Source organism: Coturnix japonica, chromosome 9 (assembly GCF_001577835.2).
Source record: "Coturnix japonica isolate 7356 chromosome 9, Coturnix japonica 2.1, whole genome shotgun sequence".
Classification (NCBI taxonomy): Eukaryota; Metazoa; Chordata; class Aves; order Galliformes; family Phasianidae; genus Coturnix; species Coturnix japonica.
Genome location: NC_029524.1, coordinates 5434908 through 5579086, shown reverse-complemented (window position 1 = coordinate 5579086; position 144179 = coordinate 5434908). Strand labels below are relative to the sequence as shown.

General features: G+C 38.4%; 1 protein-coding gene across 6 annotated transcripts; it reads right to left on the bottom strand.

The window, feature by feature from the left end:
• Nucleotides 1–58816: 58816 nt before the first annotated feature.
• Nucleotides 58817–110287, bottom strand: PXYLP1 (2-phosphoxylose phosphatase 1). Of its 6 annotated transcripts, none has more exons than XM_015871249.2 (7): nt 110196–110287; nt 100152–100302; nt 92914–93045; nt 71774–71935; nt 71060–71186; nt 62302–62441; nt 58817–61118 (listed from the first exon to the last, which is right to left on the bottom strand). In XM_015871249.2, the coding sequence occupies exons 3-7, from the start codon at nt 92990–92992 to the stop codon at nt 60187–60189; spliced, it is 1440 nt and encodes a 479-aa protein (XP_015726735.1). In that variant the 5' UTR covers nt 92993–93045; nt 100152–100302; nt 110196–110287; the 3' UTR covers nt 58817–60186. The 6 variants fall into 6 exon arrangements, with proteins under 6 accessions (XP_015726735.1, XP_015726734.1, XP_015726736.1 ...); XM_015871248.1 differs by lacking the exon at nt 110196–110287 and adding an exon at nt 105751–105868; XM_015871250.2 differs by lacking the exons at nt 100152–100302; nt 110196–110287 and adding an exon at nt 105751–105855.
• Between the last annotated feature and the right edge of the window lie 33892 nt (nt 110288–144179).

Genomic DNA, 144179 nt, shown 5'->3' with positions numbered 1-144179 from the left:
TTTCTGAACTTCATGAATATATCTCATACTGAAAGGCATCTTTCCACTCCCTTTTCAGGAGCTTTCAAGTTGGTTTCTTCGTTAATATATTGTTGGAGGGTTAATTATTTCATCATTATTATTTCATACTGCTTTCTGGACAATAACTAATAAAGCATGCTGAATACCTAGTTAAAACACAGCACTCAGTCATCTACATAAAACAGATCACTGCTGTCAAAGTCCTAGTGTCAACATGGTCCCACTTCTCCAAATAATAAAAGTAGATCTGAACAGGGAACATGAAGATTTTCTTTTCCTTTTTTTTTTTTTTTTTTTTTTTGTATAAATTTTTTCCCTAACCAACATAGAATGAAATGAAAGCTAGAGATACTAAGCACTGAAATCTATAGAGCAGTATTTCTAGCTTTAGTCACTGACTTATAAGTACAAATCATGGTGGTTATTGGGATCAAAGCCATGTGTTTGGGGTTTTTTTGTGTGTGTGGTTATTTTTTGTTTTTTGTTTTGTTTTGTTCTAAATTCAAATGCTTTCTAATCATGTGGCTGCTTAGAAAGGGATATGCAAGCACATGGGAAAGAAGAGACACAATTCTTAAGTAGTCTGCCTTATAAATCAGGATGGCTTTATGCAGTGCATGAATTTGTGTGAGAGCAATTACACATTCTCAGTACAGGAGAAATAATAGCACAGAAAGAAAAATTGCAAGGAAAAAGGAAAAAAGTCACTAGTTTTTTTGCATTTGCTTAAGTCTTTAATTGAGAAACTACAACAGATAAGTATAGCCATTGTCTGGTTTTTTTTTTGTTTTTTTTTTGTACCTGTTCTGCTTTCAAGCTGTAAATAAAAACAAAGCATTAGGAACAGAATAATATTCATGCCCTATGTAAGAACATTCCCATCCACTTCTGAAAAACAGATTGAATAATAAAGCTAACAGAAACAACAGCTAATAAGTCTAACTTTTACGTATTGATCATGAGGGTAATACCCATCTCTAATTGTTAACAAAAGACATGAAAAACTGCAGCAGTTACCTTCCACTGAAGCTCTTTGAGAACAAAGTACCGATATATCTATTACACTTCAAAAAAAAAATTGAAAGTAAATAATTACTATTAAATATAGATAAATATAAAAGTACCTCCTACTTGGTTTCATGCATCTTTGATTGTATAAAGTTTCCTTGGAAATAAATCTTGCATTTGCAACACTTAGAATCTCTAAAACAGACTGTAGGTGATGTTTTTAAAAGTAAATAAAAACAAGGTTTTCCAACACACTACTGAGAGTCTGTAGTGCCTAACAATACAAACAGAAGGCTTGAGGGACAGTTCAAATATATTCAAGTAAGTTATGATCAGAAGTGTGAAACATGGAACTTCCAAAGACTCTGTGCTTTTTCTCCAGGTAATCATATCTGGGCACGAAGTCCATTCAGAAATGAACTGAGCATGTTTTTCAGGAAACTAAGTTACCCATTCACTTTTTAAAGCAGAACTTGAATTATAAATTCATTTATACTCTTCCAAACCTGTATATACTTATAGACTTGTTTGTACTGCAGTACAAGATTTTAGAATATAATCTCTCCGTCATATGTTAACAGTTACAAACTTATGCAGTATTAAATCTTTAACCCACATTTAAACAATACTGCATGTGCAACATTTCTTTTTAAACTCTAACTAAACAGGAAGCCATCCTTAAATAAGAGTTATTTAGTCCACTTTACCAGAAGTACAAATTATAGGTTGATACTCATTAATTGAAATCATAACAATTCATTTCACTCGTACAGATTAATTTTGCATCTCTAGGCACATTACAGCAAATTTTTAATGCTGAAAAAGTACAATAAACCTTTTGTTTCTGATACAGAAAATCCAATCATCGTTCACTTGAAAACATAGTATATGTTTCTATTCACCTTCTTTAGCTTTGTTCTTTAAAAATGGATGATGAATGGAAAAATATAATTTGTGTTTAGCTTAAAACAGAGTGAGATTGGGGTAGAAGAGACATCCAGTAGCACTTTTCTACTTCTGGATAATTCCTTTGAAACAGAAAAATCCTGGAAGTATCAGTCTTCCTCTTGGTACTGAACAATGCAGTTTACTTAAGGGCAACAAACAGGCAACATACTTCCCTTAGTAAATTTATCATGTCACTGGAACTCTTGGCTTCCTCATCTCTGGAAAAGTTCATTCTGGGCTAAGCTGCTACCATGAGGCTACACATCATACTGTTAAGTTTTTAATACAATTTCTGGCAACAGGACTTCAAAAGATCAATAGCGCTGTTTCCTAGGCTCTAAAACTGCTTTTAGTGATATACTGTATTGTCAATGTCCAGTAAAATAAAATGCTGACATGTCATCTCTTCCATGTTAGATTTGTCACTATGTTTTCCTTTTACCTTGTTGGAAAGAAACTTTATGAATGGAAAATATGCACTGCAAGTATTTCAGCCTCACAGTCTCAAAGCAGATGACAAACACAAAGAAAACTAGCTCCATATGAAAATTACACTCCTTACATTAAAAACTTAAACCTTCAAAAGCTGCAGTCTAATTCAAATAATACATCCCACCATTCAACATATTAATTCCATCTTTGTAAGTCACTTCCAAGTGCATGAAGTTCACGGTACATATTGATAAATGGCAGGAGTGACAGCAAGTATAGTGGCACTTTAGACAGCTCTTAAATCCAATAAAGTCCATCATTTATAACCTGGTACAGCCTACTTTCTCTTCACTAGTACTTACCCAGTAGTAAATGACAAGTTATTAGCAACTATGTTGTAAGAAAATACTATTTATAACAAGGTAGCTCTTTGTTAATAGAGGACAGCTGCCAAAAGCAACTTATACTTTAAAGTTCTCTAAGCAATCTTTTGATGTGGCTTATTTTAATTACCTCAAGATCGTTTTGAGATAGGTTCATACATAACCAAAAAACTCCAGCAAGAAAAGAAGCATCTCAAATATGAATGGGTATAATTGAACATTTTAGGTTCACGGAGCAGATCAGTTCCATCTTTCTTTTCTTGATTTGACAAAAACTCAGTTTTGCTTGGATAAGGTACATAAGGAAGAAGGCAGAATAACATACTAAATCCCAGTAGAAGTAATTCCTCCACCTTAGCCATAGACAGTAGCTGCTTTAGGAACTGCAGCTCACTCAAAGATGCTCACAGAGACATTGTCTTGCAAAAGTCTGAATTGTTTTCCTTTGTTTTCACTGAAAATGATTTTTCATTCCTACAGTACATACCTGCCTCTCCATTCCCCAGAGAAAGATTCTTATGCTGAGACTGCAGAAATCATGAAAGCTGCCCTGGGTTTTTTTTAGATAAGGGATAGTTATTCCCTCATTACTTATACAAGTTAAACACTTCCCCTTAATCTTTAAAAAAAAACACCTAATTATTGAATTTTTCCACAGTGGAAACCCTGGTTTAATTCTGCTCCCACTGGAGAATTTTATTTCATTGTATTTGTGCAAGGCTCAGTATAAATAAATACTTTTAAAATCCACTCCTCTAATTAGTGTGGACATGAAAAGAAATGTGGAAAATGGAAGTAATCTACAGAAGCAATACATGTGAATCAATAATGCCAACCAATATTTATGGATCTCATTATCTCCACATGTGCTTTTTAGGATCATTTTAAATTACTATTAAAAATAGCCATAGGTACATTTAAAATTAATATTTCAGGTTCAAATGGTCTGCATCTGCCAGTGCAGATATACATTTATCATGTAGTTCTATTAGCTAAAGGAACAATAGGCATTACAGAATATTACAGTGTTCCACAGAAGAAGAGATTTCTAAAAGAAAATGATTCAATTATTCTAAATCAATTGTAACAGGAACAGCTATGTAACTCTACATCAATCTCTTATGTGTTTGTAAGTCTTTTGTCTATTGCCTGTTGATAGTTTAATAGGGATTAACATAGAAAAATATATCCCACTGGGAGTCAGATTCAAGTAGTTTGGACTGTTTTTCTTACTCTAAATTCTCTTTGCTATCCTGTGAGGAGTAAGACAAAGTCACCATTTCTGTGCAAGTGACAGTAGTGACAATGAAACACAGTTTCAGGCTTCAGTGTTTGGGATGGCTGGGTCAGACATGCATCATTTCTATATGGGAGAAACCTTCACCGCCTGCAGTGCCAGAACATTCAGGCCAGGCACACATTTTGCAGCCACAATTTCACCAAGAGCCTTCACACAGAATAGCAAAGCTCTTTCTAAAATGAAACCAGACAACTCCATCATCAAAAGCAATAAACATACTTTTGTTACACAGAATAAGTGCAGTCCACATGATAAAGAGGGAGTAAGAGAAAGTTCAAACATTGGAGTCCTGCCTATGAAGCTAGTTTTGCAGGTTCCTGCCAGATATACCAACTGCAGGGATGTATGTTAATACAAATGTCCTTCAGACAGAGAAATGAAGAAATTAGAATTTCTCGTCTCGAAAAATGCTCGTCTCAAGACCAGCCTGTCAGCCCAACACTTGAAGAGCACAACAGTGAGCACTTCCTCTTTCTTTTATCTGAAGAGAATGTCTCTATGCCTTTTTCAAACTCTACAGTCCTTCTGTAATAGCATCAAAGTAGTTATAAAATGAATTACAGAGACAGCTGCTTCTTGGCTGACAAAATACTGAGGTCCTGCTCTACCTACCAGCTACATATGGAATGTGGGATGAGGGGGAAAAAAAAAAAAAAAAAGAAAGAAAGAAGAAGCCTCATACAGGAACAGCTCATCCACTTCTCTAAAGAGACATCAAGTTTTATTCCTGTTGGTCCTTCCGTCTGACTCAAAGGGTGAAAAAAAAGGCCTTGGTACATTTCTGGCAGGGCTTTTGATGAAAAGGCTCTGTCAAATCCCTCTCAAAACCAGGTTACTCTCAAAAGGCTGCATAGCATCCATTATGAGTGATTAACAGAAGAAATACGAGAAAAAAAAAAAAAAAAGAGAGAGAGAGAGAAACAAAAGGAAGCTGTGAGAAGACAGAGTAGATGGGAATAAAGAGAATATGACTTATTTTAACAATCTACTGAAAAACCTCAATCTTGCTATACTGTTCCGCAGCAAGAATTTAAAAATCTTATAGATACACTGCATCATTAAAATAACTAATAAGATAAGAATGGAGATAACACATCTGAATCAAACTGATAATGCAAAAATAGTAGTAGTGACTAGATGTCTCAGAACTTTTCAAGTAGTCGCATTTGCATTCTAAAGGGGCAGTTAACATCTAAAATTCAGCATCACCTATGGCATTATAAAGGGTGTAATGAGAAAGACAAGTTTTGGACGATGGCAAAATTGAAGACTGACAGATCCAGCATCAGCAGAATTTTAATATTCTACAGCTCACTGATCAAGGCACCCTAATAAGCTGAACACCAAGCCTTTGCCACAAGAAATGTTATTTGATGCCAGTTATGGCTACATATTCCCATTTCTTTTATTTTATACTAAAATGCTTGTTCTAAGTTGAAGTAATATCTACATTAACAACCATGCTTTAGGAATGCAAACTCTTATTAGTTTAAATGACACTGCTCTAGTTTATATTAATGAAATTACGATATATTTCATTAGCACATCTTAGAATTTGGATAATTTTCCACAGAATTCCACACAGCAGCCTTGTCCTCTATACAGCTATACAACTGTACAGTTATACAACTATACAGTCGATAGGTAAACAGAGGTTAAACAGATGCTTTGTATGAAAGATTACCATGATAGAAAGATAATCTATGATAAATGGAAAATGCTCACCAATGTTGAAGGTTTGCAGTAAACTCCACAAAGGACTGATCTCCAAAGAAAGAAACCCTGCCTTAGCGGTAGTCAGCACTTAAATGAGATGTGGGAGAGGTGGAGTCAAGCTCCACCACTTCCAGTAGCACAGCTGAATTACCTTCACCTGTGCTCCTCCAGCTGACTTATTGCTTGCTTCAAGTGGTTAATCAGAGGTTCAGGCTGTGATCAACAGTTTCCCATACATCCTCCCATATGACCCACCAGTGTAGTGGATAGTCTTTTAACTTCTAGAAAACACAACTTCCAAGGGATTATTGAAAGACCAAAGTTCCAGAGGGGATACTGAAATGACTTTGTGATAATAACCTCAAAATATACAAAAAGAAGAGCAAACAAAAGGAAATACACTACTTTCCACATGTCTTGTATACAAAATGGTAGGTAAAAGGATTAGATATAAGGCAAATATTTCTAAATGTAAGAGTAGCACATTTCTTCAAAAGTAATGGAGTCTCCATCATAGGTAATCATTAAATACAGGTTAGAGAATAACTAAAGTAGCAAGTTCGACTGGCAACTTGTTGGGCAATATGAATGCCTAAGATCCCATCATTTCTGTTACAGTCCTGTAAAAGCTGTACAGCAAAATGTAGCCCTAATCAATGCATGTTTAATGGACAAAGAGGCACAAAATGCGGAAACAAAAAAAGCACAGAAATTTAGCCTTCTAGAACAAAGTATATAGAATCCCTCTGTGCAGACCAAAAGTTCAAAAGCTGCATTCCTGTGTACACAAAGTCACTCTTGAGTGTGAAGGACTGTAACCTTGTTTTCCCTTCAGAGCCATTATCAAAATAAGAGTTCCAGCCACTTCCCTTTCATGCCAGTTGTATCTCACATGTGTATCACTCTAGCATAATAATGAGAGCTATCCAGAAATTGCACATTCATCTCCAATGCTTTTCAACTTAAACCAGTACAGGTTTGCATTCATCATTATAGAGAAATTTATTTGAGAGAAGGAAAAAAATTCTGAATGCAAATTAAAATGTTCTTCAGAAACCCTTATCTTCAGCATAAGAATAAGTGGAAAACCACTCCATTCCAACACGCATTTTTATCTGACCCTCCTGTCTTTTTTAACCAGACTAGAAAGAAATCCCAATTGGAGTGCAATGGCTAACCGTGGATCTTCATAATCCCCCATGTAAGCAAATAATCAAAAAAACATAAATAATTCAAATTGGCACAATATATTCTACCTGCAATAAAGCCAAAGACAAGCATCTCCCAGCATACAATGAGACAGGTAGGCAACCTACTCTGTCCTTTCTCCCCTTCTCTGGCTATGAAGTTTTAATGTGTAACCTCCGTTTAATCATCATCCTTGTGTCCTCTGCGTAAGGGAATGTCAAGAACAACTTTATTACTGCAGATTTATTTCCCTCTTGATAAGATTTCAGCCAAGAAGCAAATCAACAATCCAAGTTTGATTTCCCTTCTTCACTCCAGACTAATAGTATTATAACTACAACCAGGTCCAAACCTCTATTAAAATTAAATCTACCCCTGTGCCCAATAAGTGCCTGCAGCAGGACAAAATAAATCTGGGCAACTATGAGTAATGAAATCGTGCTGTAAAATATCGAAAATACCTGTCAGTCCACAAGAACAAGTGATCTTTCTTTTGAACTCAATTCATATACAATCTAGAGCCAGAGGGATTTTTTTTTTTTTTTTTTGGCTCTCCTCCAACCTGCTTCAGCAGCAAAACAGACTATACAATTTCAGCACCCAGGAAAGTGTTCTAAAGTCTTTTTTAACCTTCAAACCCCAGTTCAGAGATGTTAACTGACCTAACTTATTTCCTACTGCTTGGCAGTCTGACATGCTCCACATCCCAACATGCTAGGAGACTAACAAACAGTCAAGGCTGCTTAGTTTAGGGAATCCATACAGAAGAAGCAGAAGCAGCACCCCTTTGTACATACAGAGAAAGAAACTGGAGTTTCCCCATGCTGGTCTCATCAATTGTTGCTTAGTGGCAGGGTATGTCTCTGCTGCATGGGAAAACAAACATCTGTGAGAGTTTAAAAAAAAAAAAAAAAAAAAAAAAAAAAAAAAAAAGTTGAGCCTGAAAACCTTAACCAAAGGATCCTGAATCAAATGCAGCTCTAGAAATGAGATGATGTGAAACAGCCCATATATCTCCTGTAATTACAAATATTATTCTACCTACCAAATTCATTAAACACCAACTCGTGACACAAGATACCATATGTCATGGAACTGCAAGCATTTTTATCACAGCACTCATATAAGTATACACAGAAGACAATTTAGCCTTCAGTTTCCTTTGCATTTAATATCATGTCTCTTACTAGTAAGTTATCCACACCAGATTAAGTTTTTCATCCCAAAATATGGAGTGCTAATTTCACTAGGAAGTATGAGATTAATCCAGCTCCAGATCAGAACTCAGAAGAAAACAGAACAAGAAACCAGCTCTCTGTGACATGCAACTGCATTCTGTGAGTACATGAGATCTGATCTACTTAAAGCAGCGAAGGACTGCCAGCTTGACATAGAAACAGATCATGAGCCAAGTTCTTAGAAATTCTAAACATGGCTTAAGAACCATGAATTTTACAAAATTGAAATAGCATGGAGTTCCTGTTATTTCCTTGGGTGTACTTAAGCCACTTGGATTGCATTTCAAGCTACATTTCCCTCTTGGCAACATCAGCTAAAAAGATTTTTCTTTTATTTTACTTTTTAACTGAAAGTTGAGATTCTCTTGTAATCACAGACTTGAAGGGCTGGTACTAATTGCATATGGCAGAGATGCCAATTACCAGTGTTTAAGAAGTGTGAGGCTTGGGAGAGTAGAGCTTTGCTTCGGCATTGACCAAATATTCATCACTGCTATTTGAGAAACATAATAGTGAACAGAAAGTTATAAGTGTTGGGGAACTATATCTTTATAAGAATAATCAAACTTTCTTGATCATCTCTCAGTACATTTCAGCACAATTTCAACTGTGCAAAATTATTGCATTACTACAGGTAGGAATGACAATTTAATTGCCTGATTCTGCCAGAGACAAAAGCAGAGGTCTTGGAGAGCCCCCACATGATTGGCATTATCAGTTGAGTCCTACAAAATTCACTGTACTTTGGATCAAGACATTTCCAGTTCCAAGAAAGGTCTCCAGATGTACCTGCACGTGTAGAATGCTAAAACCCTTTTTATTCCAAGCAGTCAGAAATAAAAATTCCAATGGTAAAGAAGATGTTAAGCAACAGCATAACTAAAATCCAAAATTATTTCTATAAAACTCAATTTTTCATAGTAAAAAGATAAAATTTTCAGCTCCCTTAATCAAAACCAGAGCGTTTGTGCTTTTATTTATATCCATTAACTGTGAGAAGAATAATTCAGCATCACAAAACATATGTTAGACTCACCTCCAGAATAAGGCAGTCAAAATTATATAGGTTGCTCTGAATGTAATGCCTTCTATTTATTTCTGTAGAGATTAAAACAGATATAAAGAGCACAATAATACCACCTAATAGAGAAAATACTCGCTACAGAACAGTCTTTTGAACACAGACGCTACCATTAACTACGCATGTTCTCCAGCAATGAACAAGAGACTGCATGCTGCACTCATCAAAATCTGCACCAGCAGAGGTGACCCACCATCACTGTTGCACCACTGCTGAACCACAACACCCTCTGCCTCACAGGGCTCACATTCACAGCTTAGTCTCCAAATACGTTCAGGGAGACACAGTGAATGCCAACAGATGCAATTTCTTCTGCATGAGGAATTCAGTGACACATCTTTGCTTCATATGCACTTCCATGTCAGACACCATCTTGTCAGACTGCCCCTCTGCTGCTATCTGTCACACAGCAACAAAACATAAAGGAATGCTGGCAGGAACGTTCTACCTCTATTGCCATACCACCAACTTTGATTCTGTGTGCTAGCATAATAAAACAGGAGGCATTATTTCCAGAGCAGCCCTCATACATCAGAATGTAATCAATCAGATTTATTTAGGAGCAATGAGAAGAGGTAGAAACATCAGCGTGTAGATAAATCATTAATTTATACTCAGTCAGTTTATTTCCTAAGGATTTTGTATATCAGACATTATTCCTTCACCTTTAAACAGATACTCTTTCTGAAGATTTTTAAAAATTTCAAAAATTTAACTAAAAAAAAACCAACCTAACCAACAACAAAAAAACTCAATGAGTTCACAGTTTTCTGTGTAATATGAGAATGCACAGATCAAATAAGGTTCTTACAATTGAAAACTTCATCATTTAAAAAAGAAGTTCTTCAACTGTGAGATGTTTCACATGCTCAGGACTGAGAAAGCAACAAAGCATGTGCTTCAGTGGGTTCCTCCTCTGAGTGCACCTTGTTGGTCACTGTCAAGGCACAGTCTTTCCTTCTCTTCTCCCCAAAGGCTTATATGCAAACCCAAAGTACATCACCAGACAGACAGTACTCCGCCCTTGGCAGAGGCAAAAAAAAACGAGAAAACAAAACATGCGTACTCCTTGTCACTTACCAGATATCAGAGATGGAATATACACAGTTGTCACAGGAATTTGAATCCCTTGTTCAGAGCAGTTGTGCCTATTACTTGGCTACAGGGAACTGTATTTTATCTAGGACATTGAACACAATCTGATATACTTAGGGATCTTATATGTAGGGCAGAGTATCTTAGTACCATAAGGGAAGAGTTATTGTCCCTTAATTACAGAGGACAACCCAGTGCACAACAACTAAATTAGAAAGCCTATATTTCGTGTTCCTAAAGTTCATCAGTGAAATATCACGTAAGATGTCTGAAACAATCAAAGCATGGATACACATACCACGAGTTCCAGTACAGTCAGTTCCTAAGCCTGTTTCTAACATCCCCTAAATACTGCCTCCAACTACATGAGGCGTTTTTTATGTTTTTAGCAACACTGTAGCTGGAATATCATTTCTTCCACGAAAAAATCAGGAAAGGACATAACTACTGAAGTAGAGGCTTCTTCATCTAAAAAAGCTAATTAGAATTTTGGGCTATGTAAATCCATGCAGTTGACTACTGTTCCTCAGTCTAGCCTCTGAGATGCCACAGAGATGTTATCAAGTGTATTCTGTATACAATTATATACAGAATATTATATAAAATATTATATAAAAAAATACAGTTATAACATTCTCCCTAGTGCTGACCAAAGAAGTTTGATCATTAAGTTATGGCTGTAACATGCAAGTAGATCACATGTTTTGTGATAAAGAAGACTGTTGGATTTCTTCAAGGCAGTTCTATCCCATGAGATCATTATCACATGTGGATATTATTGTCACATTGAGTGTCTGCCATCTTCACATTCTTTAAGAACTTTATTTCACTGACATCAACAAAAATAAATTATATTACTGCTGACCTAAATAACTGGTTTTGAGTCCTGTCTCTTTGTCATATTACAAGTATCTGAATGAGGTATCAATGGGTATAATAATTTTTAAAGTGGCTTCAATTACCTGAGAGATGGTACAACTAACAGATAGCACTTCCTGAAGATGGTATTTATGCTGTTCATATACCATGCCAAGTTAAATCCATCAGCACTTAGACCATGTGCCCAAAGGAGCAGGCACCATGCCATTCAAACAGATGGGCTATAAGTGCACACAGCCAAAAGACATTGTTATGTGTATTAAGTATGTTGAAGGCAAGATTCCCAAGCTGGAATAATGAATAAACTATCAAAGATTCTCTTTCTATATGCAAAAGGTATAATCTAGGTCTGTTATGGCTTAGCTTTTAAAAAGTAAAAGATCACCAAAACCATGACAAAGACAACTAAACTCATCATGGCAATGAACCTTTTTGAAGACATTTCTAATACCATCTTCATCCCTCATAAGCATTTAAGGCAGAAGCCAAGTATATTTCAGGATTAAAGGAAAAGACCCAAAACCAGTTTCACTGAGTCCAAAGGACAGTAACGTGCAAGCACTTGGTAAATAAATACAGGGTAACGATAAAAGAAGCAAGATATCATTGTTTTCATTTTTGCTCAGAAGGGTTTTCTGGGTTTGTTTTTTTCATTTTATTTAAATAGTTAGCTTTGAACAAGAACTCTTCCTTTTTTAGGGATTTTACTCTGACTGTTAGAAACTGCTCTAAAACAGACAGACATAATCAGTCAGGTAAAATGTGAAGAGTAAGTTTCAGGGAAAATACAATTTTCCCATCTGCTTCTTGGAAGTTAGGATTAAACAGTACAACAAAGCTTGCCTGAAATTCCAGCCAGCCAGAAACAATACCTTTAACCCTTTTTAAATGCTTCACTTATGCCACGCAAATCAAGGAAATCTGACATTCCCCCATCTTAATATGACCATTAATTTTTTTGCTTTAGGAAAGCCTACAGCAGTTTATTTTTCCTCTGTGCGAATTTCCAGTTGTTTACAATCTATCACTTTCCCCTTCAGCTGGATTACAGTACATGTATTATGTTTAGAGAGCATGAGTGGCAGACTCATAAGACCACTCTTTTTGCATGGCTTTGTTGTCTGAAGGCATACATTTCCAGCTGGCAACATCAGAGAAAAGCATACCTGAAGACAGTCAAACTACTGAATTGCTCAAAGAGTTTGACTGCAGCAGGTGGAACACATACATATACAGTCATAAAAATAAAAAATAAAAAAATAAAAAAAAATTAAAAAAAAGAGTGTTGTAGGTTATTTAGGAACCAGGCATCCATGTTTCTCCCTGGAATTATCAGAATTCCTCAAATGAAAGTGCTTAGGTTGACAAAATTAATGCAATTTATCAAATGGCAAGGTTACAAACATGAAAGCTCTCCAAGTACCATATTTAAACTTAGCAAGCATCAGATTGTGATTAACAAAATGCTGCCAAAAATACCTCATCACAGTGGAAATACTGACTATACTCAGCTCCAGATGTTATTAATGTTATCTGGAGGCCTACTGCTGCTAGTCAAACCAAAGCTACTCTCCTCTTTAATGACTCAAAGAGCTGACATGATATGGTTAAAGATATTCATAAACAGCCACTGATTTAAAAAGAATTAATTTTCTGAATGTTTGTTTCCTGCATTACTTTGAAAAAACATTATAGTAAAGAGTCACATATAACTAATTCATTTGTGTGTGTACGCTTTTGTGTGGGGTTAAGTGACCAGTTAAGTTGCACTGTAAACTCAAAGAATAACTTTTATAGGATTTGCAGCAAGCAAAAGCAATTTTAGGTAGTCACAAATCTACCATCCAGCCTACTCTATCCACAGATGTTATAACAAAGGCATAGCCAAAGAACCAGAAAATAAAATCTCTCTAATCCTTGTTTTAAGTCCTTTGAAGAAAAAAAAAAAAAAAAGCAGAAGACTGGCCACCAGAAATGACTGTGATTCTTCAAAGCACTCATGTGAGCTACAGATACTGGGAGGTAGAAGAGTAACTCACAGAGATCAGCACAAGCTTGCAAAATATATGTATTTATTTATCTATCAAGTATCTATATCAAGTTTCATCTAGTGTAATAATTGTTTATCTTTTACAGAAGTTCTTTAAAATCAATAGTAAAGAAAAAGAAATAGTGTTATTACTAATTATTACTGATTATCTCTTACATATTATATACAGTTATTTAAGAAGAATTGCTAACATTTTCTGGATTGCCTTCCATGCCCTTCTTAAGAAATTGTATCTTTTTTTCCAGTCACTGGAGACTTCACCTGACTGCCAAGACTTTTCAAATATTACTGAGAGTAGCTTGGTGACTACATCAGCCACAAGACTCCGGGATAAACCTAACTGGGACCCACAGGCTTTCAGATGGATGTTCAGATCCCTCCGGTGGTCACGAAGCTGATTTTAACTTACAGTGGGAGGGATAATATTCCTCCAGACCCTGCCTTCTGACCCACCCACTTGAGGGCTGCACAAAGAGCAGCTGACAGCAAAGACTATGACATGAAAGGGTATGAGAAGAAGGAAAGATTTCACAGCCTTACAGCACACCACCCATACTTGGATACTGTTGTAATGAAGACTTAAACACTTGAAAGCCTAAATAAGTCCAGCACACCCAATAACAGCAACCTCCCTAAATCCATAAGAGAGTAAAGATCTACAGCACCTGCAGCACTCAGGCAGCCAGTAGATCTGTGATGGAAGGGACCCAATAGCATTCTCATGGGAAGATTGAGTATCCATACCCATTCTGGTGACACTAGCCCTTGACAGTTTTTCACAGCTCCCATCCACAACTACAGTTTGCTCCCAGGAGAACTGCCAAAACATTCCCAAGTACTTAACACTCTGAATTTCTTTTTTTCACAGACTTGGGCTTAAATGCGGAAATATCATTATTAGATTCCAAAATCTTACTTCAAAATTAATACCTTTCCAGTGAGAATTCCCCATTTTTGTTTATATTTCCATTTATATATATATATATATACATATATATATATATATACATTGACAACATTGAAAAGTGGTCTGTAACTGAGAATATGCTTTGTCACTGCTATTGTGTACTTTGTATCTGTTGTAATTTCCATAGAAATAAGTAGGAGGCATTATTTTCTAAGCAACATATGCATTAATGCTGTAGCTATATAGACTTCTGCTTATTCATGCAAAAGTGCATCAGAAGACCAAATTCACTGTTTTTATGCAGCAGAAGACTACCCACAATTCTAATACATTATAGGAGGTAGCTTAGCATAACTCACTTGCTCATAAGCTGCGTTGGTGATGAGGTTTTCTTAGGTTACATATGTTCTCTGTTCCCTATTTAATATAGCCCCTTCACAACAAGCTCTGCATGTTGTAGATAGAACATCTTTAGGGTCAGTTTTGAATTTGACACTCCTAAAAGCCCTGCCCTAGGTGTCAATACACAATTCCACTCTCCTTAATATTATTCAGTGAGCAGAAACTCCACCCAAATTACTTAGATTAAGATGCAGACATTAATAATGAATCCCTGAGGATACTACATCACCAATCACGTTTGTGCAAGTGAGCACAGATCACAGCAATCTTCAGATAACTGCTTTTCATTCTTGCCTGCACAATGGTATGCATAACAGGGTTAACAGAAGCCTGTATCAGATTTTACAAGTCCTTTGAAGTGGAAAGTATTGTCATTCATTAGTCTCAAGAAGAAAGTTCAGAACGTTTTGTTTTAAACACATTTTCCTTCTTCAGTCAAGCTACATCATAAAAAACTGTAATAAAAGCATATGAGCTTACATAATGGGTCACTCCAAAGTACAGTGGATACCTAATTAACACAGCAAAAACAGGAAGACATCTATCTGTATGTCCTCTAACTCTCTTATAGAGATTTGTGCAGCAAGGATCCTCCAGTCATAGGCATTTCATTTGCTTTTTGCTACTGAGTTTTGATACAACAATATAGGACAAAAGGTACTTAGTCATTACTGTAAATAACAAGGAGAGAAGCAATCAATAGGATAAACATAAGAATAACCTTGGAACTTACACCTCACTTATTTAAACGCATCTGTAGTGAGTCTGATGACAAACAGTAACAGAGAATAGGACTTGAAACAAACCTAAATCTATCAAGATCATGAAAGATTTAAAAAGAACTCATAACTTCTGGCTCCAAACTGTGACTTTAAAGTGTCTCACATATTTACCTATCACATTTTAGGGCTGTTTTAGTGTTGTTTTTTGTTTTTTATCTTTTTAACACAAATAAAGTAGTGAGAAAGTGAGTAAAACTGAAATACCACAACCAGAACAATACAGAAATGCAAGCTGGCCCCTGACATAATGCAGCCCACCTTGTAAATTACAGTTTAATAATACTTCTCTCTATTGTGATGTAGGTTATTGGTCATGCAGCATTAGCACAGTGATGCCTGGAAATTGAATTTTTATGATCACTTAAAATGCACTTGTCACTTCAGTTGGACCGATTCATTGCTCCTTGCTGTTGTGTGTAATTGTGGGCACTGCCATACATCAGGCAAAATTGTGATTGATGGGAGTAGGTATTCTGATTAAAGGAACCCTGTAGTTCCATGTCCTGTTTTAGCTCAGATATATCAACGCTAGAATTATTCCAAAAGAAAAAAACACGCAAACAAAAAAATTAAAATCCCTTTTCTGTTCCGAAACCCACAAAAGTCATATTGGCAGCAAGATTTTCAATTGGTTCCAGTGAGTTTTGTACTGGATCTCAACACATAGAATTATAGAATCACCAGGGTTGGAAAAGACCTACAAGAACAACCAGCCCAACTGTCCACCAACCACCAATAGTTCACACTAAACCATGCCCCTCAACACAACACCTGAACATTCCTTGGGCACCTCAAGGATCAGTGACTCCACTACCTCTCAGGGAAGCCCATTCCAGAGCCTGACCACATTGTACCTCCTACCGAGCTAAATGAATGGGTGCAAGCAAATGAGTCAATTTTTTATTCTAAAGATGTTCTTCTCAAATCTGAGGTGACTACTTCCAAGTTTAAATGAGATTTACAGAGTTACTGAACCTAACAAAACTGAGGAGTGGAGGAGGGAAAATAAACATTATGGACCCTTTTTATGTAGTAAAGCTGTTGACCATGCTTTGACTGTCAATGAGCTGGTTTAATACAGTCAAACTGTGGACTACTGGGAAAAAAAAAAAAAAAAAAAAAAAAAAGACTGAGAAAGCTGAAAACATGGAGGGTAAAAAAAAAATAAAATATGTGGTCTTCATTTCTTAGTACATGTAAGGTTAAACAATCTCTTGGTCCTAACTTTTACACAACCCAGCTACTTTCATTTACCATAATTGTTGAAAAAATGTCAGACAACAAAATCCATTCAGCATCAGTTTAGCTTATCTTAATACAAGCAATAATAGAAGCCAAACAGAGACCATATCCTTACTGCTATCTTTTCCTTTTTTTTTTTTTTTTTTAAACCAGGGTGCTTTTGTGCCTATATCTTCTAATATTTAACTTCATCAGTTCACACAACTTCTATTTTTCCTAATCTACCATTATTTTTATTTTCCTTTTCCTTTTTAAACAATGAAACATTTGCTGGAGTTGACACATGCTTTGCACAAGGCTCAAGATGCTAACAATTGGAAGGATAAATGTATTTACTTACAGCCTCTCAAAAGTAGATCTTCTAGAGTAGATTTTTATGTAACTTGGTAGAATTCCAAAAGAAAAGGATTAAATAACCAGGAAGTGCTATCTTTCCATTTTTAATTCCCTTTTAAAATGTGTTATTTTGTGATGCCATCGGATATCAGCAGTGATGCTCAGTAACATTACATACTGCTGTTTAATTGCCTTAAAAACTATTTCCTTAGCAGCATCATTAATAATACCAAGCCTAAATCGGATTAAGTACTACACCACTATAAAGTTAATTCACTGTGATACTAATGAAATGTCATGTGAAGCTTCCTGTAAATCCAGCTAAACAGTAACTGCCAAGGATCATTAAATCAATAGTATGTTCAGCTATTCCGCTTAGAAAGTATTGTTTTAATTGCTACCAGGTGATTTTCATTAATGTAAGTATCTTCCATTTCACTGACTTTTTAAGACTCTTGGCATACGTGGCCTTTGTTCAATAATAGCAATGCTAAACTATTACTAGGAAATGAATGAAGCTTTCTGAAAAAGTTGGTCAAATTGGAATGGCAAAACGTTAAGCAAATTATTCCACTGGATATTTATTAAGTAACAGTCTGCTCTCATGCTCAAGCAAGGTCTTTGATTTGAACACCATCTGAAGCAATCAGAGAATCACAGAATCATAGAATGGCCAGGGCTGGAAAGGACCTTAAAGATCAACCAGTTTCAACCCCCTGCTATGTGCAGGGTCAGCATCCACTGGACCAGGCTGGTCTGGTGCCACATCTAGCCTGGCCTTGAATGCCACCAAGAATGGGGCATCCGCAACCTCCTCAGGCAACCTGTTCCAGTGCGTCACCACCCTCTGAGTGAAAAACTTCCTCCTAATAGCTAACGTAAACCTCTCCTGTCTCAGTTTAAAACCACTCCCCTTGTTCTATCACCATCCACCTACGTAAACAGTTGTTTCCCCTTGATGCTTAGGATCTACATCTCCCACACAAGACCTTCCATTGGACATATCACTTTGAAAAATATTGAAAATAGCTCTCCCCAACAGCTTACCCAGGTACAAAATGGGAATAATTTTTATCTTTTAAAATACATCTCCCATAGGAGAATCAGTTCAAACACTGGATAAAAATGTTTGCTAAGGCACTAAGTTTTTGCTATCATGCTGACCTGCACATCACACATATTCTCAGAGTACGGTGTCTTTGTTTTTCATTTTGCTCTGAATCCCAATTGGTTTTGTTCTGCTTCTCATACTTTTCCAGAAATATAAGCATGCAAAATTAGTCCTTCCAAACCTGAATATTCTTCTTCTGAGGTTTTCCCATAGCAACAATTCAGGATCTGAAGATCATGGCTATAGTCTTGTTTCACCCATCTCTGAGCCTGCTGGAAGTTATGAAGTGTTATTCCCCTAAATCTCTCATTAATAAAGCAATCTCTCAGCAGTCTCCTTTTTTAGGCTGAGATCAGGCCCAGGCTGATGTAGTTATATGGCTTCTTGGCTGAGTAAGCTTGCATCTGTTTGGAGATAATTGTGCAGACATATGCTTTAGTATTGGCTGTTGGTTGATACAGAAGGCAGAGAGACTCTTTCAGCCCTAAGTTACAGCAGCCTCTTTTGGATGTTCAGAAAAAGAGGATTTGCAAGAATCACAACATCACTACTGTCAATGTTATATTTTTCAAAGTACAGTCTTTTTCTCCACACTTGCACACTGAGCAAGGCAAGGCTAAGGTATGTTCTGTAGCACTGAGGCTTACAGAGATATTCTTTCTTAATAAATATGAGAAAATTTAGGTGATGATTCTCCTTGTTCCACACCACTTACTACACTGAAAGATCTTTAAGTTCTGATCTGAGTTCAAAGGTGTATACTTACATATCTAGAGCAAGCACTCAAATACACAAGTACAGAATTTAAGAGCTTGTTTCATTACACTTATTTATTTTGGTGATTATATTCTGCATTTTTGTTCCACAGCATTCAGCAGGAGTTCCACTCCAAATGAAACGGTAGAGCTCATTCTGAATCTTACTCCCACTAAATAGCTTCAATCACAGTTTTTCAATTCTGCTTACCTACTCTTCTGCATAATAATTTTCATCCAACTCAAGCCAGCCCTCATTTAAAAGAAAGGAACCATATTCAGGATCACATTTGGCAATGACATTCTATTAAGTCTTGCTACTCTGTCACAGAAAATCTTTGCGAAATACACTTTCTTCTCTCAGAAATATTCTTCAGAAGTACTTGCACTGAATGGCATCATTTGCTATCTTTAATGATCCTGCCTGCCTGAAGCATTGTTAATGTGGACAACTGATAAATCATAAGTGCTACCAGATGTCATTCCATGTCTCTCTACTTTGTAGCCAGAGCTTTCTATGAGGAGTGAAAGCCATTGGGTAATTCTTGACAGTGGGGAAAAGCATCTGAGGTGCTTGTGGAGTATTTATAATTAAGAAGTAACATATTTATTAATAAAAATCTAACTCCTCTCAAGCAGGAAAAAAAAAAAAAAAGAGAGAAAAAAACCCCCAAAACCTAGCTTCCTATCCTTGCATCCATTTGTCAACTTACAGAGATATTTTATTTTTGCTGGTAGTATTTGATGTTTAAATAATATTTTTAGATATTCCCCTGTAAAACAGAACATTATCCTAGAATAGCAAGAAGTTTGAGAATTCCTTCTTTGATAGTTAAAGTCCTTCTGCTTATACAGTGCCCTCTAAGCTTATCAGACAAATGGTGAAAGACTCAGTTTTGGTGCAGATGAAGGCCAGATTGTGTCAAGTGCGGCAAAAGTGTTTCAGAGACTGCTATGGCTGTTACAATTACCGCAAGATTTTGCTGGCCTATGGATCTTTAGTTCATCTCCTGAGCAGTCAGCATAGCCTCTTGCTAATAAAGAGGGCAAAGCGAATAATAAGAAAGACAAGGACACTATAAAGGAGACAGAAAACAAGTTGTTTGGCACTAGTTTTGACATCAGTACTCCTGGAAAAAGAACTTGACCTTAGTGTAAATAAGTAGACAATTAACAACTTTAAATTAGTTTTCACTTTATAGAGCTACTATATTTAGTTCACTGTTGTAATATACTATGCAAATATTGTGTCTCTTTATATATATATATATATATGTGTGTGTGTGTGTGTGTGTGTGTGTGTGTGTGTATACATGAACATTTATGCTTTTTCAGACTAAATAGTTAATTCCTAAGATATTAGAGATATTCCTAAGATATTTCCATTCTTTTAAACACAGACATCCAGGTCAGAATTTTAAAAAAGTTGCAGCACTCCAGAAAAAAAACGTATTGGTATCCTGTGTTAACATCTCTCCAGCTCAGCTTCTCTGCAGCATTTTTTCCTTCACCATGAATGCCTTATCAAATATTGTCAACTTCATGTCTCTCCCAACAATTAAAGGCTGTAAATCATATTATAAACTATCCCACTGTCACTTTGCATCATAAACCACAGGGAGCCAGTTGTTCAGGATATCATCCAGCCTCTGACCAGAGGAATGAGGATGAAAGATGAACTCTGACCTGAGTGAGTGATTGAGAATCTACTGTTTGTCACTGTCTATAGAAAATATGAACTGCCTTCACTGACATCCAGACATTCTAAGTTTAGCATAATGCTAAAGTCCCAAGATTTGTGAAACCTTTTAAAGAGGCGATGACAGTGCTTCATATTTCATCCCAGAACAAAGTTTAATCATGCATCTTCCTAGGAGATCTTAGAGCACAGTTCTGAAACAGTAAAATCCTGGATATGTTGGCTTGGTCAGTCATTTAAATATATGCTCCTGTAAATAGGATCTGCAACACAGGCTTGCCACTTCAGAAATTCCACGTACCTAAAATTCTCCATCACAATAACCAGCATTTTATCTTCTGATAATTGTGGTGCTTTATACGTGTTTTCAATTGCTGGCCTTTCATGCACATAATTTTATGCATTTCTTATGATTCGGAAAGATCACCAGTGACAAAAACATATGAGTCAGGATTGAAAGTTTAGTGGTGGTGGTGTTGCAAGTTACTCTCAATACTTGTTGACCTTTGATAGCTTTGACCTCATTTCTGAATGCCCTACAAGATGGATAAAAGTGCAGTACCTCCTCTAAAACAGCAATTCTCAGCAGTCCCTTTTCTCTCACTTTCTTCCATATCACATCCCCAGCAAGCACACAGCATATCTTGGTAATTAGATGTCATAACAATATTAATATCTTCAAATTAGATTGTGAAGCTAGCAGCCCTGCAATTTGCAGTTTTCTAATGGAAGCCTATAGTCATTCTACAACAGAATCTGTATTCTTCAGCACCTGCCTTTGGCCTATTTCTCATACTTCTCTGAAATTACAGGTGTAAGACTTGGATCCGCTGCTGTAAAACACGGAGCTCATTAAACTCTGAGAAGTCCATTTATTGTTGCTACACTGATTTCTCCCATACAGAAAGGTCTACAGTATTTAATTTAATGTGAAACAAGAAGGCCAGCATCCAGGAGCTTGATACTGTTTCATCTGCACAAGATGTATCCCAGCCCACATATTCAGTCCCCCCCCCCCCCCAATTAAACAAATAGAAAGACTGAAGTATTTCAAAATAAAAATCAAACTAGGGATGCAAATCAGAAATACAGCTATTAAGGGTGCAATCTGTGTGAAGCCTTCCAAAGATGATATAAGAAATTTTGTCCTCTAAATTTGGTCCAGTGGTTTTGAGTCCATCCCAGAAAATACAAAACATAAACAGTGCATGCATATCTTAAAGATATGTAAGTATACAAACTCCAGGACACTGAACATACTGCATCTCAGTATTAATGCTTTCTACTTTTTCTCTCCAATGATGTTTGCTTATTTCACTGCTTGCTGCTGAAAGTATAACATAGACATGGATAGCTCCAAGTCATAATAGTTTATCATTCAGTATGCATCACAAAACACACACCCTACTGCACATCTGTCATGAGAACTAACTTTTGTGGGGCTCTGTGTGGCTACAGAAGTCAACCAATTTGCACAAACTTGAATCGTCTCTGAGTACCTAATTTCATCTACCCAAGCGAGTGGCCTAAGGTCAAAGAAAGTCACAGCCACTACAAAATAGAAGATAAAGAGTCCTGAGTCAGTTTTTTGAGCTAAACATCTGACTATGCTTCATTTCACATCCTTCTCAAGAATCATTAAATGTTCCTTCAAGTGAAGCACATTTGCTAAATTCAGTGTCTAGTTTATATTCTCTCACATAAAAAGTATGGAGTCAGGTTTCATTAGCACCCCCTGCCAAACAAAGCAAAACAAACAACAAAAAACACCCTAGACATAAAAATACATATATATATAACAAAAAGGTTGTCACTTACTTTCCCATTTTAGTGGAAAAACAAGAAGGATACCCAGTAACATATTTGCTAATTGCATGCAATACTAATTTAAAACAAACAAACATTCTTTGGAAACTGGTCAGCACATGGTGACTGTGCCAGATTTAGGTTTCTTTGTGGAATGTCAAAATTGGTTCGGTGAATTCTCAAAAGAGATTTCAGATAAGAAAATCACTGAAGTGATGTGACACTATGTTTGAAACTACCCTGCTGCCTAGCAATTTCCAGCTGTTTTACCATTAAGGTATTAAATACTTCTTTATGTTTGACAAGCTCTACAAAATCCATAAGCAGTGAATACTGAGTCAGTCCAGATTTACTCAAGTTGTGAAGTATTCCAAGTGTTTCTGATTTTCCACAGAGACAACAAAATATTATAATTTTGTAAGTAACTTTGCAGACTGAATCTTAACATTCCTTGAAAAAAAATTAAAAAATTGTGTGCTTAACAAATTAATCGTAATGCAGATGCACATAAGTGACAGACTGAGATTCCTCTGCTGCATGCTATATAAGCAATGAATGTGTAATTACTTTACTAACTTAGTGTCTACTGACCAAACCAGAAGCACCCTGACCAGGCACTGATTTGCTAATTCCTGGCTTCAGCACTCAGACTTCTACATTGCATACCACAGCTGAAACAGTTGTCTGCTCTGTAAGAAAATAATACTTAAAAAACCTGAGGTACTAAACTTTACTGATTACAGTATGCACTTATGTGTGCTCAGAAGACCACCAATCCCTTTCAGTCTCCCTGTTTTCACCCTGATGTCCCATTCATCACACCCCAATCATTCTCTCATTTCATGACCCTCTATGTATCCAATGTGAATTCCACATCCATCATTTCCCCTGCAGGGCTTTAAGGAGAAAGGAGTAGCAGACATTGTATGTAGCCACAAAGGGGATAAGAAAAAAAAAAAGGCAAGAGTATGGAATATGAGGTACTGCTTCTTTATCAATATAATAACACAATTTGCAGTCAAAATTTTTCCTCTCCTCTTTCCCATTGTTGAATGAGTGACAGTATTTTAGTAGTGTGAAGTATACAGCTTATTGAATTAAAGAGTGAAGGAAATATCTTCCTATGGAAAGAATTGGGCAGTTAACTGGCCAGAACTGACATGCCTTCTGCCTTCAATTGCATTCTGCTGAAAGGTACAGCCCCCAGGTTCAAGAAGTACACTCATTTCTAAATGTGCATTGAGCTTTCATAAATATTCATTACTTGCAGTTACATACTCAAGGAAAGAACTCTAGAAAAAAATATTTTCAGTGAACAAGTTATCTGATATTTTCAGCCACTTCACGCAAGCAGTCTCTCTTGTTATGGACAGAATAACCCATTTTCTGAATTCGCACATTCTGTATTGTCACATATATTGCTTATATATATATGTGATATTCAATTGGCTACCTCAGTCATACTTCAGGTTTGCATAACATACGTACTGTCACATATGCCACATCCATTCTACAATTATGCTAGTCACTTCACCTCTCCACAAACATGCATACCCAGACAAGAAATAAAATGGAAGAAAAATATAATTCTAATTTAATTATACTAAATTAAAGCTACTTGCTTTTCATGTAAACTGAACAGTATAAAACAGGAATATTAGTTACTGCTTTAATTCATTTAATTTATCTTTCCTCTAATTAAGTGATTTCTATTTAGCATATTGCTCTGCTTTCCAGTGGTCTTAGTGTTTGTTCTAGGAATCATATCACTTACAAGTCTGCTATTGAATCACTGACATCTTTGGGTTTGCCTCCAACAATGCTGCTAACTCAATGTCTCTAATGCTTAGCTGTACTAGCTACAGATTTTAAAGAAAGGAAGGACCGACTTTGTGGGAAGGGGCAACAAACATAAGTCTTCTTTTTAAACTGTAGGAAAAATAAGACAACATAAAATTAGCTGTCTTCAGTGTCAGGCTTTACCCAACTTGTAACCCATTATCTTGTGGGCTGCTGCACTCTCTAGAGGGCAGCAGTTGGTCTATATGGCATATTTGAGAACTGAGAGTGTTGGCTTTTTCATAGATGATGCATAAAAAACAAGCTGAATTGTTTCTTCTGCTAGACACACACAAACTATCTGGAGCTCAAGAAATGAAAACACCATTCTTTCAGAAGCATACCTATATCATACCCCACTCTCCAGCATGAAAACATTCATAAGAATTCATTCACTAATTTTAGTATAATAAGCACTCCGTGTTTTGCTAAGAAAACATTTTCCACCATAAATTTTGTAGAGAGTGACAATTTCTGTATCAGTAATGAGGTTTGTTTAATTTATTGCCCTTTGCTGCAACCTTTTATGCTGTAAACCAGGTTTATGCCACTGGTCTATTTCACACCAACAGTAACACTCCATGGTGTAAAATACCTGCAAATGTCTTGAGTTAGTCTTTAGCATATTGAGGAAAATATAGCTTTCAGGGAACTGCAAAGCTACTTCAAGTCACCCAAAACATATTCCCAGAGGGTTTCACTGTTGAGTCAGTTTAAAACAAATGAAGGAATATTCCTGAACACCATTAAAAAGAAACAGTTAAAATTTGTCTTGACTCTGACAAATTACAAATTCTTTGGATCATTCAAAACTTTGCCTAAGATCAGTAGGTCTTATTGAGAGGGCCTCCACAGGCCACAGGGATTAGTTCACTCATTATTCGTGATAGCAGGCACAAGTTCCAAGCACAAAGAAAGAGTCATTATTCCTCCCCTCTTTACATGTATAAGAGGGATGGGGCAAAATGGTACCCACTACTGAAAACCTACTTTACCAGCTAGCAACTGCATTATAGAGAAATCTGCTTTGTCAGCAGGGAACTGCATTGCAAAGAAACAGTCTTATCACAGTGTTATCTGCATCTGTATTCCAGAGGTATCAGATCTGCTCTAATATCAGTCTTTAACTTCCCACTCACCATGACAAGCTTCCATTCCCCAAATGCTCTGTGGCTTCCAGGAAGGATGTAGTTCAGAAGGCTGGAGGGAGCAAGTCAACCTCATGTTATATAAAACCTATGGGAGAAACAATAAAGCACAAAGTAGCTGTAATTAGTGACTATATTAAGCACCATTTTCCTACCCTTATTTCCTTAGCCAAAACCACCTCCTGCAGGGAGAATTAAGAACAAATACCTGGAGCTGGGTTTGGAAACAACAGTAAGGCCCACAGCAAATGACACATAGTCTTACAGTCTCACATCCATCACATTTGTAGAAAGCAATAACCAAACGATCTATTTACTGATAAATCATAGACAAACATGAGTAGACCTCTGGCAGACAGAAACCCATTGCTGTGTTTTGCAGACATTCCAAAATGAGCTTCTGGTCCCCTTAAGAACTAACGTTTGTTCCAGCTGCTTTCTTAAGATCAGGTCCTCAGCAGACATAAATCATTCTAAGCTCCAGTGAACTTCTTGTAAATGCACCTTGATTTACATTAACAGAGAAACCATCCCTTTTGGCTCTCATTGCAATTCCAAGTGTTTGTTTTCTTTTTATCCAGCCGTTGTGCCGCTGAATGCTAAACAGATGAGAGGTGATTCATTACCAATCAACCACTTCCAAAGGAAGCAGTGTGAGCATCAAACCCTTAATTTCCCTGCTTTTTCAGGTACTACAGGTACTTCAGGTGCAACCTCCACTACTCACAGACACTGAGATACTGCGTAGAATATTTCAGCTGTAGCCCACCTGTAATTATTTTCTCATTTATTAAGATATTTTCGAGAATCACAATCAACCCTTAGTGTTCTGATGGAAATGAAGTTGTTATTTTTCTATATAATTATTTAATCCTTTTTTGTTACTGAAATCATCCCTGAGAACAAAAGCTACACAGCAAAGGCAAAGCTTCATTTCACCAGGTGAAATTGACAGTCTGAGGGAAACTATTTAGGGAAAAAAAAAAAAAAAAGGAAAGAAAGAAAAAAAGAAAAAAAGCTAAAAAATTCTTATCTTTTAACATCATTGCTCTGACAACCACAGAAACCTCCTGACAATCTTGATAGCTCAGTTTATGATGCTACATTATCCTGCAACTGTGAGGAATGCTATTTGTACATTTAAATTTATTTCTTACATTTAAATATAGCTGTGAAGCACTCTCTCCTCGCTTTCCAACTGCATGACCTTCTGGACAGTGAACAAAGAAGGAATCAGAAGATAATGAATGACTGGAAAGATGGATACTATTGATGTCCTACTTCCTTCCCTACCTAGAGACCAGTGTGTCTAAGGAAATCTTACGCTGTAAAGCCCTGCTGGAGAAACAGAAATCTATCATGGAAATGCAAGCAAACACAATGAATAAGATGATGAAGAAAGCTATTTAAACAGCTCTTATAAGTTTTTATGACATCAAATGGCATAGCTCTTGGACATCAGTGACAGACTGTGGTTTCCTGGATTTTTAAGACAGAAAAACTATGGCAATTGATTATCTAGACAAAACAAGAGAATCTGAGCCTATCAGCCCCAGCTGGACAAATGTTTGTATTAATAGATGTTCTATGATTTTCCAGATACATTTTGTTCTCCATCAAATCACAGAATCACGTATTGGAAATTTAGAAAGAGCTTCAAGATGCCTGTAGTAATAAGAAATGTCTCTTAGCTATTCAGAAACAATTAATTCCTGTAGGATGAAGATCCATACCCTTCTCTAGGGACAATACAGTAATATTTGACTTTCTAAGGACCATTCATACATAAAATATTTACAGCAGATGTCACAACTGTTATCAGCACTTTACAAGAGGACACACTGAGGTAAAGAGACTGTCAGAAGGGAACTGGAGCCAAATATGCTGTACTGCTGTACTGTCACCAAATACATCCTAGGAGAAAGAACATTTTGTTTTCTGGGGAAATGTGCAAGAAAGTTCTGTTAGGAAAAACACTGGATAAATACAGCAAGTGAAGATTAAGAACTTATCTAACTTTAAAGATGGCCAAGTTGTTTTGTTGTTGCTGTTTGTCTTGTCCTGAAACTGGTTTGAGTCAATGTTTTAGCTTTCTGGAGCCTGACTTCTTAAAGAAACAGTTTGTGTGATTGTGCTGCCTGCTTGTTCCTGCTAGCTAATTTAAACCAAATACAGAAAAGATGTGGAATTTTCCAAGGTAATTACATTCCCACAGATCTTAATGATACCAGATAGGGCAGAGTTGGAATCAGATTAGAGCCATCACTCATACACCGCCAGGTATGGCAACAGCTAGAATCATAAAGATCATAAAGCCCAACTATTCAGTTGCCACCAATATCGCCCATTAAACCATGCCCCTCTGTACCACACCTACACATATCTTGAGCACAGGAAACACAAGAAAACACAAGAAACTCAAAACAAGAGACACACAAGATAAAAGAAAAACATTATGAGATCTATATTACTGAGTTCATCAATTGCCAACTTCCTGTTTCTTACTGTGTGTGAGAATTTGTATTTCTGGGCAGTTAGGACAGTGACAGCCTAAATGTGCAGCAGATTCTCAGTTTACATTTGATTTTTTTAAGCATGCTAAAATCCATTTAGGCATGTAGCAGTAAAAAATAATGGTTATTAGCTAGATTCATTATTTCATATCTAACTCCTCAAATGAAAATAATTAATTTATCAGGTTATCAAAGAAAGATAATTTTAATGCTTTTACTATTAATGACAAGACAACCTCCTGCCAACATTTCACAAGTTTTATTCAGATAAAAGAAATAAATTACTTCTACTACATACATCTAGAAGAACAGGTGCAAGTCAGTTTGGCAAAAAATATCTCCAACAATATTTACTTCAGTTGTTATGTGATAATTTCACTGTTATTTTAAAATCATGTTGCCTTATTCAGACTGTAGGATCTGTCTCTGAAACACTTGCATTCCTATATATGATCTAAATTATGAGTTTCCCACATATTGGCTTTCCTGGTCCACCTTGAGTGAAGAGGAATTATCTTGGGCAACGTATGAAGAATACAACATAACTAATGCATATAAGTAACAAAAGTTATTTTATCTTTTAAATATTCTTTTTAAAACATAAAAAAGAAAACAATAAAAATATAAAATTAGTGGGATATTTGGCTTTGTTTTTGTGAAACTGATGCATAGTTACGGTTTAATGGAAATACTTGCAATTCTTAGTGAGTTCTCAAGGTGTTTGTCAGAAATTTTTCACGTCATCTTACTTTTCCTGTACTTCACTCTTCAAAGCAGTTCACAAATGAACATATTCCCAAAAAGTGCTGGCACAAATAAGTCATGATTGTGAAGCAAGGGATATTTTCTCTGGTAAGATGGGTCCTATAAACATCTGGTAAATTCAAAAAAATTCAAAACTTAAGTGAAACTCAACATTAAACTTAACATTAAAGGCAATTTATTTTTTTCTTAATCACTGGGAAAGAATGATGATCCTTGACTTATCTATAATTTCTGTGGGAATCAGGAATTCAAGTCACCAATGTAGCTTCACAAATTCCACTGTAAATACTGATTTATTTGGAACACCAAAGTCACCAAATGTAGTTACTGGCCTGTGAACTTCACAGAACATAAATGCAGTTTAACAGGTATAACTTCACATCTCACTGTTTGTACCACTGGTGTCTTCTCTCTCTCAAGTACACAATTAAAAAACTATGAGAGAAAGACCCTCTGTCCCCTTGTATTATGAGATGAGCCAGCAGGGAAGAAGAACAGTGTGGCTGAACAGCAAACATTTGCTGAGGCTCTAGGAAAAAAAGAGTTTACCTGCTCTGGAAGAAAGGACAGGCAACTTTGAAAGAGTACAAAGTAGTTGATAGCATATGCTATAGAAAAGCTAAAGCCCAGCATGAGCTCAACCTGGTTAATGCAGTAAAACACTATAAATAAATGCCTTCATCAACCTATTAGCGGTAAGAGAAAGGCCAAGGAGAATCTCCACCTGGGTGCAGAAGGGAATACGACCACAGAGAATAAGGAAAAGGTTGAGTTTCTCAATGACTCCTTTTCATCAGTTGTGTTCCTATTAACAGATCTGATACCAGAGTAAATAGTGGGATACAGATGCAGTGGTACGTACAGAGGCCAAGGGGGAAAATGTGTTTTGCAGAAGGCAAGTTTTGCTACTACTTGATCCTAGATTTAAGTCATAGATGTCATAGACATTTTCTTTGTCTTGAATCTAGTCTTCTACAGGAAGTACCAGAAGTGTAGTTTTCTCTGACATTTAAATCTATGTTACAAAAATAACTAGAAAATTCACTACAAGAAATGACTCTCTATTGACAAGGAAATGAGCTGTATTAAATAATGGAGTAGATTTCGCTTACACTTACTTAGGATTAACACTACTGTTGCTGAGATGAAAATATTGCCCCGAGGGCCACTTCTATCCCCTTTCTTCATTATCCATTTCCTTGCAACAGAGCTTTAAAGGTGTGAATACAGAGTTATCTGAAAGAAAAGCTGAGATGATGAAGAAAGTTCCTTTTCAAATATATGGGTCTTCACTGAAAACAGACAAGGAGAAATCACTGACAAGTTATTTGTTTTATAATGTGCTCCATCATCTCTCAGAAATAAAGACTCCACTTTTCCACACTCTGGCATCTGCAATTTAGCCATTATTGTATTGTACTTGTGGGAATAGAAGTTTAAGTATCTAAATTAGTCTTGCTGTTGTTGTTTAATCAAGGGGAAACAAATTTTCTGTCTCTTCATCAGTTTGTTATTCTTTTTATCCCAAGTTAAACAAATTCACTGTAACCTTATTTTTTTGTTTCACTCCCTGCAAATTAATGTACCCCCTTTCCACCTACATGAGCAGGGTGATCATGTCCTGCCATCTAGTGAATGAAGGGCAGAACAACATGCTTCTTACCAAGCAGCCAGCAACCCATCTGATTCCTCTAAAAGCTTTGGCTCTTACATGCCTGTTCTCTTATAAAAGCTATAAATAAACGGTTCCATCGTGTTGTAGATTCATGTGTTTTCTCCTTAAACAGATAAACCTATTACTGTAATTTACCATCTGATTAACAAGAAGTTTAACAGGTTTCATCATGTGGCAGGTAGTAATTTAAGTATTATCCACTAACATTATAGCAAATGGTTCGATGTGGGCACAAGTGTCTCCATTCAATAGTTACATTCCTGTGATGGGTATTTGTGGATAAAGGTTCTGTTGTGCCAAAATAATTAAACTACTGATATAACATTGTGATATTTACCATGCTACACTGATGTTAACAAGAAAAGCTTTTTCTGCTCACAAGAATATATCAAAAAAGCAGAAGTATCTTCTGAAAGCAACTGAGTTTCCCTTTGATTGGTACTGCAGACTTTCATTTCATACAGTATAGAAGGCTTTTGTTGTGGTTGTTGTTAGATTCTAATGTGTAGGATGTCTGTACAATAAATACAACCTACTATTAAATATTTCTTCATACACTTACAGTCTGATCCACAGTCCACTGCAGTCAGCCAATGAAAACACTTGCAATGGCTTTAAACTGGCTTTAGTCCAGAGCTTTTTTCACTAAAGAAGAGTTAATTGAAAATTAAGACATAAGCAAAGAAAAAGGAATTGTGTGCGAGAAAGCAGGCAACAGTTATTACGCAAAGAAGTGCTCAGGTGTGTGTTAGGATTAGATTATAATTAAAACTCTATGAATAAGATCATCACTCGCAGATAGTGTCATGGTCAAGATGCAGCTTAATGCAAATTCTAATACAGTGAAACAGGTGAAGATTTTGTTAAAACTGCACAAATTTTCTTTAAACAAACCTCAGAAACAAAAAACAGGATCTAACAAAATGCCACTAAAGTAAACAAGAAAATCACAGCAAAAAGCTCTCTACCTGCTGTAGCTGAATCAGTTTGCATAGAAAATGCACAGACCTGGCCAAAAGTAGGAATTTCCTTTTGCTGTTTTCATGAGCATTGCAGAAACACTCCACACAATGTCTGAATTCACACAAAACATGAAACCTGATCACTTCACTCTTTCATTGCAAACATTTCTTTGAATGGTGAGGGAAACACACAGTATTTTAAACCAAAAGATTGAGTTACATTGGAACTTTATTGCCACTTTAGCAAAATGCCTTTGGTATCTGCATTAAGTTTGTGTTCATTGATAAAATTTGTTCACTTAAAGGTGTTTTCTGTCATGAAAGACATTTTAAAAGAAAAATTGCTGTAAATGCCATAAATTGATTTTTAGATACATATCTATTCATAAATATTTCCCCAAGACTAATAGTTAAAATGAGCACAGATAAAGTATGAAACTATTTAAAATAATGTTTCTAAGGTACATATAAAAATATCCTTCAACTGAGTCTGCTTGACACAGTTCAGTACCCAACAAAAGCATAAAACAAACCCAGAAGCAATCATTCATCTACCATACAGGAACAATGCATTTACACCTCACTTGTAAGCAATTCAGAAAAATAAGTTTAATTTCAAATTACTTTCCATATAATTGTGCTGCATATAGTAATATAAAATACAAACATAAGCAAAAATTACTGCCTTTGTGGAACTGGTAGCAGTAGCAGTAATGTTTGGGTCTCTTTTCTTTTTCCATTCTCAAATTACATTCTTATTTTTATATATACAGATATTACATATATAAATATATTATTTATTATTTTGTTTTTAATCTCTCTCTCTCTCTCTATTTCTGTGCCCTCACAGCCCAGAAAGCCAACCATAACCCAGGCTGCATCAAAAGAACAGAGACTAGGAGGCCTGGGGAGGTGATCCTACCCCTCAACTCTGTGATGCTGTGAGGACCTGAAGTATTGACTCCAGATGTGGAGTCCCTCAGTATAGGAAAGACATGGACCTGTTGTAGTGCATCCAGAGGAAGGCCACAAAAATGACCCAAGGGATAGAAGACCTCCCCTGTGAGGACAGGCTGAGAGAGCTGGGATTGTTCAAAGGCTTTGGGGAGACCCAAGAATGGCCCTTCCCTAAAGATGGACTGTAAGAAGGAACAGAACGGACTCTTTAGCAGGGTGTGTTGTGACAGGACATGGGGAAATTATTTCAAACTAAAAGAGGGCGTAGATATATACTGGATGTAAGGAAGAAGCTTTTATTAACAATAAGGGTGGTGAGGCAGTGGCAGAGGTTGACCACAGAGGTGGGGGATGGACCATCCTCGGAGACCTTCAAAGTCAGGCTGGACCAGGCTCTGAAATACCTGGTCTAGATATAGATGTCTCTGTTCATTGCAGGGGAGTCAGACAAGGTGGCCTTTAAGGATCCCCTCCAACTCAAAAGATATGATTCTATTATATTCACTGGACACATTCATTCATAATGAAATCCAACTCAGATTACACTGCAGATTTTCCTGCATCAAACAGTTCTGGTTCATTCAAAGCACAAATTATTCTTAGCCCAATTTCCTAAAGAAACAAGGTTCCTGAGATCACACACACATCTACCTATCTCTCCAATAGTAAACTATGAACTTACTGACCAGTTTAAGATTGAATAAAATGGTAGGAATCCAAATAACATTAATTTCCTAAAACTACATTTAAAAATAAAAAAAAAAAAAAAAGGAAAAGAAAAAAAAAAGCTGATATGAGAAGAGAGAGGGCTACTGTTCTTGGGAGAAAAAGCCTGCAAGAGTGCCATTAATTCCTTCAAGCTTATGAAATCCAAAGGAAACATTGTTTTTACTTAATTCACCATCATCATTATGAGCAACAGGAAAACACCTCTTGAAAATAACAGAATCATAAAAAAAAATAAAATAGAATGGATTATTGGAAGGGACCTTAAAAATCATAAAGTTCCAACTCTGCCATTGCAGGAAAGGTTGCCAATTGCTAGATCACACTGCCCAGGGCCCCCATCCAACCTGGCATCCACAACCTCTCTGTGCAACCTGTTCCCGCACCTCATCACCCTCAGAGTAAAATGATTTCTTCTTAACATCAAATCTAAATCTACTCTCTTTCAGCTTGAAGCCAACTCACCTTGTCCTGCCATTATTAGTCCATGTATAAAGACAGTTCTCCCCCTGCTTATTAGCTCCCTTCAAATACTGGAAGGCAGCACTGAGGTCTCCCTGGAGCCTTCTCTTCTCCAAGTTAAACAATCCCAACTCCCACAGCCTTCCTCCATAGGAGAGATGCTCCAGTACTTTGATCATCTTTGTGGGCCTTCTCTGGACCTGCTCCAATTGCTGCAAATCCTACTGTACTGGAGACCCCAGGCTTGGACACAGTACTCCACATGAGGCCTTGCAAAGGCAGAATAAAGGGGGACAATTCCCTCCCTTTTCCTGCTGGCCACCTCTCTTTTGATGCAGCCCAGGATACTGCTGGCCTTCTGGGCTGCAAGAGCACACTGACAGCTCATGTCCAGTTTTTCACCCATCAGGACCACCAATCTCTTCACCACAGGGCTGCTCTCAATGAGTTGTTCTCCCAGTCTGTGTTCATATCTGGGATTGCCTCGACCTCCTCCCCTCTCTACCCCTGCCCCATCTTCTTTGGTCAAAAGAAAAGCTTAATGACAGAAGAAAATCACTTTGGCTTTACAACAAAACCAAGAAAAGCACAGCAGCACTCAAACTGTGGGAAGCAGACTTTGGTGTACATAATGGTTGAACCACATGACAGAGACTTCTTCTACAATGCAATCTACACAGTCTCAGCTGGCCCAGAAAGCAATTATATAGATGACTTCCCGAACCATGTTCATATTCAAATGCATCTTGAAAAATATTTGAGCTTGCAACTAGTGCTTCAGAACAATGCCTCCTGAAGTGATAGTCTCAAGTTCAAAGAAACTCAAGTAGCAATTCAATCAGCAATCTGCAATAACAATGAACAGAGGAAGCACTGCATGGAGAGGCTTCTTCACACAGGGAAACTGATAGCATTTAGGATAAATCAAGCAGTGTAAAAACTGGCAACTCTTTCACTAAATATTTTGGTTTTAGCAAAACAATCAAAATCTGAGTCTCAAAAGAAAACAGAGTGGTGCAATTTCTGCTTTAGTGTATTATTTCAGAACCCAACATAAATAATTTTAGTGGTGCTTTTGGAGAAAGGAGTAGTTTTAAAGTTATAAAATTCACAACATTCCTCATGCAGCAACGTGTATCTGAATGATATGCTGTTTACTAGAAAGCTTTTTTTTTAATTAAAATAGAAACAACACAGGCATTACTCCCTTCTTAATCTCAATTGCAAGTCAGTATCCACAATGTACATTCTCCACTGATTGTATCTTTAGCTTTGTTTTGTTTCAAACCCTAATGTTACCACATTAACCATAGCTCTGGACAGCTTCTTGGCCCAGGCTCTGAGTCTTCTGCTGGGCCAGGACAAAGGAGTAGAGCTCTTTATGATTTCATGACACACCACAAAAAACACTGCATAGCTACCCACTGGTTCTGTTTACACATTCTTTTAAAAATGCATAACAGCTACAGTCTGCTCTGCTGGCTGTGCTGCTGGAAGGTGTGGCTGGCATCTCCCTGCAGAGACAACAAACCCAACGCAGTTCTCTAAAGAGCTCCTTCTTGTATTAGCAGATAGGACAGGCAGGAGTGGACTGCCAACAGTATAATACACTATTGCAAATGTACGTGATTTGAGAGGTCTTCATGGACAGCTTTACTTTTGTTCAACATCTCAAAAAGGTATGCTGCAGGAAACAAATCAATACCACAGAAGATTTAAAAGCAGCAGATTTTACAAAATATAGCATAACAACACATCATATGCATAGCTGGGTTTGCTTATAGGAGTGATTACACTCTTCAGGTTAGGACAAGGCTTTCTTGCAGCACATGGTAAATGACAGCAGAAACAGCTCCTTTTTCTCTTAACAAGAATGTTAACAGCTGCCATTTTTTTCTGCATGGTGGAATTCAAGGAAACCTCTTTGCTTTATACGAATTTCTGTATCAGACATCATTTTGTCAGACTGCCCCTCAGCTGCCATCTGTCACACAGCAAAATTTAATGGAATATTGGTGGGGAGGTTCAACCTCTACTGCTATGCTACCAATATCCACCTCTGATGTCATGAAACAACATAATAAAATAGGAGGCATTATTTCTGGAGCAGCCCTTGTAGCTCAAAAGCACTTTCTAAAGGCCTGCCTCCACCTGAAAGGGCTCCGTACTCAGACAACCCATAACTAGCCCATGCTCATCACATAAACGTACAAATATCTCTAATGCCTGCAGAACTAAATCAGGCTTGCAAGCTCTTTCCCCAAACAGAAGTGTAGGAATAAGTAAAACTTGCACAGCTACTCATTTTCAAAGGCAGCAGAGATAAATATAGCCCTGCTCCCATGGCCTACTTTCATGTATATACAAGCACTCATGAGGAACTTGACACAGAATCCTGAGAATACTCCACCAAATGGGTAGGACAGAAGAGCAAAGAAAAAGAACTTTTAAACATACTGCCTTTTCCCAGAAAGTATAAAGCAGATCCACCAGTCCCCATCAACCATAAATACTGCAACAGGCAGGTTGCAACCAAAAAGTTGTATCCAGCCTAACAGCTTGACTAAGAAACAGTTGTCTTGGCAAGAAAAAAACTGGTAACTTAGTCTACTAAACCATGAAAACAAGATTTTGAGCATTAACCTCATTTTCCGTGAGTGAGACCTAATTAAAAAAATTGCTATTATACTACACATCTTCCAATTTCAGCTTCAAAATGATTCTTGGGTCCCTAATGATTCTAAATCCCTCCCAGGGATAGACACGTTCAGAGTAAAATGGATTGAATTTAATTAGTGTTAATGTAACATCTCAGTTACTGAAGAATCCAGTAGCTGACCTGTCACTGTTGTTTCTTGACAGTTACTGATTAACTGCAGAGCACAGAATTTTGTCCTCGGTGTCATATGTGCATTTTAGACTCCCACAGGGTCTATCTAATGTTGGAGGAGCTTCTCTGGTTGAAGTTCTGGAATAATTAATAGTGTAACACATCCATCAAACACACAGGATTTATCATTTCCAACAAAATAAATCTGCTTTCAAACAATCATTTTCTTTTTCACATGTATCAATCATGCAGTAGATACACAAATACATATACAACGACAATACGACAGTAATAGCAAGCCTTGGAAGATCAAGCAATAATGTATTTCATGGTAACATCTAGCCCAGATAAGCTTTTGATGGAACAAACAGCCTAGGGCCTGTAAAAAAGAAAGAAGCCAAGTCATGATGCCCTCCCCCCCCCCCCCCAACTGTAGCTTGAAGTTACATTTCTTAGCTGGAAGTCAGAACTTCAAAGTCTGTGTAAGAAGCACCTTACCATGGCCCTCAGTCAGATTCACTGAAACTTTTGAAAATCTAACTGCCTCTTTAGCTTCAAGTGAATTTCAAGATTCCTCTTTGATATACAGTACAAATGAGCCAGAGTAAAACATCATTGTCCATTAATAGAAAGTAGCTAGTTTGCAATCCTTTCAGTAGGATTAGTATCCTTGGCATTTCTTTTTAAAGTTTTTTAAATAAAAACACCCACACAAATAAATAAATAAATAAATAGCTATTTCAGTCTTTATGTGAAGGGCAGAAAAGCTAATAAAACAGGTTGACCAAAATCTTTCAGTAACCCCTAAGAAAACCAGATCAGTAACAGTAAGGAACAGCTTATATTACATTGAGGCATGGAGGGGAAACACACACAACTTTCCACACATTAGCAAATACTCTGTAAGAAATCATTCTTTCCTTCCTTCCTCAATTTTCCCAGTAGACAACCGAATCTATTTTAGAAATTACTCTGCTCTGGTGTATCAGCAGGCACACCTTTCAGATGGCTTCCATTCCTCCTCTTTTTAATGACTCATTAGTAAAATGCATTCCTAAACATCAGCTTGTCCCTATGGCCAATAAGCCAAAATGTAAATGTTAAGGTCGGTCATATTTACATGTCACCACTTATGCTAATTGCAATCCCAGCACTGTACTCTTAAAGAAAAGTTATCAATCATCTTGAATATGATTAAGCAATAAAACGAGAAAACAGCTCACAAGGTGATCTCCCCTACTTCTCAGTCAATTAATGTTGTATTGTACTCCATCTGTTTGGAGAAATGTTTCATATTGAGTATCCCCTCCCTCCCCTTAATGCACAAAGAAGTAAACAAGAATTGTGCCATTTTATCATTATTCTTGATAGCACAGACATGCACCTCCAGCAAGCTGCAGCTCCCCAAGTGTATGCTTTCCCAGATGTAGTCCAGATGCCTCCTAAATGCATATGGCAGGAAATTCTTCGCAATCTTTTCTGTTTCCCGTATATTATTGGTTTATAATTGCTGCTATCCATCATAATTTTTTTTTAGCTACTGACTACTGCCCTGCTTTGCAGGTGTGTAGATGAAACACAGGCCTAGTAAATGAGTTGGTTTTACATCTATCTTGGTGGGGAGCAGTACAGCTAGCCTTTAATGTCAGCTTAAAGGAAGCTTTATTGGCAAAATGATACATAACAAAGATGACCATAGTACTGCAGAAAGCTCTAAAGAGAAATGCACCCTAACAGAGAATTAAGCTGTTTTCATTATAATTAAGTTTATTTAACTGCTGTCTGGCTGGAACTGTGCTAACCCAAAGCTCAAGCACAGCGCTTGCTGGAATAACAGCACAGAAGAATCCTGCTCCACTTCAGGGATAAACTTGCTGGTTCTAAGAGTTCTAAGTGTCTGTAATGCAGTGTGAAGATTTCACTTTTGCTCCCAACAACAGTCTATCTCTGTCAACATGAAGCTGTGTTCTGATTAATTATCCAACCACTAGAGCTGACTTAAGGATTCATAGCAAATGTAAAATTATTGTATCCGCCCCAAAGGCTGAGTTTTTACAGCTGTGGATTAGGAAGATGGTAAGGATAGAGGATACAGATCTGTAGTGTACAGGAACAGGACAGTACAGTCCTGTACATAAAGTCCTAGACACAAAGACTAGAGATGGTAATGATGAGCCTACCTCAGCCTCTGAAAACAGAGATGTCTACTGAGCTTGCTGTTCCCAGCTGTATATTATGTATTTCTATCTCTAAGCAATGTTCTAATTTGCACTGAGTTCCTTTTCAGTGACTCTTCTGACTGAGGGTTCTAACATTTGTTTTGTCCTGTGAGACACAGTACAGACATAATATGAAAGTTAAAATATGAGAATAGCCTTGAGTCACTGGTTTCCTTGGGTTATTTTCTGACCTATAAAGTTTCTCAGATCTTCAGTTTTGCCCTAAAATCATAGCATCAGAATATTTCTTGTGCTTAGGCCATGGAAAGAGTTCCTCAGATAGTTATGCTGCGGTCTTCTCTGGAACATTTCACTAGACACACCATCAGCCATTAAAACTTGCAATTGTGGATGGAATAGCTGCTTAACTAGTTTTAAGTGACCAGAAAAGGAGGGTAATAGCCTCATCAGGGCATTCTACAGTTCTCAGTAACTAATACTGCTAAGCACAAAAGGCCAGCCCCAATAAAAGAGTAAGAGGAAAACATATAGAAAAGAATTAATAAAAACAAAAAGATATCTACCCATCTCTAACACTTTATTTTACATTAAATGCTAACCTGACAGATGGCACTGGCTTTCTATTTCTGAGAAAATATATATAGATAGATAGATATAAAAGCTTTGGAGTGTTTGAGTTCATGCTGTTTTTTCCCTTAATCACTTAAATCTAAAGTTCAGTGACATACTGACTTGCAGTTTTGTCCATGCACTCCTTAAGAATCATTCTCAGTCACCAGACTGGATAAAAACTGTGTGAGGACCTCAGACCCTTAATAACCTTGTCAGTATCTTCAGTCTTCATGTACAGATAATTAGAGAACCTCTGAAGTCTTTTTTCCTCCTGTCAGATCAGCAAGAACAACCTCTCAGTATATATTTTTCCTTATCTACTTCAGTTGTTTTACAGGCATTTTTCAGAAGTCAGAGAAGTTCTCCCAATTTACTTTTTTTCTTTTTTTTTCTTTCTTTTTTTTTTTTTTTTAAGTTGGAAAGAAGACAGTTTATTAAAATAAAAGGGCTATACATACTTCTTCGAAGTGAGCCTAGTAATAAAATCAGTATCAAAACAAATTTCCTTCACTAAAATAGCTAATTTCTAAACTGTACTATACTTCCATTATTCAAGTCACTCATCTCTCTGGATCACAGCTTGTTCACCATTCTTAATCAGAACAGAGATCGTACTTTTGTTGATGGCCAGGTTCAGTTCCTAGATAAAATGATCAAAAACCTACTCAACATCCAGACAGTAAGAAAACTGTAATGAAAAAGTGATTTTATGTGCCTTTTTTTTTTTTTTTAAATTGATAGAGATCCTTTTAAACACAGTCAAAACAGGAAAACTAAAATAGACTGAAATATCATATAATCTCACATAAAAACAAGCTCAGAATGCTTCAGAGAATCTTTAACGGAGACATTTAGTAGCACAGCCTCTTTCCCCTAGGAGTGCATATGTGGATGTGAGTACTGGTGCACAAAGAGGAAGTAGGACCTGCTTCAGAAAGCCCTTACCAGAGCATGCAGATAATAACTTCACATAAAAAGGAGAATTTTTAGTAATGTATTTCAGAAACCATTCTTTCAGAAGAGAATTCTCATAGTAGAGCTTGAGTTTATTGCTTCTTTTATATTCATCCCTAAAGTCTGCTTTAGAAATATAACAACCTTTACAGGTCCACTACCTACTGGGAAAATATATGCAGGAAATAGGCCTTTAAGAACAATCACTGCCAGACATTCATTTTTTTAATGATATTGATTAGATTCAACAATCAGGTAGTACGGCTTCAGATCTAGAAAAAGATCATTTACTTTGGCAAAATATAATTTTAATAAATTATAAAGAGAAATAAGCATACGTTAATTACAAATCTTAATGTATTGTGGATACATTGTGTTACAACTAATTTCTTCCACCCTGATCTAATGATAGAGTGATATTCTCCTTTTTGGGATCAAATAGTAAAAATGGGTTATATCTTGTACCAATCATACATACAATGAAGCCAGAAAGCAGCCGCTCGCCAGCATACAGCCCTTGTTCTTGCTGGTCTTTATTGTCACACAGGAGAGGCTGCATTACAGCAGTTTAAGACAAAGAGCCTAGCCCTCTTCTCTGCTCCAGGCAGCACTACCCTCGCAAAAAGTAGTCCTGTTTGACAGCTGCTTCTCCCTGTCCTTCACCACCCCATTTCTCATCCAAGCAAAAGCAACAGGGAAAAATGAACTGGGTAAAAAATGCAGGAAAAAAAATGACTGGTCAAAAATAATTCTTAATTTTAGAATTAGTTACTGTTAGTAAATTTCAGCTGAGAGCACACAGGAAATGGCAGCCATGCTGTTACCCCAGTCAGAATAATAGAGTGATTTAGGTTGGAATGGATCTACTTCCGAGTTCCCTGTTGTGAGCAGGGCTGCCAATTGCTAGACCAGGCTGCCTAGGGTCGCATCCAACCAGGCCTTGAATGTCTCCAGAGATGGAGCATCCACAACCTCTCCAGCCAATCTGTTCCACTGCCCCATTACCCTCTAAGCAAAAAAAATCTCCTTTTCATCTCCCCTTGCTGGCAAACTCTCATTTGATACAGCCCAAGATATCAGGATACTTCCCTGCCAAACTAGACCAGACATGCCCAAAACATACAAAAAAAAAAAAAAAAAAAAAAAAAAAAAAGAAAAAGATAAGATAAGATAAGATAAAAACAGTTATTTAAAAGCATTTCTCATGAGTTTAAACTTTCTAGAGAGAAGGATGTAGGTAACTAACAGGAAAAAACAAGAAAAACTAGTCTGATTCTTAGTGTTCATCACAGCAGTCCTAGTGCCCTGTATGGAATCCAGGTTGTATGGCTGTACAGAAGAGCTTACCTTCAGCTCTCTGCTCTGAGGATGCTGCATATCATGGTCTGAGGAGCTTACATTGTTTAACCTCAGGTAACCAGTTATAGTGACGGAACTTAAGAGTTTAAAACCCATAAGCTGTTGATTAAACCTCCAAATGTATTTCAGGTTACATTAATGCATAAGCATACCAAATAGCCCCGGAGATTTACCATCTATTTAAAATAGGTATAACTCAGGCCCCAAAGTATGAGTTCTAAGGAGTATGCACACACATTCGTATAAGTTAACATGCACAAGACAGAAAATGTATGTCCTGAAAAGCCACCCTGGTCAGTTTCAGAAGAAAAGGCAGTTTCTCTAGAAAATGATTCAAAGCTCTAGTAGATTTGCCTGTCCTGCCACATTGGTTTCACTTAGTAGCTCCATTCAAGCCTTTTTATATAAATTATTCCTGTCTTTTCTCCTTTCTTAAGTTGTTCCATAACTTTCTCCTGGAAAGGGTCATCTGACTGTAATGTTTACCAACCTAGTAGGGAATACCTTTGTTTTTCGATTGCTCTTCTCTCCCTTCTCTCTCTTTCTCTCTTTATAGCATCTTGGAACTATTTACAAGTATCCTAAAGTAAACTGCTCCTGCTGCTTGCTTTCCCAATCTTTCAGCAATCCATTTACACACTCATTAATTCAGTTCTCATCATTCATTAAGGCCATCTCCACATTCTTCTATCTGTTCTCACATTCTCTCTCTCTCCACTCACTTGCTGTTTGGTCACCCCTCACATTTTTTGCAGAACTCTGCTGCCTGTCTCAATCTGTGGGCTTTGCAACTCTGGTTCTCCCAGATTATCCAGCACTGTGTCACAGCATATCATCGTGCACCCAGAACTACTACAAAACATTTCACAGCTAATCATACATGCAAACTCAAGTATGTTTTATACATTCAGTGCTCCTAATTCTGATTTCATTCTATCAGCAAATTAAAGCAATGTAAAGCAATATACAAATGTAAAATTAGTGTAAGTAAGATGAAAAAGAATTCTGTATTTTCTACCAATAACATCAGCATTAAAGGGCTAAAAATGAAAGCGTATAAGTCAAAATCCAGAATGAAAGGTCCTGGAAAACTAGAGGGTTGTTGTTTTATCTTACCAGAAGTGTCATAAACATCCCTGAGCTCAAGTTATTTAATTCCAGAGTCTGTAATAGAATGGGATACGTCTGAGTGAGTAGAAAAGGCATGGGAAAAACACATTAAAAATTTGTACAAAATTGAATATAAATACACTCCACTCCACAGGGACCTCTCTCAAGGTTTGCACACAAGCACCTTGACTAATGGGACTAACAGGCAGAAATCACACTTGCAACAGAAAAAAAAAAGTGAGAACCCATAATAATAATGGGGGGGAAAAAAACAACAAAGGGGTGTGTGGGGAATAAGAAAAGCCAAAAATAAAATAAAATAATAATTTTCTGGTCACCATTAAAGTGCTTTCATGGACAGCTTCAGTTACCCACAGAGGCCTTGTACTGCTAGCAATCACAGAATCATGGGGGTTGGAAAGGACCTCCAGAGATCATCGAGTCCAACCCCCCTGCCAAAGCAGGTTCCCTACACCAGGTAGCACAGGTAGGCGTCCAGGTGGGTCTTGAACATCTCCAGAGAAAGAGACTCCACAACCCCCCTGGGCAGCCTGTTCCAGTGCTCTGTCATCCTCACCATAAAAAGTTCTTGCACACAAAATGATGAGGCAGATTCTTCCTACGTATAAAGCTCAGACAAGAGCTCTTGAAACTGATTTGATGGACAAGGCATCCACAAAATCTAAAAGTGAAGTTTTGATTTGGACCAAAGGAATAAATGAATGAAATGGGTCAATCTAACAGTCTTCAGCATAGACATAGTCACTGGAATCCAGTTATATCAATAAAATTAACCAGGAAAAAAATTATCACCGAAGACATGCAAAGAAAATACAGGTTTCTGTGTATCATGCTCACAAGCAGTTGGAGGAAGGACAGCAGGAGATGCAGAAGGAGTGCAAGAAAAGAACAGTAATAACATTCCAAAAGACTGAGATGTGAAAAGCACTACACAGTGTCAGTGCAAGAAGAATAACCATTTTCTGATGTTAGAAAATATATAATTCCTTCAGACTACTAATTTTCTCTTCTAAAAAACAAAAACAAGCAAACAAAAAAAAATAAAAACAACACTGAAAATATCATGTGGTCATGGGAAAAGAGATAGATCTAGGGGGAATATTTCTTCATATAACAAATAAGAAAAAATTGCCTCAATAAAAGGAAAACTGAGCAGGCAAAACCAAAACCGCAGACAGACTCAAAGACCTGACAGGATTTGCTCAAGGAGCCAGCCATTATAAGAGAAGAAGAAATAGCATGATTTTGCTTCCACAAATAGCTACCACATCTTGGAGAGCTTGAAATGCATTGAAGTAGAACCCAATGGAGGCCAATGAGAGAGGAAGAGAGGGCAAGAGAGGTTATTTGAACCTAAGAATAGGAGACTTAACTGAGAAACAGTCATGTTGAGGAAAAGCCTTGGAGGTAATGGAATACAGATTTAAAGATCATGGAAGCAGTAAGGGGCAAACAAGTTCAAAGAGACCTCATTGACTCTGCCATTCATTCTTGACCTCTGAAGTACTACCAATTTATGATAAAAGTGGTGACACTACCTTTACCATAGCCTTGTTAATTAACTAATTATCTAAGGCCACAGTCATAATGAGAGCTACACAAACAGTATTCAGAACATATTGTCATTTACTAGATCAAGTTACAGGAAAGGAAAACTATTTTTTGTGGTTTATTTTCTCTCTTTCAGATTACTGCAGAATTATGATGATGTGTTAATGGGTTAAAAGTACTTATGGCAAGTTGGTACAAGGCTCAGCTTTCAATGATAACCAGCAGTTTGAATGAGTCCATAATGATGCTTTACATTCAGTTCTTGGTGGCTAACCGCCTTTACCCTTCTCCAGACCATTCATATGGTTTTGATCTTGTCGCCTTCTTCAGAGGAGAACTACCGATATAGTTCCTGAGGAGGGGTAAGAGAAGGGTCAAGGGGATCATTTTCATTTCTGGGGAGTAGTTTTCTGGACTGAATGTTTTGGAAGCGTGCACTTGCCTAATGCAGTTCAACATCTGAACAACTGAAAAGTCTAAGCTTTAAGTTAACTGTAACCATTCAGGAAGGAAAACAAAGCAAAAATAAAAAACCTAAGTATCAATGGATAGATCTGTTCAATGAGTGTATCTGAAGAAGCAAACCTGAGGCTGGCTAATTAATGTATAAAAATACTAAAAGTACTACAAATGGCATCAGTTACCATTAATTTCTGTTGTGAAATACTAAATTATGTTTTGATTGCCCCATGCAATTATCAGAAATAGAAATTTTGCAAATCCTGTGATGGGCATAACTAGAAACACAAACAGGCATTTAAAGATCAAAGGTGGTGTTACCTACACCCATTCCTCCAGATGAACCATTCTCTACCACATTGCCAGCAGTCAATGTTTCTCAGTGAGCATCTTATCACCTCCAATTCACCACACAGCACAACACACCACTTGGCCAATGCTGTCCTTGAGGGTTTCTGAATGAAAGAGTCACAGCATCCAGACAGAAAACTTTTAAGTAAATAGTGTGCCAACACCTGCATGCTGAAAGAAACGTGAGGGAGGAAAAAAATACCACACCATTCTGAGGGAACAAGGGGAACTGCTAGAGAGTTTTATGCACTTTGCAAAACCACCAAAATGTGTTTAACTGAGCACAGAAACAAGGATCTAAATGCACCAGCACATGGTGGGGAACTTGTTTAGAAAAAAAAGAACTATTTACATTCTGGCTGTCTCAGACAGGATGGATTTTGTTTATTTAATATGTTAAGTATCCTAGCATTTGTTGTAATATATCTCTCTTGCTTGTTGTTAAGCCTAAAGCCTTTGTTTTTCTTTGGGTGGAGATGATTGTGAGAGAAGGTCCTGGCATGTTTCTGCAAACCTGAGGTCCTCTCAATTGCCTTTACAACAGTAACAGACGCCTGCAGGCTCACACCACAGAGTCTGTGGCATTTCTTTTTTTGCAAATATTCTGTGCCTCATAAGTGCTCTTTTGTGCTGTATTTCATGGCAGAGGATAAAGGGAGGGGACAGTTTTCCAGAATTATGTTTGAAAACCAGTCTCAGATTTCCATTGCTTCACATGACAGATGAAATAACAGGGATGAGAGAACACCTTGGAAATTTTCACTAATGAGTATGTGAAATGTAGTTAGCTTTTGGAAATACCTTAAAGCACTAATTTCATATATTAACTCGTGTTCTATCCTAGCTACACTTAGAAGCTTATAAAAACTTACTAGGACTTACTAGTGTGGTAACCCAAGCATTTCAACAGTCATTTCTTTTCCCTAATGTATACCTCACTTTATTTATACATGCACACCCTGGACAAGGCAATGTTCTAGGTATGGAGTTTGGCCTCTGCTTCTGAAGAGGAGCAAAACACTGTTCTGTCATTTCCTCCAGAATTCCGTCATATTACTGCAGAGCATCGGTTACATCTCTTTCCAAGAAATCTGTGTGCTTTCTGGGACATGCAGCAAGTACAAAACAATGCTAGAAATAAAACTTCAACAGATCTTATGCAAAGCTTGTGTTTTAAATGTCTGCTTCCCGTCATCTTCCCTGACCAATGATTGAAATCAAACAGTGACAAAAAGAGCTTCAAACCCTTCATCCAAAAAAAAAAAAAAAAAATTCACATCGCTCCTCATACACATCACTGCTTACATGGTTATCAGGATGGCAAATCAAAGACGGAGTAATTTAACAGAGTTCACTTCTGAAAAGAAACAAAACTTTCATCAGTGTTTTCTGATACCACTGGTAGAGACTTTTAATGGAACAGGAAGAACGTTGTCTGTTTGCGTGGAACAGTTTCTCACTTTGCATCTTCACTCCAACTGACTTCCAGAATCATTCTGTTTAGCTGCTATAAGGGTGGAAGTTACACATGTCTTTCATTTCTGAAGAGCAGCACTATTTGTCTACACCACACAGCCATCATTAGAAACAAGCCTTCACAACTGGCTGCCTCTGCTGTAACACCACACCCTTGCCATGCCAACTGAAAATATAAGCTAAAATTATATTTAAAAGCACAAAGTAGACAGACCATGACATAGCACAGTCACAGTGTGTGTGTAATACAACACCAGCTGCTCTGTAAGAACGTTTTTTGCTATTTGTTCTGTTGTGGAACTTTTTCTGTGATTTAACTTCCCTTTCAGACCTGGGGACAGTAGGTCAGTAGTGCTCAATTTCCATCTGCCACAGCTGAAACCAATGCTGTCGCATGTCAGAGTTCAAAATTAAACATGCAGAGTGTAGTGAACTGTTACACCTCTTACAATGAGAATAAAAATAAATAAATAAGGCATTTTAAAAGCCCACATCTAAACTAAGAATAGCAGACACCACCACAGTGAATGGGAACTACATTTCAGCAAAACTGCGCACGCTCTGTAGCCAGACAAGAAAAACCTTCTTTGCACAGTGGGATATTAAATTTTATAGCTTTACCTCTTATTTTTAGATAGATCTTTCAAAGGATAGCTTCTGGATTCCTTTATTTCTTTTGTATGTAATGTGTCTTGATATTTTTTTCCAAAGAGGAGATGAACAACCATAAATCAATCCAAGATGTGGAGGTCTTAAAAAACATAACAGTTAAAACTGTAACATTCATAAATATTTTTATTATCCTTTCTAGACTTGTGGAATGGCTTGACATTCATGTTTCAGCTTGGCAGAATAACCAGCATAAATTTGGAAGCAAGAAAGCATGCTAACGCCATCTCATTTCAGGCTGTTTAAGCAAGTAGAAAAGCCTATGTATATTATGTGCAGCAAGTGTTGTTACTGCTATAAAGTGTGGGTGACATAAAACAGCATAAGAATCTTTTACTCTTTTTTTTTTTTAAACAGACCAATCACGAAAGACTGATTCATGCTGCTGACAGGCAGTTACTACACACCTACATGGAATCTGCTTGCTGCTTCCAAAGAGTACAGCCACAGCTGGGGAGCCTTGCTGAGTAGGTAGGCACTAATGAACCCCTGGAAGAGACAGCATTATGATTCTCATTATGAGTCGGCTGATGATCTTTCAGTTCCACCAATCAAAGAAATTAAAATGAGTCCAAGTACAGAAGCTGTGATCCACATCCAAAGAGCCAAGCAAGGCAGAGGGAATGTAGAGTTTTCTTAAGATGTAGCATTATAATTGATGGATCTGCTTTTAGCTGTGAACAAAAATCTGAATCACTGTTATAACACACAGCATTTCAAAGTTAAAGTTGTTCTCAGCAAACTGGTACTAAACCTCATTAAGAAACTCCAGTGAGCATAAGCCAAACATTTGTTTCCTTGATGTCGTCTTTTCCATCACGCACAACCATACGGATGGGTTCAATACCACAGCAAAGCAAACCACTTGGCCAGGCATTCTATTATGCAGTAAACTCCAGAAGTAATGACTCTATCTATTTCCATGGAAACTACAGCAGATACAAAGAGCACAACAACACCATATGGATGATCAAATTCTCAGCTACAAAACACTATTTTGCAACACAGACACCACCATTAGCTAGAAATTTTTGCCAGCAGTGAAGGATAGCCTGCATGTCACACTCGTAACAATCTGCACCAGCAGAGGTAACCCACTGACACTGTCACCACTAAAACGCTCCACCCACCGCCTTTTAAAATGCACCACCCATTGCCTTAGTGTGCTCACATCCACTGTTTGGTCTCCAGAAGCATTCATGTCAATGGGCGCCTCTTTCCACATGGAGGAATTCAGTTCTACACCTTTGCTTTATACACATTTCTGTGTCAGATGCCATTTTATCAGACTACCCCTCTGCTGCCCTGTATCACACAGAAACAGAATGCAACAATATTGGTGAGAAGGCGCAAAGAGGGAGTAAACTCTTCGAAAAGGCTGATAATAGCAGGACTAGGGGAAATGGTATTAAGTTAAAGAAAGGAAGATTTAGGTTGGATGTTAGGGGGAAGTTCTTTACTAGGGAGAGTGTGTTAGGTCCTGGAACAGGCTGCACAGGGAGGTTGTGGATGCCCCGTCCTTGGGAGTGTTCAAGCCAGGTTGGACGGGGCACCTGGGCAACCTGATCTAGTAAAGGTGTATGTTTGGTGGCCCTGCCAGGCAGGGGGGTTGGAACTACATGATCCTTGAGGTCCCTTCCAACCTGGGTAATTCTGTGATTCTGTGTGATTCCGTGATCCCACCAGCATCAGCCTCTGCTGCTAAGAAAAAGACCATAAGGGGCTATATTCAAGGTCACATATGACTTAAGGTGTTTTAGTTATTCCAGGAGAAAGGGAGTGCAAAGATCAGCTCCAGCAAATGGAAATAGAATTAGCTGGAGAAAAACTCAAATGCTACATACAACACTTGGAGATACAACTGATACAATTGCCAAGTACACTAATGCAGAAATAGTACATGATACATACACGGTGCCACCAGCTATCCTTTCATATCAAAAGGTTTGGGTCTGGATTTGATTGTAGCTACAATTCATGGCCAAGTCAAGGCTACTGTTCTGATTCACATCTAATAATACCAGCTGCCATTACTTCCATGACATCCCAGCACAAAAGAACAGAACTATTTAGATTATCTGTTCTTTTAAAGTGACTCAATACAGCACAGAATACTTCTTTGATTTAGAACTAGTGTGGATTCCTCTACAATTAACACTTACTGTCATAAAAAATAATATTAAATTCATTTCTAAATTCAATTACAGTAAGGCTTCTATGACTCAAACGGTGTTCATACAAAAAACAACACCACCAAAAACGTTCTATATAAGTATGAAAAAGAATCAGAAGAAATCAGATTACGGTATCCACTCTTTGCTGCATTTGCAATTCATGCCAAATATGTTCACTGTCAAGCTGTCACTTTACATTAGAATTTAATTTCCCTGCTATTGATTCTCTCTCTGGCTTTTCTTTTTCTCATTCTTCAGCTAGCAGAATTAGGGCATAGTAATAACAACAAACTATAACAAAGAAATTGAGGACCCAAGTAAATTTTGCACATATTTGTTCAACAGTCATCAGCTAGACTGACTTCTACCAGCATCATGCAAATTGTCATTAAAGCTGCCATGCATTTAAATAATGAATCACTGCTTAAAAAGAAGAGTAGAATAAGCACCCCTTTTTCATGTAGAAGAGGAAGATAAAATTAAATAAAGGTACTTTACAACACATGCCTATACAACATAGCAGTTGCAATGAAGATCACACTTCACTTATGAAAGTAAAATTAGAAAAGGACAGAAATACAGCTCACAGTTCAGACATTTTACTTGAGAAATAAGTTAATTAAATGTATCAGATAGTATAGGTTGTTACAAAGTGCAGTGCATTAAAGCTAGATCCTGGTTTCATTAACAGGCCTTGTAAGCATAGTCTCAAAAGGTAAAGGAAAGAGGTATACTTGTAGCATTTTCATCAACCTTCTCAAACTCATCCTTTCACTACAATTTGTTGTCTTTGCATTTCTCAAAGCCGTTTTCTGCTGAGTGGCAGCATTAGGAAAAGCAGCCTAGAGTATGTGCTAGTCCTGAGCACATAAGATCTTTCTGGCTAGCAGTGGTGGGACACCCTCTCCTGGAGAAACAGACACACTTTCCCTGCTCCTTCACAGTTTGAGAACAGGAAACTACTGATATTCCTGGGATTGGGAGGCAGACAGCTGCAACAAATCTTGTTACGATGAAAATAACTCAGCATTTTCCCCCTTGCTATGCAGCACTCTTCCCAACATCCAGCAAAGACAAAGCTAGAAACAGTGGTCTTCAAAAAAAGATTCAATAGCATAAAAAAATAAAATAAAATAACTTCAGGTTACATTTGAATCACAGTCTAAAAGAACAAGATTTAAGATGAGATCAAACTAGAAATGAATTTGTTCAAATTCAGACTTTTCACACTATGTCACTTTGAACCTTACAGCATCGCCTTTCAGCTTGTTAGCTCCTAAAGCTAATAATCAAAATAGCTCAGACTGGAAGACAAGGTCACTTTGTTTAGCAGTAACTCTTCTCATTTCTTTAAGATTACACAGGCACTTGTCTTTACGAATTATGATAATTCTTATTTATACATTTTTATTTCCTTGCAATGTTGCATGTAAAATTTACAAAAGTTAAAGTTACAAAAGTTCTTAAGAGGATAGATGCAAAAAGCAACCTGGAAATAATAACATGCTACTGCCCTGTGGGTGAATCCCCTTTTAAGAGAAGACACAGAGCCAGGATTTGTGGTGCCAATAAGCAGGACTCTGTGCCAGAGTGTAAGTGCCTCACTGGTTGTAGCATCCAAAAATGTAAGAAAACTACAGAACTGGGAAGAAAGAAAAGTCACAGCTCAGTGTGGTCACTGATGTGAATTTCATTTGAAATTGGCAATACAGTCCCCGCATTTGGACAGCTTCTAACCAGTCTTTCTGTGCTATGGCATGTTTTTAATAAAATACAAATGATTTAACTCTAAATACTTCCATTTGCAGCCCAGTTTAGAAAAAGCAGAGGCACAGAGCGTAGCACACTGCTCAGACTACTTCTGATCAAAGAGAGATAGATTCCTCTTGGCTTATGTAGTGTTCAGTCACTGTTTACCTCAAGGTAGGAATGAATAGAAAGAGCGTGGTACTACAGCTCCCTGAAAGCTCTTGAAGCTAAAAGAGAGAGAAAACTTCTAACTTGCATTAAATGCAAAGGTTCTCACTATTCAAGGCAAACCAGAAAACATTCCCTCCCTCAAGTTACTTGAATAGAAAATAGCCGCATGCAGGCTGAACCTGTCATTCTGCACTGTGCAGTATTTTGCAGCATCAGTAGCTCTACTTAAACTATTTACTCTCTACCACCACTGCACATAGTGCTTCTTACAGAGGGTTATTAAAAAGGAGAGAAAGTTATACGAATATATAGCACATACCACATGCCTGATTAAATTCAGCAGTTGCCTTCCAGTCACTTCAAACAGTTCTATATTCAATTATAGTTTGAGGTTTTTAAAGAAAAGTTCTCAGCATTTCCTTATACAAGTGCTAAGCTAAGAATATGTGGTTTGGCCTATAAACAGGAAGAATGGAGCTTAAACACTGCTGACGCAGGAACTGCAGAGGCAAAAAGCAAGCTAAATACAACCAGCTCAAAGGCAATCCTGCACTGTAGAGCAGACAGCCTAGAAGGGCACTAGGGCAGTAAGACCTTTCTTCTGTGTCTGCCCATTGAAAGCATTTTGACTGCCTAGTTTTGGTGACAGGCTCGTTCTCACAGAGCATACACACTGTTATGTCTGTAGAATTAAGTTCACTTGGGGGCCATGTGACCAAAAACACAGGTACTTACTTTGAAGGGTAATGATGTGTAGAGTACCCAAATTATTGTTCTGATTATTAATTCAGCTCACGTGACAGAGAAGAACCAACAGAATAAACCACTATCAGTCAAGAACAATGGCAGCATTTTACAGTTAGACACTGTTACTATAATATATATATAGTATAAGGAAGATACTATAACATTATCCATTCAGTATAAAACCAAAAACCATGTTAGAGATATCAGAAACCCTGTGCGCTGCTGTGGTGTTCAATTTGCAAATCATTATCCACACAACAGAGACAACTTATTTTAAAAGAAAATAGTCCAAAGGAAACTAAACTCAGAAACTGCTTCTAAAGAAGTAGAAATGAGATTTCAAGTTCTCTAAAGATGTGGCTGAATTGCTGTTGATCTTCTTAAGAATAGTTGACATAAGTTCCAGGATGCTGCATACGCATTCAGCATTTATGTTCTAAGCTTAACCAAAACATACAAGTAACAACAAGAATTTAGCCCCCTCCAAAAAATCAATCAGACTGATAAGAAGTCACCTTTCAAATAGGACCTCATTTCTGTTGTGGTTATTTTTGCTAATTATTTTATGCTGAACAATCCTGAAGAGACTTTGAAAAATGTAACAAACCACTGTGTAAAACTTTTTACATCATTTAATCATTTAGCTCTCAGATGAACTCCAGCACCTGTATGAGGCTGAGCAGCATAACTACATGGCAGTTTATAGCCCAAAGAAGCACAGCTTTTATACTGAAACAGCAAGTGGACCTCAGAGCCAATGTAATTACAGAGCCTGGAATTTCCGCAGAACATGAAGGAAAAAAGACCTTTCCCTTTAGTCACTCCTTACCTTGAGTTGACATTTCTTCGCTCATCTCACAATGCCTTTGATCACCAAGATCACAGAGGAATTCCACTCCCAATTTGAGCTCCCCAGCAGACACTGCACCTTGGAATGTATTCAGGGTTAGAACAGAGGTGCAGGTGAGTCTTTTCAGAGCTTGGATCACAGCAGTGAAGGGGGCATGCTCCTTCCACCTACATTGTTAGCTTCCACCATGCAGATGGCATACTGTACTTTTTAATGCAAATACCGTGCTACTATTTCCATGAATCTTTCTGGAAGCTGCTTCTTCACTTGGCGCCAGCACAGGACAATCTCATGCCAAAAAGTCACTTGGAACTTACCCACCTGCTCCTCCTACAGCCACCCTTCAGAGAAGGTCGGCCCACTGACACTACAGGCATGAATCATGAAGTGCTCAGCTGCAATACCCTTAGGGGAAAATATCTACTGACGGAGATCAAGCAACAAATAGCTGTAGAATTTTAGAAGCCTGGTATCTGTGTGTTTTTATCCCATCACCCCTCAGAGCACAGTCTAACATTCCCTGCAGATGAGGTGATTGGAGGTTCTCTTTCATACACCTTGGACACACACGTTCAGAAAACTTGTAGAAACTTACAGATTTACCTTCCTGTCAAATGTTGCTAAGATCAGTCCAGGTTCCAAAGCTACCAAAGGCAGAATTCTCCCCTGACTGTTGCAGAGCGTGATTCTAAAACATTTTTTACACACATCCAATAAACAGGCAGTGTGCAGAGCTGGCCTGCCAGGGTAAGAGCAGCAAATCAGCAATACAGAAGACTGAGGAAAACTCCTTGATAGCAAAGACAGATGTTAAAGTGTTTGAAAAAAGGCACCAAGCTCAACTTTGCAAAAGTCATTCTCTGTTCCTAACATCTCAAGAAGGCAAAGAGCTGTATCTTCGTCTAGCTTTGTGCAGATAAGCAACAAGCTTTCCAGTGATTCTGATGGCAACTGAACTAATGAAAGCTGAGACAGTTTGAAACAGCAAAGCATCTTCATCGCAAAACTGCTCTCCCTACAGGCAATGCTGGGGGAAAAAAAAAAGCATCCAGAAATCTTTGGAATTCAAGTTTAGAAGGGCTTCAGCAAAGAGAACAATAACATTCAAACATGAATCTACTTTAACAGATGCATTGTGGTACTCCATTACATAAGAATACCTTGCAAAAATTTGTATTTATATGGAGAAACGTAGAACTGTGTACAAACACAGGGAGCCCTTGGATTCTGGGAAAGCCACATTTGCAAACAGTTTAAATAAAATATATAGAACATAAATACTAATGCCTGAACATGGTAGAGCAGATATGCAACAAATCCTACTAAATTCTTCATCTATAAAAGAAGGCCCCATACACAGGCAAGCATATTGATGTTAACTGAGCTGTTGCTGATATAACAGAAAAAAATATTTCAATTTCTTTAGAAAGAGAGAAAATATGGGGGAAACAAAAAAAAGGAAGTAATGAAAGGTTGCAGGTTGAGACAGTAAGGATTTTTTCTAGCAGAAACCCAGGAAAGAAATCTACATTTGCACACTCCTGTGGGAAGAGAGAAAACCCCATCACTGCCAAAGCCTGTGGCTTCTTTTTGATGGATGAGAAGTCAGTGTATAGCCAGCTGTACATGACATGATGACTTTGAAGAAGCATACAACTTCCAAATTCCCAAGTTCTGTCAGGAAAATACTATGAATAATGCCAGCATTATTTTATGCAACACATATTAGGAACATACTATCATAGAATCAAGGAAAAATAAATGGACGGAGTGAAAAAGATGAAAGTGATTCAAATCACCTGTTTATCTCCTAGTGGTCAAACAAGATCAACTGACACTGCCAGACAGATGTTTCCATCTCCTGTTCCCAAAGACACGGAAGGCTGTGATCCCACAGACCCCACATCACCAGCCCATTCAACCACGGTTGGTCTCTCCTGCAATTTTTGTTTTGTTTCCCCCCCCCCCCCCCCCGCCTCCAATCACATCTATGCTTGACCATAAACAAGTGATTAGCGTCCTTCTTCACAACAGCTTTTTCTCTTGCTTGCTTTGCTGTGCTTCTCTGCTGTTTTTTGTTTGTTTGTATTAACTAAATCCTACACCCCTGCCAGTTTTCTGTTCAGGTGTCTATTTTGCTCCAGGTTGTTCAATCACATTTCTGAGCGTTCCCATTGCTCTTGAGGCTGCAAGCCCAGCAGAACATGCCACTTGAGGAAAGGACACTGAATGGCTGAGACAGGTCCAAGAGCAGCAGTGAGGCTCCGGGGACCACATATAGCACAGCACCAGGCCCTGCTCCTTAGCAGGGGACCCAACCTCACTTGGGGTCAGCACAGGAATGGGAAAGCGCTGGTGGGGGAGAAGGCTGAGGCACCGTACAGCTCTCCTGCCTCAGCCCTATGGACATCACTTCTTTGCACTGCATCATGAGAAGGGTAGAAGCAGCTCGAAGTCATTGCCCCATTCCCTTCTGCTCAGCCCCAGAGAGACTCAACATCCACGTTTGGGCTGCCCAGTAAAACAGAGACCTGGGCACACTGGAAAGAGCCCAGTCAACAGCAGCCAAGCTCTTGGGAGGATGGGAGCATCTCTCCTATGACAACAGAGTTGGGGCTGCTCCCCACACACCAATGCCGAGGACAGGGGCAGGACGACTTCCCTAGTCCTGCTCACCACACCATTCCTGATACAAGCCAGGATGCCATTGCCCTTCTTGGCCACCTGGGCACACTGCTGGCTCCTATTCAGCTGACAGTCTATCAGCACACCAAGCTCCCTTTCTGACAGGTAGAAATTGAGAAAAAAAAAAAAAACAAACAAACAAGCAGACAGATTTGATAACATTCCGAGTATATATTTACTCATTCTTCTCCTTTTAGAGAAGAATGCACGCGCCCAACGTGCATATTCCTATCATTTTAATATCTAGAAATTAAAACCTTGCTAACCTTAGCCCTGTTGCTGTTTTCTTACAAAACTCTCATCAATCTCTGCATTGACTTTGCAATGCTCGAAGCCCCGCAGGAGGGGAGCAGGATGAAGAGCTGCATTTTGCCTCCATATTTACCTTCTTCTCCACTTGTTTGCCCCGCCTGGGGGCACAACGGCTCCAACGGCGGCCGTGGGTCGTTGTGACCGTTATGGCTGTTGATCACCACAGGGAGGCACGAGCGCAGGGCTCGTATCGTTTTACCGGTGCTCAGCTGCACCGTATGAAGGAACAACAGCACGAGCAGCTCAGCTTCATTAAAAAGATCAGAGAAAATATAATCTGCTCTTTGCAAGGTTTTTCTTTTTTTTTTTTTTTCCTTTTTCTTTTTTCTTATTTTTAAAAGGTTTTAAGCCTCAGTTCTCTGAAGGAAGAGTCCAAATACTGTCAAGATCAGCTGTGCTTCCAAGGCAATAGCTGAAGTGATATTGGCTGTGTGATTCAAAGCCTGTCACATCAGCTACTTGAGAAGCTGACATAGTATACACATACAGCATGGCTCTTTTCATGTGGAAAAGGAGAAGAAATCAAACCACAAGGCCAGCAAACCAACAAAGACAGAGCCAGCAAACTGTCAGAGAAACATTCTGCTTTATAATTCCATATACTATCAGCTTTTATCAGCTTCATTAGCTTCAAAACTTGCTCTGCTAAGAAGAGGAGGACTGAACTTGATACATAGGACAGCAAAGCTGCAGTGACCTGGAGAATACACTTACTCTCAGTGACACAAAGACCTTCAAAATAGGTTTCACTGTTATCATTATCCCTACTTCACCTTGAGCACCTGCTACAAATTAACAATCATCCACTTACACTGCGCAAAATGACTCTTTTTCAGTCTGCAGGCCGGAAGCCATTGGCAGCACACTTGTCTTGTTGCTGCAACTCCAAAGCAAAGGTATGTTTTTTTTTCCCCATTCATTCACACTAAATCATTTTTGTGCAACAGAAGAACACCACGAGAGGGCACCCTATTCCTACATTATCCCTAGCTCCCAGAATGCTCTTTTCAAAGAGAATCTTCTCTCTGTGCATTTTAAACGCAAATATTTTGCATTTAACTGCCTTCTTGGGCACTCCCAAATACAAACATGAAATAGACAGCTCAAACAAAACCATTTGACATTCCCAGTGTTCAAAGAGCATTTGAAATTAAAGCTGTTATATCTACCAGAACTGAAACAAGTAGAGGACAAAAAAAATAAAAATAAATAAATGAGACTGCACATCAGCACCGCACTGAGATATATGTCAGCTGAATTGTATAAGGAAAAACATGACACATTTCAACCCAGCTACAAGTACTCAACATGGTTAAACACTGGTTTCTAAATACAGCATTCAAGGCACAGAATGTCCTAGTCCTACAATTTAAAGGCAACAACAGGATCTCAAACAGCATTCCTTGAAGCAGCAGCATTTATTTCTGCTGTATGATAAAACCCTGCAATTGCTCAGATCGAGGTTTCCTATTTGGAAGGTCTAATTCATCAGTCCACCCCAACAGAGAGAGTATTCCTCAGTTCTAGGACATGTCTTTCTCCATTGCCCATGTAGATCTATGACTCAAATTCAAATATAAATCCACTCTCAGGTGCCAATTTAATCATAAATTAAGTCAAATCTTAAAACCTTGTAGCTGAGTTTGATAATTCAGTGGAATTACCATTTTGTTACCATAAATAACTCAGGAAGTTGCATACATGATCTCAGCCTTGCAGATCTTTCACTTAGGTCTTCCAGTGGCATTAGAGCTGTATCAAGTCTTTATAAGAGCATATAATCACAAATTGTGCATATACAGAAGACTAATTAGCTTGCTTTCCTCTTCCTTTCCACACACATTAATAAAGAAAAATGACAGATATAACACGCCAATCTTAGGCACACGGTAATGTTTTCTGCACTTCTGCATGACTCCTGTAAATGGTCACTGAAGATCATTAGAGCTCCAACAGATATCACTCTGCAGAGCAAACTACTAAAGAACTCTTTGGACTATTTGGCACCTATTTTAGACAAATGGCTTAGTTCACATAATTTATAAAGAGTGAGCTCAGCTTTCACGTTTTGCCTTCCTGACTGCCCTCCAGCACAGACACATATGATGACTAACAGAATCGCAGAATTATCAAGGTTGGAAAAGACCTGTAAGATCATCCAGTCCAACCATCACCAATATTTCCCAGTTAAATCATATCCCTCAACACAACATCCAAATGTTTCTTGAACACTCCCATGGTCAGTGACTCCACCACCTGCCAGGGCAGTGCATTCCAGTGCCTGACCACCCTGAGAAGTAATATTTCCTAATGTCCAGCCTGAATCTCCCCTGCTGCAGCTTGGAACCACTGTCTCTAGTTCTATCACTGTTTACATGAGAGAAAAGGCCGACCCCCAGCTCACTACAACCTCCCTTCAGGAAGTTATAGAGAGCAAAAAATCAGAGCATTTAAAGATGATGGTATCACCGTTAAATGCTTCAGATGTTGCAGGACAGAAATAGGACTGTCAAGACATCTTTTACTTTCTGAAAGAGTCTCTGAAGTCTGCATTTGATGCAATATCCACAGAAACTCCTGAAAAGAAAAGTGTGCTGAAAGAAGATACTGGCATGGGTAGTGGGTCAGTAAACCCAGAGAAACAAGTATCTCAATTGAGGTCACCAAGTAAAAGGAAAACTCCAAGTCAGAAGTTTGAGTCAGTTAAAGTTGCATCAAACATCAAGCAGCCTTTAAAGACCCCAAAGCTAAAGTTAGAGCCAGCAGACACCTTGTCAGGCATCAAGCAGCTCATGAAGACCCCAAAGCAAAATTCAGAAGCCACAGAGGTCTTGTCGGCCATCAAGCAGCTCTTGAAGACCCCAAAGCAGAAGTTGGAACCAGCAGAGGTCCTGTCGGGCATCAAACAGTTCATGAAGACACAGAGTGGATCCCTTGGGCTGAAAGAAAACTCCTCCAGCAGTTACACGCTTTAATTTGATATTGATGAAGTGTTTACCTGCTTCCTCTCAAATCTGGAACAGGAATACATGAGGTGAGCCAACGCAATAGTTATTAAAGCCTTAACAAAAAACACTTAGGCTTGTTACTGCTAACAGCTAAGAAAGTCAAAATAAATGTAACACACAAATTCACAAAGAGTCCCTACATTTTTATTTAAAGAAATACGTTTGAATGAAGCACTGAAAACAGCAAGTGGAATATCAAGAGTTAGAGAACCTATGCTCAGTTATGCAGGGTTTTTTTGTGTGTGTTTGTTGTTTTTCTTTTTTTTAATAAACCAGCACCACTGAGTCACGAGTCACAGACTTATTTCTAGACATGTAAAAAACCCATCCCTCCAAAATTACGGAACATCTATAGCTTCTAGAAAAAACTATCGCTCAATTTACTATTCCTAAAGAGATGAAAACAGTTTGAATACAAGTTCTCATACCCACACATTGCTCAAGTTACCCATAAAAGACAGTTTATTCTTAAGTCTGTATACCCTGATCAAGGGAAAAAATGTCTGAAAGTCAGCCTTTCACAGCTCTTTACAAACTGAAGTATGAAAGATCTACTGTGTCACAAATTTACACAGTGCAGTAGCTACACAAGTCTGATCATACAAAATAAGAGCTTCTGAGCCCATAAAAATACTAAAATCAACTATAAAATTCCTAGTGTTTAGTCAAGCTGTCTCAAGCAGCCATTATATCAAATTCCAAAAACACTGATTTTTTTTGCTTGAGCATGTTCACAATGGGAAAAAGCCCAACACCTCACTGTAAAACTGATTTATAAACCTAATTTCCCATTCAGATTTAGTGGTAATATTTAGTGTTCATTATCTATTTTAATATAACAAGACCATTACATAATCAAAGATTGTGTCTGTATTGTTCAAAGTGCTAAAAGTGCAGTCAGAGAACAGTTTTGCACACATTTTCCAGTACACCCTTCTCTGGCACAGGCAACGTAAGTAAGCATCTGTAGGTCTGTGAGGTCAGAAAGGCACACACTCATTTGTACATGCTCAGTTATAGTCAAGCACTTTGCTTTAAAGTCCTGTTCCTAAATATTAAAATGCTTTCTGAGTAGGGAGCATCCAGAATATCCTAGAAGCAGATGTCTGGCTTTTTATAAATACCCTGATACAGCTGCTTACATGATTACAAGATGATGGTGAAAAAAAAATGCTTTGTTTTTAAACTCGAGGTGTGCAAGTATTGCTCTGGAATATAGGGAAATGAAATCTGTGCTCTCTCACTCTATCAAGCAAAGTCTAACATTACAGTAGCTTGTGTGGTTTTTCAGTTCATGACAGTTAACACAGACAAAACACTTCCTCAGTATCTGTTCTTCTACTGGAGACCATCTACAGTTTGAATGAAAATGAAACTGAAGAATGTTCCAAGAAATATCATTTCTCAAGAAACAACAGAACTGAAATGCGCCTCAACCAGAATACAGACTTTCACCTACAGTTAAAGAAGTTAACAGTTTCACTTCCCTTTCCTACAGTGGTCTTCTACGACATGCATCATAATAACTAGTGCTGTTAAAAACTAAGAACATATCCCTCTTAACAAAGCTAACAAATTTTTCTAGCGGGCACATTGGCTTGCTGGAACGTTTATAATAATCCTTGCAAAATGAGGTCTGGAATGTGACATCAGCACCATTATACAGGATGCGGATAAAGTGTTCTTTGGGTCTCTTCCCATCCTGCCACAGCTCAAAAACTAATCTGGCAGCAAACCGTGGAAATCTGGCCTCTGTAATGCCCAAGGCACTAAGAACAGGTGACAACGTGACATCGTGTGCAGAGTGAAGAACAAATATTTCTTCTTTCTTGCCTTCTGCAATTCGCTGGAGCCGATTAACAGTCTGGTTAAGGAGAGGGTGAGTAGCCAACAGTGCGTACAGGAAATATAGTTTCTTTTCCTGTCTTTCTCTCTCATCCTCCAACTGATGTCTTTTGATTACTTTAAAGTGTTCCATACCAATGCAGCCAGTTTTGGTACAGGGGAAACTGACATTGTGGCAAAAATAGCACAAGAGAGAATCTATTGGGTTAGAAGCTCTCAACTGCCTGGTAGGAATGCCAACAATCTTTGCCATATCCACATATATTCTCTCCAAATCATTGTTCTTCACCCGTAAGCTGTACTGCCTGCGCTGTTCCTCTTCTAGGTAGTGGTTCCGCATAGGACAGTCGCAGCTTCCAGAACAAAAAATGGTGCTCCACTGATGCCTCATGTTAATTTTTTTCCAGTCAAAATCAGGCAAAAAGGTGTAGAGCAGCGCCAGCGCACTCTGCAGGGTTCGGCTCTTTCCTGTTGTCTCCAAGTAGAGCTGTTTTGCTGTCCAGTCATTCAGAAGCAGTTTATGTTTGTTTATATAAATTTCTCGCAATAGCTGTCCATTTCGCAAGTGCTGCACAACACCTGAAAGAGATTTTTTGCTTTTTAATTTCTTAAGGACGTACAACACATGATTATAATCTCTTTAGTTTGGAGGAAAATAAATAAAATACAGCTAGCAGTCTTACTGTTTAAAAGGTCTGTTAAAAACTACAAACTTCAAAATTGAACCTCACCAATTTTTGAATACTAGAATCACAGAATGGCCTGGGTTGAAAAGGACCTCAAAGATCATCCAGTTTAAACTCCCTGCTATGTGCAGGGTAGCCAACCACCAGACCAGACTGCTCAACACCACATCCAGCCTGGCCCTGAATGCCTCCAGTGCATCACCACCCTGTGAGTGAAAAACTTCCAGCTTACCTTTAGTTCCCCTCATAATTTCCTACTGTTTGATGACAGCCCTCTTATTATCACTTCAGTTCCGCATTGCCTCCAACTTCCCTCTCCAATTATCTAATACTTTCCAAGTATGCTCTCTCCAAATATCTTTCTCATACTCCCCAATGTCCCCACACCACAATACTCTAAATACTCTCCAAATTCTTTCTTCTATATACTCATGTCTCTGTTTGGAGCACCTTAAGTGTAACTTTAAGTTACTTCCCATCTCCCGTGCTCTTCTGGTATACATAAGCTACAAATTCACTAGGAAAACTGTAGAAGTATCAGATATTTCAAAGATGTTCTACTTTGATAATATAAACAAATTTGTTACATCTGAACCTTCTTGAAGTAGACTGAGCAGTTCTTTTACTGCTGTGAAAACTAGCAACTAACTTATTGTTCTTCAGTTCCAAGGTCTTTCTGAATCACAAAATAACCAATAAGAGAGTAACGAACCTCCCTCTGAAGGACTGTAATTTTCCACAGTGTCATTTTTCACAAGGATGACAAAACAATTTTATTATTTGGAGTAATGTCAATTAAAATTATTTTAACTTATTAAAGTTGAAAGAGATGCCCAAGGGGGACTGACCTCTAACAGAGCGCAGGCAGTCTATAGAAAAATGCTCAGTTTCTTGGACTGATACTATATTGTGGCAGAGAGTTTAATACTTGACTCCTATCCTAGCAAAACCAACCTATGACCAACATTATGATTTTCCCAAAGAAAAGTGGTTATTAAGAAAAATAGAGCCTATTTTTTCAAAGCAGATTGTGTTAACAGAGCAGAGGAAAATGTAAAGCTGCTATGAGAACTTACCAGTCTGTGTAAGCTCTCCCATTTCACAAAGAGAATGACTAGGGTAACGAGGCAGGCTGCTTAGGGTACCATCCATTTGGGCTGTAGACCCTTTGGACATGTGCTTAATGAAAGCTTCCAGCTGAGGATGAGAAGGTTTCCTAGAGAGGCAAAACAAAATGTGAAAACTTCCCAAAGTATACAGAAAAACAGCTCAAGAAAATCAAATATTCTGTCAGCTCAAAAATCTCATGGTGACGTTACTTCCCACTGACATCTGTTCTTACTCAAGATGTCTGCAGATACACAAAAGAAATCCTACTTATTTAATACCAAAGAGCAATAGGAGACTGATGTCTTGGCATGTTAAAACTATGATATCTCTAATACAGTCATTTCCAAGGGTGTGTGTTTTTTTTGTTGTGTTTTTTTTTTGTTGTTGTTGTTTTTTGTTGTTGTTCTTGTTTCTTAATGGTGCTTTTGTGATTTTCTATTTTTTAAATTAAATCCTTTCAGAAAAGAAAAAAAATCTCTTTAAATTCTACAGCCCTACTGCACTTTAACAATGCTGCCAAGGGCACTAAGGGTGTTGTGCTATTACTCAGGATGAAAGAACCCAACACTGCCAGACACCATGGAGGTGTCAAGCAAACTGCACTTTGTAAGTAATAACAACTGACTGTAAATATCTCCATGATGCAAAGAAAGAATACAAATGGAAAAAAGATGCAAGCAAAAAAGCTGAGGTTAACTCAGTGAAACAGAATTCAAGTCAGTGAATGCTCAGACTCATTTCACTATTGTATGGATGTGCTGAAAATAATACCTACTAAAAAAAGACCCAAAACTATGCAACTGAAAGAGATTTAAAGTGTTAAAACAAACAATAAAAAACTGACCAAACTTCCACAACAGAACTTTACATAAATACTATTTCCAATTTTAAACATCAACACTTAATGTGATAAATAATTTGAAAACCTGTGGCTTAAGTCCCCAGGCACCACTACATGAACTGCACTTCAAGGCTACCTTTTAAACATCATTTTATTTTTCACCTCCATGAAATGTGTGTGTTTTTATCCACACAAGCAACAATACACAGTCACCTCTTTATTTTTGTGCAGAACTAAATCAGAAACCATTCAGCAACCCATTTCTGCCCCAGACAGCTGTCATTCTAATGGGACTTCCAGCCTAAGCAGTCCATTTTGTGGATGCTCCTCACAATAAAAATATTTAAAAACAAAACTGAAGAAGTTATATTTCAGAGAACTCTTACAGAAGTCTGAGCTTAATATTTATTGTAAGAGTTCAAACTTTGCTAGAATAATAAACATTGTTTTGGTACAAAACCCTCAGAACTAGACAAGCTTCCTTAATTACAGACAGAAACCACAAGAGGGAGCAACAGAACTGCTAACATATCAATAAGAGCCAGAATCAAAATTTACCAGGACAAACATTTTCATGCTTAAATAGAGGCAAAAAATAAACTCTCTTAAATGAGAAAGCACTTACTAAAAAGCTATGCTCACAGCATGTATGTACAGGAGATCTCAAAGGCAACAGCCCTTTAACCAGTATAAAAGTAGGTCTTTGAAATTACACTACTGTATCACTTTATAAAGCTGCAGTCAACTTATATATTAAACCCACGACTGCTTCTTTATGTTATCATCTTAATATCTCAACAATTAACACTGGAGAAGCAGTGGGACATAAAAAGGTTCTCTTCCTTTTTAAATCAGTTGAGATTTTCTGTTGCAAGGCTGCGCACTATAGAGCTGAGCCCAGCTCCAGATGTGAGATCCAAAACAACTTGTCACACATTTTGCTGTTTTCACTGCCCCATAGTGCTAAATGGAAAAACTGAGAAAATTAACCAAAACTCATTAGCAAATAGCTTTTTAAGCCTTATTACAGATGTAGCAGGCTGAACTACTCATTTTCTACACTTTGCACGTCAAAAAGCTCTAAACACGAACAAAATGTCAGCCACAATTTCCTGTTAATCTTATTTACTTCATTAGCAAATCCCGCAAACGCATGTATCACAAAGCTGAAAAAAAAAGGAACTGCATAACTATTCTGTTCCTTTTGCTGCATTCTGTTGGAACCAAACCTGTACCAGTGAAACAGTCAATGCTCACTTGATTAGGTGCATTTTTTGGTATACTCATTTATCTTTTCATCTATGTATGTATATGTAAGTTACTTCAGATTTATCTATTTTCAAGTAAGCACAAGTTAAGCATCTCCTTGAAGAAGCACACAATGGAACATGACTGGTAATGTATTTTGAACATAAAACACGAGCTCACTACTTGTTAAACGTAACTCAAGGGGAGGGGATCAGACAACAGACAAGTCATTCTGCCTAAAGGGGACAGGCATGTCTGGTTATAACACACCTCCGCACCTAATGTAATTCTACACATGCAACACGGTTGTGAATATACCAGCAGTTCTCCCAATTAACCCCATGCAACCAAGTAAACAAATTTTGCTGTGACGTAAAGTAACTTTTTGGTTGGTGGGTTTTATATGGTTGTTTGCTTTATAGAACTACTCCAGCTAGTAGCTAACAAATGATTCCCTTCCCCACCCCAAGATTTCTCTTATTTAGAATATGAATCCTCCTGTAGAATTGGCCAATTTACAGATGCCGCAGGAGATGGAGTATCTAGGCAACACAGCTAAGACTGCTGGGACTGCTGGAGCTGAAAGCAAAGAAAATTACTCATTTGTATAGTTGAGAAGACCAAAATATCCTTAAAATTGCATTTCCATTGAAGTCAGCAGAAAATAAAAGTGGAATAAAAAGACATCTAGTGTAATTTGCTGGACGTCATGACAGGGAAGTACTGCATTTAGGAATGTATTAACATAATAAATAATTCAAATTGGTTAGAACAGGGAACGGTGTATTATTTACCATCACTAGCAATAGCTTTTTTCTAATTTTGAACAATTCTTTTCTATTTTTCTAAACTATTAAATTGCCTACTAATTATTTATTGTTGCAAAATACATTTTTTTTAACCTGTAATAAAAACATTGTTTCTTTTTGCTTGTATACTACACCCAACATACCTTCTTGTTATTTTCAAATAAACACTGGAATAATAGGTCCCAGATTTAATAGTGCAGTTTTCATGCATTAACATGGACTAACATTTAAATTGCTCCTTCAATATTTAAATATTCCATGAAGGTCTTAACAAGCTTTAAACAGACGTCATATTCCAGCATCACTGCTACGAGCGTGCATAGAAAGAAAATCATATTGCACAACTATTTGAAGTTTACGTTTATTTCTGCCAGCAATGAGCTGACATCTCTCAATAAGAAATTTCTTTTTCTTTTTGTGGTTTAGATACCAAAGCAGAAGTAATTTCTTTTTCTGCTGAGAAGCTGACTTAGCACAGCAAAGTCAGAAATAGAATCGAATAATCACAAGGTTGGAAAGGACCTACAAGATCATCTAGTCCAACTGTCCTCCCATTGCTGTAGCTACAGCAAACCACTACACCATTAAACCATGGAGTATCACAGTGAGCATGTGCACATTGACACCTCGAAGTCTGCTAAGAGATTTTAGGTGATTGCCATAATGGCACAGCATTGTCTCAGAAACACATGAAAATAGAAATATATCTTTATATAAACTCAGAGGTATGAAAACTGAACTCATGCAGCTCAACTTCAGGCTCACACATACTATACAGCTAAGCCTCATTTCTTGTATAGCAGCAGAGAAACTTTCAAATAGGACATTTTTGACAACCTGGCCCCTTTCAAGACTTTGTTGTCATTATTTAGGAACTGCAATGGGAGACGGTGAGGCTTTCACCGTCTGGTGAAAGTGGAGCTCACACTGAGTGCATGGAAGCCTGTTCTGGTAGAAAACTAGCTCTCTGAGCTCAGTAACTTTGCTTAATAAATATTTTAAAATTTAAGTTACAGCATGAAGTCAAATGTCTAATTTGGCATCATCCCTGCCAGACTGGACAGTTAATTCACCAAGTAAGAAAAAAAACAGTCCACGTTTCTCATGGCTATTTGTCTCAGGACCACTAAGAAAAATACTGCCATTTGTTTGTATTGTCTATTTGTGAAAGATTTCCCTCCCTTGTTTAGTTTAACATTCTTTCCTACCAAAGCTATTGGAGTGCTGAACCAATTGGAGCCTTATCTCTACCGCATGTACTGCAAAATGAAGTACCCTTTCTTCAGTATGTTTTTTAAGAGCTGATGTTCAAAAAACCACAGCATTCAATCAGTCCTGACTCAAGAAACTGAACATGCTGTTGAATCACCTACAAATCTGAGACTACAGATTTGTGAAAATTACAAGGTTAATCTCAATAAACAGACATGGAAAGGCACTACACGAACAAGACTATCTGCAGCTACAGTTTATTTACTTTTAATTATTTCCAGACTCATAAGAATTCAAGAGAAGCATAAATAACATTGCTTCACCACCACAAGATGCTACAGAGAGACAAAACGTGTTGGTCAAGGATTATTCTTACAGTAGAAATTGAAAAAAAAAAAAAAAAATACTAATTCTTGAGAGCAATCAATAAGCATCCGTTTATTTAAAAGTTAAAACTCAATTGTTAATCAAACAGAAAACTACTTGTTGGCAGGTACAGATGCGTAGCAGAACCAAGAAGAGGTGAAGTTTTTATTCTTCTTACCTCTGTAATGCACTGTGCTGCCCTCTCACAGCAGAGCACTCTGGAGTTCTGCACATCTATATGCCTCAGCAAAGAACCCGTGGAAGTGGACATGAATATGACTGAGATCGATTCCCCCTCAAGCCCCATTTAAATATGCAATGAGACTTCTGTTAGCAAATGCTGAATTTGCAGAAGCCAAGAGGACCTCCTAACAAGGAGCTGCAGAATCCTCAGTGCATCACCGGCTAAACAAATGCAGCCAAGCCAGGCACATGCCAAGCTTCAGATAAAGGAAGATCTTTTTGCAATCCTATCACATCAGATACTGTCCCCTAACCACACCAAAGGTAAATTATTTATTGTTCCCAACAAGATTTTTCTGTGATGTTCAAGTCGTCAAAATAAGTGTTAGGTGAGAGTATATTTATTCATAGAAGTCTTGCAGTCTGTACATTCTTAAACTCTCCATTGACCCAGCCAACTTCTCTTCTGAGTCTCCAGTGAAGAGACTCAGATCTTTCTTCACCTAACTGCTGTAACCTCACTACAAGGGAAATCCACACCCCTCCTTTAGCTCACAATATACTACTTGCCTCTAGCACACTTTTTCATTTTTCTAGCAACCAAACATACAATTCTTTATATCGAACCTTAAATTCGGGTACTTGTTGCAAAGTTTTTTTATGATTAACACCAACAGCTCTAAGAGTGCCTTGAAACATCCGTCAATTAACCAGGAGCACTATAAACTTAGAAAATGCTTAAGAGAATTTCAGAATACTGTTATGAAAAGCATTTCTTCTCCCTCTCAGATAAAAATTCAAAGACTATACATTGCATCCATGTTGCTTTTGACATTTGATGTCTAAGGCACAAAGGGAAGAGAAGTATGTGGTTTATTTATTCTCCCAAAAAGCAAACACTACAATGAACAGATTTTCACTAGCACCATTCAATTAATTTCACTGGGGACAAAAGTATACAAATTATTCAGTTCCCCTTGGAAATTTGCATCTAGAACAATAAAAATAATAATATTACTTTAAGCCTTGGATGGAAGAAATCTCCAAAGCATTTAATCCATTTGCTTACATTTATTCCACAGTTAGATGTCACAATCCATAACTCAGAAAACCAAAGCACAACTTTGAGGCTATTCTGCATATCTATTAGAAGTCCAAGAGGCTGTAGCATAATCTGCTTAATTAATGAATTCCATCAGCTGAATGCCAAGTCAAATAAAGAACAGACTGGGTATGAGCAGCATACCTATCTGAAACTAATGTTCAGAAAGCTTAAACAAGCCAGACCTATAATCATGCATCCCAACTTAATTACACAGCATAAAGAAACCTTCAGTTCATAGGTAGCAATTATAGACCTTCTAATACTCTCTAAATAGGTACGTTTGCAATCAAGTACCAAATTTACATCATAAAGGAATATAAGCCTGAAAACCAAACGCAGCAAATAGATTCCTGATGTTAAAATAATAAATATTCCATTCAAAACAATGATAGAAGTGTTAACAATTCTAGCTTTATTCAGAAATGTCAGCTGTAACACATCAGGTCACAGTGGTACAGAGCCAGCTCCTTTAATCTGCTGCCCTTTCAAAGTCAGCCAGAAGATCCATAAACTTTGTACTCAAGAAACCAGTTATCGTAGATCTTCATTCATGTGGTGGTGAACGGTGGTGGATATGTCATTTGTAAACTGATGTTCTACTGCTTCATAAATTGGTAACAGCCAGGGGGATCTACACTACTGGCCTCACATCCTGACATTACGCCCTCTTAAATACATGACTTGGTCACTCTGCTGTCAGTGTCAAAAGATGCACTACCTCCTTGCTTTTTATGTTTAGTTATCCTGGTTTCACATTCTTCACGTTGTTCTTTGCCTGAAACTGTAGAAATAGCTATAAAGGTTCTTCTACAAATATGAAACCAAGGCACTGTAATATGGAGAAATACAGCAACTCATCCAATACTGTCACTTGCATTTAACATCTTTGCAACAGGGATTTCTCACTTTTTAATGTGATACATTGAGTAAGCTCAGAGTATCAGATCTGTAAGGATTCCAGCAGGGATCTGTATCACACTCCTTTACTTGGTATATTTTTCTGAAAATAATCTCAAAGGGTGGTCATTAAAAATGTTATCACAGCTAACAGCAAAACATTCCTTTTTCATCTTGTTGAAAAAATTAATTGGCCACACAACTCTATGGTTTGCCATCTTGTCTTCAGTCTATTTTGCATACCAAACATAAAACAACTAGTTAGCTTGCAGTGGGTGCAGAACACTGCTAGGCTTGGGTAGCTCTCAGATAATTCAAACTTCCCTTGAAAGATGTTAGAGAAGATCAGGGAATGCCATTTCTTAACAGAACAAACACTTCAGCTGCAGTATGAATGGAGAAGAAATCAACATGAAAGTAGATGAAAGATTTTTTATTTTAATTGTACTGTGTAAAACGCCCCATTCAATGGAACATCATCAGTTTTACAGTACAGTTCAGTAAGATATTTAGGTTTGTGTTCATTATGGGCACTGCAAAAGAAATGCATTTCAAATATTGAATATTTGGCTTTTCTCAGTTTCTTATTTTGATACATGCATCTAACAGCTAAGAAAAGAATACAGACATACAATCTAAACATAGTGAAATTAGAAGCTTTTTGACTTCTAAATTCAAGTGCTGTGTTCCCTACAAAAAAGCAGATTTCTTTCATCTGTTTTTCCATCACATTTTACTCTTTTAAATAAAAGTATCCTTTTGCACATACATGTGAGGAATATCGTATATGATTAAGAGCAAACAAAGCCTATCAACTTTCTTTTATTTCTTAAAACAAGCCCAGATCTTCAAAAGACTTAATTTTTCTAATACTTCCACCTACATACACTGATGGGCTAAAACTGCTCATGCTTTCAAAGTTTTATAGGGTCATCCGGTGTCATAACTGTAGTTTCGACAAAGATACAGTTATGTTTCAATTACTTGTCCCAGAATAACATTAGAACACAAGCTGCAATGAAGACAACACTGAAAGTCTTGCTAATTTCAGGACATGGATCACAAAGGCAATTTCTTTTATCTTTATAAAGATAAATATCATAAATACTCCTGATCACAGCAAGCTACTAAAATTCTAAGGAACATGGCTCATGAAACCATCAAAACAAGAAACACACATTTGGTTTATCTGATACTGAGAAATGTATTTTCAGCATGTCATTATATTTTCAGTATGACAGAGTGAAGGCACTCCTGAATAATTCTACACCAGAAAAGCAAGAATGTTATTTCTTTACAGAAAGAGACTGCAACACTATTCTGGGGAAAAAAAAAAAAAAAAAAAGTATTTATGGGATATCAGCACCACTTTGTACACTGGTAGATCAGGAAGCCTATTAAGCCCTTTCCCTCTGTAATGCATACATGTACACAAAGCAGATGCAACTCCCAGGTCACTGAAATCACCACACATTTAAATGACAGACACAAACATCTGCCAGTTTTCAACAATGAGTGGTAACTACATTATATGTGTAGCTTCCAAATAGCAAACAGTGTACTTCCTTTAGCTTGAGTTTTAATAATTAAATGTATATCACTCCCCCTCCCCCACCCCGAGAAGTTTGAGGCAGACCATTAACTTAAGGGGAATCTCTGATAAATTATATCATTTCACTTTTCCTGCAGTAGTGACATATTTGTGCTTACACACAGGATACACGGTTAACTGAAAGAGAAGTGATTCTCAAACACTGCACCGACATTTTGAATAAATCCAGAAGTTTACCTAAAGAAAGCTAACTAAATAATTAAATAGTTTTTGCTTTTCTTTTTCTTTCTTATTTTCTTTTTAATAGAAACATAACAAATTTATTCTGTTTCATAGGCTATACTGTACACCAGTCACAGCTTTTTTTCCTCCCATCTCCTTCAATGCATCATAAGACAACATCAGGAGCCACACCACACTTTAAGCTGCAAAAATTGTTTCCTGGAGAGGAACAAAATAATTATAAAGCAAAACATGCATGTAGCAATGGTAAAAGCAAAAAAAAATTTACCTGTTAGGCAGCAACGTACAGTCAATGTCAGGTCTTTTTGTTTTGGGAATGGCATATAATGGATATCTATCTCCATGTCGAATCAACACTTGAACTGACACTAGCTTAAAATAATGGGGTGCATAGCCTATAATGAAAAAAAGAAAATGTAAAAAAAAGTGAATATTAACAAAAAAATTGTGATGGAAAAAGTACATCCAAAGTTCAGCAGCCACAAATGATATTGTTTAAGCACCATTCTCTGTCAACACAGTAACGTAACCCCACTTTCATAACACCTATTCCTGACCTCTATTGTAATGAGCATCACGCAGCAAGCTTAATTAGGAGTTTATTGATATATTAGCTTGCAATTTCATATTTGTTAATGGGATACATACATGAGGGGGTTAACTCAAACTAAATGCTGCAGCCACTACAAGGTACATGTTTCTTCTAGCTCACTTGTAATAAACAGTAAAAATATTAGTTATCTTTAAAGACTCACACTCTTTAATTAAAGAGTTCCAGTTGAACACTGAGCGACAACAGATCCACTTCCAAAAGGCAAGAAATCAGAGAAAATGCAAGAGAAGAGCAGTGCATTTTGAGCAGTTTAACAATACTCAGCAACTGGCTGACATTTGCTATACCTTGCTCCAAGCAATGAAGAACACCAACAATGCACAAAGTCATCACTGCCATTAAATCACCATTTGCAAGCACGAAGCTTACCTTCCATGCTACGTTCAGCAATGGTAGGAATATTGCAGTAAACACGAGCTTCATAAACAGGATCTATTGCAGGAGGTTCTGTCAGCAAATCAGGCATTATTCTCTTTCGGCTCTTAGGATTCAACCCATCTTCCTTGATGGGGTTCACTGGGATTAAATGCACTGAAAGACACAAAACGTGCACAGTATACCTTTAGGAGAATTTAATGACATGCCTAACTAAGCCTTTAAAAATAATAATAATAAAGTGAAAGCTGATTTTTGTTGTGAACTTTTCACATTTTTCCATAGTCCAGAAGACAAGTCCAGAATTTAGCAACTTCATTTGGCCAACACCACAGGAATCCATCTCAATGAAGAACAACTTTGCTTTTTGCATTCCTGAAGCTTGCTTTTCCTGTCACTCTCCCAAGAAGCACCAAGAGCATGAACCAGAAAGAAAAGATCCATTACAGGCCCAACTGTCCCTCATCACTTTCGCTTGAAAACTTATGCTGAAGGACACCATGCAAAAGATGGCACAGTTATGGTGACACTACAAAACATCTGGTAAACAAAGAAATGGAGATTCTCTGACTGAATTTGAAGGAACTAGACTGTTCACAATTTCCCTTACAAATTCTTCCCCCTTACTTGGCTACCTCGCCAGCCTTAAATAATCTGACATTTAAAGACAATATACACAAAATACATTTGGTAAAATACAACTGAGATCGTTATAACAAAAAAGGTAATTAGAAAGAAATGCAGTTCATGCACTTCAGACATGTAGAAGCATGCCTCTATAAAATTTGAATTTCAGGCCAGAGTTTTACTGACAAAGCCTTTTTGGGTTGCTCTGATGTGAAAGCACCAGTGAATTTACGAGCCTCTCAAGACCACGTTTGTAATAACAAATGCTCTTCCCCCTACTCCCTCCCCAGCTTTTTCTAGCATTTGAAGAAGATCACATTTAGAGGTGAAAACAAGGCGGAAAGCTGCTAGTATTTTTGCTACTATTTACCTTTGTGGGGAAGGGGAAAATGGGAAGGGAGAAGAAGAATAGACAAGAAAAAAAATTCAGAGCTCCTTGACTTTCAGACCTAATTTTAAGGGTGAATTTATTCTACAATATAGAGCTGTATACGCAAAGAAAACAGTGAAACATACACAAATTCTAAGAGCACATAGTTGTTAATGCAGCACGGCATTCTTCATTCTTACCCTACAAATTGCTACTTTAAATATTTTATTGTAATTCCTCCTTGCACATTAAAACCAGAATTCAAGCATTTTCCATGGCTTTGCCAGCACTGTTGTCAAAGCTAATATCCACAATGCACACTGACTTCAATCCTTTCTTTTAGCTGTTTCACATTTTGCATGACTGCCCACAGGACTGGTCTTGGTGAGAACATTAAACTGTAATTTTGACTTTGGCCATTTAGGCTGCAGAGCTCAGCTGCAATTCCAACATTCTATTTTAATTTTATCTTAAAAAAAATAAAAATAAATAAATTAGCTCCTTCCACATCAGGACTGTTGTATGTTAATGGCAGACGTTGCAAACCACTGATGAAATAAACTATTAGTAACCCGAAGCCTTGGCGGTATTGGTTAGAGGTGGACAACTGTGTTTTAAAGGGTACTTGCAGCAAATTTGTGTTTGGAATACAAAACCCAAACCCAAGAAAGTGTTACAGCAGCTGCTGCACTCTGCAAATAAACAGCATTACAGCCTGAAGAGTATAAATGGGAAATTACAGTAGTTATGTTATATTGGTCAAACACCAGGAGCAAGAACTTCCAGCTTTGTGTTAACAATTTTCTCTATCCCAAAAATGTAGAGCTGGCTTTAGTACTCATGGAATTATTATAACTCAGCTTTAACTCATGAGTGTTTTGGATGATAGGGAAAAACCATATACCGATAGCAAGAGCTCAGGACTCTTGTGCTAACACTTGGTTGGGAGATTCAAAAGCAGAATAAGGAACCTAACTTTTGACCTGAGGCAAACGCAAATAACAGAACAGACCACATCTTTGCATTAATGCTACTTAGCCATGACACAGATGCATATCTTCCCAGCAAGACCAACTACCTAGCAATCATGAGATCAAATATTTGATTCACAGATAGCAACATCTCACTTCTCAACTACCTAGTCTAAGTACTTTAACACTACCGGACAAATTTAAGAACAGGAAGCACTTAATATTGCAGAAAAGACACTACTCAAAATATTAGAGATCAAATTACAAGCAAAAATTGCACCTACCAGAATATGACAATATGTTTAGATTACAAAACCTACTGACAATGCATTCTGAAGGGACTCTATGAAGTTTTGAAGTTTTATGAAGACTCTATGAAGGAAGAACCACAGCAATTATGGGTGCAAAATATTACTTGTGGACCAGAAACTGAATCACAGATTAGGAATAACAATAGTTGACATAGTTAACAAGAAGTTTATAAAAACTGCCCTAAATCCTAAATGCTGTTGCTAACAACAATTATTGATTACTTCATAAAAGCTGGTAAGCATTACCCTCATAGTTCAGTGAATAAACTTGGATTACACCAGGGAGAAAGAAAGGAAAGAGTTTCCAGACTGAACTGCTACCAGCTTGTCCTCTTCCAAGTACATCAGAGAGGGAGGGAACACAAGCTTCTAAACCTGAATCCAGCTGTGGCACAACCATATTACCTTCATTTCTGAAGATAATTGTCTTAAATGACTCAAATTGTTTATAGGTTTCATAATCAAGAAGATCAAAAAGTTCTAGACACCTATACAAGCACTGCCATTACATACAGTATTTACTTTCAATACACGTGGAATAACACATATCAGAAGAAATCAACAAAACCATCTACACAGATACCTGGGTTTTCTATTTAACCATATTAAACTGCAACAACAACAACATAAAAAAAAACCAAAAAACATAAGATCTGCACACCAGTTTATCCAATCCACTGGAAACGTAAAAAAAAAAACAAAACATGAGTATATATATGTAAATTATTTCAGAAGGCAGGAAAAACTAGACTGTAGACAGATGAATTTCAGTTGGAAAGATGTTTTCCATTTGCTCAGCTTTACTATTGTGATCCAAGGAGCCCACCCAGAAAGACTGCTCCTCCTGCTGCAACAGAAGCTTAGTTTGTGCTTTCCTTCTGGTAGCAATTGCATCACGTGGAGCAGCTGCTCAAAGCTCTCTGAAGATCGGATGGTCTCCCTGTATCCCAGTACTTCTCTGCTGCAATAATCCCACCACTGTCTCCCAAGAGGGGTTTCTGGTCCATATCTAACAACACACCTACAAGTAATACTGGACTGACACAGCTCAGAGTAAGAAAAAACACCACTCGTATGGAATTGAACATTATCTTGTTCCAAGCTCTGTTCTTCCAGATGTACATCATTACACGATCAGAATTGTATTATACTATTTTCATCTGGCTTTTTATAGCTTAGCACTATTTTATATGACTTGTTCCATTGGTTCAACATGCACTTCCTCAAAGCAGAAGTCTGACAGCACAAATATAATCATACTACACTACTGTACCTTACCAAACCCATGTTTTCACAACAACAGGAATATAATGTAAAACAGATTAAACACATGATTTTGATGTATGTGCTTCTCCCACACCCCCAGCAGTTACTGAAATTGATTTGAAAGATATTTATTAACAAAGCCTGATGACCTTAAATAAATAGTTGGAAATATTCATTTTGATAAAGCTGTATCTAAGAGAAAGTAAAAGACTTGCAGAAACACTAAGATGGAAGCAACTGTAACACAGCTCTGGTGGTGCCAAATTAAAACTGTGCAAAACATGCAATAAACTAAACACACAGACTGGTATCAGACAGAAGTAAAACTTGCTAGGACAAAATGCAGTCCTGTGAGAGACAGACACACACTGCTCCTGTGGTAGAACAGCCAACCACTGTTGTACACTCACTCCTTCAGGAATTTTTACAACCCCAAATTCAAATACAATTTTCTTTGTCAAAGTCAAAAATAAGAGGAAACAAATACAAGGTCAGTGGAGCTATCAAGCTTTCATATAAATTGTTTTTTTTCCACTCTCTTGATACATTAAGAATGGACAGTTTAATTAAGGAGAATATGTTGAGTAATTTATTTCAAAACAAACAAGTTACCCTACAGAACCTGAAAACAATTTTAACTTAAGATAAAAGTTTGACTAAGAAATATCTTTATGAACCAAACCAGTGGTGTCTCCTCTAATACAACACAGAAACTGTAAGCACAACTTCTTCAAAGAGTAAGTAGCTCATCTGTCTGATTTGCACACACACATACACATCAATTCCTGCATGCTAGAAAATACACCAAAATAAGATCAATTAGAAAAGTTGTCTCTAAGTAAGAAAGAGAATCACTCAAAGGTAATTTCAGCATAATGATCATAATTTCTACATAGCAATCAGTCCTGGAAAAACACTGAGTTTATCAAATCAGCTATTTTGTTCACACTTCCAAGTAGGGAGCCTGTCTGACATGAACAAGGACTAGCAAGCTGACCTCAATTTGACAGAATTTAATACAGCAGAAAACCAAACACAGAGTGCAGTTCATGTAGAAGAAACGCCAAATTAAACTCATTACCAGCTTCTCTCCCTCCTGCAGTCCTAGTTTCTTCCATGAAGAAACAAAAAGGTATCACCACTGTTCATCCAAAAGAAACTTATCTATGAGAAAGAAAAAAAACACTCTAATATTTACCAAAATACAGAAAGATAGGTAATAAAACCATTCGCCACTTCTGTTTTCCTTTGTAACTCCAGCCTGTCTGAGAAGCAGCACAAGTAGCCATGTTAGCTTCAAGTAAGCAACTAACCGGGAACCTGAAGTTTTCATCTGTCGTAAGACAGAAGGTTCTTTCAGGTCTATGCAAGCAGACTATTTCAAACAGTCACATGAAAATGAAGCCACACAGCAGAAATGCAAAAACAACCAAAGTAGGTAAACCTTATGCTAAGGGATAAGGAAAAGTAAATATGTGTGTCAGCAAACACAAAAAGTTACTTATTCATCTTAGAACTTTTCTTCCCCATCCCCTTTTTGCTCCTAAAAGGGCACTAAGAAGGCTGTAAGGTAGAGAGAACACCAGCTTCTAGAGTTCTGATGAATGTCAAGCTGGCACAGCACCCACCCCCACCCCCCAACAAATAAAAAGAAGATATGAAAAGATTGTTGGAAAGATTGGTCAGGAAATTCTTCAGAACAAATTAGATGGGGAAAAGAGGAAAATATGTACAACAACAAAACCAAGCTGGAAAAATAGATAAGACACACACAGGCTAAATGAGGGGTTTGTAACACAAGACTGAAGGCACAAAGCATCAGTTTAGAAATGAGGCAGCCTGGGAGCAGCGCTGCAGGACCTCTGATATTCTGTCACCCCAGGGCTGACTCCCACCATCCTGCTCTCACACCTGAGGAGTGCACCCCTAAGGTCACTTCTACAGCTTGTGACTACAGACATGTTTGAACATCAATGAAGTGTGAATGAACACAACTGTGCGACACAACCCACCCTTCTCATTTTATTCTTCTGTACAGTTAAACACAGATTTGCACCTCTAATGGAACACTGTACTAACAGTCAATGTTCTTATCCACAATATTAAGACGCACAAACACAAATATACCATATACACCTGAATACTGAGTGAACACAAAAACAAAAGGCTTATTACCTCCACAGCACTTAAACTATCAGATATCATTAAGAAAAACAGGCATAAAGATCTTTTAAAAGCTTCCTAAATTTGTGAACACACAGCTCAGAAGCATAAAATACTATATATGTCTACACTGAACCTCTGAAAAGGTGACAGTCCCATCATTGTCTGTCCCTTAACCACGCACATCTGAACCTACTTCTTTCTTCAAGTGTCTAGTTCCTTTAGCAATAATCCTTCTATTTTCTCCATGTCTACAGTCTTCTGCCTGTTCAGGATCAAGTGGAGCAAAGGGCCCCAGAAGCACAGATGTTTCTCTGCAGAAAGCCCTTTATGCAATTGCTGCCCTTTCTACTACAGCTTAGGCTCTGAGCTTCAAGGCTTTCTTCCCACAGTGCTGCCAACAGCTCTGCGTGCTACTGAAGGGAAAAAAGGGAAGGAAGCAATGGGGGAGGTGGGCAGCAGAAAGAAGAACAGCAGGGAGGTGGGGAGTCTAAAATTCTAACCCAGGAATAACAAAAAGCTCTTCTGCAGTGAACCCTTGAACATTCCTTGGAGGGTGTTTTTTCCACAGTAATACCACCTAGCAACAGTATGGATCTCAGTGCCCCATATGCACAACTTTTTTGCAACAGCAGCTGGGCAGCAGAGGTAAGCACTTCATTTTTAACAGGCTTAAAAAGATTGAAAATCTGAAAGCAGATAACCCAAAGTACAAACTCATCAAGCTCATCACACATGCAGGCAGTAATTTTTAACCTCGTGGTATACACAGAAGAATCAAATGGGAGCAAACAGATCACAGACTCATCTCTGCAAGTCCCCAGAAATTTGAAGCATTCAGTGCTATTGGCACTGAGATAATTTTGGACTGGGATGTGCACACTCACATACACCTACCTGACACACAGTCAGCTTCTGACTTTCTGCTGTTCTTCCTTCTTTAAGAGAAATCACAGTAATTCTGGCAGTTTTCATGGAGTCTGCTGACTTACAGCACCATTTTATTTACTGTCAACAACCTACATTTCATCTTCAAAGGAAGACGGTGCCAAAAAGATTCAGGACAAACATTTGAAAGTGTAGCAACCAAAAAGTAGGAATTTAGGTCTTACTGAACAAACACTCTTTGAGTCTGTGCTTCCAATCAAAAGTGATAAAAAACAAACAACAACAAAAAAAAGTTTGGTGCAGCAACTTTGAATACATGCACTTCATACTGCAGAAACACAGACTTCTGCAACGGCCCTTCTACCATATGCTGATACCAGAACACCACAGCTGAAAATCCCAGCTCCCTCCACACAGCCCTGGAGAGCTCAGACTTCAAAACTAAACACAATGGGGCTGGGAGCAGAGAGGTGTGTATAAGCGAGTCATTCTCTTCTAACTGGAAAAAATACTGATGGAAAATTTGAATCAATATGTAGGACAAACAGATTTTGTTACGGTATTGTTTGTTTGTTTTTTTATAACCAGTGAGAAAAGTTCAGCATTGCTTCAACTGATCATTCACAATCAAAGCACCGAGCAGGGCCTGGAAGAGAAGATCAGCCACTAACACACGATGCATGACACAGCTTTTACAGCTGTCACATACTGTTCTACCAACACTTGTCTGAGAAAGGAGAAGGGACATTCAAATTAAGGTACATGACTGTGTTTCCCACAACTTCAACTGAAGCGTTGCATCTTAAGTTTTAATTATCCAAAAGCACCACTTGGGTAGAGACCCACAGAAAACACAAAGTACCACACCACAAGAACAGCAAAAACCCAGATGGCAGCTTGCACAGCTCTGTGCTGCCTGTCAGAGCAACCACACTGCTGCACCTCCATTACTTGGTTTCAACATTAAGTTATCATCAGACTGTGAGAAACCATTAACTAAAGACACATTTGCTGCCAGTAAATACTAAATGTAAGGATGTTTCAGCTATCTTTTGAAGAAGGTCAAAGAAATCAGAAGAAAAGTTACAAAAAAACCCAACATACACAATGAAGAGGAATAGAACTGACTGTTTTTCAGCCCCCAGTACAAATACAACAAATATATTTAGGTTTCCCTGACGCATTTTCTCTGACATTCTATATAACTTCAAGAATATTACCTGCCAAAAGCTGAAATGGACGTATCTACTGCAAGGATGAAATTTAACAAAAAGCTACTTTGAGTTTTTCCTTGTTTTTCTTTATTTTAAGAACTGAGATAGTTCCTTAATCTTTGGTTATTTTTGCTTTGTTCTGCAGTATCTTGTCTGTAATATGCAGCAATTTTCTCCCTAGAAGCCAGAACCACTTGTTATCGTGCAACTAAGTAAAAACACTGCTTTCTCTTCTTAAAGTGGAGGAAAAATCAGTTTTCAGAAGCACCCTGTATGTCATGTGCTTACTGACAGGAAATGGAAATTTAACAAGGGCTGCAGGGGCACCTTGGCAGGCCTGGTAGAAGTCAGAACAGATTGAAGGAGGAACAAGTGTGAGCTGTTAAGTGGTTTGGTTGACTTGTTTTAATGCAAGCATTTTTAAAGGGAAAAATACAAAAAAATACAGTTGAACAAAATGGACATCTACACATATACACGAGCTTCACAACGCAGTCTCTTCTCTCTCCCTTTTAACAGTAATTGCATTGTTGAAGCTACAACTTTTAAGTGCATCTAACTTCACTAATCAATATTGATTAGTATGTATGCAATGTAACTGCAAGTTTATTCTTCAGGTGAATTGTCAGCCTGTCTGGCTGTCAGACCCCTGAAGTTTTCCACTGAGACACAAATCTCCCTATGGACAACTCACAACTACAGTAAATTGGCTGCTTTCCTTTGATGCTTTTCACAGACCTGTTCAGCTGAGCAACAGCCCAAACTGATCCTGGACCGAAATTTATAAGTTTCCTTAAAGCTTTTTCCTATCTTAGGAACACTGTCAAAAATCAGCTTCCTGCCCAGAGAGCAAGAGTGAGGCAGGTACTGACTCAGGTTCTTGTCCCTTTTAGACTCAGTGCAAGAGGCCAGCTTGCTTTGGCCATGTATTCCTGTTCAAAAGCTACACATCCACACACAGCCGTGTACGGCAGCTCTGACAGCTTTAAAGAACTCACTCCAGTATTCTTGAGAAGTTTCTTATTTCCAGCTGCCTTAGATAGCATGTTTTGCTGTCTTTTTGGTGGATTTTTCTTGGTTTGTTTGTTTTCTATAGAGTCCCTATCTGACCTACACAAGAAAAATAAATATGCTAAGAAACTCGTTCTTGCTTTGAAACACAACATGGTAGGCCTACCATTATGTTTTTTGAGAGCAAATTCAAACAGACATTCAATTATACAATGGATGCTTGCATTTATTCAATCCAGATGTGGTTCTGAAAAGAGCCTTAGAGTTTTGGGTCCCCCACCTCCCATTTGTTTTTCCATTGACAATTCAGGAGGGCATATGGCATTGCTTAAATAGCATCCATGATTTTCAGCCTGACAGCAATAAAACAGCAGTGCTGACTGCAAGCTCTGGCCTTTTCACATTCAAGAGACAACAGTCATTTTCCATTTCTCCTACCAAAGTAAAAATTCCTCTGTATATTTTATTTTCCTACTACACTGAAACACTGTAGTTTTTAACATGGAAAAGATTTGTATCACCATCAATTATATTTGCACTCCTTTTTTAAACATATATGCGTGTACATATACACACAGAGATCATACAGCTTCTCACTAGTTAACTCATTGCTGGTCCAGTCCTCCAGGCTGGGAGGAGGTTCCTACCAGGCTAGACAAGTTAGACAGATTTCCTGCCCTTTAAGTACTTTACTCTGACCAGATATTTCCCATGCTCCAGGTTACTTAGTGGCAAGCTTTTAAAAAGCCCCACTGCTGCTTATAATTAAAGAGTTCTGCGTGTCCCCAGCCTGCCACAGGCTCATTTAGGATTCACACAAGGGAAGTATTACATAAACACAGTGCTGCAAATGAAGTTGTTGCCACCAACACATCTGCACAGTTGCCATGCTTCATCAGCCTGAGAGATGACTCTGTGAAATCAGTGTCCTGAAGACTACTGATACAAGTAAACAAAGACGAAGGAGGTTTCATGGCCTGAAAGTGTTATTTTATAAATACAGCTGATCCAGCCATTGTTACTCATCCAAAAAGATTCATGAGCACAATAGGATTTCAAAGCCCTGCCCTGCTTCTGCCTACGGAATTCAGAAACTGGTACACAAACTCATCTAGTTGAATTATCCTGGAACAGATTTTCAGAGCAGCTTTTATCAGCTGTATTCAGATTCAGAGAATGTTGTCAGCTGTTCCCATTTTTGTATTATTGTCTCAGAATAAAGGTCAGAATGAAAAGGTAGCTCCAGGACATAAAACACTGGACACGATTGCCGTAATTTGCCTGTGGGTGGTGACCATTGTTTTAAGTGAAAGACACTCATTTCTTTTTGTCCTGTACTTTTTATGGATCTCAAAAATACTACAGAGGGAAGCTGTGCAGTACTGACTACATCATGACTGAATGAAGGATACTGAGCAGATTTTACAGGCAAACTGAACAGAGAGGCTAATGCACAAAGTACTCAGCATAGCAGAATGAAGTACATGTTGTCCTCAAGAACACAAACTGAAAACCAGGACTTAAACATTCTTTTCAATCACAGTAGCTGAATACAATACAAGAACACAGCCCCATGCAGAAGTGTTCACAACAGTTCAGTGGTTGCTCCTGTTCTGTTACCTGGCATTAATAACAGTGGTAATGCTTTAGAACTGTGACAGGGTCCCTCTGCTATTCTTACACACTAACTCCCCTGTTTATTCCTTCAGGGACTCACTAACTCTTGCTACTAAGCTTTCACTTCTGTAACGGATATGGAGAGGAAGTGTGCAGTATTGCTTTCTATCACCCCAGATAAAATGTCATTTCCTCCCTTTGGAAGACCTGAAGCAATAGCAGCACTGTCATCCAGAGCTTCAAATGTACTTGGGCTGCCACTTCTCTTTAGCGCCCTCCTTAAATGACATCCCAAAATACCCACAATGGCTTCTGAAACTTGAAATAACTTCTATTAAAGTATATTTATTAAAGCAAGATATTGAATCAGAAAACAAAAAACAAAACAGATTTAAAAGATCTAAGAAATCAAAGGACATGCCTTTGCCCTGCGCTCTACATCTCTGCATGCATTGCTTTCTTGGTTTCATAACAGCAAGTCAGCGGCTGCAACAAGTCCTGTACATCAGCTTACAAGTAAAAGCATCTTTGTCACCTCTCAACAAGGCTGGCAGTTCTCAGTGTTATTTATCTCCTTCTCTTCACACCTGGGTCAGAATACAACAGAAAGCCTATAGGGTTCAGCCATTGGCCATTGCAGAGGATACAAACTGTTTAATACATTAATGTCAAACACAATCCATGGACATCTGGCACTTCCCTACATCAGAGTCCTTCAAAGGCACAAAGCCTTACAAATGCAAATCAATATTTTAACCACTGCATTAAATTAGCACCTTTCTGTTTCACATCTAATCTCAACTGTTTTCTGTCCACAAACTGATCTGATCAAGAAACTGATCTCAACACCATATGCTACTGCATATCCAAGCCAGCTCACTTGTTTGTTCTTGTAAAGGCCCAGACAACAGCCACAGATCTGCCAGCAGCAAGCCCCGAAAAGCATATTTAACACAATACTGCTGGTGAAGCTTGTACCAAACCATATAGTTACAGTGTCAGGAACAGCACTATAGATGTCTTGAGGACCCTTACTGTAAACCATGAGGGCTGCTCCAAAAATAACGCCTCCTACTTTCTTACATTGGCTCATGGTGTCGAGGCTGATGCTGCAGTAGAGGCTGAACCTTCTCATCAATATCCCATTATATTTTGTTGCTGTGTGACATAAGGCAGCAGAGGAGCAGTCTGACAAAATGGCATCTGACATGGAAGTGCATATGAAGCAAAGGTGTGGAATCAATTTCCTCCATGCAGAAAAAAAAGCTCATCCATTGTCATTCATGAGCGCTTGCTGAATGTTTCTGGAGACCAAACTGTGGATGTGCTGAGCACAGAGTGGCAGTGAGTGGTGTGTTTCAGCCATAGCAACAGCAACCATAAGACACCTCCACCATCAAAGACTATTATGAACCTGCTCTATCATATAGTGTTGTTGTGCTCTCCATGTTTGTTGTAGTTTCCACGGAAATAAATAGGAGGCATTACTTGCCAAGCAACCTACAGAACTTAGAGGAAGCTAGCGAATCATATTTCTTGTCTTCATCCAGTATTAATGTGCACACTTGGTAAGCCCAAATAACACCACAGACCAAGGTCTTCCATCTCTTTTAATCCAACCAGCTCTCAAAAATCATAAAGGTAGATCACTTACATTTTCCAGGAGTTAATATTTCACTGCAGGAAGTCCACAAAAGCCTCTGCCTTTTAAATACCCCATCTTATTAACAACCAACCACAATGCCATTCAGTATGTGTAAGCACTGCTTTCCCCTCAATGAGTAAGCTTTAAAACATTGCCAGAAAAGTAACTTCAGGACAGAGATTACACGGCTTTCTAAAATCTTCACAGTCAAATGATGAGATGCTTTTGATTGAATAAGCCACTGCATCATTTCAAAAATGAAAGCCTAGCAAAAGCACAAATGAGAGAGCCAAAATACCTAGAGGACAAGTAGCAAGATAAAAATTAAGATGAGTAAGAAGAAACACAAACAAGTATCTAAAGAACATTATGTTTAGCCAAAACTGATACATTCAATGCAAACTAGCATACTGGTAAAATACAACTAAAAACAGTTGTTAATTCAGTTTGCAGAAGCATAGTGGGAACTAATGCAGGTTCCAAGCACTACTCAGTAAAATAGGCTGGTTGTCAATTCTGCAGTTTAAAAAGTTGCTCACACTTTCTTAAAAGTGGAAAGGCTGAATGTAACAGATTGCATTACTGCCAATGACATTAAGTTTTGTCCATTGAGGCTCCATGTCTGCACTCTAAACAACAAGGGAAATGCCATTTGAGTCAGAATATTCCTCTAATAAAGATGCAAAAGGAAAATCTCCAACAAAGGGCAGTGAGCAATTACTGCTTGAGGAATCCATCTGCAATTAATACACATTGCTATACTAAAAGCTCTGGTAAAAGTAAGCAGAAAGGATAATGCTAATGCATTCTGAATTGATTGTGAATTCTCAGAGAACTGAGCTCACATCACAGTGGTCAGCAAAAATTAACAAAGGGTTTGTATACTAAAACAAAGTGGCATGACGAAGCTGTCATTACCTTCTTAGCTTAAGACATTCAAGTTTTGTTTTGATCACATCATTCCTGTTAAACACTGAGGAGAAAAGTACAAAGGAGGGCAGCATGCAGCAAGGGAATGAACTGCACCTGCAAAAGGAAATGCCTTCAGGGATGAGAATTGCTTTCCACTGCCCAGCCAGCAAGAACAAAAAAAGCTCACCGGGGAGAGAAGCAGAGAGCAGCAGAATCAAACATAGCAATTTCTGTATTTCCCAGTATGCCCAGGGGTGAGCAGAGACCAAAGATGTGCACAAAACACCTCTCCCAGACAGTGTGGAACAGGCAGCAGCTGTGGGGACTGCATCCACACAGGGGCCCCTACAATACTCACATATGTAACTGTGAAAATCCCAAGCCTGAGCTTGGCTCCAAACCCTGCAGATGGGACTATACTCTGAGGAGATACGAGGGTTTACATAAAACAGACTTAACCTACTAGAACAAAACCCAAATCGCCAAACCAAATTTAAAGAATCTAACAGCTGCAAATGGAAACAAAACTATCCCTTCCTTACTATCTTGCTAACAAAATAAGGTGATTTTCAGAATTAAAGAAACAAACAAATTAAACAAACAAACTTGTCACAGCTGTTAAAACACAGCTTAGGTCAATATACAAGTAATGCATCAGAAGATTATCTTTGGCTTTCAGACAGACAGACAGCCATCCTGATCCAAAGCACATCTGCAGTTACCAGTAAGGCACCCCAACTCAGAATCCAAGAGCTATAATAATGTAAGAAGGGATAATTGGACTGACAAGCTTTTCTTGAGTTGATTAGAGTGACACTCCTAGAACTACAAACAACAAAAAAGAACACATTGGGAAAAAAAAATAAATTATTAGTTTATGTTGATAGGTTGATTAATTTGCTTTAATGTACCTCTGGAGGTCAACTGGTCTGCCCAAAGCAGCACTAAGTCAAATCAGATTATTCTGGGCATTGTCCAGATGAGTTCAGCTATAAATGGCTCAAAAGTTACACAAGCAGGCTAAAGCCTTCTGCCACTGAGAACAATGGCAGGCAGATGTCTGTACAACTTGCTTATGGTTAAGCAATGATGATGTAAGATGCAAGTCCAACATCCTTTGCTGTCTCATGTCTTACCTGATATTGGTCCTCATCAAACTGATACAAATTAAAATAGAAATTGTCCTCTTCTGGAAAATGACACAGCTCACTTACAAAGGCAACAACTGATTTATAGAAGAAAGAGACAACTTAAAAGTAGCTTAAGATCAAAAAATACACTCCATATGTAGAAAAAATAAAAAACAGAAAGAATGTGTCTTTAAGCAACACAGAAAATCTGAGCTACTTGTTCTGCGCACTCTCTCAAATTGTCTGCAAGTGCAACAATGCCATTAGAGTCCAATGCAACCTGTTTCCAAAAACCCTACCACATCCATAACAGACCACACTAACCAAGCTCACAGAACTGCAGAGCAACAACAATATCAAAAGAGTTTGGAAGAAAAAAATTGTGAGTCACCTCAAGAAAATTCCATGCGATTTTCCTGCCCCTGCTTTCTCAATAGTTTAGCACACCTCTGCGTGGAAGTGTACACAGAAATGAGCTATGGATATGGGTTGCTTTAGAATATGTCACAGGAATTGAAAGGCAATACAGCTTACAGCATTTACATTGGCACAACACTGATGTGGAAAAAAAAAAGAGTAGTCTGATTCACTAAAGAATAAACGCACACCTCAGGAAGCCTCTTGGACTAGACATAATTCCATATTTTGTGCCTAAAGAACAGCAACAGACTGTGGAAGAGACACTCTGAAGAGTGCTTCAGGAAAAATGAAGAAGGCCTAATTCACACTTTCATGGAATAAAACTACAGATTTGTTTCACACAGCCACAGTGAATAAAATTTATAACCTTCCTCACGTCATATTTTACCCCCATTTAATTTTAAAGCCACAATCTGGTGATAAATCCAAGCATCTCTAGAAAACAGGGCTGCATTCTATGCAGAAAGATACAGTTATCATCCATGCTATTGGAAGGGATACAAGTCACGCTTGTTTAAATAACATACAAGTAGAGGTGGTGGTACCTATTTGCAATTAGTGCAGTCAGTGCAAGAGTCCAACTTGACAGGCATGATTCAATGAAAGTGCAGGTACCTCAACAAAAATGGCTTCACAACCAGCAGCACTCCCAGGTCAAATATATAGAGAGCAAAATAAGAGCAATACATTAATCAATGTAAAGACTAATATTATTAATTACTGCAAGTAATTAAGAACATTTTTATCCCACTCTAATGTTCATTTTTGTTTGCTGTTTTACCACTCATGCAAAATTCAAATGATTAAAGTAAAGAACATAACTATGAGACAGTCCTTAAGAAGTTGGTTTCCTCGTGGGTTAATTAAAAAACAAAATCCTGCAAATTATAGTAATAACTATTAAAAAATGTAATTCTACATTTTGAGTACTTTGAAACTTTCCTGTAGGTGTGAGAAGAATTACTCAAGTTGGGTTTCAAGAGAAATGATGATGATTTTATAGCCTTTTCCCCTTCCCTCTAGATTTAACCCATTACTGTAGTTAGGTCTTGCTAATGCCTAACTAATAACCTGCAGTTCATTTTTGAGAGGCATTAGGCTTTATTTACAAAAGTCTCCAACTGTATGTTTTGAAAGCTCACAGTGAACTGTTCAAATATAGCTCAACTTACCATGATGAATGGAGCCAAAACACGTATTTAAAGAAGATTTATGAAGTTCTGTAGCCTGCCAAGTAACTTCTACCGGACAGATCATGTCTGAAGCAACTTAACCCCATCTATTTTTAAAGCAGATATTTTAAAACGATTGCTCCATTTTTGTGGGAGAAAGCAAGACTATCCCATAATACCGTTCTGAAGTGTTCATCATGTCTCCTCTACCTTCAAGTGAGAATTTCTGTAAAATGTGACCATGCATTCTGCTTCCAGAACGGTACCTCACACCACCACTTCTAAAAATCACACACACAAAAACCCCACATCATATTAAAATCTCCTACTAAAACATAAAAGCCATCTCTGACCAAAAAATAATTAAAAAAAAACAACAAAAACTGTACATTTACAATTAGCTTTCTTCATTCACCACAAGAAGCCTTGAATGTATTATTTGTAGATTGCTTCTCCCCCCTTCAATATAAATCAAATTAGTATATCAGAGGAAAAAAAAGGAGACGACTTCTTAGTGGAAAACCTACCATGCTTATGATCTTGAAAGAAAAACTCAGGAAAGAAGATACTGCCCTCCTTTTAATTTAGCATGCAGGCAGCACAAGACAAAAACAAGTTGTCAGCACCAAGAAAAGATTGCAAAGTTTAAGCTTTTTAGATCAGCGTAAGAAAAAGGGGTATGACAAACTACATTCTTAACATATGAAACACCAGTAATTACTCTTTGTTGGTAAAGGAAGTGGTAAGGAAAGGAAAAATACTGTAATGAATTCACTTTCTGGATATGCACTACATCTAGGAATTGTCAGAGGCTTCTTGATCAACACCTCCGTGTGTAAGGCACATTCTCCCGATCTCTTCTTCAGAACTTACATACTGGAAAAACCCAAATCACGCACTTAGTCACAGCCTTTGCACACTCCAGCTCTTCCCAGTGTCTCATTACCATTCTCTGGGTGAGGGGCTGTTGGTGCAGCTCGCATCCCCACTCTGAGTGGAGATCAGTCCAAAAATGCAGGCCCAGCTCCACAAGGTGAAGAAGCATAACCCACTTTGCAAGTGGAAAGACTCATCAGGGATACTTATACCCATCATTTTCTACATCTCTGTTCACAACTGCAAGACCCTGCTGAGCATCTGGCACAGACACACACTGTCCTGGAACCCTCTACATGAACAATCTGAGAATCCACCACGCTGCGGCTTGTTTTACAGTAGAGCTGAAGGGAGTGATAGTAAGGATGCTGAGCTCCATGCGCCTCAACCTTACTCTTTTACAGATATATCTGGTCACACAGAAAGGATTCAAACAGCAATAATCACATCAGAGGGCATGGGGTTATTAAAGCAAGCAGGTTTTCAAGAGGGTCTGTGCACTAACATAGTCACCATCTCCTACAGACAACGTTCTGATAGGATTGCATACAGTGCTCTCTCCAGTCCTCATAAAATATGAACAGCTCACAACACTCAAAATAAGTGAATACGGGCTCAGTATTCCAGTATATGACAAGTTTATTTGATCCATCAAGCCTATCCAGCCCATGTTCAATAAACATGAACCAACTACTCCAAAGAGCTGCCCTTTGCATCTCTGCTATCACAGCATTCCAGTCACAAAGTAAAACAGCTTTGCCAACTGGTGGATGTCAATTCACTGCAACTGTAGCTGGAATGAAATATTTTCAGCACTCAGATCTATCAGTTCTCTCAAAACAGATTTGAAGGAGAATTTTCTCAATAATTCACATTCTAAGTTAAGCCCTAATGGAGAGTATGCTCCACATGTATAGAGTATGAGGCTGAAGAAAAACACTGGAAAGCAGAATCCTTCAGATCAGAACTTTGAAACCACTTCAGAGAAGAAAGAGTCCAAGAACAAACATCAGAACAAGAAACAATGTGATCAGTCAATCTGGCTGTGCCCCTGCCTACCAATGCCGAAGACTCTGAGGTCCAGTTTTCCCCACTGTTTCTCTTCCATGTGTTTAAACTTCAGACGCAACAACTGTTAATTCTCAAACAATTGCCCTGAGAATTTGCCTTACAAGGAAGGGCAGACAAGCATTAAGACTGCTGACAGATACAACATCCATCATCTTCACTTCACAACAGCTCTAGAAATCACTGCTTATAAAGCCGTTCCAGACCTTTCACAACATAGTCTACTGAAGTAAAACAACATCGATTTTCACCGACATGAAACAGTGGGCTGCCAACTGCTGCAAGCAATGCCTAAAACCCTTACAGCTCAAGTAGACTGTAACCTTGTCAGACATCCCAGTGTGGTCCATTTGTAATAGTGATTCAGAACCTACAGAAAACCCTTTGAATTTGTGGCCTTCACTGCTTGCTTCACTTCAGAATCACCTACAGCTCACAAGTCTGGCTTCAGATTGCGTCAGTTCTAGATACGGACAAGTAGGGAAAAGCATCAAAGCCACAGCCGAAGGCTAGAAAATGACGATACATACCATTTATACAATTATGCATCAGTTTTCTATACAAATCTACCACAAAGAGAAGGAGGTATTTTCTACATTCACTGCTTAGAAAGGTAACAGTATGTTTTAAGACTACCAGCCCTCCACAAAGTTGTGCACTACTAGCTAACAGATCATAGAACATTCATTTCCACACCAAACACTTCAGGAGATAATGGCTGGGGCATTTGTATCTCATTTCATCCCATGAATTGTCTCAAATTATAAAGCAGCGTAACCACAACTTGCACCAGAAGTTAGAAGGCAGAACTTTGAAACCAAGTTCTATGGCCTGATGAAAAACAAACATTGATTTCAAAAGAAAACTCTGTATGTGAAACAAGACTTCATCACTGCCACACTGTGCAACAGCAAATATCAAACACCAAAGGATGCACAACTCTGAATTATGCAGCGTCTCAGAGTAAAAGATTCAGTGCAAGTAAAGACATTACACAGAATGGGCCTGGCAAAAGTAAAAAAATAAAGTCAGTACAGATCTATTAAGTATGTAGTGATACAGCAGGCAGCCTTTCCTTAAATCACCAGTAAAAGAAACCTCATCAGCAAAAAAACGACGACGACGACCCAACACTTTTCTGTCTCCCATGGAGCTCAACACATAAGACTTTCTGCCTTTCAATACCCTTCTACAGTAAAGTGTTACATAACATGTAGTATCAGCAGGGATGAAATAGCCATAAAGACAGAACGAAGATTCTGCTCTAAAACAGAAATGAATGTATGCTTCCATTAACAATGTACTGCAAGTATTTGCATGTCCATTTCATTAAAAGCTTAAGTTCAGAATGAAACATTTCCTTAGTTTAATGTTAAGCTACTTAGGAATAATGATTTGGAGCAGGCTACAAATTTACAGCTATGTTTAATTTGAAAGCAGCTCACCAAGCTCTTGTAGGCTCTAAAACAACTTTGCTGGTTGATCTGGGGTGCAAGCGAAGATGTAATTCTGGCTTTAAAACTCCAGTTTGGCTTCTAAGTTCTCCAAGCTCCAGGTGGCATCCATAATAGTTCCATATGGTGATAGAAGAGAGTTTTGCCTTAACTTTGGAGATGGAATTTGTTCCAAGTTTAGATTAATCTCTCTACAAGCTGAAGCTGGCAGAAGTTAAAATATTAGAATACCTACTTGTAGCTTATCCCAAGCTACTTGGTTCCTGCTGGCTTGTATTGCAGTTCTCATTTTGTAAAAATTTCTACATGCATTTTGGTATCGGCACTAACTGTCACAATGGTTGCTTTTCGTCAGGTGCTTTTTAAAGTACCCCTCAAACTTATTAATCTCCTGGAATTCCTCGTGCACAAGTGTTCTCTCTTAATTAAGTGGAAAATTAGCTTGCTCTTTTGATGAAGATTCATGCTTCTCTATATCTTCCTCCTCTCCCTTTTCTAAATAAAACTCATTTTTGTGAACAATTCAGTTTCATACTCACAGGAAGCAGAAAAAGGAATTTGGAGCCACGGGTTTGTCTGCAACACGCAAACAAGTTTAAAGATTGTACCATAAAACCAAATGCTCTGGGTTTGGTTTTTCTGTTTGTTCTTTTCAAACTGTTCAACATATGCAAAAGACACAAAATCCAAAGTAATCCTCTCTCTCTATATATATATATATATATTTTTTTTTTTTTTAGCCACAAGCCAGGAAATTACTCACTCTATGCAAAATCTATATATATATATAGATATATAGATAAATATATATCAGCAGACGGATCACAGAACTTTAAACAAGTATTGCATTACAATCAAATCATTGAATGGTTTGAGTTGGAGTTGATTTTTAGGATCATCTGGTTCCAAGGCCCTTGTCATGGGCAAGAACATTCTGCAGTAGACCAGGCTGTCTAAAGACTCATCAAGCCTGGCCTTGAACACCTCGATGGATAGGCAACCACAGCTTCTCTGGGCATCTCACCATCCTTTGATATAAAACTTTCCTCCAAACATCTAGTTTAAATTTCCCCTCTTTCCACTTACAGCCATTCCCCCTTGTCCTGTCACTATCTGCCCATGTAAAAAGTCCATTTCATGCCTGTTTATCATCTGTACTGTAAGGTTATGACAAGGTCTCCTTGCCACCTTCTCCAGGCTGAACAACCCTAGCTCCTGCAGTCTGTCTTCACATGAGAGGTACTCCAGCCCTCTGTTCAGTCTCATGACTTTCTTGTACTGAGGGCCCTCAAACTGAATGCAGCACTGCAGATGGAGTCTCAGAGAGTAAAGTGAAGGGGGAGAATTACCTCTTTTGACCTACTGTCAGCAAATAATTACACTGGCATGTATTCTGTGCATGTAACACGACTTCATCTTGCAAGCAATATCGTTTATAAATTCAGTGATAAGCACAATGCTCATTTGCCAACATAAGCATGCATTTGGAACCATCTTCCTACTAGTCATCAGAAAATGACCACCCTCTGGACTGACTGATAATTAATTGATCTGAAGCACAATATTATTTATTTTCCTTAAATCAACCACTTACGATGAGGTAATTCAGCAGTTACATTTCCCTAATGGGAAGACATAAGTAAGTTCCAATACTCACCACTCACAGCAGTTTTCTCCATCCTGTCTAGTCTGATGCAATGTAAATTACAAATTGCAGCAGTTCTTACTCATATGCATTTGATTTAAATTCATGGAAGGACTAAGTCATATTCAATTACTTAAATACACTGCAAAACTAGGCCTTTTTCTGAAATAATCTCGTTTGAAATGATTCTAGATTGTATGGATTCCTATATAACACACTGAACTATTTTAATCCTTATACTTATTTGCCTATGATTGAAAAAAAAAAAACCAAACAAATATTTAAATACAAAGAGAACGCTTAAGCAACACGTCAGCATGGGCATTCTTAGAACAGATCACCTTACTCAGAAAACACAAGGAAGATACACTTACAGAATTGTAGACTGAGGCTCAAAAAGGCAAGTAAGGCTGCCAAAGCCAGCAAGAACAGAAACCGGTTTCGGAAAAGCATTATTATTCGTTCTGCTTTCTCTTCATGGTTTCATCTTCACGTGTCAGTGGTTTCTGCAAACAACAAAACATCGATAAATGCATTTCAGAGGTGGAAGTATCAGCTACACCTAAGAAAATTCAAAGAGCTTTTTGAAGGTGTCAGTTTGTTGCAAAAGTTAAAAGACAAAACAACAAACAAACAAAAAAGGTCTCCTGAAAATGCCCAAATAATAAAGTGCACAGAAATCGCTGAACTGATGCTCTGTTTTGACAGATATCCAAATAAGGAACAGTGGTGGGGAGGATGGGGTTCACCCCTTCCTCTTTTTCTTAAGGGAAAAAACAAAAAGCAAGCTGCTTTCATGTGTAAGATATGACTTTTCCCAGCACTGACAGTGCATTGCAGGGAATCTTCTGAGATTCTCTGATTCTTTGAATCAAGTTCTGTTTATGACAGTGCATCTAAATACACTGACAGAAAATAACAGCAGTGTTTCTTATTGTCCTGGCATTTATTTGCTCATGGAGAGAGACTTCTCTTGCTTCTTTCCTGCCTTTGAGAATGAAATTACTTATATACAAAGCATAATTAATAATCTTTTATCTACCTTTCCATAAAGAGAGATGGGTTACACAGAATTCCTATTAGTTGTTCTGCACTCAAAAAAAATAATTATCTTACCAGGACCTTCATGTCAAGCTCTGCGCACTAATAAGTCAAATAGAATCCAATTTCGAAATTCTGACACTATTTTCCACATTAATTTTCTTATTAACATTTAAAAAATGTCTTACAAATCACTAAATTTCTGGTTTTATCTATTGTGATTGGTCTGAAGAAGGAGTGGTAATCTATGAATATGAACTGGACTGGTGTGATTCATTTAGGATTATGCAAAGGGACCACGAGCATAAGGAGTGATGCTTCAGAAATGAAATCACTGAGACTTGCAATGAAATGCATTATGTGTTTATATTTTGCTTGACTGATGTCGCTCTGTCTCATTTTACTCGGAGGGCTACCGTCACAGCTCTTCAAATCTGGGGCAAGTGGAAAAATAAAAGGAGATTCTGAGAAGCAAGAAACCAGATCTATTACAGTATTTTTCCAAAATACCGGGAGCACCACAAATGACACACGCAAACAGTAAAAAAAAGTTGAAAGAAAAAGAGAAAGAAGGAATGATTTCAGCAGTTCCAGTTTCCCAAAATCATAGCTCATCCTGAAACATCTTAGTGAAAGGTATGCTGAAACCAAAATGAACTTAAGCCAAACAAACTATACAAAGCTGTGATGGGAGGAAGGTGAAAGGATTAGTGAATACAGAACACTGGGAGAGAATGAAGCAGTTAAACCAAACAGATGGAAGAACAGAAGGGGAACCACAGGACAAAGAAAAATTAGACAGGAGAAGGTAAAGCACATTAAAAACTCTCAGGAACAAAAGCTCTTGTGCACAGTCTACAGTTACTACTACAGTCACTGCACACATAAAAGCTGCCACAAGAAAGGAAAGATGACAAGACAGGAGAAAAGGTGGGTAACACCTCAAGCTACCAAAATAGTTTAGAGCAGAAGTTTAACTAGCTTTAAATCTTAGTTGCAAGACCAGAAAGTTTCGAGTACTTCATTTTAAATGCAATCATTAAGACATGATAAACAAGGCAGAAATATTTTCCTTTAAATATATTTGTACTGCTAAGTTAAAAGTCACTGTGTTACAACTGATAAGGAATGGGAAAAGTTGCTATTGAGTGATTTAAATAAGAGCCTGTCAATGCAACCTGTCATCAACTGCTACTTGGTATCACAGAGCCAAGAGTCAGGTGTGTGTGTGTAACACTGAATCCGAAGTCTCCATCCAGCAGTACTGGTATATGATGTACTGCCAGAAATAAAGAGCACTTAGCAAACGCTAATTGGAGACAGTGCAATAGGCATTATGAGCATTCACCGACAGGAGCATTTGGAAGCACATATCATAAGAAAGGAGCTATAAAATTAAGATAAGAGCCTTGGGAAGGAGTAAAAATGAAACAACCTTACCTCCCCATAAAGTCTATTTTTTTTTTTGCAGACAGAACACAAAACAAGGCACAGAGCAGAGCAGAACACATCCTGGATCTTCAGAATACACTACCACAAAACCAAACACAACCAGAGGCTGCAGCGCTGCAGAAAACCTGCTGCTAACATGACATTTAAAGAATATTGATCTTTACCTATTTACTCTGCACACAGGGCAGAGTGCAGGTCATGCCCCAGTCTCACCACGTCCACCTGGAAGCTCTTAGTACTCAAAGCACACCAACTGGCAATGCAATGCTGCGTTGCTACTCACCAGGCATGGGCCTTGGCCCTTTTCCTCAGAGACAGGCAAGCAGTAATTGCTTTCAAAGGTGACTGTGCACCTTTGTACTGCTGCAAACAGGCAGTGTTTATCACTTTAAGCACTAGGCACTCTGGCAGTTGCTTCTGAGGCGTGCCAGAAAAACACTGATTCATGTTCACCACTGATGATGGGACTTTCAGTCAAGAGAGAACACAGAACTGGATTAAGAAAACCTACAGAGTCCAAAACTTATTTAGACAATGCTAATTACAAGCATGACACATTAAAGCAGTTTACATATTCAGAAGGACAACAGTTAATAAAGCATTCTGTGTCTAAATAAAAATAATTAAAAGGCCACTTCAGAGCCACTCTACATGGTATAAGTACCTAATCACTGAAGTTTTTTTTCTTTAAAACTTATTCCACATCTAAACTTATCACCAGAGCAACTCACAGCATTTAGATCCCCCTCCAATTCTCACCTACTTTCACAAGACTATGCCAGACCTGTGCTAATGCAGGACACTACATACTCACACAAGGATAAAAATGATCTTGCAATTGCAGACCAGGCCAGGGAGTCAGGATATTACCCACACCTCTCTAGGCTCATTGCCTCGTCTGTTTTAGGCCACTTCAACTGAAAAAGTTAATGACTCCCTAGAAATGCTGGGAGGGCAACATGTCTGTGAGCACACACAGGAGACTGCCAGGAGCCTGGGCTAAGTGTGCAGCTCCCAGCAGAGCAGCTGCCATAACTAACCTACTTTTTGGTCAGCACTGCCTGAGTGTTCCTACGTAGCACTACACGAGCAGCCTTCTGCCCTTGCACTCTCCTCACTTTGTGCAAAGCACAGAGATGCTGGATTGAATAGTTGAGCTGTTTCTTTGGAACATTTTAAATCAGGCCTTGAAAATATATTTGGATCAATGTTTTCAAAGCTTATATGAAGTCTGACGTGATGCTAAACCACTACAACCAAACTTCTATACCAATTCACTGAAACCATTATGTCCTCTTAATTATCTGGAACCAAGCAGAATGCAAACCTACTACCTAGCATGAAGCATAAGCACATTATTACACTGAATCACCATGACAGCTTAAATGAATTTACTTGATTAAAATAGCATGTCTCCATAAATAATCAATAGTACTCGTCAAAGCCTGCTGCAGTAGAGTCACTGTATTATGTGATGTGGCACATCAAAATGATACAGACTGCTGAAATACAAGCAATGAGATGACAAATAAATAAATAGATAAAACTGGAGCTTCAAAAAAGAAAGACAGCATTAACTCCTGAAACTAACTATATGCCAAAGACGACTCTGTTTTCTTGCAAACTTATACCACTTACAAGGGAGAACAGAAAGCCTACAGATATTGTGAAATTCATTTGGAATAACATTCATAGTTAGTTTTTTTTTTAAAAAAAAAAAAAACAAAAAAAAAACAAGAACACAGGGACCTACTTATAAAGTTATGTTTCTTCCATGCGGAAGAATTTAAGCAACTTGATAATTTCATACTGCAATTGTTTTTGATGCGTCTTTTATCTTTCCTCTACCTTTGCACATTTATTTCTCAACAGAAGTTCTATTTTGAATGTGCCTGAAATGAAGGTGACAGCTCCTGATACAATCATAATGAAGACTTCTGCCTTTACTTTCAAAACACTAATGAATGATGCTCCATCAGCTACTCCCCAGTCACTTGGCAGCTGACTACCTGGCAGGCTACTTTCCATCTACTAACAGTCAGAAGTCCAGCATCCAGGCATTTTCACGCAGCTGAAGAACTTCATACTCTTTAACTAGAAGCTGCAGAAGATATCTCCATAAGCAAGTAGCTCAAGCCAAACCTTTCCTTAGATGCTTTAAAGAACGTGGCAGTGGGTTTCTTTATTTATTTTGGGTTTGTTGTACCCCTCCAATAGGGATGAAAAACAGTGGCCAGCATATTGTGGTTATGATTAAACCCACCGCTGCTATAAACATTGAAGGAAAGAATTAGAGAAGAGAGGAAACAGGATAACTCAGGAGAACCAGTGCTGAGGTCAGCACAACATACTTAGTTTTTCATGCTTGTAATTTTCACATGGAGGAAACCCTCACAAAATTCCTACAATTGACTATAATTTCAGGAATTTAAACTGAGCGTGCTATTCCTGCACCACTGATGTTGTATTTTGCATAGCACCAAAAAGCAATGAAGTTTTAAATAGCACCTGCAAAATTGCTAACTGTGACTCCTGATTTTCTTGTTTTTTTTAACCAATAAGGAGCAAAGAAGGCGAGAAGGGAGTATGCAAGATTAAGTAATTTAAAGGCAATCAATCTACCATCATCATAAAAGAGCATCCCAGGAAGCCCCAAGCTGACCTAAGTCAAAGAAAGCAATGGTAGGCTAAGGAAGCAATAGTTTAAGATGGAATTACTGTGCTCCACTTGGCTGTTCCTACATGAGTTTAATGCTCATCTGTCTACAGTCACACAAAAGCAGTTCCTCAGAAGCTCCTCCCTCAGTGTTTCTGTTTCAGGGTAAACCCATTTGTACAGCTGGGGATTCAAGCAAGTTATTCATCATAAAGGACGAATTCGATGCTCCTTTCAGTTAGGGCAGGAAGATGGAAGCAGCAGACTGGGTAATCAGTTTGAAGTTAGTCTCTTGCCTTACGTCCCTCCTCACCCCTCTTCCCAGAACACTTTTCCCTTTAACAATTCAACAGGAGACAGCCTGCTGCCTTCATGCCCAGTCCATAGCAACACACTGATGGCAGGAACTTTTCCTCCTATCAGCTCTGTTATGTTATTTATAAAGAACATCAATTGTTCCCATCATCCACGACAAACAGATGACATGCCCCTGCTGGGAGGAAATCACAGGAGTCCAAATTAGCTCTGACAGTAAACAAAGGAGAAAAACAGGATTGCACACAAACAGCTATGGAATATTTAATGTAACCAGCCCATGTCCTAGTTTGTGCCAGAAGTCTCGCACTTCCAAGTAGGTTGTAGATTATCTTAAGTCTGTCAGCATAAGTACATCTGAAAAACCAGTACCCACCATAGTTCATATATACAATGTGCCCCTATAGCAAAGACATATATAATGTACTTCTTACAGCATTTCTCTTTCCTTGGTTATTCCTCAAAAACAAACAAACAAAAGTTAAAAATGCAAAACTGGAAACAGATCTTACAAGATTATTATTACCTAATAAATATTTTGACAGCCATAAGAGCTTCAGTTACCACTCATGGTGCTGTTAGCAAGCACTAAATACGATCCAAGCTACTGCTGCTTTCATCCAGCATAGGATCCATAGGTTTGCATTCACAGAATGAATCCAAAAGAAGGAATGGTGACTGATGCTGCAGTGCCACCCAATTCATCTAGTTTACCTTGCTGGGCTTGCTGCTAAACCATTACGCTAACAAGGAAGACATCCAAACAAAGCGACAAAAAGACACTGAAGGTTTCCACCATGTTTTTCCTGCTTCACAGTTTACAAGATCAAGTGCCAAAGTCTAACAACATCCTCAATGCAGCCCCTTTTACACTTCAGTTACACTGCTGGCTTTGTGCTGTGATTTATTCTTTTTGGTTAGTTGGTTTTGTTTTTGTTTTTTTTTTTTTAAAAAAAAAAAAGCATGTTTTTTAGTGCTTGTTGTTTGTTGGTTTTTTTTTTTTTTTGGTTTTTTTTAAATTATGAACACAAAAATTTATTACGCTCCTATTAAGTAAAAGATGGTAAAAAGTCCATCAAAAAACATTACTGAAAACTCACTAATGGCGTACCCTGCCATAGCAAACCATAAAACACTCTGGAAAACAAATGGTTTTCTTTCCAGCTTTACAGAGAAACTGCACACATGTACAAAACTTCACGCTCTCCAAGTCACACCAGTCTTCCCTGCACCGCTCATTTGGGGACAGTTTTTACACAAATATTTTTGCAGCAGATTGATTCTCTGCTATAGATAGAGGATTTTTATATAACATACTCCCTGCATTAAATCATAAGGAAAAAAAGTTTTTACTACTAACAGCATTAAAACGAACTTGTTTTTAAAGCTCTCTAAGGAATCAACGCATTTTAGATTACTATAATGACGACAGAGAGATCACCTCATTCAACAGGAAAAAGCACACTTATCTACCACATGTCTCAGAAAACAGCATCTGATACGAAAATAGGTATGATTTCAGATTTAAGATGCAAATTTGAAACTACATTTTGAACAGAAAATGATGTAGCATAGACTGCTTTCTTTCAAACAGAGAAGCAGCACTGTTGTGTTTAAGAAGCCATCAATGTAATCACATCAAATTTATCAAATTACAAAGCTTGAAGCAGTATTTCAATAATTTAAGAACATAAACTGTTCCTCCTTCAAAACACAAAAACAACCAAACAAACGTATGGATTTGCTTGGTTTTGTTTTGCTTTGTTTTGGATGTGCTGTAAGTGTTGAAAAGATGACAGTAATTCCTGTGCCAGCTTAATATCTCCTCTCCCACTTTTTCTCTTGCCTTTCAGGAATTGTTAAAAGCTCCCTTGTTTTGGTTTTGTATTAGATTTCATTTAGCTTACATATTTCAATAGCAAACATATGAAAGCAGGAACTATTTCAAGGAGGAGGTATCCTTCACTTCAAGTTGTTTTGATCCATTTAAACTTCAGCAGACCCTTCCATTCAGGCCAGCTTCTCTTTCAGAGCTTTGCTCTTACTGGTTGTTAACGTAGCCAGAGCTACACAGCTTAACAGCTGCATGTTACTCTGCAGAGCTTTGAAAATAAATAGATAAGCAAATAAAAGTCAACAAGAACTTACCTGGTCAGTACTGTCACCGTGAGGGCTCTGTGGAAAACAGCTAAGGAAATCTGTCATAAGCCCAAGTTGTCTTCATCCACTTCATAAATATCATCATATTCCTAATCCTTTCCTTATCCAACGACAGGATACACACTTCCACTACGCTGAGCTGCAGAGAAAGTAAAAACAAAAACAAAGGAAGTGCTTGTGCTTCCTAAAAGGAAACTGAGCAATTCTATTTCAACATTATTATAAAACTTGAAAGAAAGCTCATGATTTGTGATGGCTCTGAGCCAGAACTGGATCCTAATTGGCAGCAAAAACCATTCCAGAACACACTCAATTAAGTAACTCTTTAAAAAGAACCAGAATTTACTTATTTCAAACTTACAATTATAAAATTGCATACCATATGTTCGTAATGCTACAAGCAGAGATCTTAATCACACATAGATCACAGTCAAAGACTGATCAGGTAACATCACAGCTCCAAAAAGCACGCAAAGGCAAAGCTGTTAGCATGCTCGAGTTGTCACACTTTTTTTTGTTAAGATTTTCTAGTTAACAGCTTTAACTGTCTGAACAAACCTCCTGCCCACTGCAAGTCTCTCTTCTGCAGGCACTTCCATACTAGTCTCTGAGCAAGTTTCTGGACACAAATTCACATCCCTCTGCTTCACTGTCAGAAGCCGTAGGCTGCTGAAAAACACTTTTCTCAGCCTTAACTTTCAAAGTAAATGTTGTGGGGATTCACTTAAAAGCAATTGAAATCAGTCAGTGAGGTCAAACTGAACAAACAGACCACGTCACAAGTTTAAGTTGGGAAGCTTATAAGAGGAAGAAACAGATTTTCCCACACCACATCTAATTTGTCTTCCCCAGCATTTGAGGATGTTAGTACGAAGAAAATCATACTGCATAACTGCTCTTCCTCTCAAGATAGGTGGATCTGAGAATAGGATCTGAGCTCTATCCTTATTCTTTTAATTCCAGATGATCTTACACTGGGCTGTTTACAACCTGGGTCTGTTTCATGTTTCAGTTCACACTGAATTGTGCAATTCTGTTAATTTTCCTGCAGTCTAACTCCAGAAGGATGATTAGACAAATGCATTAGTGGTTGGTCAGTATTTTCTGCCCCCCCTTACTCCCCACAACACTTCATACAACTGTCAGTTTGTCTGGCTGCTGAACAGATGAATGAGGAATAACACAGGGAATATACTGGGAACACTGCTATGCCACTTTGCAAAACCAACACCTATTTTTCCCCTAATCTTCAGGGCAGCAGCACAAACTAACCTCCAGACAGGAGTCATCTTCAACTTAGAGACTACACGAGTACAAAGTTGCAGGCAGGATCATTATTTCTTTAAAAGGAAACAGGTTTAGGTCAAAGGTGCCGGTACTAAACACAATGTCCCATCTGAAAGGCTCACTACATACATTTTTGTTGCTCAGTTCCAGGCACGTTTTTATTCCAGAACATATTGGCCCATCTGAATCTCCCCATGAAGGTAACGAGAAAACCTGACAAACAGAAATGCAAGCCTTGTGTTCAGCCATCTAACTCATGAGCATTGAGCTGCCAGTGCAGCAGCTGGAGATGTGAAAAAGGTGAACAAAGCATAATAAATATGCAAAAATGCAAAATACAGTGCCAGCATTAACTTGTCCTTTTAGAACAATCTTTAACAACACAATATACACAGATATTCACAGGGTCTCTTTTTTAATCATTTGAGAATATCACCTGAAGAGAACACAGAATAGGTTCTTCCATTCATAAGAATTGAGGAACGTATCATAGCGGATATGGAGACAAAGTTACGGTGGTTTGTTCTCTTCTCCACAGTGGAAGATACTAATCATGAGACAACTTTCTGGGGGAAACTGACTTCATCCTTGTTACATTATAAGTTTAAAGGTGCTGTAAAAACTACAGATGAAACATCTGGCATGCAGTTATTGAACACCACATTGGCACAGTATTTCTAGTCAATGTCTTTATCAAGCAGCATGAACAAACAAGCCTAATTATTTCAGCTTCCAAAACCCTGTTATGGTTCAGGAAATGTCAGCTCTCCAGCTTTTCAGTGCCCAGCTTGTACCCTTTTAAACAATATGAAGCAGCCTGTCAATCTTGCTCTAAATCATCAGAACCATTCAGTGATAATCACACATTTATCATCCACCATTGAAGCTTCCCTAAAAAACACTCCTATTTCATTATGGCTCTACACAATGCAACAATGCTTTTTTTTTTTTTTTGTACTCCTTAGAATTAATCATTACATTAATGACTCAGGCCGTGACTGGGCACAATAAAATGACATCATCTCATTTAAAAGGAAAATAAAACCAGAGACCCAGTGGTTATAACAATACCCCTACCCACTCTACTTCTCTGAGTAAGAGAAAACGTCTCACCCAGCTGCCATCAGCACCCACCTAATTCTTCTCAGAAAAACACGAGCATTCCTTTTGAATTCTGAAATAAAACCAAGGCCATAAAGCAAGCTACATGGTCAAAGCTCACATGCTCCTGCACAGACACAACACCCGCCCACCTTCCACCAGGAAGGTGTTACTGTCTGAGATTTGCCAACTTTTTGCCCTGATTTACAAAGCCAAAGGTTCACTTAACGGAACTCCACGCTGATGTCACAAAAAGAACAGCCTGATTTTAACTGAATATGAAGCAGTGTCTGTATCATACTTCTGGTGTTACAGTATTTTAGTATAATTCCCATATAATTACTTTGAATCTCTTATAGTCTTCTCCCAAGCACTTAAGCATTTCTCCTCATTTTCCTACATAATTTAAGCTTTTATTTCCAAATGCAGTTTCCCACCCAAGCTAGAATATTTTTAAATACAGCTTTAAACATGAATCAATACATCTTTTACTGACTCCACTCTTTCTCACAGCGAGTCAAGACTAAAGGCTACGTTCAAACACTGTTCAAATCCCACCTTCTGCCTGAGCAGTTTAGGACCAACCCACACTGTTTGTTCCACATCCGAATTGCTGACATTCTCATTTGTTTAAAACAATAAAAAAATAAGAATGTTCCTCACCGTTGAGGCTGCTGTCTGCTGACATGTCTGGTAACACTCAAGTGCACGCCTGTGCAGTTCAGCTTTCAGGTTGCTCCCCACCCCCTTGAACAACTAAGGTACCACCACCTCCTCTGTAGAACACATCCTAAACCAGGAACCTAACCATATCTAAATCATGAAGCATATGTTTGCAGGTGGTTACTAACATTTAATTCCTGTGTCTACTTGATGTATGTTTATGAGCAACATGCATCTCACAGTGTTTTGTTTTTTAATGTACCAACTGCCAGCTGTTTTTGTATAGTTAGGATAAAAACCTTGGAAATAGGAAGAAGATATGTGACTAGATCTGAACATCAATCCAGTTAAAAGCCAGTCTTAGGACTACATGAATTTGCCATCCATCTTCTGAGCACTAACATGCAGGTAAGATATGAGCCTCACAGAAATTCAGAAAAGCCTTTTAGTAAGTAAAGCAAACAAACAAAAGACCCTGCAACTTCAGCAGGAAAACCACCCAGAAAGATTCAAACAAAACCCTATTTCAAAGGTCTCCTATGAGATTTTAAAAAGGAAGAAAGACCTACATAAGAAATCTCACAGGACGCTCAAAGTTTCTTTTGTCTAAGGAGGTCATGAAGGAGGAGCAGGTAGGAATATAAAACCATTGGAGAATGCAAACTGCACCGGAGTCAGTCATTCTGTTGAAACACTGAGTGTTGTGTGTGCTTTCTCCAAGATGCCATTTTTTGAACTAAAAAAAGCACAAAAGAGGAAAGAATGTGTTTCTGAAAAGCAAGTTCACAATTGCAGTACTGAAACAATGTAACCAAGTGCCAGAAGATAGCAGATTGTGACTGCTGCATACACAGTGACTTGTTATGGCTCTTGTCAGATCTTTACACAAGTGCCGGCCACCCCTTCAGGCTTCCTTATTTGTAGGATAGGGAACTGCTTCACTATGTACCAAACCTTATGAAAATTAATGTTTCAGTACTGCTGAGTTTACATTAAAAATTCAAGAGACTACAATTAAAAGGCGTTAGTAAGAAAAGTATACGTATTATAACCATGCGCACTACTTTTAGTTACCTTTTTGAGAAGATTAAAATTAAGCAGCTTTTGCTTTCATCCCACTCACACCCTCCCACTACAAAGTCTGCCTGAGATAATCCTCCTTCTACAGACGTCAAAACAGGGCATACGTATAACAAGGACTCACTGCCAAAATATGTTGGCTTAATATCCCATTATTATCGTAATACAGGTACAATAACTTATTATACATGACAGCTTATGGTGTTAGTCAAGTATAGATCCACTTACTCTGTCACTTTCTCACCCACGTCTAAGTATATCCATAAAATTTGTAAAGGAGAAAATTAAAGGGCTGAAGTAGATGCACATCTCAGACAAATGCCAGACAAAACAGAAGGCTCCTACAGTCACACACTTCCTACCCTGCCATTTCTATTGTCCCAGCTTTTATGCACAGTGATCGAACCAGAAATTCAGGTCACAGGATTTACAAACACTGTTTAACCACTTATTTTCTACCACTTTATGCTACATTTTCACTGATTTTTATTTATCTGAATGCAGCATTCTGCTTGAAGGCCAAGAAGATCTCCACATCAGAATGTAGTTTGGATGTTACGTCTATTTGTGTCAGTATGTTCAGGATTGCTCTCCAGGATCTTGCAGGGCAGAAATACACTAGGGAGTTTTTCAAGGCTACAAAATTACTCAGGTTTAGGTATATAAGAGGGAAAGGACTGCTATCAAGCATGCTAAAGACAACAGGCAAGGAAAGAAAAGACAAACCCATGCAAGTTACTCCACGCCAGCCACACACTATTAAACACCAGCGCACTGAAGAAGCGCTGCAGCTCTGTAACAACGTATTATACCTAGCAGAGAGTGCTAAGTATGAAGGCTGTTACCGCACGAATTCTGATGAACTCCCGAGTACATTTCACGGGCTTGCTTGCATGCCTGTACGTATACATCTACGCATAGTGTAAAGTCATTAAACCGGATGGATTCACCCTCGTCTCATTAAGCACCCAGGTTTAAGCCTACACCGCTCCGGCCGCGCACCGAGTCCCGTGCGCCTGCTTGCGGAGCGCGGCTCGGAAGCAAAGTTCAGCGGCCGTGGCCCTACGGAGGCGGCCCGACCGCCCCGGGGCAGCGCCCCGGAGCGCAGCCTGTGCCGGGCTCACCGCCCGCGTTCGGCAGCGGCTCCCGGCGGGACGGGCGGTCCCTTCCCGGCCCTCACTGCGGGACAGCCCGGCCGAGCGCGGGGCAGCCGTGCCACCGCCAGCGGCTCCGGTAACGCCCCCGGCGCCCATCGCTCCTCCGCGGCCGCCGACGATCCCGGGCAGGGGGCGCGGGCCAGCGGCGGCACAACCACAGCCGGCTCGCATCGGGGAGCAGCCCGAGCGCTCCCAGGCAGCGCTCCGAGCGCCGTCGGGACGGCAAGACGCAGACCGCACCTGAGCGGCGGCGATAAGAAGGAGCCACCCAGGACACCCCGCCCGCAGCACCTCCGTACCTGCCCGGCCGCGCTCTCGCCTCCTCCCGGGCCAAGAGCCGTAGCTTCTCCCGCCGCCACGCCACGGCTCCGGCTGGCAGCCCGCCCAGCGCCCCGACTCGGGCCAGCACCGCCCCCACCCCGCCCGCTGGCGCCCCCTGCCGCCCGCCGGGGGACGGGCTCGCCCCGCCCTCACCGTGACTCCCCCGACGGGGCGGGGTTGTCCGCGACACGAGGCGTCCTGAGCTCGTCTCGTGTCGCCTCCGCGGACCGGCAGAGTCTACATAAAGACCGTGCTTCAAATCCCGAGCTTTCATCTATTTCTAAAGCAGATTCTATAACTACTAATACTGACTGAAGGAGCACCAAAATGCCCCCGCTTGGACACATTTATGCCAAACACAAAAGCAAACCCAGCACCCGGCAGCTCACAGCAGAGCCAGCAGCCTGACACTACTGTGTTGGCCACACTCAGGAGGCAGCATCAAGGACAGGCCTGGTGCCACACGGGGTCACAGTGACCAGCAGCCATTGCCCTGCACATGGAGGCAAGAAGCCAAGCATACATTGACACTGCTCAACCACGGAGACACTGCACCTAGCTAAGAGACTGGGCAGGCTGTACAGCTGGCCAGACTGACAGGATTTCAGCTGTATGTGCCCTGAAATTCTTCATCTTTCACCTTCTGGGAAAAGCAGTGCAAATTTGAGTAGTTTCGACTGACAGACTGCACAGCAATGTGGAAGCTGCCTGCAGCTGAGCAGACACGAGCCTGGAGCCTTTCCCTACTGCTGCTGTCTAAAAACTACATCCAGAGTTGCTGAGCAGCGCAGCGGAACCTCTGCCAGCCAACAGCTGCACAGCACACACAGAAGCTGCTGTTCCTCCCAGCCAGCAGCAGCACGTCCGATTAGAGCTCATCTATCATCATGACTTCTTTTTTCTTTTTAGAAAACTAATGCCAACCAACCGAGGGAAAAAAAAAAAAAGTAAAATAAAATGTTTTATGGAACAGTAGAAGAAGTTCAGGGGCTCTGGCTGCACAATAGTGACACTTCTGACTGCTGCTCACTGGCCCACTTCAGGGCATCGCAGGATTGCGAAATGCCAACAGACACACAAAGAGCTCCAGCCTTTCCCAACACAGAAAGCAGAACACATGCTATGCTGAAAAACCATCTCCATATGGAAACAATGATTTATGATGGCAGCAAATGCTTGCCAGTACAATTACGCTTCCACCTCAATCAGAACAAAGTACAGTTCACATAGGATTTGGAATTTGGGAATTGCTAATCTGTTTTCCTTGCAACAAAAGGATTTAACTTCCTTCACAAAATGCTTTCAATTTGCAGCCTAAAATAGAGTCGTCTGGATACACAAAAGAATTGAGCTCTGGTAGAGATGGTCATTTTTATACCCATCACATAATGACTAGATGAACTCCAAAGCTGTTAACATCTTGAAAATTTCTCTGCAGAACAGCAGACACTTGGGTTTTACAAGGATGAAATCAGAGGAGAAACTGAATACACAGAGGACAGAGCAACTGCAGCTGCTATCTTTGGAGCAGACCTGGAGTGATGTGCAGTGCCTCCACATCACTTGTTTTGGTATTCTGGTCATCCAGACCTACTTTCTCTTGTATAAATCTCCAAATAGCATGCATACTATTTCATACCATTAGAATTTGCTTCTCTGGTGGTATCTTTTTAAGGTGCCCTTACAGTTCAGCAAATTAACTCTGAATTACCAAATATTTTGGTGCGTTGGCCAAACTGCTGCTGTGCACACACTGAGCTAGAGAACACCCACAAGCTGATGCTGAGACAATCCCCAACTGCCTGTGGTCAGAACATGGCAGCAGTCCTCTGTCTGAATAAGAGGTAAATTAAGTCTGAATTCAGAGGATAACTGACTGAAATGCAGCCCCATCATCCAAGGGAGGTAGCACTAATCTTATGGTTTACTTAGAAGATCCCAATTCTTATTCTCCTAAAAATAAAGCAGAATCAGATATATTCCAACTGTTGTATTTGCCTATGGGCTGTATTCCATTAATCTCTACTGCTTGAGCTCCAGTTTGTCCCAGTCACCACCAAATATCAGCACTAGAAACAGGCATAGGAAAACTGACTCCTTTTCCATAGAACCAATATAATTGTGAAGAAAGCATCACTTACAAGGAATTAAACAACACATGCAAAAATTAAGGCTGTCAGGAAAAAGAAGAAAACATTTTCCAGCCCTCCAGATTTATACTGATGACAGGTGCTACTGGCCTCTTCCCAAGATGAAACTCCTGAAGAAACAGCTTTTTGTTAATTCTGTTGAAAAATCTCTTTTGTGTTTTAAGGAGGCCTTCAGAAGGGGAGATAAGTAAGGATCCCTACACTGGTGGGCCTTCTGCTGCAATGCTAACTATCAGTGGGTATCCAAAAGAATAGAAGAAGTGAAAGCTAATGGCTGCACCACAGCCAAAAATCTGGCCTCAACAAGCTTCATCTTAGCTCTCCTTCGGAATGGTGCCCTGTAGAGAACATGTGAGCATTTTAATATGGGGTGACCACAGTGTATTTGATTCTTAGCACTATATAAATGAGTAACATTTTTAAATTGCAACATTGAACTTCATGCTGTTTAAAGAAGAAAATGTCAACATAACTGGTATTCATTTCTGAATCATTTCACCATAACTGTGTGTTCTTTTTATATACCTCGTATCCAAGATTGGGGTTTTAGCTTTCCTTGAATGGCACAAAGAATGTTGCAAATTAAATAACAAAGTTTAATGAGAAAAAGACTTATAACACTGATCCACCTGAAATCATGAACAAGGAATTAGCTTGCTATTAGAAATCACTCAAGTAATTGTACTTGTCCTAAACTTTCATTTTGTGTGCCACTTGTTTTAAGCCTGTGTGTGCCTTTAGAGGACAACCAGCAAGAAATCTGAGATGGTGCTTGCAAACACCCAGTGCTCCACTTCTAATACAGAAACCAGGTAAACTAACTAATAAAGGAATGAAATGGAGGAAAACCTGTCTCTTTCACATAATACACTGTCTGTTCTACTAACAATAGTTTCAAGGCAAAATATGTGTAGTCTCACTGGACTATGAACTTTGCAGTTCATAGTTTCTAACCATTTATTGTTTCTTCCCTGATTCAGTCCTTTGCATTTCTAATCTATCCACCATTAAGTTAATACTCATTCGTTAATATTATCTGGGTGTTATTTACAAAGTCCACAGCAAAGGTTACCTTTCTTCTTGGAAGGAGATTCCACCTTAGCACAGATATCTCCCATCTCCCAAGCTAAATACTGCTGGTATTCTATCACTTTCAAAGTTCATGAAATGGTATTAGGAATCCAGCTTGCATCCTCTACACTTCCTACCATAACATTGCATCCTCTGGAGCTTTACTCACAAGTCTGGTATAACAAAATTCAGCTGGTAATACCTACCACATTAGTTGTGTTAAAACTTAAGTTTTAGTCTCATATCAGCACAAGAGATTGGGAAGAGAGAGGTATGCCATGGCTCTTGTGACAAGCTTCCTGTCAGCTTTGCTAATAAAGGAGGGTTTCCAGCACCTCTAAGCTATTGTACATTTGATCCGCAGGAGAGTATTTTATCTGAAGTTATATCTGAATAGAAATTTCAAACCTCATGCTACTTCTGCGCTCCACTAAGCTTGAGGTTCCATACTTACAGAAAAAAAAAAGAACAACAAAAAAGCAATAAGCAAAACAAAACCCTACAAAAAGGAACAAACACAGAAGTTCTGGCAGTCTGAACCCTGACTGTGGCTGCATTTCTCAGCTACATTCCTGAACACTTAACAGTCCTTGCTCTCCATCTAGCAAAAGGTCATATCTGACAGTACCCTGTTCAATAGGGAGCATTTCAGCTTGCTAATTACAGACTGACATGCTTTGTGTCTCATTCCTACCACCTTTAAATAAGACTTTAATTGTTCTAAGAAACTACTGACAGTTCTGGAAGGAAAACACTTGAAAACAGTTACTTATGCCTGCTTTTTGCCACCACATATCTGAAATCTGATGTCATTTCTTTCAATTTGCTTGTGCATGTTTCTGCCCCATTCCAAGTGTCACATGACATATCTATCCAATGCCTGAACAAAGCTGTCTTTGGTTTTACAGTTCAGAATGCCTGGATGACTCACGTATATCTTAACATTAAATTCCTGTAATGTCCTGGAATGCTGTTTAGTGGTAAGCATCACATTTCCCCAGCCTGAGTCTCATCATTATCTTTAGGAGTCTTTCAGTAATGTCAAAATCATTGGTATGAGCATGGTTCTAAAGCAACTCACTGACATTTCTGTAACTGTTTGTAACGAACAGAAAGATCAGTATGATGGAATGGCAATACAGGAGATGTAATAACAAAGGGACTAGTGCAATAGAAAGGCATTACAAGGAAAAGGTGCTCACCTGCCTCTGAAGGTCTAGGCTCACGAGGAAAACTCCACAAGGAATGGATCTCCAATCAGAGATCCTAACACAGGGGCAGCCAGCCCTTAAATGAGGTCTGAGAGAGGTGCAGCCAGGCTCCATCCCTTCTGGTCATGCAGCAGAATTACCTTCACCTGTGCTCCTAGGGCTGACCGGTCCTTTCCCCAGGTGCTCAATCAGTGGTTCAAGCTGTGACTCAACAGTTACCATGCAGTGTTCTATTGCACTAGAGCAGCTTCTGTTTTCTTTGGGGGCTGCCTGTTAACTTATATCTACAAATACAGATTTTACAACATTTAAATTTTCTCTGCAGAGAGCTAGTTCTCTCTACAACATGCTAGTTGTACTATGTCATGCTCATGTTAGACATTATGTTTTCATCCTTTCCTCTTGGGCTTGTCTTTCTGGTATCATCATCACACTCAGCCTCATCAGTTTCAGCACTAATATAGCAGTCAGAAATTAAAGTATATACTAGGAATATGTCATGTATTTCATTATTTTTTCTCATTACTGGTTGATTAAATCCCAAATAATAATTACAGATTCTACCCTGTTTCTCAGTGGTGTTAAGTAGACACAGCAGAAGACTCCTTATTCAGCTGTATTTGTGAATATTTTCCTTTCTTCCAGATAGCATGATAAAGAAAGCATTTGTTATTGTTATTTTTTAGAGTGAACCAAATTCTGTTGTTGACACATGGCTCTAATGTCCTGGAGTATAAACATATACATTAATGACTGACTGGACTTAGTCCAGCTGACTTAGTTGCAGGATTTTCAAAAATAGATTAGGACCTCTGGGCAAATACATATGGAAAAGTTAGTTTGACCCATTACTTCCTTTCTTTTCTAAGCCCCAATGTCACACAGGTGGACGCGTATCAATTATGGGATTAAAATATAGGCATCTTCCCCCAGCAAGACCCCTGTGTGGGCACAAGAGGTTTGTCAGGGCATATACAATAACAGAGGCCCAGTAATCCAGGCTTTCAACAACAATACAGCCAGCCAGTTAAGTAAGATAGTTCTGAGTATTTGTGGGGATACATATCATGGAGTGGCAATATTGCACGTGACACCCCAAGTGCATTTTCTTAAATGTGGAAACAAAGTGTCATGTTTTGAAGAAAAAGAATTGTTATTTCTTTATGGAAAAATTACTGTGAGTAGCAAAACCACAAGTTCTATTTGGGGCTGAAGTTTTTAAAAGAGGAAGTCTGCATGGGACCACACTCCTGGATGAATATGAATACAAATAGACTAAGTCCATTAAGAAAATACTCTTATCATGCACTATGATTGCCCCCCAAGAACCATCCGCTTGTTTTCACTATGAAGGGCTTCATCTATCATCTTTGTAGCCAAATTGCTTCAGTGTGGGCATGTGGACACAGCATGAGAACCATGGATCCTATTTTGTTAGGTGCCACTAAAAAAGGATGCTAAAGCTGAGTTTTTGGGTGTTAGCGTTTTTTTGTTTGTTTTGCATCATATCTTATGATACATTATACATGAGTTCAGATCAAACAGCTCCTGTTCAAAATGCATTTCATAGTAATTTTAAATAAGATCTTAAACTCATTTGAGTGAAAAAACAAGTGAATCAAACTCTTTTTTTGTCACCACCTAAGATTTATAATAATAATATTTAATAAGGATTGATTACAATGATAAAGAGTTTTTCTTTTAATTGATTTCTACCTGGGAGTTATTTTGAACATCTATCTTAAGTTCGAATAGCACATGCAATGAGACTTCACAACAACTTCATGAAGAACAGCCTTCATCCAAAGTTAGACGTGAAGGAAATTTGTCTTTAAATCACACTGCACTGCTTTGCCAAACAGTAGCCAGCAGTGTAGAGCCGTGAGATAGAAGCAGATGTAGAGGCAGTACACACCTTTGCAACTCTACCCGTGCTACTTGGCTAGCTTATTATTTCACCTATTTAAAGCCCCATGTAGTAATTTTTCACCAAGATTAGCTTCTGAAAAGAAAGCCTACAAAGGGTTTAGAAAAGTCCTCCAGAACACAGGTCTCTCAGACTGTCTGAAAATCTATCATTCTTTTATTTGCATTTCAGATGGCTCAGATGAAAGCACAAATGCCTCACAAAAAGGCAGCAGGTGCATAGATAGAGCAAAAGCCGCAAAAATAACCTTTAAAAATCACTACATGTATACACAACTACTCTCTAGTGTTATTTCTGATACCAAATAGCTCCCTCTGTCTCCCTGGAATAAGGCAAGCCATTCTGACAGCACTTAATTGGCTCTAAGGGTAACCGAGTCCAGCTGCTCTGTCTAGCAAAGTGTCACAGCTGCCTTCTCTAGGTCCAGGGGAGCTGAAGAGAGGGATGGGGAAAGAAAAAGAAAAAAGAAAAAAAAATAGAAAGTACGGACCACTTCAAGAGCTCCATTCCCAGGGTCTCACAAACCTGACTAGAATCTGGATTGGAATTTTAAGCAGATCCATTAGGAGCAGCAACTGGCTTCCTAGGCAACCAGGGTGGCCGCATTGCTGCGCTGTTTACATGGAGATGGGAGGAAAGCGTGGGGGTGCAACATATAGGAAATTGCCTTTACACGTTGGCAGAAGAATTTCCCTGTTCCTAAATATTCTTTCTGCAAGATGTGATTTTTAGGCCTTGATTTGCCAAAGCAGTAGGCAGTGAAGTTATTCAGTGACAGCTTTTAGCCTTCTGTTGCTGGATACAGTGGGACCGTATGCCATTAAAACTGGTTTTTACATATCTGAATGTTTCCCTGTACCTGAGGAATTCCCAGACACCTTGCTGGGGAAGATTTCTGACCCTTCAGGTAGGCAGAACTAAAGAATTGGTCCATTAATCTAGTTGAATTTTAAGCACATTGTATTACTTCTTTGCTGTAATTTGTTTGTCAGGAGAATTGCCAACTTTTTAAAAGTCTAATTAGTGAAGTCTACCCAGGAAAGAGGAAAAAAAGAAAAGAAAAAAAAGAAAGAAAAAGAAAAAAAAAAATGCCCTCAGCACTAAAATTATCATTACTGACTTCTCTCTTACCCCATTCATTTGTATGCTTCAAACCTGCTTATGAGGGGCCTCATCCGAATTCCCTAGGAATCTTAGGAATACCTAAGAGACACTCAACATACAAGCCCAAGATGACATACAAATATTACTCATGCAATACTCGTTGTCATGATAGAGGGAAAAATTTCATACCTAGCAATACATGCCAGCCCCCTTAGCATAAGATCTGCAACATAGGTACAGCAACATTTGGTATACTGAGACACTGCTCCATCAGGAGGGAATGAATATGTAAATTCAGAGAATAGGGATGGGTGTAGTATAAACAATATTCAAATAAGATTGTTAAAACTTGAAATATGAACCAAATATTTCTGAAACTGGATATTTTAGCTGTGAACATACCAATTGGCTAAGAATGCAAGAAAGAAGTGTATAGTTTGTACCTGTCCTACTTCTAGTAAATAGTACTGCAAGACCTACCTTCACAAACATTTAATCTTTACAGCTTAAAATTAACACTGATTGATACATTCTGAATCAGCACAAGGCTTCTCCCACGGGAATACATGCGTGCACTACTGTATCAGATGAGGCTCCAGAATGAACACATACAATTGCTCCAATGTAAGAATAGTAACATACTAAGCCAGACCCATCGATACATTTTTATTTCTAATTGTGAAATAAATAGCAGCTGGAACTAAGAATGAACATAGGTGCGTTGAATTCTAGCAAATAGTATCTAGATCACTATAAGCTTACTTAATTATTGAGATGATAGACCAACTCAGGCAGCTCAGAACATCTGTGAACTATCAAGCAGGGCCCTCTCCCCAACATGGATGCCTAAGCCCATTTCTAACACATTTTTTCCTAACAGATAAAAAAATATTAGCCCCAGCCCTAGTAAAGCCTTAGGCAGAGCAGGTTGGGTTTTTTGTTTTCTTTTTCTAAAATATCTAAGAGTTTTCTGCTCCCTATGAGGCAGAGAGCAGTAACAGCCGCATTATCTGAGCAACGGAAGAAGCACAAATTTAGAAACTGGGGACAGCTTCGCCTAAGAGCCCAAATTCTCAGGTGAGTTCATAGTAAAGGCACAGGTCCCTGGTTATGCTAAAAAATAAATGCACAGGTTAGACTGACAAATCCACAACAAAAAAAGACCAAAGTAAAGCCAGGCAAGCAGGTAGACTTTGTAGCAATGCAGAGAGAAAGCTATAATTAAACTAGGGAGCAGTACAGCCTCCTTCCTACAAAGAGCAACGGAGTTGACGCTAGTACCAAAGGTCCCAAAATTAGGTGAAACAGGCTTCTCTGCTCATGGGCAGGGAGTTGGGTGGGCACATCAGGTGAGGCTGATCAGGACCATTAAAATCTGTCAGTGCCCTCAGGGTTCTAACACCATGCTTCCTTCCCATCCAAACCTTGGGCAATATTTCTTGTCCCTGGCTATGACAAGTGGTACCTTTCACTGTGATTTGGGTTGTGTATTCATCAGTTCTTTCCATATTCTACAGATTGCATTGTTGGCTCTCAACAATCAGCTGTTATGAGATTCCCACCACCATCTGTTCAGATATGTGTGAAGTGTGGTAAACATAAAGGGTCAGGATACTGTGCTGAAATGTTATAGTATGTCAGGAGAATGATGTCTTCCTACAACTGAGGATCCAGTATATGTAATGGAGAGGCAACAAACTTCAGCGTGTCTGAGGAATGCTTGAAATAAAACTATATGTTTTGAACTGCTATGTAAAATGACAGATGCTAAAAACAGCCCTTTATTGCATATATAGTTTAAAATATATATTTTTTTTTTAATATGTTAATGGCAGCATCTTCTTTTAGATTAGAAGAGCTAGTATCAGGCCAAATGGTGGCCCTACAGATCAACAGTATTCATGCTAGATGCATGAATACAGAGTATGTCAGCATTTAGCGTTCATGAGGAGCGCCTGTTGTACAAAACATTTGTCATTGTCACTCTGGGAATATTTTCAGAAACACTGTGCCTTCTTTGTCTTGTTAGTTTTTGCATAGAGCTGGCTGGCATGTCTCAAGGACAGGACAAGATCAAGAAAATATGGGAAGGTTTGAATACAAGACAGACAAATGACTTCTGTGCTGTGTGATGATAAAAAAAAAAAAGACCATTTGATAATAGTCACCACAGAGAATAGCCAAATAACACAAATTATATGCATGAGCATCACATTGCTCATAATGAAAAGAATCAACCAAGCAATGGACCAAATGCTTATTTTCTCAAGTACGTGTCTGAAAGCAAACATTCATGTGAATGGAGCTGTCAGCAACAAACTGATTAATCTCACAGTCCCAAATGAAGAGTGACCCAGGTGCAGCAGTCTTAATAGCTTCATTTTCAGATATAGGAGAGACAGGAATAATGTTACTGCTGCTATCCAGAAAAAGCTGCAGGCCCCCTTAAATGTGAATTAGGAGTCATACCTGAAGATCACTGGGCCTACGGATAAGGGCCCAAGGGATCCATCAAACTGTTTATGTATGTATAGCACTCTATGGAATGTGTGCCATGGAGCTTACTAACCAGACGGACAGGCAGAGCATGGCACTCTCAGTCTGTCACTAGTTCAAAGGTCTACAAACATCTCCCGATTTGGAACCTCCCCTCTACATCTGTGCTATGGGAGAACTGAAGTTCAGATCTGTATCCCAGCACCAAACATTTATACGTATTGTGTAACTCAAGTGCAGAGAAAAAAGAGTGTCTTGCCTCTCCAACTGACAGTCATTGAAGTCAGCTCTCAGTGCCACAGCTGCAGGAAACCAGCGGGCTATTTTTCTGACAGCCTTCAAGTGAATAGTTTTCTATTTTGAGGCTTTCATTACCCTTCCTCATTTCCAACAGTTTGATATTCCTCTCCAGAAGCTTGACACTGAAATTTGTCCTTTTTTTTTTTGTATGCAACAACAGTATTAGTCTCAGACATCAGCAGATTCTCGGAGCTTCTAAAGTAGCATATATTGTGCATAATTTGTAGGCTAATTTCTGATAAACAAAGAGGACTCTGCCTTCTCTCCAGTGACCTCAGGATTCATTTCAGGTTTACATCAGCATGACTAAAGAGAAAAAAATTAGCCCTTTTCAGAAGTCAGATAGAAATTAATACATCCCACAGGCAAGTGCAAATTCTGACTGAGGAAAGAATTCTTATATTTAATACATTTTATCCACCGAACTGCTGCTAATGACAGATATGTGCTTAAAGATAATTTACAAAACAAATTTCCTCTAAGTTGGCACAGGTACAAAGGCAGCTGGCTTCTCAGTTCTGCTCTCAGCTACACTGGTGTAACATTTACTACACCTCCATGCATGACAAGCAAAACCATGCCAAATGGGAATTATGAAGATGAGCTTGGTTATTCCTGTGGAACAGTTGCAAACAGACAAGCTGACTATGTCAGGCTACTCAGGTAGACCCTTCAGGGGGGTAAAATGGAGAACTAAAACCATGTCCGCTCAGGATGTGGTATGAAACATACATGTTCTTGCTTTTTTTTTCTGGCTGCCTGTACTTAAAGAGAGTAAAACCACCATACAGGTCTCAGATGGGTTAATGGGTAAAAATACGTGTGAATAAAGTGAGGCTGTGCTGTTTGTATTCATTGGTTTATTGAGGAGCAAATGCTTGTTTTAGAACACATTAGAGGACGACCTGTGTTTCTCCAAGGGTGATATTTCTGAGGCTTAGAGACCCTATTTATAATACATTGAAAGTTTTCTTATGGATTATTTTATTCTAGCAAATTAGAAACCTCCTGTAGAGGAGAAGATATTTAATTGTAGACTTTTAGTAAGCCTTCAGACTCTTACAGCAAATAATTTATTGATTAAATGCAATAGCCTTCAGCCTTCTAATGGCTGACTGAGAATGGTAACTAAGTAGCAGAATCAGTAAATGGCATTTTTTACAAAGAGATCTTCTCTGTAAAAATCCAGGATAGGTGATCTTGGGCATGTTTTTCCCCCTTTCTCATGTGCATTATTACTTATTCTTATTATAAATGTGCAGTTCCTAGTCCAGTCAGTATAGGGTTTGATGAACTTCAGTTCTTGTAGTACTGGCTCCCATGATGTTTTAAAATCTAAACCACTTGTCACAGCAGGCGATGCTGTGTTAAGGCCTTTTTTGTTCTCAGCCAATTGATGGGCAGGGTATTAAACCATATAGAGATGAGAAAGCTAATTTAACACCCTGGATGCTTAGACAAACAAGCTTATTAAAAAAAGACAAGCAATATCTTGTTTTCCTGCTGTTGATGAATGCAAAATGACAGTTTTTCTCTTTGGTTTTGAAGCTAAACATCTTAGTTCTGAACAAAAGGAGGAGGGTAAGCAAGTGACTTTGAGGATTGGAGGAAAACACTGCTATTCTTTGCAGTGAATGCCCCTACGATGAAAAGCAGAATCCTCTGCATTGTATCTGTCATACTGGTGCCTCCATAATTCACAAAAGGATAGCAAATGATCCCAGGCAATTTCGATGGCAGCAAAGTAGCAGGGATCCCAGGGCCGTTCCCATGGAGCTTTGATTAGAAATGAAGACTTGTGGTATGTTTAATCTCACTCCCTGGAAGATACTGCTACGTGTTAACTGGAAGCAGCATGTAAAGACCAGAACAGAGGTCTGGCAAAATGGGTATGAAGTTGCACAATTTAGTGTAAACCAGCCTCTTCCCTATAACAAATCCTAAGCAAAATGGAAGAAAAGATCAGATTTAGTCCACCAAATCTGAAGGTTCTGAACTGCAATTCCCCTGCCTTTCCTCAGCCTATCATTGTTATCATAGGAACAGCTACAGCTGTCCAATAGATTGACTCTCCAAAAAGGCACTGTTACAAAAGACAACTTTTAGAATCTCAGTCTTGCCTCTAGTTATTTCCAGTTCTCATCATATGTTTCTCTTCTGTTCCAGGTTACATGCAAAGCTGAGACATTTTTAAGTCAATCCAGAATCTATAAGGTTAGTAAACTTCCCATAACTACGTCCTCTTGCAGAGTTTTGTGTTCAGGTAACTGGTGAATGAATGAAAAGCAGAAATACTATATATTGCCTTCTTCTTTAGGTCAAGGGGTATTATAAGAAAAGAGCTGAACTCACTTTTTGTTCCTGCAGTTTTCAAACATCTTTCAAGACATTTCTTCATTTGGTGCAATACGGGCTTTTAACGTAAAGGCCTTTCAAATATACATGATGACAAGCATTTCAGCTCTACTGATTGTTTTCTTTGACAAAACTAGTGACAGAAGTTCAAAGTCCAATAATGCTTATATTACAATGCACTGGAAAAGCAACACTAGTTCTTGTTATTCTGGCAAGCAAATATTTCAGCATCAGCCAGTTAATTCTGTCTGTGAAGATTACTGAAATGTTCCTTAAGGGTTCCACAATAGTATAAACAGTATAATATTCTCCACTTTCAGTTTTACTTCTTATTTTTTGTCTTTCAGTTTCCTTCATGTGACAATAGTTTAAGAATTCATTTTGTTTAACTGTTACTAATAATCAGAGAGACCTGATAATCACTGAATGAAAGACCCTTGGGAAAACAACATAGAAACTGGGTGATGTTTAATTGCACATCATGAAAAGCCACATATTTAAGGACATGCATCCAGCTGAAAATGACTAAGGAAAAAAATCTGGACATGCTGGCAAATCACAGGCACTCTGTGATGAGCCAGGAGGGTATGATGCAGCTGCACAAGAAATACTATAGCACAAAAAGCTGTAATTTTCAGTGACTCTTTTGACATCTCTTGATTACCTCCTAAAGAGAAAGCTGGAATATTGCAGTTTTTCAGAACCAGCTTTTGAGTTTCTAGAAACCTTTTCATTCTGCACACAGGGAAAAGGAAATGAAAAATGTGTGTGCACGGAGGGAGAGCTAAAGAAGGAGGGAGAGATAAAGAAGACAGAGAAAACATTGAATTAAAAAATTAATTTTAAGGGGGTTGAATAAAAGGCCATTCATTCCAGAAATATGTCCAACGATAGCCTTTGAAAATTTTTGGTAATATTCGTTCCTCTAAGTGAAGTACCAATACAGTAAATGATTTCAGAGGGTAGGAAAACGTGGATAGCGGGTGATGTCTTTTCCAGCTTCTCTTTCAGCAGTGCTGTTATTTCTATGCTATAGACCTACAGTAGAGATTCTGCATGCTTGAAATATTCAGACAAGTTGTTTGTAGTCTGCAAAAGCCAGAAATAAAAGCTTTCTTAAATTGAACCCTATTAATAAGTTGTATCGTTCTGCACTGATAGTTTCTTACTATATTATTATAGTTATTATTATTATATGCATTATTAACTGTGTTAGCAGCAGGACATAACAAATGCAAAATACTTGTTCAGGAACACTTCTGTTTTCAGCAGGGAATAATTAAGAATACATTTCAATAACATTTAGGATTCTAATGAATAAAAGATAACTCATGCAGGCAACACAAAGGCCTGCATAATTTTCTCCAAAGAGGTTAAAATGTATGAAAAGTGCCTAATTCACAAAGAAGCACTTTTGGGTCATATATTTTGATAGCAGGCAAGATATGATCAAGGTTCAGGTAACATACAAATTTGAAATGTCACATTTCCCACAGGAATACTTCAAAAGCATGTCAGAATTCTTGCATAATTCACCTGAAAAGCAGAAAATAACTCCAAGAGTATTTCAGTGCTCTGCAAACACACTGTATATCAAAAGAAGAAACTTTACCCTTAATTTGGGAAGCACTGATAGCATTTTCCCAGCTAGATCTGAGTTGGTAAGCAAGCACAAAGCACTGCGCTTTAATTTCCAAAACAGCAGCAGAACAGTAACAGTAAAGAGTATGACCAAACTCAAGCTTTCTTTCAGGCCCTCCCACATACCATTCTCATCATTGCCAGACAGTTATTTAGTTTTGTATCCCCAAATTGTCTTGATTTTACTTCTTCTAAAAAATAACGATTGTGAAGATGTGTTAATGTGGCTCAGTCCATTCAAGACGGCCTGTCTAATCTGTTTTACACTTTGCTGTCTGCAGCAAGTGTAGGCTCTAGTCGCATTACCTTAATGCTCTTGTATTCCACAGCACAATACATGTAACAGAAATGAAGACAGGCACTTATAGCTGAATCCACACACAGCAATAACTTTAAAACTGCAGATTATCAGACATTTCTAACAAAGAACAAACAAGATTTGCTCACAGGTTTGGAAATTTAAACACTTATCTATCAATCACTCTTTCTGAAAGCACCAAATGCTAAGTTCAGTTGCTGTCTTTGTACTCCCTTGGTATAGCCTCTTTCCTGTTCCCTTTCCAAGTTATCAAAAATGCCTCATGTAGATTGAACCAAGCCTAAAGAATATCATCTGTTTGGGCGATACTGCGACTCCCTTTGAGGTGCTCTGGAGCTTTCATACTGACGTGAGCATCTGGGAGATAACTAGGCACAGTCAGGCCTGATGCAAATGGATGCTGTCTGTGGCCAGCATGAGGCACTGTGAGGAAATCAGCAGCTTTGCGGGTCATTTGATGCTGCTTGTAGAAGGAGAAGAAGGATTTTTCTGCCACTTTTTTGTCAGTGCTCTGCAAAATGCTTTCCAACTTGTAAATCTTGCTCTCCTGACAGCCTGCTTTGTATTCACGCAGAGATTGCAAACACTTTTCTTCCCATTCCACGTTGGGATAAGCTACAAAAGAGCTACATTCAAGGCAGCTTTATCCTTCTATCTCTGTGCTGTTGCCAAGACTACAAAAGATGGACAAGTTGGTTCCTTTACAGATGGGCACAATGAAAGCTCTTCTGCCCCCATGGATATTTGTGGAAAGACCTGGGGGTCTTGATGGACGAAAAACTCAACATGAGCCAGCAGTGTGCTCTGGCAGCCCAGAAAGCAAGTGGGATCCTGGGCTCCATCAGGAGAGGGGTGGTCAGCAGGGATAGGGAGGTGATTGTCCCTCTCTGCTCTGCTCTTGTGAGGCCCCATCTGGAGTACTGTGTCCAGGTGTGGAGCCCTCAGTACAAGAAAGACATGGAGATTTTGGAAAGGGTCCAGAGGAGGGCCACAAAGATGATAAGGGGGCTGGAGCACCTCCCCTATGAGGACAGGCTGAGGGAGTTGGGTTTGTTCAGCCTAGAGAAGAGAAGGCTGCGGGGTGACCTCATTGCAGCCTTTCAATACCTGAAGGGAACTTACTCCCAGGAGGGGAGTAAACTCTTCGAAAGGGCTGACAATAGCAGGACACGGGGAAATGGTTTTAAGTTAAAAGAAGGAAGATTTAGGTTGGATGTTAGGGGAAAGTTCTTTACTAGGAGAGTGGTTAGGCCCTGGAACAGGCTGCCCAGGGAGGTTGGGGATGCCCCGTCCTTGGAGATGTTCAAGACCAGGTTGGACGGGGCCCTGGGCAACCTGATCTAGTAAAGGTGTATGTTTCGTGGCCCTGCCAGGCAGGGGGGTTGGAACTACACAATCCTTGAGGTCCCTTCCAACCCGGGTCATTCTGTGATTCTGTGATATTTCTTTCCCCATCAACACAGCTCTTCTCCTAGAGCAAGCCCTTTCCCTCAGCCCACTGTCACCATACATAAATTGTTTTCCTTTGTTTTGTTTTTTTCAATCCCAATTGTTTCTCTTTCAACATAGTTTCTGCTTCTTGTTATAAGGGAGACTAAATTTCTACATCTGATTCTGCAGGCTCTGTTTTCCTGAAGGAGGATGACAATTTCATCCATGGGCAGTGTTGTGAATTTAAGCTGCTGATTTCCTGGTTTCTGGGGCCTCCAGACTTCTACAGCTAGGTGATGCATTTATAATCTTTTCAAGTTTTTATGGATTTAAAGCAAAACTTGGAAACCTTGTCAGAGCAAATCCTATGCTTAAAAGCCAGTAAGAGAGCCAAAATGGACCCATATGCATTAATCTTTTAAACTCCCAATTGGCATGTTTGTTTAAGGTCATTACCCAGGTGCTTCTTGGCAATGGGAGGTATAATTAAAATAATGTTTGTGATGAGGAAAACAAAATTCTAGAAATTAGCTTCCCTTACCCACATTCACAAACCTTTTTGCTAATCTCATTTAGCTTAAAGGATACAGTCATGTTTCTACATCAGAGATTTTGAAGATGGGTTTTTCCTTTGTTTATTTTCTGTTTTTTTACTGAGCATGCATCATGTGGAGGCTACCAGACAATTTTATCTTGCAATAATGTCTGATCTCTACCAGCCAGCCTCTACAACCAGCAGTGCAGAATGGGGCATCAGCTGGCAGGTCTAAGTTCATATTTAAAAGACTGAGGTACATCTTGCAAGCCATCTGTGACCCAGTCTCGAGGGACTGAAAGTACACAAGAGTGCTTTGAATTCTAATGTGTGCATTGACTTCTCAGTGCCCTCTGCACTTGCACCCCATTTCCATCCAAACAAAGTCATTTATGTTATACTTGTAAATATATATAAGGATTTGTGCTAAATCATCACGGTTCAGCTGAGGTTCACTGCTTTGGAACATCTGACTGTATATTTATCTGCAGCTCTCTCCTTTTACTCCCTTTCTCTGAGCAGACAATTTCTTCCTAGTAAATATGAATCTAATGAGGATGAGAAAAATGCATCTCTTCTGAAAGTGGAGGTAGACAGGCTGCAGAATATTTCCCTAGTTTCTGAGAGATGCAGTAGTAGCACAGATCTTGAGACATGATCTTCAGATGCCATGGGCCAAGGAATACCCTACTTGATTTTTCATTGACTGGTCTAAGAAAGTCACTTGAGATGCACCACTTGCTGACCATTTTCTGGCCCCATTCTAATGGGAAATTTTTACTGATCCTGCCAAAAGTTCAGAAAATCACAGTGAGGGAATGGTGAAAGAAGTGTTCCACTGCAAGCACAATAATCACTTTAGACTTACTGTGGTATAAATGAAGTCAATACTTGGACCTAAGCCTCCATTTTAAGGATACAAATCTAAATGTCTTTCTGAAAACAGTATTTACAGTACTTTCTAGAAAATTAGGCAACATTCCAGAGGTCTACTCTGTTTTACTGGAAACAATCCCTTAATAAATGGTAAATGAAGAACTAAAAATTATGATCAAGTCAAGAGCCAGAAGGTCTGAGATGCACTTCAGAACGTGGATCAATAAGTCAGAAAAATTCAAAATAGACTCCTAGCCAAGCATCAATACACATTTTCCTCATGAAACGAATGAAGTGCTGCTCTATTGGCAACCTCATTATTCACTACTTAGCAAATACATTAATGACTTTAGGCAAATGCGAATATTGAACCTGAAAGATCTTAATACTACATGCAGGAAATGAGCATAAATGAAAGTTGTACTATGTGGGAGCCCCTCAGAGGACTAATAGAGTAGAAAACAGAACTCAAAATTTGACTAAATTCCTCTTCTAAAGCAGAACTGCTCTGAGAGTAGAGGTGTGGAAGCAGAAAAAAGCCATGTGAAGTTCCTTGGCTAGTTCACCATGTCTTTCTTTGAGAGAGTGAGGGCCCTGCAAATGTGTCACACTTCTAGCAATGCAAATGGTAGATCAGCTAGCCTCCCCTACTACCCAAGTGCACTGCTAATGGCAAAAAACACAAATGAGAGCTTCAAGCACTGGAATGATGTGCAAAGAGTAGAGTACAGGAAATACACACAGGAAGCCTTCCCGAAAAACAATAATGCATGTAAATGCAAATCATACCTCATCAAATTATGACCCCCCTCTTTCCCCCCCCTTTTTAAACAAAACAAAACAAAACAAAACAAAAAAAAAAAAAAAAAAAAGCCGGGAAGTATTGGTAATGGGGTTGGACTAGGTGATCTTCTAGATCTTTTCCAACCTTGATAATTCTGTGATTCTGTGATTCAAAAGTTGGTTTCTTTCAAGATACAGTGGTGCCCACTTTGGTTCTGATAGGTAAGAGTACATTCAAAGAATAAGCTTAAATTTTGCTGGCCCCAAAGTCCTTCAAGCACCAAAACTTCAGTACAGTGGTAAAGGGGGGTGTCTATAACAGAGGACAGGCCAGTGGTACTTTGTGGAATCAAAATGGTTGGAGGGGTTTAAGAGAAAAAGGTGTGACAGGGAGTCATTTGCAAACCCAGGAAGAGCCCAAGGTCAACTGTGAACAGCAGAGTCAGGCAAAGAGGTTTAATACTCACACCAGCAAGGTTTGGTAGCATCATAGAAGGCTTTGAAACATTCAACTAAATATCTTCTCCAGGAGATCTAGGTTCTTCACTGCCAGATCAGAAAGGAATAACTCCTCCACTAGAGCTGCCCCGAGAGGAGCCAAATCTTGTTCTATAGGCTGATAAGGAAGATGCCTGCCCACTTCCCAAAGCCTCCTCTCCCTTAGAAGGGCCAGCAATCGTTTTTCTGGACATGCTATTATCAGTCTCCTTCAGTATAGGCTGAGAGCAACTTTGTACCACCCTCGCCAGCACCTTAAGCTGTTGAAATGGTAAATTACTCAGTCTGATAACCTCCCTCAGAAAGCACAAACCTCCCTGCTGGGTTTTAAGTTTCAACAATGTTTCTCAGGAAGAATATAACATTCTTTCTCAACATCAGATGAAGGAGGGAGTGCTGTCTTTGTGAAAAAACTGGCACCGAAAAGCAGTTGTAGAAATGTGCTACTACGCTGCAGATGTTTTAATGAGCTGTATTACATGTGAACAAAAGAGATGTCAGAATAAATTAGATGGGGCATTACTGGTAACATTTTATTTATTTTTTTAAAGCACAAAGGCACAATTGTTGTTCCATCAAGGAAAATGAATAGACAGATGGATAACTTGTACTTATTTGAGGCAGGAAATGAATGTCTCACTGCAATGAAGTACAGTCTCTGTTTAAAAGATTACGAATATTATGCATATAGGACTTTTCCCTACTCCCTAAACCAGGGAGAAAAGCTAAAAAATTATAGAATGTTACGAAGTTTAAGAATGTAATGGCTGTAGTCAAGCTACTATTTAAAGTGCATGAGTACAACTAAAAATCAACATGCATATTTAGATTCTCAGATCTCTTTGCATGGTAAGTTTATTGTGATGAAACTGTGATTTGCTGTCTCAAACAACTGTCTTAGGCAGTTACTCAGGAAGACATTTAAATCAGCCCCTTCAAGATGACTGTTTACAAAGAATTCATAGCTTATTGGATGTGGTGCCTTGTGCAGGCTGCACTGTAAAGAGATAGCAGGCTTCAATTAATTAATTGATGTTTCTTGTGGTTGCTTGGACTGTAATAAAATTTGATGCGATTCATTTATAAGATCATCTGTGAGTCCTTATTCTTCTAATGCTACCGACATTTCTTAGATCCTGGTGGCATCTTTGAAATGAAAGCTATTGAAGTAAACTGGCATCTATCTCATTATTTGTTACACTAGATTGTTATCTGTCCTCTGAATGCTCTGTAGAGAGACGGATGAAAGGAGAATGTAGTAGTAGGCTGATCTATTCCTTAATAAGACCACTTTGCATAGCTAGGAAACCAGTAAGTGAAGAGCCAGTAAGTGAAGAACCAGTAAGAACCAGAAGTGAGATCTGAATTCTATTATCCTTACCATTTCACTTCTATGAGGTAGAAAAACTGTTCATTTGTTCTTCATGGGTTAGCAAATCCACAGGCACCAAACAGAAATCATGCTCATCAGACAAGGAAAGATGAGGAAAACCTGTATTTTCTGAGATGCTGTAATGCACAGTGGTTTCACTGTAATCAGAGAAAATCGTTGTTCAGAAACCAACTACTTTATGCTCAATGCTCTAAGGAAAAGTAACTGTGAAGAAGCATTTCTAGAATAAAATGATGCAGCATGGAAAATTTTGAAATAAATACATGCTATAAAAACGGCACCTGCTGTACTGTCATGAAAGGAATGTTTCTGCTAACAATCTAAAGCATGAAACATGAGGACTATGATTCATTTAGCTAACGCAAAGCTATTGTAAACTGCGACTTCTAAAATAGTTAGTGCCTGTTTGATGCAAGAGGGGAGGCATGCTGTTGCTGTTGCTGTTTGCTTCAAGACTACTGAGCTTCAAATATAGGGGGGGAAAAAGGAGGAACTCTTCCCACATTGCAGTTCCCTCTACAACTGGCTACCCCTGCATATCAATTTTAAATGCCTTTTGAAGTTGGTGGTTTGGTAATCATTGAAAGTGAATTCTGCTGTGGCCTCCTAAAAACCACAGTGCACAGCACCACCATTTCATCTGCCACTTCCTTTGCACGCCAGCTACTGCTCAACTGTACTTAAAAAAAGCTCTACAGCAACCCCACCTCACACTTTTCATGAACATATCTCTCTCATCACTTATAGACTTTTTCAGTGTCTCCCTTAAATGCAGAAGTAAAATATGCCTTTAGTAGGAACAGGGGCAAACTTTGTGTTTCAGACTGTGGTAAGCACAGAACCAATGGGCATTTCAAAACTTGCCCCCAACCAGGCTGCCCACTGCTGTTCTGGAGGCAGCAACTGGGTCTATAGTACTGAGTGCCCACAGTTTGTCAAACCTCCTTAGGTTTAGTAGGATCCAGTACCAGAAGGAGTGAATTTCTAATGAACAGCCTGCAAGCTGCTTTAAAAAGCACACTCTTAGTTCAGCAAACATGCCATCAAGGTCCATAAATAGGAATTACTCATGTGACTGTATATGTAATCCCCTGCAACTACTTGATGCATCATCAACACTCCATGCACACCTTTTCTTCTACACACTAGGCTAATACTTGGCTGTGCACAACAGAAAACAAGCCCATCCACTACGCACAGTGCTCTCCAGATCCAGCTCCCATCCCTGTGCCGCCATGGCCTTGAAAGCATCACCAGTGGGAAACCAACAGAGCCAGTAACCTTTGAGCTTCCCTATGGCCTCCCTGGTGTCAAAAAGATAATGAAACAATGTCAAGAAAAGTTAGACACTCATGTAAATCACATGAATTCTGAATTTGACTCACAGAATTAATATTATTCTAATTGAACATGTTCATCTCAGAGAGCACTGCTTTTCAAAAGCCGCTTTTGTAAGTTTTGTTTAAACTTTTATTTCTCCAGGCTAAAGCCTGGTTAAAATGATGTGATGTGCACATTGGCTGTCTGGAATAGGATAAAGTGCATTTGTTATGATTAGCCTTTCTCTTTGTTTCACAACAAATAGTACCCTAACCAAATTATTATTAATATTCAAATACTTAGCTTGGATGCTTTAAAACAATTTCCATTCCATGTATAAATTAATCATAAGTTTTTAAAGCATGTTGAGAACTCATTAATTATGCTGATCACTGACCTTTGAAGCACAGCTCACATGCAGACGGATGCTCTGTGCGGCTGATTTTTTACTGTGTAAACATTGCAGATTAGTTTTAGTTTTCTAAATCGGATTTTACGAGCTGAGCGTAGTCTTCCTTTTCTTCACCACTAGATGGCAGGATGCTCTCATACAACTGCTTTACAAAGGAGTTTAAAAGAAAAGTATTCAAGCACATAAGCTTCCCTGAAATCATAGAATCATTAAGTTTGGAAATGACCTTTAAGATCATCTGTCCAACTGTCCACCTACCACCAATGCTGCCCACATTTCCTAGTGCTGAGCAGCTCCTGGGAGGCCACCTGCACTCAGGTTCTGCTCAAGATGATTGCACAAATAAGAGAAGGAAAAATATAAATATTTCCCTAAAACTTAGGCAACAAACAAACAAGCCAACAACAACAATGATGTAATGATCTTCAGAAACCAAATAAGCTGTTATTTACCTGTGATTCTGCTGGCTGCATTTTTCAATGACTCTAGAGTTACCAAATTAGAACAAAGTTGTTCTGTAACTACAGGTAAATAACAATGCCTTGTGTGATGCATGCTGACATCTGAACTTCAGGAAAAAAGCTAAATATTCTATTTATTGTTCCTTGTGAGTGAATTAATGCCCAAATTAAAATAGGTCATGAATATACAGATCCTTCTACAAGTACAGAGTAATGAGTTTAAATCAGATTTGCACAGACATGAGGAAAATTTTCCTTCCCTATGTTTTTTAAATACTTTTTTTTCTGCAAGGGCTGGGCTAAATGAATAAAGGGCTTTTCTCCCCTCCAGATTTTTTCCCAGTGCTTTGACAACCTGCCTTCTACCAAGCATCAGCTTGAAGGATTCTCTCCCAGTGCAATCTTAGAACAGTCCCGTGCAAAACACTTCAAGGTTCTAACAGCTTGTAAATGTAACACTGGTTCTAATATTTGGGCACATTTTTACGGACATGTGCTGGCATCAGCTCACTTACCTACAAGGCAGTTTCTTTCCTGTAGGAGCTTTCAGCCAGTTACTGCTGTGTGGCACGGATGGCACGAGGAAAGCCACTTTTCAGGTCTTTCCCAGAGAACATTTTAGAGTGGGTTACCATTTTAAATTGAAGGTAAAGCACAGCTCTTGCAGCAGATCCCCAGAAGATAGGCAAGCAATAGGACTGTGTCACACACGTCTCAAGACCCCTCAAGCCTAAAGAGGAACAAGGGATCATGAAGCTCATTTAACACTATGGGATGTGTCCTGTTACTGGACATACCTTTCTATTGCACTGATGGTCCTTCCCACATAGAAAAATTTTAAAGGATTATTGCTTCATTTTTGAGAATCATACATACTGATCATATGTGCTTTCTGATCATTCTAGGTAAATACTAAATGGCATTCAAAATTGTCACTGAACATTTTAAACCAAAGAAAAATTTGCACCAACAGCAATAGCCTTGAAGATTTCTTCTATAATCGGAAATGTGTGACACATGGCATTTTTACATCACGTTACCTCCAGCACTAATTTTGAATTTGTTCGTAATCAGAAAATAAATCATAAGAGAACAATATTTCTCTCTCCAGGGCATTACAATAATCTCCTAGAAATTGACTGATTACCACAGAGTGAGAGGGCTATAGAGAACCTGGCAAGGAGCATAAACTAACAGATGCAGAAGAACAGGAAGATCTGAAGCCTTTAACAGTGCTGAGAAGTCTTAATAGTGAATCTACCTTCTAGCTAAAGAATCTGCTTTACCTAAAAGTAAAACACTTGTTTCCTACCATTTCTTTATATATTTCACTTAAATTCACATGTTGATATCATTTCTGAAGCAGAAAGCGAGAAGACTGAAGAGTAATGCAAAGTATAACAGTCTTAAGGGGGACTTAAATAAAACAATCTGAAATAATTGAAAGTTTAGAAGTGCTACCCTCAAAAATTTCATAATCATTTTAGTAACCAAGAAGAGCCAAAGGAACACTCCAGTACTTTGCAAAAGCATTTGAGGAGATAACTAAGATTTAAAATATGAGTGCATGCTCCGTGCCTCATTTATCTATATAACAGAAAAATAAATTTAAATAGGCTTTTTTTGTAGGGACTGGTTTACCATTTGTATAGACAGTACAACTGAGAGCAGACACTGGCTTAGAGTAATGACACAAAGACATAAATAGAAACAGGGAGTGGAAAGAATGTTTCTCCTGCCTTGACATTCAGTGACCTGTGACAGCACTTTGCTGAAATTAACAGTGGAGCTGAGAGCTTGGCAACGAGGCTTGAAGATAGAAGTGATAACTGGATGAGGAACAATACAAAAGAATACCACAGCCAAAGCATGTCAGCCTTGTTATTTCTATCTTCCATCAAGGTGATTAAGCATACATCATTTCTAACTTAGAAATTATCTCAGATCCTGAGTGCTAATAACAGAGATATCTACCATGTCATATAATAAGAAAGACTATTTTAGTTGTTCAGCTGTAACCCCTGAAGGCAGAAGATGAAATAATGGCTAACATCCATTATTCAAACACCTTTTCTTTACAAATTCATGTAACGAGAGCCTCAAATATACACTCATGTTTATAGACCCAAATATGGCAAAGTTCTGTAGACCTCTCCTAACTAAAAAATCAGGCCATCTTAAAACAAAGTGATACAAAAATGAACCGATTTGCTGTGGAACACACAGAGCAGATATTTCAAATGCTTCATCTACAAATGGATCTCCACAAACTCAAGACGCCTTTTATAAATGTCTTCTCCTCCTATAATCTGTATGCACATATCCCCTATAATAAGAAAACCCACTTCATCAGCATTTCTCACAGCAAGAGGAAAGTATGCATTGACTTGTTGATATAATCTATAACCACCCCCAGGCTACACATGTTTAAGTAGTGATACTGCATATGTTGTCATACGCAGATGTAAAAAAGAGCCTGTCTAAAAGCTTTAAGTTGTAAAAGGTGCATGTAGTAAATAATACCCAGGCAACATCACAGGCTGAAGATCACAGTGCTCCAAATCTTTCTGTGGGTGATTCAGAACAGAAAGATAATAGCAGGAGCTCAGCTCATAGTATATCCTGAAAGACACAAACATTCCTAGGCCAGTCCCAGGTTTTCTGAAGGCACACAGACCGTGTAAGTAGGTCTCACCAACCTTGGTGTGAGACACTGTACCTCAGAAGCTCTCTTCTTGAATTTAGTTCTACTGGAGTGAATTCAGGTCAACTTAGAGCACAGCTGCATATATTGCTGATAGAGGAGATCAATGCAGTAAAAAGAAGGGAGTTACAGTAATCAGCAGACAGACTGACTGAGAGTCCAGACTTCTAAAATTTGTTTTTGCAATCTGAACATAACATGCTTTCTAGCTTTGATTTATTCTGGCTGTGGTTTACTCTGGCATCAGTTTGTTTAAGTTGTCATGCTTGAGTTCACCAGTCTGTAAAGCAGGTTTTTTAAATGCATCACAGTGAGGCAGTGGGCCTTTTCAGGGTTTGTTAAGTTCTCAGCTGCCTGAAGAAAAGGTTGCTGTGTTAATTAAAAGTAGTGTCCTTGTATACATATTACTTAGCATATGTAAAGGGCCCATTCTTTCATGGAGTTACTTCCACTATGAGAGGGAAGAGAGAACAAGAACAGCTGCAATAACTTTCTCAAATAATAAAAATCAAAGTTCAGGAATCTGGTGCTGAGAGCTGGATGAACTCATTCACATTTTCAGTCCAATTTTCAGCAAACTATATCCACTGCAACTCACACTAATGTATGACATTTTGGCAATATCAAGATAGACACAAGCTTGTGTGAATGTGGGAATTCTTCTGTATTTTTGCCTCAGAAAGAGAAGTTCCAAGGTGAAGATAGTACAATAATTACTGACAAAATAAAGTGAAATAGTAAGAAATTGGTGGCACAATCCGTAACCCAATATATAACCCTGTACCAAACATTTTCATAAACTGCTGCCTAAAAATATTCTTCACAGACTTAAGGTTTAGTTGACCTAAGAGTGGTTTCCTCATTCCTTTTCTATAACCAGTGCAAAAACAGTATGGTGAGCTTAGTGATTACTCTGAATTTTCTGTCTTTAACTTTTGATCTCATGTATCTGCACATGAATTCCTACATAGACTTTGAGTACACAGATCCAGTCCAGAGCTGGAAATTAAGTCCAGCATTTCTCCATTTTTGGTATTCTCTATCCAAAAAGCTGTGAAAAGGGCAGCAGGAAGAGCTCCAATACAAATATAGTGTCAGAAAAAAATGTTAGGACTGTAAATACATAAAACAATAAATGTGTGTAGCAACCACTGTTAAGACAATCTTAGCACCAAAGATAAGGAAATATCTACAGCTTTTATTCAGTCAAGCAATACTATCTGTTTTTCAAGAAAAATTTCCAATATCCTTTCAGAGGAAATGCTGCTGCAGAAATATTTCAATGAATCATTGAATTGTATTTGTGGAATCATAACTGAAATCTGTGTAGACAGAATGGAGACTTAAAGCTTAAATATCAAGAGATTAAGTTAGCCATGATTAATATCATCATGTGGAATAAAAATCCTTGGAAAGTAGTACAAGAAATGACTGGTACTCTGGATTAGTGTTAAGAATTAGAAAGTGAAGCCAGACTTTAACAGAGACAGGCACTGATCTCTTCTGAGATGTGGCATGGAACTGATACAGACACTCCATTTGTCTTCACTGTGTAAAAGAGTACATGTCCTGGTGAGAGTTCACTACTGATTGAAACAACTTTATAGAATATATAGAATAACATGTATTCTTTAAATTCTAAGAGAACTGATAATTTTCATAAATTTCTCAGATTTCTATAACTACATAATTCTTAAAAGTGAAAAGGACCGATCACATAGCAAGGAATACAGAATAAGACACAGAAGATAAGGAGAATCCTGAGAACTATTTGAATATAACACACTGTGAGCAAACAAAACAACTAAATGGAAAACAAAAAATAATAAAAAGGCTCACAATAAGCACAAACCTCCATTTTCTAGAAATTTCCTACATCTGAACTGCTCATATAGGGTTTTCATAATCAATATCACAGTTCTTTTTGGTTGTTTATTACTTTATTATATAAAAGGAATATATTCCAGTCAGCATAAGACCTACTTGGCATTTTTAAACTTTGATAATTTTTTAATCTCTCAGTCCTATCTGTTTTTAAGTATCTTTTTTAATTTAGTCTAACTCTTGGAATAGTGATTGATAAATATCTTCTTGTGAGTTATTCAAACTAGGGTGGCTGCATCCTTAAAGTCTCTTTTATTCTTTATGAGACCAACTTCAGCACAGTAGCTGAACATCACACTGTCAGCATCTGAGGATACTGAATATTACTGTAAGTTAAGAAGGTTCAGGAGCTGCACAAACATTTGTTTATTTCTAAGTCTATCAATTTTCATTCATGCTGTTTATGTCACTGCACCTATTCTGGAATGAGACTCGTGAAAACAGAAGCTGTCTCCAAAACTGAGCGTACTTTCTGATTACTAGAAATGAGTATTTACATATCACAAGCTGCTCTCTTTCTAAATCTGGTGGCAAGACAATGTTTCACAGTAGCTGATTTTGTGCACAAAGCACTTTAGTGATACAAATAGAAATAGAGAGAGATTACACTAGGAAGTAGATCTGCAATTGCCAGAGCAACTTCAGGTGCCCCTGGGACTAATGAAGCATAAGTCTAGTTTTATAAAGAAAGACAGCTAAACCACTACGTTTCCTTCCCTCTTTTGTCAAACAGCAGCACCACATACTCTTCTGCTTTTCACTGCCACCATAGCTAACTACCTAACCCTCTTTTCCTACGGCTAAAACAGAAGGGAAATAGCACAACACTTGCTGATCTCTAAATCATCAAAATGGATCCTTTTCCTTGCCAGCTATTTACTTGTTCTAAGAGTGGAGCAAGTCAGAATTTAGCATGAGTCAAAGGAAGGTTTCTGAGAAGTATTTGAGCCTACTTTCAGTTGAAATATCTGTCTTGTGAATGTTGGTGTTAATCCTAAGAAAGGCAAACTATTTACATACCACTGCTTACTTTTTTCAGATGTTTGAAGATTCTTTCACACTGAGGCAAGTTTTGAGACAGAAATCTGTAAGTGCTAGTTCTATGTGTACAAAAGACTTCAAATCATTCCTCTAGACTATCCTGTTATGCAGAAAGTGGAGGGAGGGTAAAGGCTAAATTCTTGTGATCAGTTAGAAATAACTCTATTTAAACAGCCACTAGATCATCCTCTAACAGGATGAATAAATAGTTTGAGTTTACCCTTACTAATTTTATACTGAAGTATTTTGGCTCACTTAACACCGACTGTGGCTATTTGTTAGATACAGCATCATGTAGAGAACTGTAAAGTTGCACCATGAAGTAGACCAGGGTACCAATGCACACTTATCCCTGCCCACAAAGTTATCATGCAGGCTTTTCAAATAAGATAAAGAACAGAATAGCCATTAACTCAACATTACAGATCAATTTCTGTCTGTATGCCCCACATCATGAGGCGATATGAGACATTTCAGCTATACAGGCAAAGAACAAGGCAAACAGGAAATACTATACACAGTATAAAATTCTGCATCTGTCTCACTAGCTTATGAACTGGCTAATAACTCTAAAAAAATGATCATTAGAACTGTGATGGTTCTATTTTTCTGTACCACTGTGCTTTGTTTCCTTTTTCTAAACTTTTCCAGTTGAGAACAACTCCAGAAACTGTGGTTCAATTAAAGTGAGTGACAGTTACAGCTGCTTGGGTGGCTGTGGATTTGGCATCCTGGCTGGCAGTAAGTTATCCTGCTCCCGTTGTCCTATTCTCTACTGCACTGGGGCAAAGACAGGCCAAACCACATGGTGAGTTGGTTGGAACTAGAGTGGATAAAGCAGTTCAAACCCCAGAAACATGAACCTGCTGTAGGCTTAAAAAAAAAAAAAAAAAAAAAAAAAAATCCATAAAGATGCACACCATCCCCCAACCTTTCTTCTTCCTTGTCTAACTGTTTCACCTCAGTCTTAAACTCTGTTAAATCTATTGAATGTTTGAATGTCTCTGCAACATCTGATTTTTCAGGTTAGTTCAGATTTTGTAATAAAAAAACTTGTAGAAAAACAGGCAGTGTGTGAATGGAAGCTTTCTGAACAGTAATTCATATAAGCAACTGCTATTTGTAAAAATGCATCTCTGGTCCAGACATCTTTATGACTCACACAACAGGGTTACATAATTTGTTACTAATCTTAGAAATGAATGGTAACATTTTTATTTTTAAAGAGACCCATTTCCATCTTTACATAAACAATTGCTCAGAACAGACTAATAGAAGGCATACAGGTCTTCTTGTAGAGCTCCTTGCAGAGCAAATTCAATCTAGTGCTTATGAAAAAACACAAAATGCATTTTAGAAATAATCCTGTCTACTACATGGGCGCCAGGCAGAGCACAGTTCTCAAGATACTTAAAAGTTACCTTGGCTGAAGCAAAGAAAGAAGCTAACAGGTAATGTTACAGTGTTTCTGTGAATATCTGCCCAGCCTGTGCCTTGCAGACCAATGTCAGTGGTGGTGCTTCTGACTGCCTTACACATCATCCTATTGCTGAGGGCTTTCTGCTTTTATGCTGCCTTCCCAACATTGCTGCTAGGAACAGAACTGGCTGCTTTTCACTAAATGACTTTTAGAGCATTCATAAAACATGCAATTCCATTATTGCTTTTTAAAGGCAGTTCACAGCTCTGCCTTGCTGGAAGGTAGAATAAAAGCCTAACACTTAATAAAGCACATCCAGGTCTGTTTCTAGTCACATACATCTCTACTGCAACAAATTGCTTTTAGGTCCATCCTACCACAGGTTGGTCCCTTTTCCAGATGACACTGGAATCAAAGTGTGTTGGGCAAGCACAGATTGAAATGCAGCAGAGAGTAAGGTGAAAGCACGATGGGAGACCACAAAGTGAAACAGGTGAAGGATGAAAAGTATATGACAAGTAACATCAACAGCTTAAGAGCTTAAGTGGATGTCTTTTATGCTGTGTTTTCAGTGCACAAATTTACTGCACATTAGCCACTATGTTCAGTACATGTTGTTGTGGATTTGCTTGCTTTGGAGGAAAGCTGAAGTGCTGGCTAGAAAAAGAGAACATTTTCAGTACAAGTTCTGCTTCAGTTTATTGCAGGTTCTTGACAACTTTTTCCTCAGAGCAGTAGCATGTCAGATAGGAGGCTCATTCTTAAGTTTAGCTTTGTGCATATCAGATTCAGAGCACTGCTTCCTTCATGCCTTATTTTTTCTGGGCAGATTATGCAATAACTTTTCTTCTTCTTTCACATCACTGATATCTCCAGCTCAGAAGAAAACACTGGGCTTGTTTTGCACTGCTACCAAGGATTTTCCTCTCAAGGATATCAGCATTCTGAGAGCATTAGCAAATCCAACAACTGTCTCCATAGCATTGTAATTCTGCATACATTTCTCTCACTCTTGAAATCAAGCAAGCTACCAGAGCAAGGCCACTAGCCTCTCACTGCACTGTAGAGCTCTCAGTTTTGAGTTTTACTTGTTCTCAGAGTTTTGAGCTAAGAAAAATACTTCAATATATTACCTCTCAAATTAGCCATGACTCCATAGAGCAAATGGTTTTAAACATTTTTAACATTTCCCATTGCTGCTTATAAAAAGAAGAAAAACTTATATCTCAGAAAAAAAAAATAAATGACAGGCATCATTTGCCAATGACTACTGAAAGACAAAGGAAATGTTTAATACTCATGAATAACAAAAAACCAAACAAAACCATTATAGAATCGTGGAATGGTTAGTGTTGGAAGGGACCTTAAAGATGTTCCAATACCCTGCCATGAATAGGGTTGCCAACCACTAGACTGGACTAGGACTTGCAGGGAAAAAACTGCCTTCTTGAAAAGCAGTGCAGTATTTATCAAATTTGCAGCGATATCATAGCAATGACTGTATGTGGCTAAAGAGGGCAAAGCAATAAAGGTAGGAAAGATAATATAAAAGAAACGATCTTCTATCAGTAACCTGCTGAAAACTGAACGAGTTCAGTACCTCCTTTCTCTGTTTGTCCAGCAAAACAGTGCAGCAGCTGCTCCCATGTTGCTGCATACTCTTTCTTCAAAGCCAAAAAGGAGCTGCCAAGTTTGACAACAGTCACCCACATGCGCTCCATTCCCCTCCTGCTCAGTTGCTCGCCGTGCAGAATGGATGACAAGACATAACACAGCCACAGAGAAAAAACCCAACAGGGAATGGAATTGTTTTCTTACATCTGTCTTATCCTCCTGGAAGTGGAAGCTGTTTAGTAGTTTTAAATATTTCCAAGGAAAGCAGACTACACCTAAGACTTCTGGATTTTGCTAATAAACAGTTTTCAAAAAAACTAATGGTACAACATTAATCCTCCTTTCCTTTGGCACTCATAACAGTGAAGGTTTAGTAGCAGTGTATTTTCATTCAGTACTGTACTACAACTTAACTGAGTTAGCATTAGCTATCTGATATTATTACAATCCTGCAAGAACTATCATAAGAAGAATATCTGCTTTTAGATTTAAAATCACAGTAGCTGTTTTAATAGCATGATTATAGGTCAGTAAGGATTTGTTTGTTCTGCTACACTCTGCTCATGACCTTGACACATTAGCCAACGCTACAACCCTAAATCTGGTACACACCAGTTCTGGATTGTGCTTCAAATTGCATGCTGTTATCTTTCAGTTTTAAGCATCAAGACACATTTCAGTGCATCAAGACACATCAAACCATGACAGCTTAATAATTGTGGGAAGGAAATTACGACTTTACAAAGATTCAGCCAAAACTGGAAGTAAACTACCTTCAAATAAAAATGTTAGATCTCTTAACAATTATGTATTTCACTTCTTCTGCTGAACCACCTTCAAGTGATTAAATCAAAAGCTTCCTTGGCAGAGTGTTGTTTCCATAGTAATCAATACTTAGAATCACAAAAACAAACAAAAATCTTGTCTTGCGGGCATAGGGAAAAGCAGACAAAATTGAGCAAGAAAGCAAGAGAATTCAAACCTTTTACTGGCCTTTCCAGTTTCTCCTTCCAAGCTTCCACTAGCTTTGGCATTCTCAAATGAAGTGCCATACAGTATCAGGTGAAGACAGGGGAACAGCATTTCTGGATCTTCACATATATCACTCCAAAAGTAATGCCTCCCATATTTTTTCCAAGGAAACCAGAACCAATGCAAAGAGCAAAATAATAGAATTTGATAGAGAAAATCCTCAGCTACAAATTGCTTTTTAACAGTCACCACTAATAATTAAGCATTTTTGCTTAAATCAAATTACCCAAAGCATCTGCAGAGTTATGGCTTTAGGGTCACCAAGTGTTTGAATTACTTTAAGTTTACCAGTAGGAATATTTTAAAATAATGGGGAAAATAACCTATACTGTTCTCTTCTAATATAACCACACATACTGTTCTTACAATATGTAAGTATCCAATTCTACTGCAGACAATAGCTTAAGTAAATGAATATTACTATGTACACAATAGCTCATGCAGTTATTAAACTGTAATAGTAGATAACTGCTTCAGTTTCACATTTATACAATTTTCTCCACAGTCCTGGTTGCAGCTAAGATGGAGTTAAAACCTGGAGTGAAAACAGATCTGCAAACACTAGAAAGACAGCTTATACTGATAACTCATTTGGAGAATTCTCCTCAGGAGCAGTTCCATCTCCTGTTATAATGTCTTAATATAAATGGATGTGCCAGACATCAAATATGATCCGCACACTTGCTGGAGGCAGTTCCACTTACAAGGCTCTAAGAAATTTATTACAACAAGACATCATTTGCTCCAAACCTTGCCTCAGTGTCACTGACTAGACATGGGAACAAGAAGTCTCGCTTTGTATTTGGCATGACTTTGGAGAAAAGATAGAAATATCAGTGAAAAGAAGAAGTATTGGTGCAGAGATAGGAAAGCTTTTATTGGCATAGCACTTATAAAAACACACCCTGCCTCTTTCCTCCTGTCAGGAGACTGGAACAAGAGTTATTGGCAAACTCTGTACAGTAAGTTTTCACTCACTAGCAGCATGAACGTGCATTTTGGCTTCTAGGGGTATTGCAAGAATATCATGTGAATAAGGAGTGGTGCAGAGTCCAAAGGGCTTCAGCAGAGAAAGTCACTGATATTGACAAGAACAACATACATTGAAAACAACTTTGAAAGGAAAAGGATTTTGCTTATTAAGGCAAACTGGAGGAATAGAACTGTTGTCAACCCCAGTTCCAGGTCATGGAAGCACTCAGCACTGAACCAGTTTTTGAATCCAGATGGGTTTATCTAAGAAGTGTTGAGAAAGGAGATCTAAGCTTAGCTGTCCACATGTCTGAGTTCTTTGTAAATGCAGAATCGCTTAGAAGCTGTAATTCTTCTCTTGCATAAGATTTAGTAACATCTTTGGTATTTTCTATAGTAAAGTAGAACGTCAACTGATTGGATTCTCAGCACAACTTCAAACCCTCAGTATTGTGAATTGGTTTTTGTTTTAATATGTTTTAAGAATTATAAAGAAATGGTTATGGTGGACACTTAAGCTATATAGCACCTTTGCAATTTCATACACCGAAGTCCATTCATGATTACTGGTATTTGGGCTTGTAAACTTAACAGTCTTCTTGCTAGTCCAATGTTCTCTACTCTTGCTTTAACGCCAACAGTCATCTTTCTTACTTACAAACAGAAGAAACAGCTGTTCAGTACCTTTGGCTTTTTGTAACAGGAAGAAGTGATTTGTTAGAAAGCTTCAGATATCAGTCGGCAATCTACCTTCAGAGCATTCACTCAGTTCTCTACAGTTTCTAAAGCATATGCATTCTGAAAGCTCAGCTGTCCCCAGCATTGCTCTAACTTCATCCATAATGGGCTGTTAATAAGGCTGTAGCACAGAAAAATTTTACTAGCCCTGTTATCTCCAAAAGAAAAGATGAAAGGAGGAAGTTACAGCAGAGCATAAAAATCAGAACACTTAACCAAAAAAGCAAGCTTTTTGCCCTCACAGTTGAGGCTGCATTATATTTATACATGTTGGCTGTGATACTGAGTGTCCTCAAGCTGTCCTGGGAAATACTAGCATTCCCTGATCTGCCTGCTCTGACCAGCACCCAGAGGTGTTGCTGAGATCAGAATACCTGAATGAAGTTTCTTCTCTATTTGACACTGCAGCAAGCAAGCAGTAGCCTGCCTAGTGTTCTCTATTTTCCCGCCTCTGCAGCTTTTCTTACTCTGGCTAATTGATCTATGAGAGAACAGGCTCAGCAAACCAGCACTTCATCTTCACATGCAGTCAGCCCTGAAGGATCAGCACAGTGACAGCTCTGATGTACTTTTGCAGAGCTTTTCAGCACTGTAGCACATGAGAGAAGAATAAAGATATCTCTTTACACTTCTCAGAATTTTCTAGGTGGTGGTGGCAAGGTGCCATTGGTTTTGGGGAGGAGGAAGATAACACCACTTCCATTTTGGGATGCACAAGGCATATAATACCCTTGAATGTAGACTGTTGTCTGTAATAATTTCCTACCGCTTCTTCATTCTTTAATGCTCTGTAGACTTCAATGCAAGAAAAAACAGTGACAAAGTAAACACAAAACCAAAGTGAATTTATCCACAAATTCAGACATCTTTGTATGAATGCCCTTTGCTGTCATTCACTCCACCTTATTCCAGCAAGCAAGATTCCCACTTGGGTGTAGAAACGTATGTGACTCCACTTGAATAACAACTGGCTACACGGTCTTGTGCGCCAACTACGCAGTATCAGAAACAACGTAAAAAATCACCTTTGTTTACCAAAGTGTTGCAATTTTTCCTCACTTTTCTGGTCAGTTGCCTTTAAATTTTCTGAGCCACAGCCAAATGACTTCATCTATTTAGGAAGAAGAACACAAGATCATGAAATCCCTCACGTACTTCTCTCTCCTCCACAAGGCCAAGTCCACAGGCATTTGGAATCAGAATAGCCATCTGTTTTCTGGCTTTAAAGACAAACACTGCCAAACCACTTCTCTCAGCATATACTTCACCTCTTTAACAACCACCTCATTGATGACACCTGACTACTAGAGGTATTATTACCTGGAGCCTTTAAAACAAGGCTGAGCAAAACAAAACACCACCTCTGCCCTGAAAAATAAACAGCAAAACCACACCTGTGGAGGATGGGACCATGCTATTTACCAAGTCTGCCGGATTTTAAGTGTTGGGGGGGGAAAAGGATATTTACATGAAATAATGTGGATCAATTGGATAAACACAGTAGTTTCACCTCCTAGAAGAAATCACCATTGTTGATTAAAGAATGCTCAAGTTCTATTTAGAGTCCAAGGAGCTTGTGTCACATTGAAACCTGCAGTGTGCTTAATTCATGCAGGCATTTCTTTCATACACATTTATGCATCACAACCAAGTTTCATTCTGAATGTTGAAGTCTCACTGACAACTAAAACAAGAACTAGTAATTAAGATTTTAAATTCTGCTTCCTGTAAAGCTCGTTTGAACACTGATGTTTTCACTCCAAATCTACACTCTGCTTTTTATAAAACAAAGTTTGAACATTGGAGTTTTCACTTAATATGTTTATGATATTGGATGGAAACACAACCACTGATTTGGCTGCTTGCTCTGAAGATAAATGCACACTTCCTTTTATGAAAGGAAGAGGTGATTACACTGGAAGAAGCCTGATATTTATTCTGCTTTTAATTGACGTCTCCATTATTTGATCTCTCAAAAAGACTACAAAAGCAAACATAAGAGTACATTCTCCTGACTTCCCTAATCTCCTCTTGTATAGGCTGATTTATTGATTTCAGTTGAAGGTTAGCCAGCATTGAACTCTTAACTGATTATATTCACTCCAAATTTGAGAAGTCATTTGGCACATGTTAAATCTGTGATGCTTAGTGCCAGGCTAAAGATCATTGATGTTGATTAAGCCAAAGCCATACTGAGACTGCAGCCTAAGTCCCAACTATTGATGTTCTCAATCTAGCCAGAATAGCAGATCCACTTACCCAGTCTTGCGAAACAAACCTGTTGTTTGGCCACCATAAAAGTTGTTCATTTATTTTTTCCTGCACTTGCTGCTGCCTAATTGCCTTCTGTCAACATCCTGATACACCCTTACTTAAGGCATTATATTGCAGTGTTGCTTAAATATATAAACAACACAATGTTTAGGCAAAATCAACAACAAAAAGTTTCTTCTAAGAAAGTAGTGAGGAAAATCATCTGTATTTTCAAGTTATTCTTTTATTTCTATACAAAACTAGGCTGAGATAGAAAACTAACTCCCACTGTTAGTACCTGTTTGTAACAGGTAGTCATAATAAATGCTTGCTGCGACATAAAAACAACACTTTGTTCTTCTACGTGCTGTCTTCCAAAAGAAACATGAGAAATGAAGTCTCCTGTCATCACTCATTGGTAATCCAGCAGTTTTGCTGATTTATCTTCTACAGTTTTTCATTCTGTTTATAGACTCAAATTCCACAAGCATTGGAGATTTGTGGTGTTTGTTTTTTCTCCAGCAAAACCATAACGACATCTATGGGCCTTCAGTCCTTCCTAACATCTAGTTAGATACAGGGGAAAAAGTGTTTTGGGCATGCTCCAGGGTGACATTTTTCAAGGAAACTCAGAATTAGGAAATCAAAATCCCATCTGTTCATACTAAATACAAGCAAAATTGGAGGTCTCATTTTTGACACTTAACATAGGTTCAGATTTCAGGATTCCTCCCACTCTCCACTCCCCACCCCAAACAATTCAAATGTGTCACCGTAGTTGGTGTCGGTAACTCTCCTGCACATCCTGGAATGACTGTTTCTTGGAAATGTCACACATGTTTCTTATTTTAGTTCTCACTAGCATATCTTGAACTACTTTCCACAAATACAGTCTAGGAGTGGTTTGAACATACTCTTTATGAGGGCTACATCAATAGCTCTCCTAGAGTTATAGCCTAGGGGAACTAGATTGTTACAGAAGTTAACTTGTTGTGAATTTTTGTTTTAAATTAGTGGCAGTCAACGCTTAATGCCATAAATCCTTGTTACTCACCAAACTCTGAGAACAATCTATTATTAAGTACATATTTACCTTAAGGAAGCAGCAGACGCCACAAATTTAGATCCAACTCAATAGAGTTTACTGCTCTGGAAGCAACTGTTTCAAAATGAACAGCAATATTTTTTCTCTAAACACTATGATTTCAATTTTTATAACAAGAATGTCCAATGTCTGAGTTGTTCATTGTAACAAAGCAGCAGTACCTGCCTTTAAAATCCAGTTATCATGTACTGCTGTATTCTCACCTGCTACTCACTCTAGGAACTATTAGTATCAGATATACCCTATGGCTGGATCCTTGCCATCTCTTCTAGAACTTAAAGCTGAAAACTGAAGCTTATGATCGGATTCTTCACAGATTTAGCCTTTGCCCTAACATTCATTCCAAACTCAAAAGTTGCAAAAGAGAGGCTCCTCCTACTCTCTCAGTTAGCTATGAACAGTTACTACAGTATGGCTGTCCCTTTCTGTCTCTATTGAGTCTGTAACTAGTAACAGGCTTGATTCTGCTCCTTATCAAAAATAATTCAAAACATCAACCCTAACAGAAGAGATAAGCCTCAAATTACATAACAAACCTTCCACCAGACTCCACCTCATGTAAAAACACAGCCACATATCTCAGAACTTTAACCTTGCAGTCTAGTCTGGACAAAACACAGTAAGAGATCAGGAAACAAATTTCTAGTACTGAGAACTTGAAGAACAACAGGAAACAAAGTCAGTACTGTATGGCACAGATGGATTCAGGAACATGTGAATTTGGAGATACCTGAAGCATTACATAACCACACAGACTTGGCTTTGTGAACACATAATAGACTGCTGCTCTGCCCACATGGGAAACCAAAATTAAGTTTAATATATAACTATCTGACTATTTTGAGAAAGAATAAAGAATCTCCCAGCCAGAAATTGTAATTTAAGATATGGAGATTCAAATATTTAACAGATATAAAATTTTATGGTACAATTAAAATAACATCTCTGGAATGTAGGCCACCAGTGATGATAGGCATAGAACTTCTATAAATTCAAGGGAAAAGAGCTTGACAGAAACAGGTTTCATCACAAAATTAAAATCATCAGCGAGATCACTATTTTATGTTAGAAAAACTAAAATGTAGTTCTTTGTACCACTGTTACTAACAATGTAACTTCCAAAGAACTTTTCAAAACCATCTCCATCAGATATCACCTATACAACACCACCACTGCTGTTTCCAAAGGGCTGATAAGATCAAGTTAATCCAAGCTGAAACTTCATCAAAGCTAAAGAATTTAGAAAATAAGTAAAATATGCAAAAGTTTTCCCATTGCATATTTAAAGGACGAGATAACTCATTAAACTGGATTGTATCTGATGGGAGAGAAAGTTGAAGAAGTGAGTCTGTGCTGCACAG

Excerpts from the sequence above, each read along its gene's own strand:
- PXYLP1 (XM_015871249.2), bottom strand. The coding sequence starts at position 92,992 with ATGCTTTTCCGAAACCGGTTTCTGTTCTTGCTGGCTTTGGCAGCCTTA. Across the intron at positions 71,936-92,913 it reads GAGCCTCAGTCTACAATTCT|TGCATTTAATCCCAGTGAAC; the intron begins GTAAGTGTATCT and ends TGTGTCTTTCAG. Across the intron at positions 61,119-62,301 it reads GGGAGAGCTTACACAGACTG|GTGTTGTGCAGCACTTGCGA; the intron begins GTAAGTTCTCAT and ends AATCTCTTTCAG.